The following is a 138,377-nucleotide window of genomic DNA, read 5'->3' on the forward strand; positions in this document are numbered from 1 at the left end:
ATAGGAATAACTGTGGCAGAAAAAATTCTTAGAGACGAAGAAAGGTATGTTATGTGCATTGTCATGGTTTGGTATTTTGAAAGTCCTTCACACTTGTCATACTTTGTGTGAGGAGGCTCTGGGTGTCTGGAGGTTAATAAGATAACATGGAGACCTTGTAGATGTTCCCGACTCCCAGGGTTATAGTCTGGACCAAAATGTGACGTGGGACATAGCGTACAAAGCTGAGCTACTGCAATGTTAGTTTAAGTTTTGTCTGTGTAACCAAGATCTTCTCTGACGTCAGATAATGTGTTTTAAAAAATGTACATATTCAAGTAAGGAGTTCTTCCTTTTATTTGTCTCAGTGAAGACTGGCCTGAAGTAGAAGTTTCTACATCACTAATAACGATTTATAATTCCCTAAAAATAAAAAAGAACAAAATTAACTTTGAATTGTATGCTGTGGGGAAAAAGTGTCCAAAAAAGGGCTGTGAAAAGGGAAACACTCACATAAAGTTCATTAACCTCAGCAGCGCAGTGAAGCAGGCCTACAGCGTTTGATTAAACGTAGGATAAAGAGAAGCTCCTCTGTGAAAAAGAAGCTGCAAGCAGCTGTTCAGCCTTTAAACTCAGTCGGTCTCTGGTCGGCTGCCAGTGGATCAGCTCCAGGTTTCATCCCTTGAGGATGTTACAGAGCATCCTCTTCGTCTGCCTCGTTTCCAGCTTCAGGAGCGAGTGATCCTTGTTCACAAATATTGATTAAACCAAGCATTTTCGGTCCGACCTGCTGAATATCCGCCGTGGACACAAATCTGAAGCTAACCACTCAGTCACATTTAGGAAATGGAGAATAGAAAAGTCCTTGATTCCTTTATGTGCTCGGTTCAAAGAAAATATTTCAGGTATGCAAAAATGATGGTGCATGTGGCAATCACAGTTTGACTTCGATATCTCAGGGAGAAATAAAAATAATTTGTACTGGCTGCCTGTTTTATCTGAAATCTGAACTCATTGCACAAATAGCAACATTTTGCCAGAAACATGTTGATGCTGGATTGGGTGGGTGGGTGGAGGGGGTGGAGCCTATCCCAGCTGACATTTGACGAGAGGCGGGGTACACCCTGGACAGGTAGCCAGACTATTGCAGGGCTGACACACCAGAGTCAGCTCATGTCACCAGTTAACCTGCATGTCTTTGGGTTTTCTCCGGGTACTCCGGCTTCCTCCCACAATCCAAAGATTTCATTTGATTTCATTCAATTTTTTTTTTTTTAATATATGGCACAATATCATAAATCACAGTTTCCCTCAGGAGGGTTTACAACATATGGCACGCTCTGTCCTTGGATAACAAACATGTCAAACTGCCACCGTCTGCTGCGTATCGTACCGCCGCAAATGGTGTCTCATGTGTGTCAGTGTCTAATGCCGAGGTCCACTGACAAATCAGCGGTATTTGACGAGTTGTGAGTGAGCGAGAACAGGCTGGACTAGCGGCCTAACTAGGGGCTGGTCTAAGACAATCCTGAGCCAGCCCTAACTAGCCAAGACCATCCTGATGACGTGAGCTCAACATTCTGTTTCAGTCTCTCTATCAGTCTGGACAAAACACCAGGGAACATCTTCCTCATCACCAACGGAGCCAGGAGCGATGGCAAAAATGTCTTTAACCCTCAAAAGAACTCTGCAAGTGCATACTTTAATTCTTGTTTAATTGTTGTTACGACTCTAATTATTCACCCTCCACTAACGTTACAACACATTCTCACTCCGACCTCGTCACATATTGACGTTTGGTCATGGACTTTCCACGTCCACATACGACGTGCAAGGTACCCAGGTTGTGCTGGTTGTTGATGTTCTGGGACACCATGTCAAGTTCTGCCTGTTACATGCATTGTCTTCTTTCAAGATACACTTCTGTTTTCATAGGAAACTTACCGTTTACATACAGTGTCTTTCAAAATATATGCACTACGTCAGTACAACACTGCGAAATGACATTTTTTTCCTTCAACAACAAACAGACATGGCTAGGGTTTGGCTTTATAATCTTTCAGGACATGAACAAAGTCGGTGTTTGTTGGACTCATCCACCACCCCTCCCAACAGCCCCAGTCAGACTCCCGCCACCTTAAATTTCGTCGTTGTGCCGCCACATTTCCCCTGACGCTCCCAGGCGCCGTTAAACTATAACGGTTGGTTTCTGACTCCACAAGTCACTGCCCAAGCACCAGATTTTGACGCCATCGAACTGACACTGGGCAACATTAGAGTTGACACTTGTTGCTTCAGGAGCTGCCATTACTGTTCTGCAAGCTGCGGCCTGCATTTTACATCACCTACGATGTAGTCCTTAATTGGCTGCTTATGTTGTCAACTACAGCGCAGATCCCTGATTGGATTTTTGTTTCTGGATACAAGGCGGGGCGGAACCGAGTCCAGACTGATAGAGAGAGTGAAACAGAATGTTGAGCTGATGATCATCATCTTCAGGATGGTCTTACCAGGCTAAACCCGCTTTATCAAAGAGGAAAGTTGTAAGACTTCTATTAAAGGTGGCGACAGAGACTGCCTGACACAACAATCTGTATGAATGTAGTGCCAAACTAAAAACTGACATGATGTTCTCAACTGAAACCTGCTGCACAAACACAAATCTATCTTGATGTCCTGAATCTTCCCATGCAGACGGAGCAGATTCTTTTCAAATCTCAGAAAAAAAAAGTGTGGGTTCAAACACGTGTTCACCATAAACCAAGCGAGTATATTTTCCCTGTGATGGACCATGTTTTCAATCAATCTCCTGACACATATATGAACCACTTTGCTACAAATCTCTTTCCGTGGTTCCTTTTTTATCGCCACCCAGATGTTGCCGCTTCCTGTTTTTCAGTGTGTTTGTAATTTCTATCATTTTAAACAGATTATAAGATTAAATTCATCTTTTAAAAGATCTAAAAAGGGCAAATGGGACCACATCTGACCTTTACCATGAAATCTGCTGTGACTTTTATGCGCTGTATGTTTATGATGCCTTCAAGGATGTTGGGGTTAGTCTTTGAGGACTGGTGTTTGTAATTTTGGGGTCCAGTGAGATTGTGCTGTGGGAGGCTCCCTCCTCATCTTAACCTATGAAACATTGCTCTGCTTTGATATGGCTTCAACACAGGATGGTCTAATTTAGGATCTAAAGCTAAAGGGTGTCCTTCAGTATCGATTGTTCATTTGACGCTTGTGATTTAGAGCAATGTGGACAGTGTCATAAGTTTCAAAGCTGAAGAGGCAAAACTCAACTTTCATAAAACGTGTTTTTGTGATTTGGAGACGTTTGTGCACCTACCAAGCCATGCACATTGTCTTTTAGATTGTATATAATATTTACGACCAGTCACTGCTGTGGAAAAAGCCTGTGTGCTGAGGTAGACTTTGAAATCCATATCTTTAATGTTTTCATTCACTCCATAGCTTCCTCTTATTGGAACTCACACAGCATTTGTTTAGACGTGCCAAAAACATCAAAGTTGGGCAATACTGAAAATGCAGGTCATCAAATCAATGTTCCTCTTCTGTGGTGTCAGTAAACCAGAGGGTTGCAAAAATTGAGGAAACCGGCACATGACTGACATCTCATGCACAAACTCACAAAGCAGAATTAAGCAAAGAAACAAGGCGATATACATATAAGTTTCTAATAAAATGTTGCACAAGTTTCAGCAAAGTTTTGAAATCTTGCCCATGAAAATGCAAAAATCAGCAAGTTTCCATCATCTGAAGGTGAAAATAAGTTATATCAGTGTTCCGCATGTGTCCCAGAGGTCAAACAAATGTCTTGAATGCATTTTCTTTCTCAAAACAGTTGCAAAGCCAACTTTTTAAATATCTGAAGAATGCATTGTTACTTGTTACCATGTTTATTTGCTAACAGTGTCCTTCCTTTTCTGCCTTTTGTTGGTACATTGCTGCATTTCCCACATTACAGCTACTTATTTATTAGATTAAAGGGGAACTAATGTTTTTTTCAACCTGGGCCCTATTTTCCGATCTACTTTTGTCTAAATGAGTGATAGGATGGTCAATATTTGACATTTCTCCAGTACGAAGCTAGGGCTAACCTGCCTGCAGCCCGTGAGCATGCGCTATATTAAATAATAGGGCACTCAGACAGCATCAAACAACGTCAAAATACGTCCACTAAAGTGCATTTTTTTTCACACAGATAGGCTAGGATTGTTAGTATAATTATCCGACAACATAACGGAAAGGAGGAATGAACGTCTGTGTTTACCTTTAGCTGGATTCAGATACACCGCAGGATGGTGTCAAGTTGAAACACTGTCCGCAACAATGTCATATAAGGAGCTGGGAAGTCCCCATAATATAATATCAATATAAGGCGGATGGAAGGGTTTGGGTATGAGTCCAACAAACCCTGGACTTTCACCCATGAGCCTGCTGTTAGCTTCCCATATGACTGTCGAGCCAAACCATGGTGTTTATTTCTAAATCTAACCATGTGCTTTTGTTGACGTCCTGACGTTGGTTGCGGCATCCTGGAACATCAACAGCAGATGCAGACTGATACCTAGTGCTGAAATATAGACGTGAAAGGCCACTGACAAAGCGGCAGTATGCGATGACTTGGGATGTAAACGTGTTGCCAATCCAGTTATCTGGACTTTCTTTCTCGACTGTCTTTGTATTCCTTTAATAACTGTAGTGGTTTAAAATACATATCATACTGTATAATGACAAAAACTCTGTCTGTGTGTGTGTTCCACGTTTTTCTCCTCACTGACTTGGTCAATCCATGTGAAATTTGGCACAGTGGTAGAGGGTCATGGGAGGATGCCAATGAAGCAACATTACATCACTTGGCCAAAGGGGGGCGCTATAGCAACCGATTGAAATTGCAAACTTTGAATGGGCATATCTCATGCCCCGTATGTCGTAGAGACATGAAACTTTGCACAGAGATGCCTCTCCTCATGAGGAACACATTTGCCTCAAGAACCCATAACTTCAGGTTATATAGATTTTCCACCATTTTGAATTTTTTGAAAAACACTTCAAATAGATCTTTTCCGAGGAAGTTTGACCGATCTGCATGAAACTTGGTGAACATAATCTAGGGACCAATATCTGAAGTTCCCTCTTGGCAAAAGTTGGAAAACTTACTAAAACTGAGCTTCTATAAGGCAATGAATATTGCAGAGGGCGTGGCTCATCACATAAAGGTGTATAACATCTCAAGGGTTTCACCCATCACCACGCAACTCTGTAGGCATATGACCACACATAATCTGAGGGGACCCCTCCATTATTGACCCCATCAAACAAAATGGGGGCGCTAGAGAGCTAATTTCTTATCTAGGCCTAACCGCCATATGGATTTTTACTAAACTTGGTAGATATGTAGAACAGGATGCCTCAAGGTGACTGGAGAAATTTAACTCTAATTGGCAACTGGGTGGCGCTATAACAACAGAAAAATGCTTAAAAATGGCTAAAATGCGACCGATCGCCGTGGCTCCCCCTGTGGACCAATGTTGTTGTTTTCTAATTTTTGGTATGACTAAGTCATGGTATGGTATGCTGTACTCAATGGGTATGGACTAGTCATACATATATTCAAACTTATTTATACTCATATTATAGTAAATATATATATATATATATATATATATATATATATATATATATACAGTACAGGCCAAAAGTTTGGACACACCTTCTCATTCAATGCGTTTTCTTTATTTTCATGACTATTTACATTGTAGATTCTCACTGAAGGCATCAAAACTATGAATGAACACATGTGGAGTTATGTACTTAACAAAAAAAGGTGAAATAACTGAAAACATGTTTTATATTCTAGTTTCTTCAAAATAGCCACCCTTTGCTCTGATTACTGCTTTGCACACTCTTGGCATTCTCTCCATGAGCTTCAAGAGGTAGTCACCTGAAATGGTTTTCCAACAGTCTTGAAGGAGTTCCCAGAGGTGTTTAGCACTTGTTGGCCCCTTTGCCTTCACTCTGCGGTCCAGCTCACCCCAAACCATCTCGATTGGGTTCAGGTCCGGTGACTGTGGAGGCCAGGTCATCTGCCACAGCACTCCATCACTCTCCTTCTTGGTCAAATAGCCCTTACACAGCCTGGAGGTGTGTTTGGGGTCATTGTCCTGTTGAAAAATAAATGATCGCCCAACTAAACGCAAACCGGATGGGATGGCATGTCGCTGCAGGATGCTGTGGTAGCCATGCTGGTTCAGTGTGCCTTCAATTTTGAATAAATCCCCAACAGTGTCACCAGCAAAACACCCCCACACCATCACACCTCCTCCTCCATGCTTCACAGTGGGAACCAGGCATGTGGAATCCATCCGTTCACCTTTTCTGCGTCTCACAAAGACACGGCGGTTGGAACCAAAGATCTCAAATTTGGACCCATCAGACCAAAGCACAGATTTCCACTGGTCTAATGTCCATTCCTTGTGTTTCTTGGCCCAAACAAATCTCTTCTGCTTGTTGCCTCTCCTTAGCAGTGGTTTCCTAGCAGCTATTTGACCATGAAGGCCTGATTTGCGCAGTCTCCTCTTGACAGTTGTTCTAGAGATGGGTCTGCTGCTAGAACTCTGTGTGGCATTCATCTGGTCTCTGATCTGAGCTGCTGTTAACTTGCGATTTCTGAGGCTGGTGACTCGGATGAACTTATCCTCAGAAGCAGAGGTGACTCTTGGTCTTCCTTTCCTGGTCGGTCCTCATGTGTGCCAGTTTCGTTGTAGCGCTTGATGGTTTTTGCGACTCCACTTGGGGACACATTTAAAGTTTTTGCAATTTTCCGGACTGACTGACCTTCATTTCTTAAAGTAATGATGGCCACTGGTTTTTCTTTAGTTAGCTGATTGGTTCTTGCCATAATATGAATTTTAACAGTTGTCCAATAGGGCTGTCGGCTGTGTATTAACCTGACTTCTGCACAACACAACTGATGGTCCCAACCCCATTGATAAAGCAAGAAATTCCACTAATTAACCCTGATAAGGCACACCTGTGAAGTGGAAACCATTTCAGGTGACTACCTCTTGAAGCTCATGGAGAGAATGCCAAGAGTGTGCAAAGCAGTAATCAGAGCAAAGGGTGGCTATTTTGAAGAAACTAGAATATAAAACATGTTTTCAGTTATTTCACCTTTTTTTGTTAAGTACATAACTCCACATGTGTTCATTCATAGTTTTGATGCCTTCAGTGAGAATCTACAATGTAAATAGTCATGAAAATAAAGAAAACGCATTGAATGAGAAGGTGTGTCCAAACTTTTGGCCTGTACTGTACATATATATATATAGTAATATAGTAACTATTAACATTATTATATACTCTTATTCACTCAGTCCTTATTGGCCTAATATTGTCTAAGAGCAGCTCTTAGGGCCTCTGTGTGTGTGTGTGTGTGTGTGTGTGTGTGTGTCTGTTCCTCATCATTCTTCATGTCACTCTGACCTGAGGGTTGTTTAGGCAGAGAGAGCTGTAATGTGTGTAATGTGATACTTGTCTATTGGGTGCTTGATTCGACCACCAAATATGGCCTTATTAGGATATGATGTTATGAGATCGGGGGACAAATAAGGGTTATAAGAAACAAGGACAGAGACTCCTCCCTGCGCTTCTGCTCTGGTCCTCTCTTCTCTGCTCGTCGTCTCCTCTCGCTGGAGGCCACTTATTTTTGTTGCTCTATTCTTCAGACCTGCAGGTGTATGTCCTTTGTTCCAACTATAGTTCCAACTATTGTAACATCATTGAATACATAAGAAATGGACTATTGAACTGTATTGATTGGTTTGTCATTATTATTTGCCACCACATAATAAACTAACATAAATGTGGCCAAGGTTGGGGATTAAGAGAACAGAAGTAACATCCATCCATCCTTCCTTCCTTCCTTCCTTCCTTCCTTCCTTCCTTCCTTCCTCTTGAGGGTTGTGCGGGGGCTGGAGCCTATCCCAGCTGACATTGGGCGAGAGGCGGGGTAAGAGGCGGGGTACACCCTAGACAGGTCGCCAGACTATCACAGGGCTGACATATAGAGACAGACAACCATTCACACCTACGGACAATTCAGAGTCACCAATCAGCCTATCTCCAGTCTGCATGTCTTTGGACTGTGGGAGGAAACCGGAGTACCTCGAGAAAACCCACGCTGACATGGGAAGAACATGCAAACGCCGCACAAAAGGGCTCCCCCACCTGGGATTGAACCAGGAACCCTCTTGCTGTGAGGCAACAGTGCTAACCACCACACCACCGTGCCACCAGAAGTAACACCATTGTGTAATTAAAATATAAATATAAATTAAAATATTGCTACGTGTACAGTTCGGGCAGTCACAAATTTTTGGCTGTATGTGGAACTGCACATGTGGGTCTGCACTGACCCTCTTGGAGTTGGACGGATGGCCATATTTATGTCATGCGGACCAAAGCGGATCCTCGTGGACACGTGGATGCAGAAAGTATGAAGCTAGATTTAGTGTGAAAGCAACTGGCAGGAATGTGTACCGCATCATGCAAGTGCATCCTTGTGCATTTTCATAAGGATAAAGAAAACGGAGGCCCACTCATAAAACAATGCACTCGTGGTCAAACACTCTGCAGCGTACCTTTAACACACCTGCTTGTTAAATTGATCAGTAACACTTCTTTCATTCAAACCGGTAACTCTGACACATAATGGCATCTTATTGCTGTATTCCACTTGAGATGTGTGATTTTTTTCCAAGATAATTTATCAGCAGTGATCCACCTGCACCTATTTTATTTTTATCAGCAGGTTAAGAGGGAGGTGACAGGCAACCAAAGCTCTTGTCTTGGGCTTTTTCGGTAGAGTGGCAGCATGCATGAATGCTTTCACTACAGCAGCAGAAGCAGCGACACAGAAACAACCAGGTGTATTTGAGAAATCCAATTTTTATCACATCTCTTTTTCTGTATCTCAACTTCTGCAACCTCAGCCAAGTGCAAAAAAACATATTTGTCTCTGAAGTTCTGGTGTTCCCACTCAAGTTTTTCACACACAAGCTGAATATCCTCCCAAAGACACTTAGGCAAAGGGCTTGAGACTGCCTGAGGAGCATTTATATACTGGAGCTGATGACTGATGAGACGCAGGTGAGGAAGGACAGGTGAGCTTAGTTTAAGATGAAACGAGCAGCAGAAATGGAGTCAGAGTTTAATTAGATGACATCATGAAAAAGATGGACTTAAAAGAGCAGGAGAGATTTCTCCTTGCTGTGAAGTTTTACTGACTAAGATGTGGAGTGTGCGGTGGCACTCCTTTTATCTCTTACCTCTCACTCCTCCTTCTACACTTGTGCCTTTTCTTATTTAGGTCTCACTAACTTGCACTCACCGACAGGCCACCAAAACTTAGCTTGTGATGTGTGTGTCTGTTTATTTATGTGTGTGTATCCGGGCGTCTGAGCAGCTGCAGTCCCTCTGCAGGCCTTTGTGAATCTGATTTTTATTTGGATGACAGTTCATATCTATTCTAGGATGTAGCACATATCTCCTATCAACATGCACTGACAGTGATGTTAAGAAGACACGTGTGTGTGTGTGTATGTGTGTGCGTGGAGATGGTGTAACAAAAGGCGTCACGACTGATTTTGTACCTACACCTCTTCTGCTTGTTTTCATATATATTTTTAGATAAGGAACAAAACATACCTCCCAGTTTTGACTGAGCTGAAGTGTCAAACACAAACATATACATGCAGATTTGTTTTAATTGTCACAAAAAACCCTGATTTTTTTCACACACAAAGGAGACAATAAAAAGTGAAGCTGCAGTGAGTTATAAAGGCCTTCAATATTTAATAATTTTGCCTGGCTCTGCTGACTGATGGTGGGAGTTGTAGGTTTGTAAAGTGTCGACTGCTCTGACGTCCCAGACCACTTCAACACACGGAAATGTATTTTCAGCCAAAGATGTCTATTTGACTCTCCGGAGAAGCTGGTTACATCCTGCTCACATGGCAGGTAATTAATGTGAGACTCTGAGACTTCAGTTCATGTGCAAAGACACACTTCAACACATTAACCCTGCCACTGAGGTTTTATTTAAAACATTTCAAGTCAGCAGTTGGTTATTAAAGCCACAGGGGACAAGAATTTTCCTAGTCGACCAACAGTCGTCATTTAGGGCCATTAGTTGATGAGTCACCGCCATGTTTACGATATTAATTTAATTATTAAATGATATATTTTGGTGGTTTGAGTTGAAGGTGTGAGAAAGAATAGTATCAGTAACATTGTTAACACTGTGCTACATTACAGAGAAATCCAAAACCGTACTAATGAACCTTCATTAATATAGGCCTATATTTTATCTCCAAGTGCACGTCACACACTGAGCGAGCCGCCTGTTAATGACGCTGTGGGCTAATGGGCATGTAGCTACTTCCATGTTTCAGATGATACGTCATGTTTGTAGTCGACCAATGAAGATGAGTTTACATATCACCTTGGGTTCGTCCTTCACCTTCTCAAAATGATCCCACACTTTGGATTTCCTGCCCGACATGTTATTAACTAGCCTGTGGAATAACCGCAGGTACCAGCCCTTGAGAATAAGGGTTGTACACATGCTGCGTCTTTAACTGCCTGGAAAACACGAGGCATTCTTGCACCTTTTTTGTGCCAGCTTTCAAGAGTGTGGCGGGAGGTTGCGGCTGAGGTTGCTAAGCAAACTTAAGAAGCATCGTATAGCCTGTTTACCTGAAATCCTGAGTGCAGAGCTGATCTTCTTCCAGGAGCTGTTTATAAGTGTGTAGGCCTATCGTCTGTGGGACAGATGTAAAGCTCTGGGTAGCCCTGCACTAACATGATCAACTTTTCTGTATTTATCAGACTGAATATTTACAGAAGAAGGGAAAGATATCTGTCAGCTGTGATTGGTTTGTAACCTGACTCCTGTCTGACTCCTGCTGAGCGAGGCCACTTCCTGTGTCTGACCTTTCAAATTAAATTTTAAAGTTTCACATGTTTTTCTTTTCTGTGACTAAGCAACCAACTAACGTTTGGCTGACTATTAGGGGGCAGCCTAACTTCTGACAACGGTCAGCAAAGCCCCGATTTTTCTTGGTTCTAAAGATTATCTTGCTAAATTTACCTCTGGTAAGGTTTGTTAAGAGTGTTTTTTTTGCATCCCCTGATCTATTCAAAAGTCTACCCTGGCCTCACCGATTTTGTGAAATATAAAACAGGTTCAATATTTAGGATTCGATATTTTGTTGTGAGGGGGAAGCCCGAGGATCGCTGGTGGTCCTGTGGGTGTAAGGTTCCTGACACTCCGAGATGAGGGTCGGCTGTCGGTGAACATCTGTCGCTCTAGTTTTTGTGGTATGTCCCGCAATGTTTGCACTGTAGTTGACCCTTGTCATCTTTTTTTAGGCCGATTAAGCATGCTGAATTGGTGTCGGAAAAGGCAGAGCCCGTCGGGAACAAAACTCTCTGACTGGCAGTTCAACTCAGTGCATAAGAAGAGAAATGTAGGTAAGAAAAGGAAACAAAAAAAGTCAAGGGGGTATGAGACTGAAACAAACTTGTTGTATTAGGTAACATAATTTTTTAGCCATCGAGCTCTTAATTGTTTGTGTCATTGTTTGCTAGAGCACAGTACATGTTGGTATTGACATTACTGTTCACTTGTTCCCGCCTGCATGCTGGCTCACTGGCAAGACTTACTAGGACTCATCTGTGAACAAGTCAAAATGTCTGACTATAAACCCAAAAGTCACTAAGATCTGTATCATGTTTTCTTTTGTGCCATGTGCATGTGATAAGAGTCAAAAATGCAAAAGCGCACACACTCAAAGAGCAACTTTGATTGGAAAGACTGGGGAGCCATCCCTAAACTACTTGAATCTACTTTTCCTAATACATCCTTTTTGCATCCATGGCTGTGAGGCTTCCCACTTTTCATGTGGAGTGACACTGCAGTGAAATGCAGAGAGACCAGTTTCTAAAGGAGACAGATAAGCACTTGGCACCATATCTAAACTGTGTAAGGAAGCACTCTTAACCATCTTCAATAATCAGAAATCACATAAAACCACATAGACACGACCTCCTTTAACAATGTCTCTTTCACACACCGGTCGGTTTTCATTCTGTGCACAATACTGGAGTTTTCAGACCTAAACGAGTGAGAGTCAAGGCCTGAATAAGATCACAGCCTCTCCTGGGAGCTCTTCTCTACAGTCACTGCTCTCTTACTTTCTCAGCCCAGAAACAAAGACTGCACACATCAAGAGCACAAAGGTTTGACGTCCCAGCTGGCAACTGTTGGCTAATTAGCCTCTGTTCTAGTTTGGCCTGTTGCAGCTACACGACTCATCGGTGGCTAATGAACACCATTTGTCCTTATGCAAGCTTCTGAAGAGAGCCGAGAGTCATGGTGGAAGACACATGGAGAGTGTAGCGGCTCCAGCAGAGACCAAATGTTCACAGAGCGGGCTTTCTGTGCAGAGAGTGAACAGCTGTTTATTTCAGTTCTACAAAAAGATGAGCATCAGTTAAATTTGCACAAACTCTGAAATGCAGATTACAGGAATCCAGTGCTCAGGAAAAGTATTAAAAATCTTTACTGTAATCACATTCCTCTTCTTGTAATAAACTCTAAAACTCTAATTGTAATAAACTGTTTGCAGTGAAACAGTGCATCTTATTGTTTAACTTGTTCAGCTTCACAATTTATTAGTAACACTAACGTTTCAGTCCTCCTGGACCTTCGTCAAGTATTCAACACCATTATTTCCAACACTGAGCTTAAATAGAAACTGCCCCACCTATTTCACAGGTGTGCACAGGTGTGAGGGAATTAATCAGCTGTGTATGTGTTTCTCAATCACTGACTCCAAGCTCCATGGCGTGTCATGCTGTAATGGATTCTGGGAATCTCAAAAGACAAATTAATGATACATGACATAAGAGAATACCATGTTGAACATTTTGAATATTTCATGTCGATGCTCAACATTTTTTGAAAATAACTTTGTAAGTACCCTTTATTGTGTAAGGAGCTTGAATTTTCTTGGTTGTGAAATTGTGAAGCTGAGCGAGCGAAGCATGAAGGATTTCCTTTTAAAAGATTTGTGTGATATTTCTCAGCGCACCTGCATCTGAGACAGCTGGATGTGCTTTCTTCGAACTAATTATTTAACTTATTGCCATAGTGTACTGAAAATTAATATAGCGTGTCTGCACTTAAAGGGATACTTTGCCTTTCTTCAACCAGCTTTGTATCATAAAAATGTCCTTTTTAGCTGCAATACAAGTTTGTGGACAGGAAGTGGGCATCATACTGTTTCCTGAATTGTGAAAACTGGCCAAAAACACTGACTGTGCATTCCAATACCCATACTATCATACTATATATAGTGTGCCAGAATGTCCAAATACATAGTATGTCAAATGCAGTATGCCAAAAATACCAGGATGTTCTACGACATCCGGTCTGATTTTGCAGTATGCAAGCCAGCATGCTTTTCTGGCTATTGCGACCCACAATCCTCTGCAGTGAAAGATACGTCACATTGACTGAGTCGCAAACAGATGACAGGATGACAGCTGACTGACAGCTGTCAGAAGTTACAATGATGGATGACAGCGCATTCAAGTATGTTATGACCAGTTGAATCATAATAATAATAACTAGTCCATACCCATTGGTAGCTTTGTCACCTTCTACCTATGCCAGTCCTCAATGCCTATGTGCAGTTTCACATAGATTGACGACATCAGTGAGTAGAAAAACATGGGACAGACAGAATGACACACTGACAGTTTCTGTGATTATGTACAGCATACCATACCATGACTTAGTCATACCAAAAATTAGAAAAAAACCCAACATTGGTCCACAGGGGGAGCCACAGCGATCGGTCGCATGTTAGCCATTTTTGAGCATTTTTCTGTTGTTATCGTGCCTTGTTATAGGCCTAGATAAGACATTAGCTCTCTAGCGGCCCCATTTTGTTTGATGGGGTCAATAATGGAGGGGTCCCCTCAGATTATGTGTGGTCATATGCCTACAAAGTTGCGTGGTGATGGGTGAAACCCTTGAGATGTTATATACCTTTATGTGATGAGCCACGCCCTCCGCAATATTCATTGCCTTATAGAAGCTCAGTTTTAGTAAGTTTTCCAACTTTTGCCAAGAGGGAACTTTAGATATTGGTCCCTAGATTATGTTCACCCAGTTTCATGCAGATCGCTCAAACTTCCTCGGAAGAGATCGATTTGAAGTGTTTTTCAAAAAATTCAAAATGGCAGAAAATCTTTATAACCGGAAGTTATGGGTTCTTGAGGCAAATGTGTCCCTCATGAGGAGAGGCATCTCTGTGCAAAGTTTCATGTCTCTACGACATACAGGGCATGAGATATGCCCATTCAAAGTTTACAATTTCAATCGGTTGCTATAGCGCCCCCCTTTGGCCAATTGATGTAATATTGCTTCATTGGCATCCTCCCATGACCCTCTACCACTGTGCCAAATTTCACATGGATTGACCAAGTCAGTGAGGAGAAAAACATGGAACACACACACAGACAGAGTTTTCGTCATTATATAGTAAGATAATAATGATACAGGAAGTTTTAAATTGAGTTGAAGAGGTTACGAAAATTTCCATCTGTGATAAACAATTTGCAATCAATGGTTGCTCGACCGGTAACCTCGTGATCGATAAAGTCATGCGATGCAGAAGAGGACACATTGCGTGGATTTACTTTCATGTGAACAGTCTGCTGGTAATGGAATATGTAATGTTAATTTAGTATGCAGTATGCAGCACATACTGATTGAGTATGTAGTACGCACTACCTTAGTATGCACTTTAAAACGGAACCAAAGTCTCCAGGCAAGTACATCAACAATGGTGCTCCCATGGCAGCCAGTTTGCTGGAAAAGCAAACACTATACATTAAATGTTTAAGTGTTGTTTTCTCCATCAACAGAGACCTGTGGTCAGTTTGTCTTCAGTTGGTTACACCTAATTCCAGTAATGATCATTTGTTTATGCTGTTACTATTGAAAAGTACACAGTATTTCTGAAAACACCCCTGCAGCATAATTATTGCTACTGAAGAGCTTCACAAGTTTGAGGAGGCGAATAGCATGACACAGAAGCAGAGGCACTTATCAGAATATGTGAAAGCATAAAGTTCTTATGGTGTGTTCACACCTAACGTGAAGCGAATTTTTGTGTTGCGGTATTTGCGGCCACAGTGTTTTTTGGGGTATTCTGCAACTGGCGAATATCCACCCTTAACAACTGTGCAAATGGTTGTGCTAACTAACTGGGGAAGACAGCTAACGGCTAACTTGGTTTGCAGTGAAGTTCACTGAAAACTGTAATTAAGTGATGTGAACATGGTAAACACGGAGGTGTTCTGAGCCAGCGCGATACAAGACAACAACACGCTTCACTCCCACTGTTGTTTACTTTCCACAATAAAAGACCGACTTTCACGACGCAGAGCATCTTGTTAAGAAGCAACACAAGAAATCAGGTTCAAGATTCAGTTTACTGTCGTTCAAACAAGGGAACGAAATCTGTTACCCAGGTCCAGCAGCATACAGAGTAAATAGCATTTAAAATAGACCTTTGATAAATAATTAAAACGCACCGCCATCTTGTCATCCAAATAACACTAGTCACGGAAACACATTTTCAGAACCACGTAGTCCCACAGCTTCGCTAATTAATCTCCGATCCCTCTCTTTTTTGTTCTGTCTCTGCACAGTACTGACGTTGAGTTGTTGAGCTCCGGCTGGCCACAGATTGCAGCATCATTTGTTCCTATTCTTGGAGAATCTAACTTAGATCTGAACACTGATAGACTTTTGCAACACAGCAATTTCTCGCTCAAGTTGAAAGAACTCTTGCGAATACTGTGAATTTTGGGTCTTCACGTCACACATGTCGCGTCATCAGTTGCATCACCCAGCGCAAAATTGTATCTATTTGCACCTTTGCATTGACTTCATAATCTCACCAGGTGAAATGCTCGCATTGCATTCGGTGTTAAGACACCATTAGAAGGTGCAATGTAGAAAGAGGGATCGCAGAAACTTAACAGTTGTTGTTTACAGTCATTTCTGTTGTGCTTGCATGAGTCAACCTTCATTAAAAAAAAAAAACAGTTTCAGCTCCTTTTGTAAATCAATTTACTCACAGGAGCAAAACAGTGAAGCAATAACTATAGTGATGATAATTAAATTGTAGTTTTCTTATCTAAGGCACAAAATGCTGTGAAGTAAAAAGAGCAAAACAATCATATTAACAAACACAATGAAGGGAACACAAAGGGACACTCAGCAGAAGGGAGACATCTGAATGAACATAAATTTACATACAAATGATATTACTACAAAAGTCCACTCTGCAGTCTCAAGTACACAATTAAACCACGAGGGCAGCTGATGAAGATGTGAAGCCTCTTTTGAAGGTGACGCTTTTTACTTAAAGCGGTTAAAATGGTGGAAATATTATTTAGTTATTTCAGCAAGAGGGTGCAAACTGCTCACTAAGTTATATAACTATGTTCATAGCTCAGAAATGTATCAATGCATTTGCTGTGTGCATGGCCAGTTTTAAATAGCCAGGGAAAAACCTTAACAAGTCCCCTCATTTTTTTCTTCTTGAAATTGTTGCCTAAGGTTTAACAAACCAATTCTTCCACAAAAAATGGTCAAACGGAAAGAGTGCATGCATATTTTATCAAAGCCAGAGCCATGTTTTTGAGCCAAAATAAAAAATCAAGCCTCAGTCGACCCAGCTACATTGGAAAGACTTTGTTTTCCCAGTGCAAAACTTGTCTGCCCTCAGGCTATGTATTGTGCCAACTGAGCTTCTCCAAGTTTCCAAAATTCAACCGTTTCTAATCCAGTAACCCAAAACTGTCCATTTGGTTTATGGAGCGTTACCAAGTTACCTTACAGACTTTATTTATACCTGTGTTAACAGATTTTTTTGCCACTTAAAGGTCCAGTGTTGGATTTAGGGGTATATTTTGACAGAAAAGGAATGTAGTGTAAGTTTATCTTCTTTAGTGTAAAATCACCTGAAAATAAGAATTGTGTTTAATTACCTTAGAGCGAGCATTCATAACTACACAGGGAGCAGGTCCTAGTTTATGGAGGTCGCTATATTCAGCACAGTGTGTCTACAGTAGCCCAGAACAGACAAACCAAACACTGGCTCTAGATAGGGCCAATCGCTTTTTTGCGTCAGCCTCCATAGTTAGTACCCCCTCTGCAACAAGCAGCGTCGGAAACAGGGCTGTTTCAAGACACTCTGGGGGCCCCAGGCAAGAGGCACCTTGGAGGCCCCCCCCATTCATACTTCATACATACTATTCATACTTCAAAAACAGCATCAATAAGTGATTAACATAGTGGGGATCAAAATAAAATAAATAAATTAAATAATAATCAACCAGCCACCCTCCTCCCCTGACAAGTAAAGAACAGTCCCCTCATAAGTAAAGAACAGTCCCTTCACAAGTAAAGAACAGTCCCCTCATAAGTAAAGAACAGTCCCTTCACAAGTAAAGAACAGTCCCTTCACAAGTAAAGAACAGTCCCCTCATAAGTAAAGAACAGTCCCCTCATAAGTAAAGAACAGTCCCTTCACAAGTAAAGAACAGTCCCTTCACAAGTAAAGAACAGTCCCCTCATAAGTAAAGAACAGTCCCCTCATAAGTAAAGAACAGTCCCTTCACAAGTAAAGAATAGTCCCCTCACAAGTAAAGAACAGTCCCCTCATAAGTAAAGAACAGTCCCCTCATAAGTAAAGAACAGTCCCTTCACAAGTAAAGAACAGTCCCCTCATAAGTAAAGAACAGTCCCCTCATAAGTAAAGAACAGTCCCTTCACAAGTAAAGAATAGTCCCCTCACAAGTAAAGAACAGTCCCTTCACAAGTAAAGAACAGTCCCTTCACAAGTAAAGAATAGTCCCCTCACAAGTAAAGAACAGTCCCTTCACAAGTAAAGAACAGTCCCCTCATAAGTAAAGAACAGTCCCTTCACAAGTAAAGAACAGTCCCCTCATAAGTAAAGAACAGTCCCTTCACAAGTAAAGAACAGTCCCCTCATAAATAAAGAACAGTCCCTTCACAAGTAAAGAACAGTCCCTAAAGTGCCACAAAGAGAGAAATGTGAAGGGCTCGTTTCTCCTCTGACACATCACATACCTGTGTGCTGCCACGGCTCGGCTGTTCAGGTATTTCTGGGCAGTCATGACATCAAGAAAGAGGAAATTATTGGACCTGGAGCCGGACTTCTCCATCGCCGGTAAGCCGTTATCTTGCGCCGTATTTGACAGGAATTCAGCGTCTATGACCCCTGTGCAACCCACAACTGGCAGGATTTGCCTTTCGTTTCTGCTGCTGGTTGAAATCTGTACTCGCACAGCGTGCTCCTGAATGATTTCTTTTGCTTGCGCAAAACTATTTTTAGTCGCAAATGCGAGTAAAATGCTCGCACCATAGAGCTCTGTGGAAAACAAATCACTGTAGCATATATAAACAAATCTAGCCTACAAGTAAAAAGAAATAAATAGTAACTTTCACCGCTTAAAGATACTCAATAGCTCAGCTAATACCTGACATGTCACTGGAAAACAAACCATTGCAGCAGCATATTGAGTGCCAGGTGGCCAGCGCGCGGCATTATTGGACAGTGCATGGACACTCACCCTCTTGCAATTGGACTTTTAACTTATCCCACAGTAGTGGTACCGTGAGGTACCGTAGTACTATGGTACTCTAACAATGCTAGCGCAGGTGGCAACCAATCATGCGGGACATGGTCTCAATTTGCATGACCTGTGAAAAGAGACAGAAATGCTGTGCAGTCCCACACAATGCGGGACGTCTGGTCACCCTACTTAGCCACTCGCAAGCAGCAGCTAGTAGGGGGCCCATTAGGGGGGATTCCAACATGTTGTCGTTGTTGCAGTGTCTATAGGGGTTCCATCATATTGTCATTGATATGGACCAATGTCAGCCGTCTCTGGGGGCCCCCTTCCAGCTTGGGGCCCTAGGCAATTGCCTAGTTTGCCTGTCTGGTTGCGACGGCCCTGGTCGGAAAAACACTGTTTTTGTTTTGTTTTATAGTGAAACTGCTTGATTCAGTGTTTTACTGGTTTAAATCACTGGGTCTATTTGTTTTGGGCAGACAGAGACCTCTACTGATAATTCAGCTCCTGCTAAAAGCCTCCTGAACAATTAACACTGAAGGAATTCGAGCTGGGAGAAGTTTCAGCTGGTTGCAATCTGCAATCCTCACCACTAGATGCCGCTAAATCCCTCTAAATCCTACACACTTTACCTTTAAGTGCAGTGGAAATAAGCTGTACACATCAAATAAAATTTCTCCAAACACATTTCTTGTTATTTTAGGTAGTTATTATCACGCTAATGTATGTTCAAGTGTCTTTTTCCCCCCGATAAGTTTTAATTCGTTATTTGATTCTATAAACACAGTCTGACCATCTCGAGCTTTTATTTTGGTACTTCCGGTGACCGGCAGTGTGAATTTGCATATTTGCTAAATATTTAGTTTCACCCAGAACATTTAGATTTAACATTTAACATTTATATTTATATTTATATTTAGCATTTAGATTTAACATTTAGATTTAGATTTAGATTTAGATTTAATATTTAGATTTAACATTTATATTTATATTTAGCATTTAGATTTAACATTTAGATTTAGATTTAATATTTAGATTTAACATTTAGATGTAGATTTAATATTTAGATTTAGATTTAGCATTAGATTTAACATTTAGATTTAGATTTAGCATTTAGATTTAACATTTAGATTTAGATTTAACATTTAGATTTAGATTTATATTTAGATTTAATACTTAGATTTAGATTTAGATTTAGCATTTAGATTTAACATTTAGATTTAGATTTAATATTTAGATTTAACATTTAACATTTAGGTGCCACATTTAATATTTAGATTTAACTATTTAATATATTTCTAAGTTAACAAATATTGCTGTAAATGTGGTAAAAGGTGACGTTAAAAGATTCACAACACTTTTTTAAACATTGTTTGAAGCTAAATGTGGCAAAATGTTGATGTTATTTTCAGCGTGAGCCACTTTACAAACGACACCCCATAAGCTATGAGTGACCCATTTTTAAAATGTTGATTATAGCCTTTTTAAAGAAGTATTTCACTGCTCGAAAGTTATTTATTTATTTATTTATTTATTTAATCAAACTGGGCTATACTCCAGTGGTTTTCAAACTTTTTGTGCCCAAGACACACCAAAGGGCGAGCCAAAATCTCAAGGCACACCTGTATTTATATCTGCGCACAATAGCTTCTATAATATGTGTTATCACTCTGATCACGACATGAGACAATAAAAAATAAGGTAGCTTTTGTGTTACTGTCTACTTAATTTTTTTGTTTTCCTCTTTTCTTCAGCTGGTAGGTCGTCTTCGCTGGTGCTTTGTTGTAATTTTCTCTGTACAATAAAGCGATCCACTGTCCCATTTTTCCTAGTTTTACCATTTGATGGGAGTTTGGTCTGAGACACTCTTTGTGTCATTGGACTGGCAAACAAGAATGTGCAAGTAGGAGGTACAATCTGCCCAAGAGCCAGCAAAAATCTGGGGTATTTGAGCTGAGGAGGCGGCAGATCTGGACGCTGGTAAGATGGAGGGAAGTTTACCACAGTTTATTTACACATACTACGCTCACTGTTGTGATACAAAGCTGTTGGGAAGAGGCGTGTTCACAAGCTGGCTGCAATAGAAATGCCCACAACAGCATTTTCCTGAGAATTTGGTTAGATTTTTACTTAACTGGAACTTATCACATCTTTTGATTATTCTGAGTTCAAAATACGACAAAAATGGTCACAAATTTCTTGGAAAATCTGCAGCGTATTAGATGATGTTGGGACAATGATGACTCGATAATATGACAGATTTTACATCATTTTACATTTTAAATTTTGAGCCATCTTCACCAGTTTTGGAAGCTTTATCGGCAGGTTTCCTCCCCTGCACACACCTCTCACGGTCTCCTCCCAGTCTGAGTCGGGTTATGTATCTCACAGCAGTGGGATGGAGAGCAGAGACGTGGAGTCAGAGTGCACAGCTTTGTAGTTGGAGGGGCTGCTTCCTGCCCTGCATTATTAATACCTGATGTTCACAGTTGACCTGGCGCTCACATACTTCCTTTACCGGGCCATGAATGGAGGAGTGTGTGTAGCAGAGAGATGGAGAATTAAAATGGTGTTACAACATCCAGGATGGATACACCACATCCAGTTTATTGCATGAAATGTCTCCTCTTTGGAAACAAATTGCTCAGAAATTGCTTAATCCTTATCAGAGTCTCATTGGCTGGGTGTGTGAGGTGCTACGCCGCTAATAGCTGTTAGTTCTGTACGACAAGCTTTGCAATTTGTTCTCGATAATCTGCCTTAGTTCAGCTAGAATTGACGGTTCATTACTTCCTTAAATGAGACTGGTTTTATCCAAATACTCAGCCTTTGGAAAAACAGGAATGTAATATAGATAATTTGCCCTGAAAAGAAATAGACGAAGCGGAGTGGGGCTGAGCGATCCGTCACAAAGCCCTGTGAGAAAACTTCACTGACAACCATATAATGAGCCTCTGTGAGGATCTCCCACCATTTTATTGTGTCTTTATCTCCTCTCTCTAAACTGAGAGGGTGAAAAGAAGAAGAAAAAAAAGGGGGCTGCAGGTTCGGAGCAAATTACCCATGCTTATTTATTCAGAGATGTCGCCTCATAGAGCAACCAACCCCCTGGGTCTTCTCACAGGCCCGAGCGAGCGCCAAATCGCTTTGCTGCTTGGAAGGAGAGAAAAATGACAGAGAATAAAAAGGGGAGAAGGGACAGAAAAGGTAGTGTTTTCCCAGAAGTTGTAAAAAGACAGATAAGAGGAGGGAGATTACAGGTTGGGGTCAGAGGGAAGGTCGAGAGACAGCAAGAGAGGAGAGGGGATAGAGACAGACAGGAGGGAGATGAAGACCGGAACACAAAGGGAAGATGACAGAGAGCAGAGGAAAGTAGTTTTTTGGGGGGGGAAAGCGATCAGAGCGAGTTAACTCGAGCCTCGGAGGGAGGGAAATGAGAAGAGAGAGACTGCTGGGGGAGGGTGGGGGTGGTGGAAACTAACAAGGGAGGAGGCGAGGAGGTGTGGAGGGGTGTGGGGGGGAGGCTGGTTGAGAGTCTCCCAGGGGTCTCAGAGGGAGAGGAAGATGGCTCGGCGAGTGTGCCCCCCGCAGAGAAACTCAACAGGGGGTCAGCTTTTTGTTTTGCAGAGAGAAAAAAAGAAAACCTCCTCACCACCCTCGACAGTAACACAGTGATACCAGAGGCTTGTACACTCCATATTTCAGCTGCCGGAGCAGCTTTGTTCAGAGAGATGGGGGGGCTTCTTCTAATGCAGTCACTCATCTACCACCCCCACATTCACACACACACACACACACACACCCTGCCCACCTTCCTACGTAAGATTAACACACTTTCACTCACACAAACAAATAAATATGATGTCTGTAGGTTTAAGGACAGTGAAATGTTCCCCTCCTCCAACACATCGGATTTTAAATGAACAGTAAGCACGTATCCACCTGCTGTGATGCACATTTTTAAAGCAGTCTGCACATGACATAAAAAAAAAGCTGAATAGAAATGCCAGAAATTCTTACACAGATTTTAGAAAAGCTGGTGTATCCATAAATATAAATGTACTAATTAAAAATTTGTGATACATTTGTAAAGAAATGTGACGGAAGGATATCTGCTATAATTTGCTTTGCTAAATACATTTTATATTTCTTTTCAATATTTGATGTCTGACCTTTAACGGCACCAAAAGTCATAAAGAGGAGATCACAGTTGACTCATAGCTGACTGGGACTTAAGGCCCAGACAATCCAAACTGACATCAAAGAAGTAGTGGCAACAAAGACCGACTGCTTTGTCACCTCACATCGCCTGCTCGGCCAAAAAGTTGCACCTGAACACACTGTGAAGACTACAGCCAACGGCCAACCAGCATGTGCCTACGTGAAGGGAAATAAGTCTCCATACCAGCAGCGGCAGTAGTTGACTGCATTTGTCATTCAAATGGAGAAACTGGAAGTCTGAGAGGACGGATTCAAGGTGCTAGCAAGCCAGTTAGCACATTAACAACACAACCTGATGTTGAAACAACAAAGGACATTTACCATGCACTATAAAAATACCACAAACAAATGTTGAACAGTTTCTGTGGAAAAACCCGCAAACTTACAGAACAAGTTTTTTTTTTTTTTTTCAATTTCACGCCCTCTTGACTTCAGCAGTTTGTTTGCTTTCCTCACTTCTGTTCTCGTGCACTGACCTGAACGGCTCATCAGAGTGATTTCATTTAGTGATGAGCTTTGCTGAGTCTGATGTCGATTCAACATGATGAATCTGCCGGAAAAAAAAAGGCTGACAAGGGCCGACTTGAACCACTGATATGGGACACACTGCAAAAGCTAGGGTGACAGACATTCACCAACAGCCTCACTAATGGCCAACCGTCGGCTTGGTGTGTCAGGGTCTTTCAACACTAGAGACTAGAAATCATGTCATGTGTCCCACATGTTATCTTACTATATAATGGCGAAAACTCTGTCTGTGTGTGTGTTCCATGTTTTTCTCCTCACTGACTTGGTCAATCCATGTGAAATTTGGCACAGTGGTAGAGGGTCATGGGAGGATGCCAATGAAGCAATATTGCATCAATTGGCCAAAGGGGGGCGCTATAGCAACACACTGAAATTGCAAACTTTGAATGAGCATATCTCATGCCCCGTATGTCACAGAGACATGAAACTTTGCACAGAGATGCCTCTCCTCATGAGGAACACATTTGCCTCAAGAACCCATAACTTCCGCTTATATAGATTTTCCGCCATTTTGAATTTTTTGAAAAACACTTCAAATGGATCTCTTCCGAGGAAGTTTGAGCGATCTGCATGAAACTGGGTGAACATAATCTAGGGACCAATATCTAAAGTTCCCTCTTGGCAAAAGTTGGAAAACTTACTAAAACTGAGCTTCTATAAGGCAATGAATATTGCAGAGGGCGTGGCTCATCACATAAAGGTGTATAACATCTCAAGGGTTTCACCCATCACCACGCAACTTTGTAGGCATATGACCACACATAATCTGAGGGGACCCCTCCATTATTGACCCCATCAAACAAAATGGGGGCGCTAGAGAGCTAATTTCTTATCTAGGCCTAACCGCCATATGGATTTTTACTAAACTTGGTAGATATGTAGAACAGAACACCTCAAGGTGACTGGAGAAATTTAACTCTAATTGGCAACTGGGTGGCGCTATAACAACAGAAAAATGCTTAAAAATGGCTAAAATGCGACCGATCGCTGTGGCTCCCCCTGTGGACCAATGTTGGTGTTGTTTTCTAATTTTTGGTATGACTAAGTCATGGTATGGTATGCTGCTGCAACAAGGGCTAGCCGCACCTTTCCCATGTGAATTACCAGTGCGCCTCACTTTTAAGTCAATACAACATATAAACACTTTCAACGTGCTACCTCAACTACTAATGTACAGTTTTAGTCCACTAACTATCCCACTATTGGCAATGGTGCTACTGTACTTTCATTAAAGCAATGGTACTATCAAATTCACAAACACTCTGTCTGAATACATTGTTCTTCTTCATGGGTTCAGTTGACTATTTAATCTGCAATTTCCTATGACCTGGATCCCAAACACACACCATGTGAAACTGTACGTGGGCAGCTGTGCACTCAATGGGTATGGACTACTTAGTTGTAATTTAAACAACCAAAAGTCTTACTCCACCTCTTGCCCAATGTCAGCTGGGATGGGCTCAGTGACCCAAAGTCTTGGCTTAGCTTAGGGAAACATCAATAGGCCTCTCCAAGATGAACCAGGCCTCCGCAGAATCATCACATTCTCACTCAAGTCTGTGTTTGTTGGACCCATCCACCACCCCTCCTGCCAGCTCTAATGGGACTTTCGCTGCCTTAACTTTTGTCCTTGTCCTGACGTGTTTCACCTTGATGCCGCTGGGTGCCGTTAAACTATGACGGCAACCGGCTGCGTATCATGCCGACGTTAAAAGATGCCTTTTGTCGTTGGTTTCTGACGCTGCAAGTCACTGTCCAAGCGCCGGATACCGACGACTGCAGAATGAGAGTGGGCTTGCAGAATCAATCTCTGGCCATTGCTACACATTGCATGCTTGTTACATTTGTGTCAGACTTCATCCTGACTCACTCTGACATCATGCATGAATGCTGTTGTGTTCATGTCCATGTAACTGTGTATGCTAACTTTGTTTGTCAAATGGACCACAAAAGACCGACATATGTTCTCAACTTCCTGCACTGTGTTTTTGAGTATGCTTGTTTTTATTACCTTGTTGGCTAAAAAAAATAGTCTTCCACAACTTTTCTGTGCATTTCTCCATTCAGTTTCATCGTGCTGAGCACAGCATGTGCTCCCAGTTTAGAAGGTGAACATGCTAAATCACGTGTCTTTGCAGCCAGTCTACTGCAGAATTTGCACGCCTTATTTTTAAAATCATGGCTTGGTGACAGTCATTATGTATTTGAACATATTTGGCTGATATTTAGAGTACAAAAACAATACTGATATGATTAGAAAGCTAAGAATCTCTTCTTTCCAACAGTGTCTGGGTCCAGACTGGATGGAGAAGGCTGGCAGGTTAACAAGGGGGACACATTTGGGTCATTTTGCTATTAAGGGGGGGGGGGGGGGGGTTCCAACTCAAATCGCCCACTGCCTCACAAGATTGAAGCAGCTGCTGTTTTTAGAGCCAGTTGCTCTCCACTGCCAGAGCCAGGGCAAACACCTGGCTGATGCTTGATCAAAGAGTTGATGGGCTCTTAGTTTTGACCACAAACACAACAAGTTGTAAAAAAAATTCACATGTTTGGTGTCATCTGAATATTTAACGCTAGATAGTAGGCTAGTAGTCTTAGAGTGGGATGTCAATGTTTTTGTGACTTCCTGTATATTCTTCGAAGGCTGATGGAACTAGAGCATCTTTGCTGGAAGCTGTGCGACCTGACTGCAGCTTTTTGTCACCGCCCCCTACTGCTGCCACCTGATCTCATCCACTTTTCAGATGATGTGCTGTGCACCTTCAACATGTTTTCCCTAAAGATTTAAAATTTTCCATAACATGCTCCAACCATTTCTCTCAACTTAAACAGTAAGTGATAATACTCCAAAAAATTTTTAAAAAAAGAGGTATTTTCTGTGCATCCAAAGCCTGATATATCCCATTCCTCTGTGCACAGAGCTCCATTATGATCTAAATACTATTAAAACATCAAACTCATTTCTTAACAAAGTGCAGTGTTGCTTAAACAACCATAAAAATGTTAATCATGCTTTAGTTGCAAGCAGAAGATACATGTGTAAAACAAATAATGCACAACAATGAACATTTTGCAGATACATTAATTATAAATGTTTTCATGTTATGTTGTTAAAAAACAAGTGAGGTGATATTTGCCAATGCTGTACAAGTTGTATATGAAATTAATTGTTAGGAAACAGGGTTGAATATGAGGTTAAAGTGCTAATTTTCAGCTTTCAGGGTGTTTGAGGTTGTTTACATCCACATTTGGTGAACAGTAGGACTCACAGCCCTTCCTACCCTTAGGGGTGTTATGAATAAAAAGGGTTACAATCCCCAGATGTTGAAGTAAACAACCTCGAATTAAAGCTGAAAGTCAGTATTTTCAACTCATAGTCACTGATTCAATTTCATACCCAATGTGCTGCAAGTACAGAGATCGAAACAAAAGAGTCCAAATACTTCAGGAGATCGCACTGTAAATTATTGCACACCCACAAAACCCCCCCACCCCCCTCTGCTCAGCCTCCTGAGGAGCAGTTTAATGTGGATCTAGAGCAGATTAGCAGGCTAAAGCTAAATTCTGTAATCGCTGTGATGGGCTTAAACAAAACTGAGTAGGGGTCTCCTCAAGGTTAAACTGATTGCTGTCTTTTTCAATCATCTGTCAGTGTCCATTCAGGCGAGCAGCTTTTTTCACTGCAAGATATTGATTTGGATGGCAAATTTGTAAAACTGTATGTGAAAATATCCATTTTATTTAATGTGCTTGACTGTAGTGAGGTCCTTAAGTCCCTTAAGTTAAAAGAGAAAAAATAAGAATATTTCACCCCTTTTCCAAAAACTTGAGTATTCATTTCGTTTTTGTTTTTTTTTTAAATTCATGTGCAGCAAGCTGACTCGTCTTGTTTCAAGATGCTTATTTCTTATTCAGCTGAAAACATATTTTATTCAGAGTGTGAATTATACACCAGGACAATTGGCAGGGTCATCTTTTTCTCCAGAGTGCAAAGGGAACCCAGTACAGTGAAGACAGGTGTCTCAGTAAACTGGAGTTTTACAATCCTCACAGTAAAATGTCCACAGTCTGTAGATAATGATAAATCAAATCCATCATACCAGCTCGAAGGGCTTGTACCAGTAACAACTTTTGTAGTGAGCAGTCACCAACAAAGTATTCTAGAGCCGTGGTTCCCAAGTGGTCCAGTCATTAATTCAAGGTCCACACAGTTAAATACATTCGGCGTCATACTTGCATTTGGCCATGTCTTCGAGCTAGTTTGCTGTCTCTGTCAAGTACAAGTAGTTGTCCATTAGTCACTCACTCTCCATCAGGAAACGGCACTTCAAAATAAAAGCTCTGTGCCCGAAATTCAATGTACTTGTAAGAGCCATATTGATATTGGTAAGAATCGTATGGTAGTTTTACTTTAAAGATGTAGAAATGCTCCTTTAAGGCATGCCTTTGATGATGTCACAGCCAAACAGCCCTCAGAGATGGTTAAGCAGCCAAAGGAGCAAGAAAGTTTTTTGACGGTGTGCCTAGTTGAGCCAATTAAGACTGAATCTTGTAACTTTGTTTTTTGATTTTTTAATTAAAGTTTTCAAACGGAGTTACAGCCTTGGAAGACTGATTTTGTGTCAAGCTTATTGCCAACAGACTGCTCAATAGTGGTGGTAATGTGGAGTAGGCCTACTGGATGGATGAAAGATTGCCGCTACAGTACTTAAAACTAAAGTGTGTTTTTTACAAACATTTGTAAGTTACTTGCGGTCCATTCAGATTGGATCCGCGACACAACTTTTAGACCATGACTCACCAGTTGGGAACCACTGTTCTGGAGCAAAATTGCCAGCAAGTCACACACACAAACACACACACACACACACACACAGCAGACCACTTCAGCTCAGACACAGACCCACACAATGCTGCGCCGGATCCAAAGACACAATAAACATGCCAAGCAGGTAGGCAGACGTGTCTCTACCATACAGCATCTAGGCCTGTGCCTGACTAACTTTAAAGACATACACCACCCAACACTTGAAATTTGTCAGCTGTTTTCTGACTTTGAAAAGAGTCTAAGAGAAAAAAACATAAATCATCATTCCACATCGTAGATCCTGTACTGGTCCCAGTACCAAAGATTGGATTCAATTGGCCCAAAAGCCTACGCTAGAGTGACGCCTATCTTCTCCATTACTAGTGCGATGTGAAAATTTGATGCAGGAACAGGGAAATTCTGCATGGACATTCTTTACATGACAACTTTGCACACCAGGTCTGATGCATATTATCTGAGTTGCCGCGTTCCATTTTCCCCAGAAATACATGAATGGGGCCCATGAGTTTCTTCATAAATGGTGCACCGTTTGCTCCACACAACAAAAGACCCCAAATGTGATGCTAACGCTAGCTGTCGTGGCTAGCCGTCTTCTGTGACCAACATATAATGTCAGTAAGTGCTCAGCTACATTTCTGTTTGTAGTAAAATTCAGAAGTGATATGGCTCTGATGGAAAAGAATATGAATATGGATTTATTTTTTCTGTTTAACTATTATTGCTCTTTTCTGAGTGAAAGAATATGCTGGCAAAGTTTGATTTTTAGATAGTCAATGTCTTTAAGTTGTGCCGAGGCTAATGTTTCAGTCTTTAAATTCAGAGGGTAAGAAAACACAATGTATTACACGAGCGAGATAGCTAGCTACAGCGTGTTCATTAGTTTGTGCAACTTACGTGAGCATGGACTTTAACAGAGTACTGTAGGGATGGTGGGGTTTTTTTGTTTTTTTTTGTAGGCCAGTGCGGAAGTTAGCACCACCCTGGTTCTCTCGTCAAAAAGTCTGTGGGATTTTTCCATTGGATCTGAAGCGTAAATGCAATCGCCAGAAGTAAAAAGCTAACATTAGTTCAATCAGGAGAGACAGAAGAATGAAGTAAAGATAATATTTGATACAGAATATGAGTGTACAGATTTACAGATGATTTGTGCTGATTAAACAGGAACAGAGGTCTTTGGTACTTGGACACCAGAGGGAGATATTTTGTGATCGAGGGACATCTGAGCGGCAGCAGGATAAATCCCCACATGGAGTCCAGACACTGGTGGTGGTGGTGGCTGCTGACTGCTGAAGCGCATGAGGCTGATGAATCTGTAAAGACTAGGTGGTGATGGGGAGGTAGAGGGCATGCACGATGGCAGCAAGAAAGAAAATGAAATCATTTTACAAGATTCCATCCATTTTTGTCCATTTTCATCTGCTTATCCGAGGCCGGGTCACGGGGGCAGCAGGTCAAGCAAAGCACTCAAAACGTCCCTCTCCCCAGCAACACTTTCCAGCTCCTCCTGGGGGACCCCAAGGTGTTCCCAGGCCAGATGAGATATGTAATCCCTCCAGCATTTTCTAGGTCTGCCCCAGGGCCTCCTACCAGTGGGACATACCCAGAACCCCTCCAGTGGGAGGCGCCCAGGAGGATCCTGATCAGATGCCTAAACCACCTCAACTGACCCTTTTCCAAGCAAAGAAGCAGCAGCTCTACTCTGAGCTCCCTCCGGATGGCTGAGCTCCTCACCCTATCTCTAGGGCTGTGGGCCCACCACCTGCAGGGACTGGCATCGGGGGCAGGGCCCCGGGCATGTTGATCCCCGGCGTGGCGGATTGGCTCTTCCTAGCATGAATATGGGAATAAATCTATTGTAATATTTAAAATTACAGAAGGATTAAGGCTTTTACCCTCCAATCTGTTGTTTTTACCTCTTTTGGGGAGTCTAAGCCACCATGAGTTGAAGATTTTACTGCACTCACAAATTGTTCTCACTTACTTTAGGAAAATTAGGTGAAGGACTCAGCTCTGGACAAAGATGACCTGAGGATATGGAGATTTTTTGCAGTATTAATTGAAGTGGTTGCAAATTATTTGTTGATAGAAAGAATCTTGAAGGGCTTGACTGTGATCAGACAATAATAGTCATAAAAGTTACTTGTTTCGTTCATCAAGCTATTCATGCCACGATTCTCTAACACTCAACATCATGACATTTACCAAAAAACTTCATCCAGGTGCTGTCAAGTCACACTCAACAGCCATTAATAAGCGGTTCGTCCCTGAGATGATTTGAAAAGTGAAAAGATTCCTTTCTCTCTGCACCAACAGCCTCGCTATTCAATTTAATGTCTTTGTAGAGTCAAAGGCAGGAAAAACATGGAAAGTGCAAAAAGATGACATATTTTCCACTGATACAGAGTCAAACAAAAAGCAACAGCTCACAGAGAGAGAGGCAGAGCAACCCATCAGAGATATTTGTGCTGTTTTGTGCCAGCTCTCTTTAACTTATTTATGATTCTGGGGACTCACAACAGCAAAACTGAATGAATATGAGGAGGAAAGACAACAAAAGAGGAGGTTAAAAACCAAGAATCAGGCAGGAGGATCGGCTGGTGTCAAATGGGAGCAGAGAACAAGGGGGACTGGAAATGTTTTCACTCCATGAGTCCTTCAAGGTGATCAGATGAAAGAAAAGAAAAGACCTGATGTAGGAGAGAAATAAAAAAAAAAAGACAAGAAGAAAAAAAAGGGGGAGGTAGGAGGAGGAGGAGGAGAGGGAGTGGGGTGTTTCCCTGAGGCGGAGATGTGTTTGTGTGTGAACTAATCTCTCTCTCCCTCACACACACACACACACACTCTCATACACTCCCTCCCTCTCTCCCAGTCACTCAGTCAGTTGCAACAACACGCTCACCGAGGTCGGCAGCACAAAGCAGAGCCGCTGTCTAACCAGCCTGCACACACTCTCACACATCACACACACACACTCCTGACACACACGCCCAGACGCTCGACACACACCTCCTCAGCGATGCCCGGGGAGCTGAAGCAAAACTGACGAGAGGAAGGAAGGACAGAAGCAAAGAGAAGAGAAGAAGTAAAAACAATCAATCAGGTAAGAGCTCTTTTTTTTTTTTATCTCATTCATTCACTTACTGCGTATCTTCTTAGTGATAGCAGCCTGAATGTGAACAACCGCCATACTCTGCATCATAGCCAATATTTACACAAAGTGCAACATTTGCTACGAGTAAATAAAACTGCGCAAAGGTGTAAAGTCCCACTTCATGCTGTGCAGGGTGACTGTATGTGGACAGTATCAGTGGACAGAGTTAACCTCATCTACCCTCACTCTCTGGAAGTTTTCGCCCTCTCTTCTCTCAAGTCCATAAAATCCCATGCTTTTGGAGGCTTGTTTGTTCATGTATTACCTGCCAGAGAGTAAACTTTGAGCCGCTTGTGGTGCTTTTAAGTCACAAATGCTGACATGTGGGCAAAGTGGGGACATGTGAGGTTCATTCATCTGTGTGGACGAAGTTGAGGAGGTCTTTTTTGTGTGTGTGCATCCAAGCATGCGCTGGGTGTGTTTTAAAATCAAAGTGGAATATGAGTGAAAGCAGAATGAAAATGCTTCAGGAGGAATTTTTTAATAAGCTAACAAAAGAGTATCTCAAACATCACTTTTATGGAGTTGTGGGGACTCGTTCTAATCACACAAGAGCTCATGTTGATGACTTGTGTTTGCCGAGGTTTAACACGAACACCCGTACTTGTTTCTTCACTTTTGGTGGTGCCGAAATAAATTACTATTAATTATTAGAATAAATTACTTTGGCATCATAAAACCACTGTTTTAAAAATAAGGTAAACATTTGGCTTATTATTTGCTGCTGGACTTGAAGTGCCTTTATTGCTGATGATTTAGGTATCAGCTTGTGGATTCTTGCATCTTTACTCTTAATTTAAACATCTGTTTAATTTATTTAAATTTCAATGACACATTTGGGCGATGTCAGTGACAAAGCTCTGTAACGGCTGAAGTGATTGTGACTTTTGTCTGTAGGTGGCAAAGTGAAGTTGGATGACGTTATTGTAGAGCCACAAAGTCCACAGAGAGCAGCAAGGTCGAGCTGGCTGGACGGTCAACAGAACGCCAGACTCAAACACAAGTGACCGCGGTTTGTTTCCTGTTTCCTGCTAAAAGTCAACATTGGTTTCTTTTAATCCTGACCGCGATTGTTCCCTAACCATGTGGTTATTGTTGTAACCTTGACGCCCAATGCCTCCTGACCTTAACATAAACCGAAACAAGGATGGTTTTTATATCTTACAGGTCCAGTGTGTAAGATTAAGGGAAGTTTAGTTAATTCTAGCAGTGAAGACTGCAGATTGCAACCAGCTGAAACTTGTCCCGGGTAGAATTCGAAGGAGGATTTTACCAGGAGCCAAATTACCCACAGAAGTCTCCTCCTCTCCAAAACAAATGCACCCTGGATTAAAACCAGTAAAAACAAATCAGTTTCATGTTAAAAAAATCTGTTTTTGTGATGCTCTTATCACTATGGGGCTACAGTGGTCGATGTGAAAACATGAAAAGCCCTATCTAGAGCCAGGGTTTGGTTTGCCCATTCTGGGCTACTGTAGAAACATGGGAGTGCAACATGGCAGTCTCCATAGACGAGGACCTGCTCCCTGTGTAGGTATCAATGTCTTTTTCTAAGGTGACAAAAACGCAATAGTTCTTATTTTCAGATGATGACGTACTTTAAAATGACTCAAAGTTCTCTTGGTTTCACTGGTCACAAACACCATTCTCCTGGGAGAAAGTTGTTTGACTCATCCACTACCCCAACCTGCATCTTTACACGGACTTTCAGTCTTTATAGTACTTCCTTCTTTACTCTTGTCAGCGTATTGGTCATGGGATCACAGCCTTCCCGATTATGCGGGATATATATGAATTGAAGGTAGCCTCTTTATCAGCCTGATCTGCAGAGATCCTCCCCTCTGCACGTATGTCTGATTTTCCTTTTATTTTACTATTTTATGGGCATGCCAAAAACAGCGTGCAGGTGAGAGTCCGGACTTCATAAAAAGGTAGTGACCAGTTGCCAGATCGTAAGCGGCAGGCATCCAAGAGGAAGCTACAAAAATTGCAAGCACAGCACCGAAAGCAATGGAAAAAAAGCAAGGCGAAACACAAAGTGGTAAAGCAGCAATTGGCTTTGTTACCATGCTAAAGTATCTGCTTTTCCATTACAGCAAGCGTAACGTTCTTACAAAGTTTGCGATGCAGGTACAAGCTGAAGTCTGAATGTCAGGTTTACAAACAGTAACCGACACTTTCTGCATATTATGCCTTTAACCAAGTTATATTCAAGCCCAAATCTAGCCATTGGTTAGGCGTGATTGGAAACGGCTTTGGAAGGCACAGATAAATGATGTCGTCCTGATGATGTGGAGTCAGATCAGGAAATGTTTCGTTTAGAGGTCATGGACGAACAACGTATTTTGTCGTTTCATTTGAAGGACTTGCTGCAAAGACCAAAATATCTTGGTCTATCTTCCTTCTAATAATGTAAGACAAAGTACTGCATATTCTCATGTTGTCTTATTGTATCTACATGTCTGAGCTGAGCACCACCAGCTCCACTTATCATGACACTCCCACATGACTAATTGGTTAAGTGAGTCTGCACCACCAAGAAGACAATACCGACTCTGAAACATCTGAAGAATTCAAACAGACCATTCAAAAGACGAAGCACCCGGAGCAGATCCAGGTCAGAGAGGCTGCGAAGGGACAAACCTGGTGTGTTTTGTGTTTTTGACCTTCACTGTGTTTACAAAGAGCTGATGTGAGCAGAGGAGGAGGAGAGATAGAGTGAGACAGGGAGACGGAGAGAGTAAAAGGATGAATGGAGTCATTGTCTGGTCTGTGTGTGTGTGCTGAATGAGGGGGGCGTGTTTTGTGTGTCTCAAAAACAAACTGTGAGCCATCGGTGTCATGTGAGAGGTTAATGTTACACCATGATGTGGCGCATCTTGTAAACAAAGGGTTCACGTTAAATAACTGTTACTCACTTATCACCCGATTAGATCAGCCTGTGATACTGTAACACAGAAACACACGGCTCCCTCTAAAAAAACATCTCCACAGGCAGTCACATGTTTTACATTACCTTTTTTAATGAGTAGAAGAAGAATCGGATTAGATAGTAAGCATGAGCAGCGACCGGCCAACTTTAGGTGACTTTAAAGGTCAGACTCAGAAACCCAACACTAATACAAAATCCAAACAAAACCTCACAAAACGAAGAATCAAATAAATCGAGCACTTAGCACCAAATACGTTTGTTGTTTATTATATAGCGATGATGTTAAGGTGATGAAGAAGTCTCCGATGACACCATCTTGCTTGCATAAGAAAAGGTTTATTACAAGAAGTACAGCATCTATCAAGCATCTAGAATGCTTGGAGAGGTTCTTCAGCCAATATGAAACACTCTGAAACCAGTCCCAAACTCCCTGTTTATATAGACCTGGTGATGTTTGTGAAATGTGAGACAAAGTTAAACAGACCACAGAGGGTCATCCTAGTTGGACATCACCCATCTTTAAACCTGGGCCATAAATATCTTCTCTGACCCTAACCATATATGTTTTTTGACCCTAGGCCCCTTACTGGTCATCTATTCCAAACCTTCAGAGCGAATGATAATACACTACACGTTTAAAAAGTAAATAGATAAATACAGAGAAAAACGATCTGCAGTATGGATCATTTAAAGTTTTTTAGATGTAGCTGAACAACAGACCTATGGCTAAGCCACGCCCCCCTCCACTAACTTGGACAAACTACATTCAGTGACCGGCGCTATGGCAGGTGTCACAGTACACGGCATTTCACAGGAGGCAACTTTTGATTTTTGGGGACAAAACGATCAGATGTCATTGAGAAGAAACCAAAAGGGCCTAAACTCTGCATTGGAGGGATATATTCATCATTTTATTGTTGAGAAGGTCGATGAAAAGCTTAAATTACAAGCCAAAATTTACAGGTCACAGCGTACGCTTGTGAACCGCATCTCGTTGCCGTCACCATCAAAGATAACAAGTTAAAGTGCCACTGAAGTTAAGGTTTTTGGCTCAGAATATGAGAAAAGGATAACGGCCTTTTTACCATCTTTACCAAGAGTGTCTCTCCGTTAGTTTGGTGCTACAGTATTTACACTGAATCATTCAGCATAACGTTTGCCAACCTTTGTTATCTCTGCCATTACAGATAAGTTAATGAAGCTAAGCTCCAGAAGTTAACGTTAGCTTAACTAGAGCCCTTTGGACAACAGCTAATAATGATGTACGATCACCAAAGTACAAAACTAGAACAAAATAGGCTAATGAACTCCCAGCAAACAAGGTGACATGATGAACAACGCAGCTAGGAGCTAACGTTAGGCTAACTTTAGCTAACGTTAGCTAGAGATGTTCAAGATAACTTTATATTTCTTTCCAGCAAAGTGACAATATGTTGCCTCAAACACGATGTTGACTTACATTAGAACAGATGTAGACATCATTGTTAATCTTATTCACGTTGAGTTGATGTTGTGGTCTAACGTTACCACACAACTTTATCCAAAGGAGACACTTTTCTCGGTTGAGATGTGGTTTAAAGTGTAAAAAATACACCTCGTTGCCCAGCCTCTCAGGATACCTTGTGTCAGAGTTGCATGTACCCCATGCACACCGTTTGACCATTTTTAAAGTTCAAATCTCCGAAAAAGTTCATAAAACCGAACAAAACTGACTTTCTGTAATGCATTTCAATGGACGTCCAGGTAGAGAATGTCCGAGTGTGTGGGAATGGCTATACGCACTGTGATTGGCTTGTCGCGTTTGAGGGCGGGACTCAGCCATAGGTCAATTGCATTTCTATTCTTGAGGAACTGCTTCATAATGAATGCATAAGTCTCCTAGAAATCATGGTAATATACAATTAATTTACAACGGCAAGTACGTTTTGAGGAAAAGGTAATGCACGCCAATTTTCTATTGACATAATAATCAATGTACCTGGCAAGCAAGGGCGTAGCTTTGGTTTCAACACTGGGTGGGTTAAGGGTCCTCCGCCAGAAAGTTTTGAGCATCTAACACTTGAATTTCTTCATTCTAAAAGAAGAGGATATACATTATCCATCTGTGAGGGGAAATTCAATTTGTTGTCATGTACACACAGACCCAAAATACACACACATGGATGTCAGAGTGCCCAGGAGGCGAACTAGCACCTCTCCAGCTACCAGCTTATGCTCTTTACTTGGTCTGGACGGGGACTTGAGCCGGTGCCACTGCCGCCCCCTGGTACATTTTTATGCACAAATCTGTGTCTTTTTCTGCATCAATTTATGATGCAAATGGCTTTAATTTTGTCAAAATGAAAGTCCTTTTCATGTTTTTATTTGGGGGGGGGGGGGCAAAGGCACATGTTCTAAATATTGAGCACCAATGTTAGCATGTCACCAAAATGTTAATATTGAATGTATCAGCAAAATGTTCACTTATAACATCATTTTTTAGCCAAGATAATCAATCTTGCAATACGCTATCCACCCGTAGTGACTACAGCATTATTTTCTTATTCGCCTTCTTATTTACATTTAACTGAAAACACAGTCTTTCCCTAACCTTAACCAAAGTGCCCTTGTTGCTCAAACATAACCACAGAAAGGAATCTGGATGTGAACCCAGAACTCTGGTGCCACAGTCCTGCATCCAACACGACCACCTCCCTGTGAATCCAGCGTGGTACATAAATGTAGTGTTTCACTAACCCAAAGAAACATCTCTGAACATAGTCCAGGCAGAGATTATGTTGTCACCACAATGTAATTATGGATGCAATTTAGTCATATTCATTCATTTTCTGCAGCTGTTATCCTGTTGGGGGTCGTGGGGGGACGTCGGAGCCTAGGGTACACCCTGGACTATCACAGGGCTGACACACAGAGACAGACAACCATTCACACTCACATTCACACCTACGGACACTTTAGAGTCACCAATTAACCTGCACGTCTTTGGACTGTGGGAGGAAGCCGGAGTACCCGGAGGAAACCCACGCTGACACAGGGAGAACATGCAAACTCTGCACATAGGGGAACCCTCTTGCTGTGAGGCAACAGTGCTAACCACTGCACCACCGTGCCGCTGTCAATTTAGTAATATGCAATCGCAATTTCTAGGAGACAGGAATGACAGAAGTTAGATTAAGTATTTTGCAAAATCATTCAAACAGTCTCTGTGGTGTTGTTTGACCAATACCCTTCTCAAAAACGATCCCAAAAAGAGGTAGAATCCTTAAAGGTCCAGTGTGTGAAATTTAGGGAGATATATTGGCATAAATTGAATATAATATTCACAACTATGTTTTCATTAGTTAATAACCTGAAAATAAGAATTGTTGCCTCTTTGTTACCTTAGAATGAGCTGTTTATTTCTCCATAGGGAGCAGGTCCTCTTTCACTGAGTCTGCCATGTTTCTACAGTAGCCAGAATGGACAAACAAAACACTGGCTCTAGATCAGGCCATTTGTATTTTTAGTGTCGACCCCAGCAGCTCTCCGACATGCTTGGCAGACGGGACAAGTTTGAGTTGGCTGCAATCTGCAACCTCACTGCTATGTACCACTAAAATCTACACATTAGATCTTTAAACCTGCAATAACTGATTTCTTTGGTCACTTGGAGGCAGCTGAGAGAAGCTGCACTGATATGAGGAACATGTTGGAAAGCAGTTGTTTACACATCCAGCAGTTACGGAGCAACTTCAGTATTCATTTGGAGTCGTGTTTCTCTCCACTTTAAGAAATGTAAGTCCTATATTCACTCTTCTTCAAGCTCCGTTTTTGGTCTCTACCAACACCTGAACTCCTGAACCGCTGCCTGTTGCGGCTGCTAACAACGCTTTGGAAGCAGTGAGAGTGAACCAAACAGTAAAGTCATGGGATGGACTACAAAACCAATGAGCTAAATTTGCTATAAAGCTCTGGAGAGCTGCGGGGAACTGCAGAGTCTATAATTCTCCATGTGTTCATCACTACAAGCAACTCCTTTGTACAAGTAGTTATCTGATTTGTTTTCAGCATAAAAACACTGATTAACTTGGTTGTGCTGCAGACATTAAGGCAGCACAAACATGGGGGAGTAACTTTTTGAGGTGGAAATATACAGCAATTTCTTTTCCAGACGAAAAATGAAAATGCACAATAGTACAATTTGACATCACTGTTGGGTGCGGCAACACAAGCAGTAACTCAAAATTCAAAACCAGTAGGGGTCAGTAAGTAGCTTTGAATGTGTCAAAAGAAATCCAAGAGAGCTGCGCTTTAAGTGTCTCCAGACAGAAAATTAAACAGTGCAGTATTTCTTATAACAAATATAAATTGTGAACTTGAGTTATGTTACACTTTGGGAGAGTTAAAGTGCTCCACAAAGCCCAAAACAAAAGAGGATCACAAACTGCCAAAGCAATTAAAACCGCAGACAGTAAACAAGTGAATCAATTACAAAGTGATTAGAACATAAAACACTGTCGATAAAATGCAGACAAGCAAAGCAGCAGCGATAAACATTTCACCTTAAAGTGATTTTATGGTTTTTCGTGGCTTTTTTTTTTGGGCTCCAAACTGTTTCCTGTTTACTTCCGAATTTAATCAGTTTAATTTCCTCCAAAACTGATTAAGATTACGCACTTAGGATGCTCCGCTGTCGGAGCTTCACAGCCACAAATCCGTGTTTAGACACAAGTCTAAATCTGCAGAAAGCTGCCGCCCTGGGGCCATGCAGGAGGGAAGAATGGTAGGTTTCACAGAACAGTACTCGGATACATTTTTGGTAATAATAAAAATAAAAAATAAAAAAAAGGGAGAAAGAGACAGTGAGGAAAAGTGTAGGGATGGAGAGGGAGAGGGAGACAGTGGCGGTGGAGAATTAGGGACAAATCGAGCAAAGTTCGATGGAAATCTGGCGAGACAGCGTGAGCGAGAGCAATTTGGATCAAAAGCAAAATGGATTTTTGGGTGAAAATTAGGAACATGGGACGATTTGAGAGGGAGATAAGAGCCTGAGAGCGACACTGACAAAGACATTGTGTCAAATCTAGGGGTGGAGGTCTGACATCTGTGTGTGTGTGCGTGCGTGTGTGTGTGTGTGTGTGTGTATGAGGGGGTCTCTGCCACCTTGGTAGCAAAGTACATTATGGCTGTTTGGGCACATTAAGGGGCATTAGCTGGAGGAGCAGCCCTGAATAATGCATGGCCTTTATTTATGAGCAGAGTGCATACGTCCTCTGAAGCGCACTGAACCAGGACACACACACACACACACACACACACACACACACACGCACACACACACCCACGCACAGATAGTCCTCCCCTTTTCACTGACTGTCTAACACGCCCTCAAAATCACCAAATCTGGCAAACTGTGTATGTGTGTGTGTGTTTTTGTGTTTGTTTGGAGCTGAGTGTGTGACTAACAGTATCTTTAAGACACCTCCAAATTCTGCCAACATTAAAAGGAGGCAGCAGACAGTCAGTGTGATCCTTTGAACAGTCCTGGGGTCTAACAGGGCAGCCAGTGAGCCCATTAACATCTCACACACACACGCACATACACACACTCAACTCATGCAATACTACGCATACAAGAGAGTCATATTCAGACGACTTCCGACAATCAAAACTTTTAAGTGTCATTTTTACGATTGGCTCCTCTCAGTGTTTTATTACTGCGAGCTAAATTTTCCATCCTCATCCGTTACTGAACAGTTTAGCTCCAGCGTGAGATATCGTTTGACGTCTTCTCTGACGGATATTAGTGCAGGCACGGAAGGGAAAGTCACATCATCAGCAGGGTTTTTTTCTTTAACAGTGTAAAGGTGATTTAAAGGTTGATCGGAGGAGGCTCTACATTTATATTTCGAACAGATTAGTATGAGGTAACTTTAAATCTACTTTTTATTAATCAAAATGCACAAATATGAACTTTATCTGAAACATTTTACTACATTTTGTTGGCAGCTGTAGAGGTTCTATAGGTTTAATGTCCAAATCAGTTGTTTTGTATGTTTTAGTTAATTAACTGCAAATAATTTACTGCTGACTGATAGCAGGTGACAGAGCTTCTGCTTCCTGCGGGAGCTCGTTCTCATTCTGAACTCATCAAATACTGTCGCTTTGTCAATGATTTCGGACAGCAACACTGAAAGCCACCTTTGGTATGATGGTATGACGGTATGATACACTGCTGGGTGGCGTCAGTTTGAAATGCTGCAGGTAACGATGTAATTTAAGGACCTGGAAAGTCCCTATAGGGCAGGTGGGAGGGGTGGATGGGTCTTACAAACCCCAGACTTTCACCGATGTAGAGACAAACCATGACACTTTTTTCTAAACCTAACCACATGGTTTTGTTGTACAAGGAAATAAACGTAAAATATGGGGTGTTTTACTAACATTGTAGGTTTATTTTGACTGTATGCATCTAATGAACAGAAACTGTACATTTCCTGTGAAAACAGAAGGTTATTTAGAGGAGACACAATGCATTTAACAGGCTTAAACTGACATGCCGTCCCTGAACGTTATTGACCGAGACAGGAGTATACCTAGCACGTAATATGTCGGCGTGAGCAGCCCTGAAAAAGTGCAGACATTTGACGAGATGGGATGAGAAGGTGCTGTCTGCAGCCCATGATTTTAACTCACAACAGTGCAGTGTGACAGTAAAATCAACTTGCAGATACTTTAAATGTGCTTGTAAACTGTAATCTACCACTGTGGGCAATTTTCTCATGTTTCTCAAGACAAGGACTGTTCCAAAAAATGTGTATTTGTTGGTTCGTTCAGGTGTTTGTGAGAGACGTCAACACCTGAGATTTGTAAATAGGATGCTGAAAATGATCACATATACGAGCACTGTCGTTGAAATATAAAATCTGTAAGACAGATAAGTAAGGAACATGAACTTTTTAGAGAGCATAATTTGAAATTGGTCATCACTTGTGTTTATAGGTTGTAGCTCGGCCAGCATTAAAAAAATGCAATGAGATTTCCAAGTAGTCCTCTCTCAAAGTTGCATTATTGCAACTGAATGTTATTTGAAAGGTCCAGTGTGTAGGATTTAAGGCCCTGACACACCAAGCCCATGGTCGGCCGTCGACCAAAGTTGGGCCATCAGTGAGTGTCTGTCGGCCTAGTTTTTGCGGTGTGTCCCGCACCGTTGGCACTTGGGTGTCGGCGTCAGCGGCTTTTCAGCCGATTGAGCACGTTGAGTCGGCGGCAGTGAGAGAGTACACTCTGATTGACAGACCTGCTGCTTCTTCCCACTTTAACCTGAATAACAAACCGGACAGGGGCAGCTGGCCAATAGAGGGCGATAGGGCACCGCCCCTCCTTGAGCCACAAAAGAAAAGAAAGATGATGATAATAAATGTATGATTATCATCATCATTATTGTCATATATACACAATATATTAATTATTCTGATCATTTTCACTTGAAACAGCTCGTCCTGCCTCTGAATATCCAATCAGATGCAGTGTGAAGTCACGTTCCGGCCCTTTGGGGCGATATCAGCCTGGCTGGAAATCGCCCTGACTCACTCTCATAGACTTCCATGTAAAATGCTTTTTTTTTTCTAAATGCAGGCACTCCAATGCAATCTCTATGTGTTCAGGGAGGGCTTGCTCCAACGTGCTTTCGTCATACGTAAACCACCAAGTATAATTCATGTGCTCCTTGGATGGTCCGATTTCCCATGTCGGGAAGTCGTTCTTACTTCATTGTGTGTTCATGAGCGTTTAAGTCGTAATGTGGAGACAACATGGACATTACAAAGAAGATGTGTTGTATTTTATCACTCAAAATGTTTAAAAAACACGTCGTCAACCATTTCCACTGAAATATTGCTTTATGGTCGGAAATTTTTCCAATTATTCCGACATCACATGAGGCAGCGCCACTGCGCAGCGGTCACATCCAAGATCAACATGGCTAATGTTTCCAGCTGATCCAAGAGGCTTTTTAACCATAGAGGTTATAAAGTATGACGCATAGTGCATCGAAATTCACACCCGTTCTTCTCTATGGATATTCTCCGCGACCATTAGCGAGAAGCCACACATCACGTGAAACAGCGGAACCGGAGCGCAGGACCGGAGCTTTCCAGTGATCACACATATCATTGTGCTGTCATCCCATCACACTATAAATCCAGATCAAGTGTCTACAAGATAAAAACCTGACAAATTTCTTTACAATCCATTATACAGATCTTGTTATCAGTCACTTCATATAGTGAGGAATATCGTATCTTACCACGTCTTAGACTTGCGTGTGTGTTTGTGTTTGTAGTCCGGCTTTCAAGATGCAAATATCTCCATATTGTCCAGTTGACACTCCATCAAACTTTGTATGACAAGACCAGCCACTTCACCTTTGCGCACCCAGACAACAGTAGCCTAATTAGCCTTAGTAGCATAGTCACCATATACACTGAGGGGGACACGTTCCCCAATGCCCAAAATGCCTCCCAATATATAACTGAAACTGAAAAACAAAACAAAAAAAAAAACCTGTTCAGGTCAGGTCAAAGAGCAGTGATACTATGTCATGTACATTGTATTAAGTTGTAGGGTATGCCTGCATTTAATCAGAACACAAAATGAATTTCCACTTAGCTATAATAAAATGTTTTCTGATTAAGACTGACAGTGACTCAGTGAATACCTTACTCAGTTTTATTTGATTAATGGTAAAACGGGTCTCTGTTTACATTCAAAGGTATTTGTGTGGGCAAACTGATGAAAAGTAGTCTGTTGATGACCACAGTGTATTGTTCAGTCATTGTAGAGCCAAATTAATTTAAATTTACCCATTGAACGGGTCACCTCAGTCATCATCACAACAATTGCTCCCCCTGAGAAATTTGGCAGGAGCTGCCACTGAAACCGGAGCTAGCTGGGAGCGGCTACCGGAGCATTAGCTGCAGCATGACCGGAGGGAAGCACAGCCAGTTAGCCTCCGCTAGCCTCTGAGCTAGCCCCAGCTCTCCGTTTGGATCCAACCGGAGCACCGAGCCCTGGTTTGTTATTCAGGTTAAAGTGGGAAGAAGCAGCGGGTTTATCGGGCAGCTGAGTGAAGTGGAGTCTGCGGAGGAAACACCGGGACCGTCTGGAAGTAATAGCCCATGGAGGTGCTGCCGTGCTCGGCTGCACAGATAGGTAACCCCTCGGCTGACAGGATGTACCACTCTGTCACTCCGCTCTCTCTCACACAGGTGCAGAACGTACGTGCCACTTGGCCGTCGGATGTAGTCCGTGCAGTGTGTTCAAATGCAACTGACACAGGGCGACGTAGACGACGCAACAGTTGGCTTTCATCGCCGCTAGTTCTTTGATGTCGGTTTGGTGTGTCCGAACCTTCAGATCCATAAATAAAGTTTATTTTCTGTAGTGTGTAATCACCTGAAAATAAGAATTGCTGTCTTTGTGTTACCTTATACTGAGACGTTTATATCTACATGGGGAGCAGAGATCGCCTCGTCTACAGAGATCGCCATGTTGCACCGCCATGTTTCTACAGTAGCTCAGAACAGACAAACCAAACACTGGCCACTGTGGTTAGTGGCCCCTCCGTGACAAGCAGTGTTGGAAAACACTAATTATTTTAACATGAAGCTGCTTTATTCAGTGTTTTTACCAGTTTAAATCACAGAGTCTGTTTTGGAGAGGAAGAGACCTCTGTGGATAATCCGAGTCCCGCTCAAAACCCGCTGAGCATCTGGATCTTAAGTTATCATTGAAAAAAGGTGAGCAAACATTAGCGGGTACTGGGCTAGCAGCGCACATGCAACAAGCTGAACAGCGTCGACAAAAGAAAACAAAACTGATTTTTAACGTGAAGCTGCTTCACTCAGTGTTTTTACCGGTTTAAATCACCAGATCTGGTTGTTTTGGAGATGAAGAGACCTCAGCGGATAATTCAGCTCCCAGTTAAAACCTCCTGAACGATGAACACTATGAATCCTAACCAGGAGTTCACGCGTGGCACATGGAAGTATCAGCTCGTTGCAGTCTGCAATTCTCACTGCTAGATGGCACTAAATCCTGTACACTGTTCCTTTATTAGTTAAAATAAAAGTAGACCGAATGTTGAGCTTTACTTCCTTCAAACCAAACACCCTAAAAAGATGATTTCTAAGTAATTTTCTATCTAAAGTGAGTTTCAGTCTTCTTCAGGCTGATTCTCATAGTGCACTTCCAGCTGAACTGGAACAAAGGCTGCCTGAAAGTCTGGTTCCTTTAAGTCTTATTTAAGGATCTAGTGGTGCTTAAAGAGCTGGAGGGAGGCCGTGCACTCAGGAGGTCAGTGTTAACTGTGTTTGTAAAACCTTGGGGTAGGAGTTCATCAGCCTGGCAGCCGCCCGCTCTGTCAGGGTGAAGGTTCACAGTGACTCCGGCTTAGCAGGGAAACACACACACACATGTACAACGTCGAGGCCGTCACACCTCAGCAGCTCTGAGGTGACAAGAACTCCTGGTGGATGGCAGATGGAGAGAGACAGCACGACGACACAATTGTAATTTGTGTGATTATGGCTCCACCCTGTTTTCTGGCTGAGACCTGCAGGCATGGACCTGACAGCCAAACCCCGGTGAGAATGAGAAAATCTTATATTATGTCTTAAACCCAAGTCTTAGAGGAGTACTCCGCTGAAAATCAAACGTCACCTCCTATATCAGCATGGGGGGGATGGAAGTTGTAGTTGAGTTGGATTCACAGCAAATACAACAGATTAAAAAACGCTGATCCAGAGGGGATGGGTTCTGACAGCTTAGTTACGAGTCTGATACTCAAAAGCAGTGCTGGAAGAAGTGTTAATATCCTTTACTGAAGTAAAAACACTAAAACCACACTGGAGAAATAATCCACCATGAGTTTTTTCTTCAACAACTAATGCACGTGGTTAAGTTTAGGCAACAAAAGTACGTGGTTAGGTTTAGAAAGATTTAACAGGGTTTGGCTTTATATTCACGCAGGAGGTGAACACCGGCCTCCTGGGTGAAAGTCAGTGATTGTTTGACCCATCCACCATTACTCTGACTTTTCACCCTCTTAACTTATGCTGTTGTCTGGCCACGTTTCCCCCTGACACCGCCTAACTGGTCACGTATAATGCAGACGTGCCTTCATGGAAAAATGTTAGTTATCAAAATAACTGCACAACACTACTAAACAGTTTAATGTTTGACATTATAGTAGTTTATTGGTGTGTCCACATATTACAAAAAGTATTTCTCTAACTTCCATCTTTGTCCACCACCACCACCACCGTTTTTATCGACTAGTAATCAATCATTGTAGGTGACGTAGTGACATGTAGTGTTCATATTAAGAGGTGTAGTGGCAGGACTTGCTTGTAGTTGTTCAAGATTAAAGTGACAAAGTGTTTTGATGAGGCAGTGCGATGTACATACAGCACAGTCTAATAGAAATATGCTCAAGCCATGTTCTAGTTTACTTTTAAAAAGTGGACACAGGCCATTTCAAAACAGTTCGCAGTTTCGCCACCCCTGATCTACAGCAATGCATCATATTCCGTGAGATCATCATATGTTTATAGTCCCTGTCCTGTGCGGGGCACGTATCAGAAAAGCAGCCCTGTTTTCAGCTTTGTGACGATGCATTTTCCAGCTGATCCAAGAGGGTTTTTGAAGAGTTTATTTAGCGTTATTAGTCGGAAAAAATTCCCTCAGCTCATAAAGGAACACTTCCTCCTTCACTTTATCACAAACATTCAAATTTACCAAATGTGGAGATACATGGTTTTCACTGGACAGGAAGGGTATGAAAAATTGCGAAGTGAAAAGTAAGAAAGCAGTACAATATTTACCTCTGAGAGGTAGTGGAGTAGAAGTATAAAGTTACATAAAAGGAAAATCCTCAGGTACAAGTACCTAAAACTTGTACTTGGCACATGTACTTGGTTACATTCCACCATCAATCCCTTTGAACTAGGACCTTGAGAGAGTGGTTACAAGTCAAAACAACCATGATGCAGGCCCAAAACTCAAAAGCACTGCAACCACTATGACACCTCTTGTCAGAGGTTTATCACAGATTATAGTGTTCAATGGCTTGTTTGCCTACACTATGTATTAATAACGTGATACTGCATTAATCCCCATTGGGAATTTTCCTTTCGCTTGCCCTCCTCTGCACAGAGCTGAGAGGTCAGTGACAGAGAGTGGTTCAGTGTCTAGCTCAAGGGCACAACAGCAGGATTAGATTTTCTGTCAGCACACTGGGCTCGAGCCAACGTTTTCAGGCTGAGGGATGATCTTCCCCCTCACTATGGACGGGAACACCACCACCTGAGTAGAATACTGATATAGAGGAAATGAGTGTAAGTCGTGTACTACATAATGTCATAACATTGTAAAATGTGTACGTTTTAAGGGAGTGGAAAGGTTTGCAGATTTTATGAGGTGATGCTTGATTCACTATTTCCCTGTACAAGTATATGTCCACTAAAATGTCCAACCTTGAATATACTGACTTGTATCTGTGCAAAGTTTGTTAATTCCACTACTAACGGGAGCTATGTCTGTGCACTTCCCTGAAATCTGAGATTCAACGTACGCTGGACAAGCTAGATTAGGTACGTCACTAACTCAGAAGCCAGTCACTGTCTTATACGGGAACACATATGGACAGAGGAACAGACTGCGACACAACACCGGCAAAAAACCTGAAACCTCCCGTGCAGAGCAGGCTTATCAGTACAGAGAGCAGAGTTAGCATTAGCATCGTGAATAGTGTGCAGTTTTTGGATGCAAACCAGACCCTAAAGCTTCCATTTACTATCTACCGAAAGACCCCATTAAAGCAGGTGTTATTGTGTGTTTCACAACCATTAACGTTGTATGAACCACTGCCAGCTAGCCTACAAGCTAACTAACAACGTGAACAAATAAAAGCAGCACTCTCTCAGACCTGCACGACAGAATAGGTCATGAACAGCCACAAACCGACATATATTACCGTCCTAAATACAGCAGTTTTAAACACATCCTTCGTGTCATGAAACTGTCGTAGTTACGCTCATAAACTATGTGGTTACGTATTGGAAAGATATCATGGTTTGACACACAACACGTCACATTTGAAGTCAGAAGTCAACCTTGACTTAAGGACATGAACACCGCTGGGTCAAAGTCCTGTGTTTGTTTGACCCATCCACCACAAATCCCACCCACATTATAGGGGCTTCTTTGAAATTTGTACAACATAGCACGGTCGTTTTTATGCTTCATCATGTCTCATCTGCTCCTGTTATAATTACTATGGCTGCTGGCTTGCAATAAACATACGTATGGGTCGTTATAAGCGGCTTTCACAGTCGACCTATGTGGTTGTGTCTTTGGTGAGGGCGGGCTAAAGTGAAGATCTTACACTTGCTATTCTACGTCTGCTAGTTGCCAGTTTTGGTGCACGACAGGCCTCTCATATAAGTCTGGGTTTGACTGAGGCTCAAACATGTGTGGCTGAATCTGTGTTCCCTCCGATGCTAATGCCGAAACACACCAAGCAGCAGCGAAGTGCAGCTCGCCACAATACTACATAATTCTGCAGCTGGGAGGTGTGTTAATGTGATTCAGGCGTAAAGAATTTCTTCCTGATTGGCTGCGGGTATTCTCTGTAAACTATCCCCAGCTTTTAGTTTGGCCCCACTTCACTGCAGAATCAAACGACCACAACTCAGAGCGCCCACCGCAGCTTAGCTGTTGCTTGCCAGCTTGCCGCAGGCTGTACTTTGCCGCTGCTTGGTTTGTTTTTGGCGTAAAGCTAGCCACCTTGATGTGTACTGCTCTGTCACCGTTCAACTCAGCGCAAGCAGTGCTGAAGAAGGTGGAAAGCAAAACCTACTGCAAGCAGCGGTTGTGGGCTGTGCATTTTAATCAGATTTAATCAGATTCCTTGATGTTTTTGGGTGGTTTGCAGATGCTTTTCTACACTCTGAAATAAAAATGAAACACAAAATCTCTCTCTTTGTCATTTTGGCGACAACAGAGGTCAAATTCGAACAAATTTATGGGGAAGCCTTCATATTCTCATGTCAGTCAAACCCTTGTCCCATCCTACTGGCAGTCTGCACCTCCAACACCCTGGTGTCCTGTCAATTAAAATCAATCAACCCAATCTTTCATATCGACCCGCTCTGTACAGTAACAAAGTCATTAGACACGAATCCTGGCCTGCTCCCAAAATTTAAGAAGAAAAAAAAATCAAAGCGAGGTCATGGAGGGCAAACAGAAAGACCCCAGAGGGAGGAGCAGAGCTTTAGATTTGCGGGGTGACCTTGATGGATTCCAGACAGTAGGAGGGAGCTCAAATCGCAAGCTGGGTGGCAGTATGTATGTGTGTGTGAATCTGTGTGTGTGTATGAGGTTAGTGATGGCTCTCATTAATTCCCCATCGCAGAGACGGCCTGAGGACTGTGTGTGTGTGTGTTGTGGTGTGACAGGGAGGAAGGAGGTGGTGTGTGGGGGTTAAGTACGAAGGCAATAAAGCCATTTAAGAGTCATAAAGTGCTTGGTCAATCAAAACCGCCCCCTGCTAGGCACCTCATGTTCTCCGCTGTGTGCATGTGTGTGTGTGTGTGTGTGTGTATGCAAGAAAAAGAGCGACAGAGTACATGGACATGTTTCTGTGTATGTGGGGGAATGAGTTTGTGCATCCATGTGTGTGTCGGTGTGTCATTTGTGTGTGCGCTGAGGGGCTGAGCGAGCCGGTCTGGAAAGTCAGTGGGATACTGAGCTCAAAGAGGGAAAGGAAGGCAGAAAGAAAGAAAGGATGCACCACCAGTGGAGCTCTGTGAAAGTAGCCACGGAGCGGATGCAGTTATTAGAGTGTAATTTGTCCGTCTACATTGCAATGCGTTTGTGCGTGTAAATACATGTGCATGCATTTGCACCTACGTCTCTGCCTGTGACTAATTTGGAGCTACTGCAGGGCTCAGCCTATTATGTGCATCTTGTTCAGCAGAAACATTTTCTGCAAGAGTTTAAACTGTCAGTTTAAAGAATCTATAGTGGCGTGCGAGTTACACTTTGCAAACAGCACTTAATCACACTGTGTTGTCCGCTCGCCAACGTCCTAATGATCCACAGAAACAAAGGGGAACTTTCTTCCCACATCAGTTTATTTTCTTCCTTTTAACACACTTTAATGGCCTCATTTGAAAAATACATGACTGTTTGTCAAACTATTAGATGTGGGTGTAATGGCTGATTTATGCCCAATGTCAGAAACAAATACAGACGGAGCTTTCTGTCTGTACCTTGTGTTCTTTTTCTCCCTCTTTGAGTTTTCTGTGAGCTTATACCGTACATATACGGAGTAGTACCACACAGATCATGGGGCAGTGTAGTGTAACTGACCTTTTGCTAAGCCCCGCCCCTTTATGATGGTCCGACAAGTTGTCAGAGTAAGCATGGTGCCCACACTTTAACTAACTGCACTCCCTGATAAAATATTATCATATGTTTGGAGAAATGAAAGAGTGATTCCAGAGAGAAGCAGACAGAGGGGTCTACAGTCTGTGTGTGTTTGGCTTCGTTCTCGTGCTGCTGCCAGCACCCGGACTTCCACCGCCAGACGGGCAGGGAAGCAAAACATTGTTCATCTGCACACACTGCGATGACACACAGCTGGTTCAATATCAGCAAAGTTTCCCTGCTTCCCTTCACTGGTTCCTGAACAGCAGGGTCGACCTTTGTTTCACTGTTATAATCATTAAAAAGCAAAAGCAGCATGTGTATACATTCAGTAGGCTATATCTTCAGTAGCTAGCTAGCTAACCCTACACTTTTCAGGGTTTAAACAGGGAAGAAACCAGGCACGGTGCCAGGATTTTTTCTCTCCCGGAGCTAAGGAGGAGCTTGACCAATGCATGGGGGTGCTAAGAAAATAACTGATTTTCATGACTTCAGTTACTTGTTTTTTCAATAAAAGCAGCTATGATACACAACACAAACATGTTCGATATAAAAGTGGTTTTAACTGAATTTGGCCAAAGAATATCCAACAAAATAGTTAAGCCTAATACAAGTGACCACAAGGCAATGGCAAAAATGTTTCACGTGCAGAGGTGACAGATACAGCACCGGACAGCGCCCATGCGCCTGCCAATAACCAGACAATACATCCAAAATGCAACAGCAAGTGTATTTATTCCATATGCATAATTAATATGCATATTCCAGCCATTTGTAATCCTCATACCATCTATGATTGAAGTAGCGATCCTGCTGTCCAAGTTTCATGGCTGGATAACGCCGAAGAAGAGGCCGCCTTGGTTCATCAACAGGTGACTGGCTTAAATCAGAGGGAGCGGTGTCTGTGTCAGCATTGCAGCTAACGGGGGCTGTAGAGCAGCTGGCAGCGATGGACTGCTCTGGAGCTCCTTCACGTCCTGGCTCATGAGTTCCTCTCTCAGATTCATTTTTCGAAACTCCCTCTTCTTCTTTGTCCCACTGGGAGACTGGGTCTTGGTCTTCATTTTCTACCTGCACTCTTTTTTCTTTATCACAAAACGATCCATTGCAACGGACTGTAGGCTAGCTAGCCTTAGCCTAATGCGCGAGTATAAACAAAAGACTCCCCCCGCCCCTCCGCTACACAGATTTTTGACGGGGCTATAGCGCCGTCCCTGGAAGAAACGTATATCTTTTTCCAAGCTCTCCAAGTAACGAGTATCATTAATACACGACGTGCCCCAGGCACAACATTTAGCTCCAAATCCACAAAACCAGCCTGAAAGTGAAGGAAATCTGAAACGACCAGGGGCGGCGAAGGGTCACTTCACAAGAGATATGATCGTAGGACACGGCAGACATTTTAAAAATGGATGGAGCAGAGCTAGGAAATCCAAAAAAGATAACAAGTCTAAAGTTACTGTGGTGAGAAGCAAGCAAGTCAAGTCGAGTCCCTACTATAAGTAAGGTAAGACGAGTCAAGTCATATGAAATTTTTATGATCTGGTCTGATGATCTGGAGCTTTCTAGCTAATGCTTGACCAGCAAAAATGCTAATTATGACATTGCATTAAATGGAAATACTGTACCTTGAATTTGCACTTAAATACAGCACCTGAATAAAAACATACAACATAACATAACTTTGTATTTGAGCTCCTAAACGAAAGCAAAAGTTCAAATTCCAGCCTTCTCTGATGATTCAGGACTCACTCATTGCTGTTTTTCTATTTTAATCTTAAAGCTCAAGAGGAGAAGTTTGACATGAGCACACTGACATGCAGCTGGCTGACAGCTGCTGCAGAGTTTACCTCACCTGCTTGAGCATCAGCATTTTAACATGGGAGGCAAAAGGCTGAGCAATGACACCATCAGTACTCTGACATGTTATTTAACTCGTTTTCACTGCCTCACATGGAAGTTACTTCTGCCGCAGTCAAGAAAATGTGAATCCAGCCTTGTTATATTTCAGTTCATCAACTCTTGTGGATAAATACATAGTATTACTCATCAGAACTACAGATACTCTGACTCAAGTCAGACCTGAGTCACAAATTTTAAAACTTTAGACCTGACAAAAATCAGAGACTTGACTCAACTTAAACTTTGACGCCAATGATTCGTGACTTCACTTGGACTTACTCGGATACTTTCCACCAGGCCCGACGATTAATTTTTTTTTTTTTTTTTTTTTTAAATAAGATGAGTGAAATATAAAACAGAAACTAATTCAACTAACTAGATGTAAACTGTGGCTATAAACCTGCCATTGGGACGCAGGAATCGGCTGGCATTCTCCCCTTCGCTGTGATAAAACAGCAAGGCATCACACGTGATGAAGAGCACATTATGACTTGTTAAGGACTTGAAACTCAACATTTAGTACTTGGGACTTGAGTGCAACGACTTTAGAGTTGTGACTTATTAAACAAGACAAGACTGCCGGCAACTTTTAAGGTGGAACGTTAACTTGTAAAGTTACTCAGTGCATGAGCTGACGACGTGAACTCATCATCACACCTTAAATATTTCATATACTACATTTTGTTCTGAAACTGTCACGTGCAGCCTCGTTCTGTGGACGATAAACCAGGTGCAGACTTCCATCTGTGTCACCGATACTGAGGAAAAACAGTGAGTGCTGGACGGAGCAGTGAGTGACAACAACCCCGCCCACATTTAAGAGTACTGATTGCGGTGGAAACGCTAGGGTCTAGGTACCATGTCTCAAGGGTTACTGTTGGTTCCAAAGGTGCCGTGCCAAAAGTGTTTGGTGAAAACCGGGTTTTAGACTAACATGTTTTTTATTAAAAAAGATCTCAAGTTACTGCAGCTTTAAAAAAGCCCAAACATGCCTGCTAGCCAGGGTATCTTTCTCTCTGTGTGTCTGTGTTTACTTTAGGGCTGAGCAGTCAAGGCACCAATCAGACTAATCGCCCATTTTGGCCAACAAAGCCACCAGCAGCCGCTTTGGTTTATTACTGTCGCCGTAGGGCACCGTTTGGCCGTTAACACCACACCAACTGTGGCATCATCTGCAACCACGACCGCCAACACCCTCCCTCATCCCCTGATTCTCTCACTCTCTTCCTTTCTTTTTCCACCCCTCCACTCATCCTCCTCGCTTTAATAATCCTCAGTCCCTGGAGTCGACTGCCCAGGTGAGAGCAACAATCGTTGCCATGGTAAGGATAGCAGCAGGAGCCCAAACACACCTGATGGTGCTGGTACATCATTTCTTTCTCTTCATCTGTCACTCACTTTCCACTCGTCTTCCTCCAACACTCAAATCCTCTTCTTTTTACATAAACACCATCTGCTTTTTTTCTCTCCTTCACTCCCCGTTTTGTTTTCTGTCCAGCATGTAACCCAGAAAAGCCACAGTTCAGGACCCAGATAATATTTGGGCTCGCTGGCCCGTGATGATATTGACCAGACACAACTTGCCCACCCCCATCTGTCAGCTCGCCCTCGTTCCAGACGCCCATATGTACACAAATATGACACTCAAAACGTACAACAAACAACACTGAATTCACCCCACACAACAAGTCCATGGTGTCTGCTGCCCCGGAGCCACTGACCCCTCCGATGTGCCAAGAGGGATGCACCCAAATCCTCCCATCCCTCACCCCCCAAAATATCACACACACACACACACACACAACGGTCCTGCACCCCTCGAGTGCCCCGTCACTCAGTGACAGTCGGGTTAAATCCACTCTGACGGGTCAGTCTCCTCTCACTGTCAGGCCAAGCTGTCGGGGCCACTGTCACTGTGAGAGAGACCACATATGTTAAGTCTGTAAGTCTGCACGTGTGTGTATGTGCATGTGCGTGTGTGTGTGTGAGCATATAAACAAGGATGCTGGCAGCAGGGAGGGGACAGGGGTGTGAATTAAGCACAGTGTGTGTGGTCTGTGAAGCTGCAGTAATTAAAATGATGTGTTTCCCCTCAAAAGGAGAAACCATCGAAAATTCATCCCCACAGTTTTAAATATATAATACACATTCTTGTTTTATATTTTTTGTCAAAACTTGACAACTTCAGTGAACTTTGCTGCAGGGTTAGATTATGGAACACATTTTTAGCTTTTAGCTTTTTTTGATAACTCCATGTATAAATTAATTTGTCTGGACTCTTCGCTTCAAGAAAAACTTGTTAAGCCACAAAAATTACAACCATTTACAAAACATCACTTTTTCACCACTCCTCCTACACATTTTATCCAGTTCTCACAAAATCAGCAGCGTCACATTCATGACCTTGCAAAAAATGTTTTATAGATATTGTCTTACTTTAATTGTTTGCCAAATTCTGGTATGTGTGGCCTATTTCGACCATCACAACAACAATGGCGGACTCCCGAGCTCTGTTTGTGCTGCTCACCCTGTTGAATTTATCAACACTTCTCCAGCAAAGTGTAGATTTACTGTAGCAACTTTACCTCGTCGTCCGTCCAGACAAACATTCATGTGGTTGCCATTTTGTTTGTTTATACATCACCACTCTGTAGAAGGAGGCGCATGTGCACAGGCACGTGTTGTTTCATTACAGAGTCACACTGCCAACTACTGGCCTGGCATGTACAGTACAGGCCAAAAGTTTGGACACACCTTCTCATTCAATGCGTTTTCTTTATTTTCATGACTATTTACATTGTAGATTCTCACTGAAGGCATCAAAACTATGAATGAACACATGTGGAGTTATGTACTTAACAAAAAAAGGTGAAATAACTGAAAACATGTTTTATATTCTAGTTTCTTCAAAATAGCCACCCTTTGCTCTGATTACTGCTTTGCACACTCTTGGCATTCTCTCCTTGAGCTTCAAGAGGTAGTCACCTGAAATGGTTTCCACTTCACAGGTGTGCCTTATCAGGGTTAATTAGTGGAATTTCTTGCTTTATCAATGGGGTTGGGACCATCAGTTGTGTTGTGCAGAAGTCAGGTTAACACACAGCCGACAGCCCTATTGGACAACTGTTAAAATTCATATTATGGCAAGAACCAATCAGCTAACTAAAGAAAAACGAGTGGCCATCATTACTTTAAGAAATGAAGGTCAGTCAGTCCGGAAAATTGCAAAAACTTTAAATGTGTCCCCAAGTGGAGTCGCAAAAACCATCAAGCGCTACAACGAAACTGGCACACATGAGGACCGACCCAGGAAAGGAAGACCAAGAGTCACCTCTGCTTCTGAGGATCAGAGTCAGAGTTCATCCGAGTCACCAGCCTCAGAAATCGCAGGTTAACAGCAGCTCAGATCAGAGACCAGATGAATGCCACACAGAGTTCTAGCAGCAGACCCATCTCTAGAACAACTGTTAAGAGGAGACTGTGCGAATCAGGCCTTCATGGTCAAATAGCTGCTAGGAAACCACTGCTAAGGAGAGGCAACAAGCAGAAGAGATTTGTTTGGGCCAAGAAACACAAGGAATGGACATTAGACCAGTGGAAATCTGTGCTTTGATTTGAGATCTTTGGTTCCAACCGCCGTGTCTTTGTGAGACGCAGAAAAGGTGAACGGATGGATTCCACATGCCTGGTTCCCACTGTGAAGCATGGAGGAGGAGGTGTGATGGTGTGGGGGTGTTTTGCTGGTGACACTGTTGGGGATTTATTCAAAATTGAAGGCACACTGAACCAGCATGGCTACCACAGCATCCTGCAGCGACATGCCATCCCGTTTAGTTGGACGATCATTTATTTTTCAACAGGACAATGACCCCAAACACACCTCCAGGCTGTGTAAGGGCTATTTGACCAAGAAGGAGAGTGATGGAGTGCTGCGGCAGATGACCTGGCCTCCACAGTCACTGGACCTGAACCCAGTCGAGATGGTTTGGGGTGAGCTGGACCGCAGAGTGAAGGCAAAGGGGCCAACAAGTGCTAAACACCTCTGGGAACTCCTTCAAGACTGTTGGAAAACCATTTCAGGTGACTACCTCTTGAAGCTCATGGAGAGAATACCAAGAGTGTGCAAAGCAGTAATCAGAGCAAAGGGTGGCTATTTTGAAGAAACTAGAATATAAAACATGTTTTCAGTTATTTCACCTTTTTTTGTTAAGTACATAACTCCACATGTGTTCATTCATAGTTTTGATGCCTTCAGTGAGAATCTACAATGTAAATAGTCATGAAAATAAAGAAAACGCATTGAATGAGAAGGTGTGTCCAAACTTTTGGCCTGTACTGTACATGCCAGGCCAGTAGTTGGCAGTGTGACTCTGTAATGAAACAACACGTGCCTGTGCACATGCGCCTCCTTCTACAGAGTGGTGATGTATAAACAAACAAAATGGCAACCACATGAATGTTTGTCTGGACGGACGACGAGGTAAAGTTGCTACAGTAAATCTACACTTTGCTGGAGAAGTGTTGATAAATTCAACAGGGTGAGCAGCACAAACAGAGCTCGGGAGTCCGCCATTGTTGTTGTGATGGTCGAAATAGGCCACACATACCAGAATTTGGCAAACAATTAAAGTAAGACAATATCTATAAAACATTTTTTGCAAGGTCATGAATGTGACGCTGCTGATTTTGTGAGAACTGGATAAAATGTGTAGGAGGAGTGGTGAAAAAGTGATGTTTTGTAAATGGTTGTAATTTTTGTGGCTTAACAAGTTTTTCTTGAAGCGAAGAGTCCAGACAAATTAATTTATACATGGAGTTATCAAAAAAAGCTAAAAGCTAAAAATGTGTTCCATAATCTAACCCTGCAGCAAAGTTCACTGAAGTTGTCAAGTTTTGACAAAAAATATAAAACAAGAATGTGTATTATATATTTAAAACATTTCAGGTGACTACCTCTTGAAGCTCATGGAGAGAATGCCAAGAGTGTGCAAAGCAGTAATCAGAGCAAAGGGTGGCTATTTTGAAGAAACTAGAATATAAAACATGTTTTCAGTTATTTCACCTTTTTTTGTTAAGTACATAACTCCACATGTGTTCATTCATAGTTTTGATGCCTTCAGTGAGAATCTACAATGTAAATAGTCATGAAAATAAAGAAAACGCATTGAATGAGAAGGTGTGTCCAAACTTTTGGCCTGTACTGTATACTACAGGGTTTTTGGTCATTTTTGCAGATCCATGTGCACTGCGATTGCGACTTTTTTCAAAACTAAAATAAGAAACAACTCCGTTTGCAGCGGATTATTTTTGCTTAAACATGGCCTATGATATGCAGTATCTAATATGTGCAAACAACTTGCAGCTGCACTGAAAAGGATATCACACTCTGTTAGTATTTGTATCACTTTTAGGGAAATCGTATTGGCACTGGTACCCAGCCCTACTTTGAGTCAGTCTTACTGCTGTGTTCACACCACATGTGACACAGCAACAGACTACAATTCATTTTCAACGGAAGCCGGTGACACAAGGATACAAATGGACGCCCAACACTTGTTGCTGCTGATGGTTGTGACTCGCTTCAAAGCGAGCTGACCTCGACTTTTTTCAGTGCTGCAGTGAGGCATCAGCCACTCATATGGTTTGTGTTTAGCTGTGGTATTGTGTTATTTAGCTTAGTTAGCTGACGCTATGCTAGCTTTCTGTGTGCCGCGGTGCATACAGGGATGCAATGGGGCAGCATAATGTGATGTTAAAATGGGGCTCAGACTCTGATCACAGGCATTTATTTTATGTCCAAATACAAACTTTAGATGACGTTCAGTGGAGGTGGCAGGCAGCAGACACACAAGCCTGTGGCGACGTTAACAAATGCTTGAACAACACTTCAACAGCAACTTGACAGTAATGAAGCTGGTCACGTTGTTGCTGTGTCACTCATAGTCTGAACACCGCATTTAATGTTCTCTAATAAACACTAAAAAAATGCTAAACATCAAAAGTATGCAAAGACCCAAAAACTACACCCATGTGGCCTTAAATGTCAAAAATGACAAGACTTACTGACCTTGGTGGAGAAATTTGCTCTCTCAATTCTTCCTAGTTTCATCTAGTCTAGTCTTTAGACTGAAGCCACGGTCTGAACTGAGATTTTTTGCCTTTACAAAGACTGGATTTCAACCTTGAACGATGGATAAACTATGTCTGCATGAGGAAGAGAGGAAGGCAAAGAGAAGATCAAGGTAGACATGAATGACAAAAAGTGAAATAGAGGAAGAAAGATGGCCCCATCGTGCACCTGACTCAGGGGAGGTATCGCCAGGCAGGCTACCTCTCCCTCTCTCACCTCGCTAAATCCAAATGGCAACGGCCCCGTGCCAGTTGGGCCATGTAAACACACACACAAATAGAGACACACACACCCCTGACATGCAGACATAAGAGTGGATTGTGTGCCCAGACACTCAGGCCAGACCCCCTTTAATTAGAGCAACATTTACACACACATCCCCCGCACGCTTTGTTTTTCTGTTTGGCTCTCTCTCACACACACAAACACATATACATATGCATTATTACAGAAACAGCTTGCTTTTTTATGCATGCACACGCACACACACACACACACACACACACACACACACACACACACAGACAAAGATTCCTTTGATAAAACTGGATTTCTTCATCAGACGCCCCCTGAGCAATTTCTGATAAAACAACAGTACTGTAGAACCCCCACTTTTTCCTCCTGCACACACACACACTATCTGTGCTCCACACACACACACTAAACACACACCAGAGAGGAGAAGGAGCAGGCGCATTTTGGTGTTTGATACGGTTGACCCAGATCTTGGAGCGTGCACGGCTGAAGATGCAGGAGGGCGGAGGGGAAGGGAGGGGTTGAAGCGGGGCTGGGTGGGGGTGTATCTGGGTGTTATGCATGTGTGAATGAATAAGATGATGAGTGGGTGAAAGGGTAGTGGGTGTGGGCTGCTGGGCTGCTCAGAGAGTTGTTGTTTTTTTTTCCAAATAGTCTAATTTGAAAACCAGCAGGGGGCTGATGGGTAAAAGACGGACAGACCTCAGCAAAGGTCAGAACGAGCGAGATAAACACAGAGACAGAAGCCAACAAATAAAGAAATGATGAAATAACATGAGGTGACGAGCGGCTGTCAGCGGGCGCTGGGCGCCCCGTTCTGTCCGCCAGCTATGTTGGAGGTCCTCGGTGTGAAGCTTCAGTGGATGTAAACTCACTACACTGATCTGTGCTGCTTTTAGCTAAGCACTAATCCAATCACTGATACTTTGCTCATAAACTTGGCAGCTAGAGAAGAATCTGTGTTTTAATTCCTTACTGGATAAACAAATTGTTTATTACCATGTTCTAGTGCCCTACTTTTGGCAGCTTGTAGATTAATGAATGCAGAATACTGTTTTGTACTGACAAGAGACAACGTCTGTCGTTCACCTGAACTATGATGTGAGAAGAAAACTATCAAAGATTTAAATTTACATTTTTTAATGTTTGTTGGTTATCTAAGCTGTCATTGGCACTATTGAGCATTTCCAATACTCTGTGGGACATTAGCCTCCATTTCCACCATGGGAAGCATCCTGACATGTGCACTTACAACCCAATCACCAGAAAATAGGTGGCATTGTACATTATTATGTAGTGGATACGTTGAAACAACGCTGTGGTTAACGCAACCTGGTCTCACTCTGAAGTTGTCGAAATCCAGCGCTTTGGCAGTGACTTGCAGTGTCAGACACCGTTGAAAAAAGCCGTCCTTTACCATCAGCCTGATATGTGTTCATCGCCGTTATCGTTTAACAGTGCTCAGCGGCGTCAGGGCGCGACATGGTGGGACAAGAATGAAAGTTAAGGCAGCAAAAGTCAGAGTACGGTGGGCAGCAGGGGCGGTGGATGGGTCTAACAAACACTGACTTTCACCAGCGAGAGCAGTGAGAGCAGCGAGAGCAGTGAGAGCAGTGTTCGCGTCCCGAAAGACCTACTTTGTTTTCAACAGTGGTCTGCAGCTTGACAGGCGCCATCCCTCAAGTCAGCTCGTCAAATACAGATGTTTGGTCAGTGACCCTTGGCATCAGATTCTGATGCACAGAGGCACCTTTAGCATTGGTATGAGACACATCAAGTAGTGTCCGACCAATTGGGGTAATAAAAAGAGCAAGAAAAGGTCGACCAAACTTTCACCCAAGAAGCCACTGTGTCCTGTGTGAAACCAAAAGTCATCCGAGTTAGTTTATAACAGTTACATCAGTAACAAACATACTTACTTCAGTGCATTTTTGTAGGATATCATACGCACTGTTGTATGACGATACATTTTTATTTTAAGTCAAACCGTGTTGTTTTTTTTTTCTGAGCCAAACCACGTACTTTTGTCGCCTTAACCCAATAAAGTAATACATCGGAGGTTTTCTTTAAAAAAGTGTACTGAGCGTAACTTGACATGCAGTCCCTGTACATCCAAAACTGACAGTGGACGGGTGCCTAGAGTGTAGTAGTTTGACATGTAGGGCCACTGCCCAAGCGACAGTATTCAGTTAGGAGTGAGAATGTGTTGGACTTTACGCAAAGGACCACTGTTTGTTCAACACATTCTCACTCCGACCTCGTCACATATTGACGTTTGGTCACTTACTTTCCATGTGGTCATACAACATGCAAGGTACCCTGGATGCATTGGTTGTTGATGTTCTTGGACACCGTGTCAATTTCTGCAAGTTTTGTTACCTGCATTGTCTGTTTTCAAAATATACTTTAGTTTTCACAGGAAATGTACCATCTGCTTACAGTCTCTTTCAAAATAAACCTACTATGTTGGAACAGCACCGCAAATTAATGTTTTATTTCCTTCAACAACATATGCACGTGGTTGGGTTTAGGAAAAAAGAACAGGGTTTGGCTTTGCAATCCTACGGTAAGTGAACACTGGCTTCCCAGGTGAAAAGCGGTGGCTGTTGGACCCATCCACAGCCACCCCCACCAACCTGACTTGGACTACCGCTGCCTTCATTTTCGTTATTTCCCCCTGACACCTTCAGAAGTCACAGACCAAGCGGCAGATTTAAGCAACCTCGGATGAGACTAGGATTTGTTTCCTATAAACAGCCATTGCTGGTTTAATTTGATTACAGCCTACGATTGTCTTTATCACTTGGTCACTAAGCACCTATTCTAACTCAAACTTTGACTATGGCATTGTCACATCATAAAACTGATTTATGTGGGTGTGAGATTTGAAATGGTTTTTGGGAGGTGTAAGGAAATTATGCCGTCCTGCCAAAAGGGGCATTGCATTAGAAAGAAAATGCGACGTATTGAACACGTACTTCATATTTGGAGGACTCGTGGGTTCAAGAATATCTCTGTATGCATGTATTTCACTTGAGCACATGATATTGTTATTAATGCCCATACATGCTTTGGCAGCACAGATAAACTTCTGAGAGAGAGATAACTCTTGTCAGGTCCTACTTCTGTTTTTCGCCTGTTTTCTGTATCCGTCTTTACTCTGAATCTCTCAGGAAAAGATCAAATCTTCCACTCATGCAGATAACGGAGCATATCTCTCCCCAGGCCCCGTACCTGGAGCAGGGTGCCTCAAACTCCTCACACAAACAGACAGAGTGCCTGGAAGAGGCAAAACTCCTTGACTTCAATAGAGACGGGAGAGTTGTTTTCACTCTCTTATCCACATCTCATGTTTCTTTCATCTTATCTATGAACTTTGAAAGACCTGCCAGCAGATAGGAAGCTTCATTGGGCTTGAAAAGGACATCTGAAACACATTGTAGTGGGAATAGGAGAAAACTGGACCTATGAAATCTCTCGTTTTTGTTATCAAACATCATTAAACATTATAAACCACCATCCAAATCCTCTCTGTTCATTGTTCTCCATCTCTTCTGTACTGGGGAACACAGGAAGAACGCCTGCGGTCGGCCCGATCTGGAAGCATGACTGATTCCCGTCTTTCTCAGATGGCTTCATCTATTTTGATTACAGACCCCCCTCTGAGTGCTGGCCATCTTCTCTCCAGGCGGGTAATGGGAACGGAATGGGAAATGGGACCGGCCTTGTTAGATTTCGGTTTTTATTCTGAAAGGCAATCACGTCTGTGGATGTGATGTATGTGTGCTGTAATCAGCAAGCGTGATTGGTCGAGCGGGACACAAAAAGATAGACGGACACAAACAGAAAACTGAGAAAGTGTGGCCGGCGTTAAAGTTTAGACGTGAAGAAAGACAAATGGGTGAGGAAATGAAGGTGAGACCTAGCAAATAAAAGGAAATGAAAGGAGTCCAGAGTGTGAACGAGAGATGGATGAGAGGGGGGAATGAATGGAAGAAGAAAGAAAAGGAAGGAGGACAGAGAGAGTTTTATCTGACTCTCACAGCCTTGGTGATATGACAGGCTTGGCAATCCAAAGCGTTTCACCATGCCACCCCCTACCAGGGACAATCTTCCTTGCTGCCTTACACACACACCCTCCTGCAGAGCACACACACACACACACACACCAACTGCACCTCAGCCCCATCCTGCCTTCCTACCACCCGTCTCCTCCCTCCCTGCCACCCTCCGTCTCTCTGTACAGGATAATCCTTCCCCCACCCCCCACCCCCACCCCCCAAATACCATCGCTCAGTAAAAAGATATTTCCAAGGGCCTGGATCGCAGGCAGCCGCATGCTGCGTGCTCGCACAAAAGGCAAAAGCGCTGCACACATGCAGATGAGACGAGATGCACATGCACACACACACACAGCCCAAAACTTATGAGATACGGGGACTCTCCCAATACGCAGATGACAGCATCTGCCTTTCACAGATAATTACACTCCACCCCCCTCTTTTCCCTTTTTCTCTCCATCTCCATCTTTTCCACTCCGGAAAGATAGTCGTGTTTGTCAATATGGTGAATTTGCGCATCATTGACAATCCTGGCCTTGTTGTTGTTGTTGTTGTTTGTTCTCCCTATCCATGCTGGCTAATGTGAATCACAAGGAGCGATGAGTGGAGAAGACAAGGACTTGCAATGAGTCATGTGAGCCTCATTGAGCAGGGCTAAGAGGCTAACTCAGACCTCATATGGTGATGATGAAAAGAGCTGTCCAGCCATTAAGTGGTGCTAATGAATTCAGCCATCTTGTTTTGATTTTGTGTCGTTCACACCAAGTAAAGCAAAAAAGATTATCTCATAAAAAAGCAACTGAAAGTGTTAACACGGTAGAAATTAAAATCAAACAGATATGGAAAAAAGTCTCAAGTTCATGCTTTAGAAAACATATTTTTCCTTAATTTAGTTGTGTTTTTCTGGAGGTAAGAAATATAAATACATATGTATATTGCAAAGAACATTCAGTGAAAGGGAATAAATATGCTGTTTTGTTTCTGGACGTGCATATTAAAGGAGCTGTATGTAAGATTTCAGGAGATTTAGTGGAATGTAGCAGTGAGGATTGCAGATTGCAACCAGCTGCAACTTCTCCAGGTTAGAATTCCTTTGGTGTTCATTGTGCAGGAGATTTTTACTGGGAGCCGAATTATCTGCAGAGGTGTCTTCCTCTCCAACATAAAACAGACCGGGTGACTTAAACCATTAAAAACAGAATAAAGCAGTTTAATGTTACAAATCAATGTTTCGTCAATGCTGTTTGGCAGGCCGTTAGCTTAGCACCTGCTGATGTGTGCTTGCCGTTTTTCTCCGATAACTTAAGATCCAGATGTTTAGGAGGTTTTTTACCCGGAGCTGAATTATCCACAGAGGGCTCCTCCTCTCCGCAACAAATGGACTAGTTGATTTAAAGCAGTAAAAACACTGGACAAAGCAGTTTCATGTAAAAAAAAAAAAAAAAAAAAATCTGTTTTTTCCCAGTTCTCTCGTCAAAGAGGGACTTCTAACTTTGTTGGCTGATGCGGAAACATGAATGGCCCTATCGAGAGCGAGTGTTAGGTTTGTCCGTTATGAGCTACTGTAGAAACATGGTGGTGCAATCTCCATAAATGAGGACCAGCTCCCTATGTAGATATAAATGACTTCTACAGCAACAAAACACTACAATTGTTATTTTCAGGTGATTATACACTAAAAAACATACTTATTATGTTATATCCGATTTCTGCAAATATATTCCCCTACACAATGGACCTTTAAAGTACAAAACAGTTGATCTAACTTCATGTTTTGAATCCAAATATTTTAGAAAACAGTGAAAATAAATTATAAAAATGCACATTTGCATATGTATACCCCAGAAAAAGTTCAAATTGCAGCAAAACTGTGAAAGTGAACACAGGGCTGTTTCTCATTTCTAAACCCAATCCTGTCTCATTTCTGATTCATCAAGATTAAAAGTTCATTCACTCAAAAATATTTCAGGGCAGAAAGGTGCGCTTCTGTTTTATTTATGAGCAGCTGAGAGGCTGCTGCAGGGCATCCCCATTAGCATGGTGCCAGGATTTGTTAGCGGAGCCACATAAACAGGGATTCAAACGAGTAACGAAGACATAGTCAGGAGCAGGCTGAGGAAACGGTGAACAAAGGTGAGGGTTGAAGAGGACGAGGAAAGGTGAGGAGGAGGGTGGGAGGTGGTGGGGGCAGAGAGAGGGAGGTCATGAGGTGAGGCGGGAGCGAAGCGACTTGACAGCAGGGGAGTATTCCAGTTTGCAGAGGAGTCACAAGGGACTCACGCAGCCACTTAACACAAGGCATGTGTCTCGCTGTGCAACATACACACACACACACACACACACACACACACAAACCTGCCGAAACATCTCTTTTTTTCCAGTCGCTCTCATGCAAACACACATTAACTGTACACACACTCCACACTGTGATTGGCATCAGCCCGCAGTTTGCCACTTTACATCAAAATGATGACTGTAGGTGCTCTGAGTCTGGCATCCTCTCAGCTCGCTGCCAGCTGCTAATGTACACGAGTTCATTTAAAGGACGTTTGATGTCGGTCGAATTCACAGAGAAGTATTTAAATGACATAAGTGACATATAGCTATATCAGATACATCAGTATGTGTCGGCCAAGATGTAATTACAGGAGAGAAATGCCAAACTGGGAGTGAGGTTATTAACAAACAGTGTTCCACCAGAGAGTACTGAAAGGTTGATTTTTCATCTGTTAAATGTCTCTCTCATTACGTACTGTGGTTACAAAAAAAAGAAAAAAAAATCTAAGACATCTGAATCAAGATTGCTGTTTTAACCATTTGAAACCAGGAGTGACGTTGCTTTTCTTGTGCTGCTTTCAGAACTGGTGCAATTTCTTTCAAAAATAAGGGGGAAGAGGCAAAAAGCAACTTAAAAATGATCACACAAATTGCAAAAAAAATAAATAAATTAATAAATAAAATAGATTTAGACACTTATTTTAAAAAATAGGGAAAAAAGAAAAAAGATGAAAAAAGATGGGGGAAAATTATGTCTAAAACAATATTGCTTTTTAAAATTATGTTACAGAATTATTATAATTTTTAAGCACTCTTTGCAAGGAATTTCCTTGTTTGTTCGTTTCTAACTTACTTTCTTTTTTTTTTTTTTTTACCAATTCCTTGATATTTTCTGGGGTAATCTGTTCTTGTTTTTAAAAGAAATCAAGCCAATTTGCTTAGCATTACATCATACATACATTACATAGCATTACCAGATTTTCTTAAACTCCCAAATATTTGCAACAGTAAATACATTCTGCCCTGAATACATTTTATCAACATAAAAGAGGAAATGGTTTTAACACACGTATCAGTAAAATGTACAGCATTAATTCCTGTGGTGTACCCCAAGGTTCCATACTTGGCCCAGTCCTCTTCTCCACTGATTTACTTCCGTTAGGGCACATTATTCAAAACATATCTTTTCGCTGTTATGCGTATGACGCACAGATCTACCTCTCCTTAGAGCGAAACAACATCAACAAACTAAATGAACTCAATAAATGTCCTCACAATATCAAATCATGGATGGCTGCAAATTTTCTCCAACTCAATTTTATTTGGACCCCAGCACTTAACCAGCATTATTTCCCCTTATCTAGGCAAACTGCCCCCTCTGTTACATCACATACCTTGAAATCTATAAAATCTTGGAGTCATATTTGATTCTGAATTGAAGTTTGTCCAAAGTCGTCCATGCCTTCATTTTAACAAGGTCTAAAAAAAGAGGGAGCACATTACCCCCATTCTTGCCTCCCTACACCAGCTGCCCGTTAGCCACCTAATAGCTACTTTAAAGATTCTGATGTTTGTCTACAAAGTGTTAAATGGCCTCGTCCCCTCTGACATCATAGAGCTCCTCTCCTGTATCACACTGTGAGAGAGCTGAGATCGTCTGAGCAAAGACTTATGTCTGTCCCGAGATCCAGGACTTAGTGTTATGGGGACAGGGCTTTCTCTATCGCTGCCCCAAAACTCTGGAATTCTCTTCCTCCCACTGTCCGATTCTCTCTGGAACCCGTTTTCAAACAGTTTTCAACAGTCATCTGAAAACACACGTTATTATTATTTTATTGCTATTATCATGTGTCTCACTTCCTTCTTTTGATTTTGCTTTTCTCTGTGTGTGCTGTAAGAGCACTTTGAATCAACTCTCTTTGTGTTTAAAGTGCTGTACAAATAAAGTTGACTTGACTTTGGTCTGATAAAACCATGCACTGAGAATCTGTTGAGCTCTGCAGCTGCAGGCCAGACCAATCAGTGAACTATGAAGAGCAGTTTAGATGATGACAACAAGCCTCCGAGCCGCATGTGGAATTTTAATTGAGCACTGTGCTTGGTTTGCCGCACTCGTTGATTAAAGGGTATTCCTGTAATTTTGGTCTTCACTCAGAGCCTCACCAGACCACAGTGAGCGAGCATCATAATGGTGATGTCTTGAAATATTTAGGAAGCAATTTATTGGCTGTTCTTTGTCCAAAACAACTTTATGGTTTCAATTCTATTTTGGCAGACTTTGGAGACAATACTTTTAAGCATTTCAAGGAATTATGAAGGATCAAAACACAAACGTCACTGACAGGATTTCGTTTGGTTTTCATGTTTTATCTACTTTTTTATATTAGGAGAAACAAACTTTTCGGCTCATCTAGTGCAGCCTCTCAATTCTCCACCTTGCAAGAAGAAGTCAAAGGTGATAAAACAACCTTGGACTCTTTTCATGGCCTTTATTTTTTTTTAAATGTTAAATCGAAAATCTTACTTCACAACAGACAAAAAGAATAAACTGTTTAATCTTCCTCTGTAAAAAAAAAAGGTACTTTAACTGACTATAATTTCACACATGCATTTTTATCATCACCTAATCTGAAGTTGTTACGTCATGAATATTCTTTGATTAAACACAAAAACATTTAGATCCCCAAAGAAGGCCAAAAATATATTTCTATGTCTTGCAACCGATCTATTTGAGCACATTTTCTCTGCTGCTACCTGCCACATCCATAACACCGACATCAACAAACACAACCCACACCCTGATTCGCACCCAAACTCCCATCCACAGTCAACAAGGGATGGCAAAGGTTGCAACACAGATGACGACAATGTCGCCAAGCCAGGGGATCGCACAGAAGGTCTGAGGTGCAGGGATCCTCCCTGAAGGTGCAATTAGTGCTCTGTTACAGGAACAACGCTAGACAGGGTTCCTCCTCTGAACCAGAACATTGTTACACTAATTAATAACTCAGTCGCATCAGGGCGGCTCTGACATAATAACAACAGCAACAACAGAAAAGGCAGAAGAACAAGAGGAAGGGTTTAGCATTGTTTTGCAAACAACTGTGTACTCAAAGACTAAAAGTGTTTTTTAACACTGCTTAAAGTTGTTGTTGGCAGGTTGCAGCTGCGAGCGATTTAAGGACCATGTTTTATGTATTTTCTTATTTACCTGCCTCAACGCTGACACAATATAAATATTTCCAGTGCAGCTACAGTAACAGAAAATATTCAAACTCACACAGATATCACAGGAAAATGACTTAAGAATCAAAAAGCTAAAGCCTCTTTGTGTCGTGCAGACAGAAATTGTTCATACATGAAACCAACAATCTCTCAAGCAGCTTTAACAGACCAGAATGCAATGGTATAAACAAAGTCTGCACAGCTTTAGATGTATGGTAACTAACAGAGGTGGTGGTTTCTGCAGATCTTTTTGGCCACTGAGGGATTTTGTGGCTGTCAGGATTAGGGTCACTTTTTCCCCACTTAGCTCTTGTAGGCCTAATTGCAATCTGGATGACACATGCGTTTTGAATAAATTGAAACTCTACCTCTTGACTCACTCTCAAGCTTTTAATATTCAGCACCTAGAGACTTCTCTGACAGGCTGCATCATGACAGAGAAGGAGCACAGGTGTGAATAATGGCATTAACGATGGTCCTGCTTCACAGTCGTTAGTGTGATCCTTCACACCTGTAATCCCAGTTAGAACCTGAGTTAGTTAGTATTTTGACTTTAGTTTTGTTTCAGTTAGAGTGGTTTTACTTGTTTCAGTTTAATTTTTTTTTATAGAGCTCAGTATCCGTTTGAGTATTTTCTTTAATTATTATAGAGGGGCAAGATTAAAGAAGTACAGAATAGGCATTACAAAATTTTGTGAAGGCAGCTGACTCACAGTCATGTAGAAATCCCAGTGTCAGTAAACAAGCACTTATGCCTCCTCATGTTTGTTTTGTTCACAAAAACAACAAAATTGACAACAACTAAAAGACATTTTCTGTATATTTATCTTGTTTTAGTTCGTTTAGTAAGTACACAATATTCTGTCAGTTAGTCAAGTCTAGTTTTTATTTTATTTCAGGTACTAAAATGTCTTTTTACACCTGGTTTTAGTTTAGTTTTATTCATTCATTCATTTGTTTTCCGTAACCGCTTATCCTGTCAGGTGTCGCGGGGGGCCGGAGCCTATCCTGGGTGAGAGGCAGGGTTCACCCTGGACAGGTCCCCAGACTATCACAGGGCTGACACATAGAGACAGACAACCATTCACACTCACATTCACACCTACGGACAATATAGAGTCACCAGTTAACCTGCATGTCTTTGGACTGTGGGAGGAAGCCGGAGTACCCAGAGAAAACCCACGCTGACACAGGGAAGGGCCCTCTTGCTGTGAGGCGACAGTGCTAACCACTACACCACTGTGCCACCCTAGATTTGTTACCAGTTAATTAAATAAAAGCTAGGTTTCAAGATTTCGTTTGAAGCGGTCTACTGAATCATAGAGTCTGACGTCCTCTGCAAGGCTGTTCCAGAGACGAGGGCCAATAACACAGAACGCAGCATCAGCATACTTTTTAGTTCCACTCTGGGAGACATTTAGCAGACCAGAGGTGGGGGATCTTACGAATCTGGAGGGAATGTATTTCACCAACATATCACCTTTATTTGGGTCAACCACGGGCCCCAAACCTGATGCAGGACTCTGTCCTGGCCCTAGATATTTTTCTTCGGGTGCATTCACACCGTGATACCATGAAAAATTTCACACTTTCATTTGGTTCCGTTCACTTTCACACTGCAGTGGACCAAACCTCCTGGACAAGTTCACGCAGTTACAACAGCTGCTCGTTTGGGGGCGGTATTGCCCGAAACGACCACTGAGCAGCAAGAAGAAAAGCTTGAGGAAGAAGAAAACCCGGCTTATCGATTGGCCAGGACCGAAAACGGAAATCCATCCCCTTCAGCCGGCTTGGTCACCACAAAAACACCCAACACCAAAATGTATTGCACTCTACGTCACTTCCTCTCTTTGGTTCTCTGGATAGTCCGTTTTCATTTCCCACTGTAAACGAACCGCACCAGGGTTCACTTGCAAGTGAACCAAGACCCCCAGTTTTCAAGCGGGTCAGGGTTCACTCGTTTGGTCCGGACCAGAGTAAATGAGCGTTCACACAAACGAACCGAAATATCCAGGGATCATTTAAAGCGGACCAAATAGCACCAGGGTGAATGGGTCCTTAGAAACATGAGAGTGGTATCAATCCCCCCATCCAACTCTTTAGACTCTTGAGTCACTCTTATCTTGTCACTCATTTTTGGTCTGGACATGCAAGAGATTTAAGCTCATGCAACTAAGTCCTGTCATCACCCAGAAACAACAACTCCTGTCTTATCAAACTTCTGTTTCACGCTCATTTTCTCTAAAAAACACATTCACCCCAGGGAGCTGTGACATCCTCCCCCTCTGCTCTGTGGTTAAGCAGCTGATCAGTTGTGTTCAAACACATGAGGGCCGACAAGCCTTGCTCAGAGGCAAAGTGTTGAAGAAGTCTCTGAATGAATATATCTGTATTTTCTGTGGCCTAAGGTTTGTTTTACTGTATCTGACGCTCAGCTGAAAAAAAAAACAGTCGGTTAATTCTTTCAATACCTCTGTGAAAACATGTGTTTTCTTACACCTGAACATTTTGAAACCTCCCCAAATACAGAACAAACTCCATGAGACATATTTCAGCATGCAGCCAATCATTGAAACATGTCCTCTATGCTGAAAAAATGGTTCAGCTGAGCTCCGAGGGTGTTAGTGCTCCTCAGGGAGGCCCGAAACCTCATAACAGCATTAATTTTCAATGCATCTCTTCTCTGTGTGCTTTAGATGTATATTAATATTTCAATATCTTCTGGCCATAATCACATCACAGCCCTATATTCTGGGCTGAAACCATCACTGCTTGGACTGGGACTTTGTAAAATGGCACATTAGAGTGTAGAGCAGTCTCAGACATATGGGATCATGAAAGCAGGCGTGCGTGTATAGGGCAACTGCTGCAGCTATGTGAGAGGGATAGAAACGTTCCGTGACTCCACCCTTAAAATCTGTGAGTGATGCCGACACTGCACCTCCCCCGACTCAAAGGAAACATTTCACATTTTTATTCTCTTTGCAGAACGTTTGGGGACGCACCTGTTTTTTAAACTTGTGCATCTTTAGGAGACCTGTTAGTGTTTTTGTAGCTTTCACTTACAGAAATGTTGAAATATGTATTGAGAATTTCTAACACAAGCATATTATTATTCTAGTCGGCTTCTTTTCAGAAGGCTGGTTTTAGATTTAGATGAAATGTGTCAATATTGGTGAAGGGTTTCAGAGATGTGGAAAAAATATTGCTGATAGTTTAGCCTTCTGCTAACTGGAGCCAAAGCTCATAGCTGCAGCTTCATGTTCACGTTTATGTAGCTAATGTTACTACTACTACTACTAATAATAATAATGATGATAATAAACTTTATTTATATTGCACCTTTCATGCCAGACATGCAGCACAAAGTGCTTTACATGAAAACAGAATAAAGATAAAACAGGACTGATCAGACCTGTATCAGGAAGTCAGAGCTAGTTAAAGGCTAAAGTGAACAGACACGTTTTTAGCTTTCTTTTAAAAATAGTTAGCGAGCTAGCTTCCCTGATATCTATAGGTAGTGTGTTCCACAGCTTTGGGGCGTAGTTGACAAAGGCTGCATCCCTGATCTTCTACCTGCTGTTGCTGTGAACCTCCAATAAACCAGCAGATGATCAAAGTGTTCTTGGAGGCAGATAGTTAACATGGGAGTTAGCAATGTAGCTTCGTCTGAGCCCAACTAGGGCTTTGTATACGAGGAGGAGCTTAAAATCAATTCTTGTCTTGGATCACACTTAGATCACTTCCTGCCATGACAAACCGTCTTGCTGGGAGGAAAGTGGGCAGCAGCTCCAGAGTCAGACCACCAGTCAAGAGCCACAGCAACCCACATCCAGCTAGTACAGACCCTAGCTCCAGGGGATTGGACACCTATGACTCCTTCCCGGATCAGCAAACTTTCTGTTACTGCCGTTACACAGGTTAGACCCAGCACTGCTGCCGGCCACCAGCCAGCTGTGATACCCAGTGCTGGGGGTTTGCGCTGACTGCGTATGTGCCCAGCGAAGTAGTTCACAGCGGCAGGGAGTGAGGTGGAGGGATTGTGGGGTGGCTAGCAGCTAATTCTTGTTTCATTTGTGGTCTGATAAACAGAGAGGGAGAGTGTGCGGAGCAAGAAGGGGCTGAGTGATTGCACTGTGTGCAGCTTATGAAATAAGATCAAGTAAATTACTGGACAAGAAACACTAGGTTACTGTTTGAAGCCGTGCAAATGCTCATGGTTGTCTAGTGGGAGAGGCTGAGGACAGAGAGGAGCGCTGCAGGAGGAGGGTGTGTTTTCAAACGCTACCTCAGCTTTAAAACACACAGTTATATGTATGTACAGTGTTTCTGTTGAATGGAACAAGTTACCAAACAGTATTAGGGGATCAAATGAGTGCTTAAACTTTAGGAAACAAAACTATATTTAGGGATATATCTTTGACTATATAATGACGAAAACTCTGTCTGTGTGTCTGTTCCACGTTTTTCTCCTCACTGACTTGGTCAATCCATGTGAAATTTGGCACAGTGGTAGAGGGTCATGGGAGGATGCCAATGAAGCAATATTACATCAATTGGCCAAAGGGGGGCGCTGTAGCAACCCATTGAAATTCCAAACTTTGAATGGGCATATCTCATGCCCCGTATGTCGTAGAGACATGAAACTTTGCACAGAGATGCCTCTCCTCATGAGGAACAAATTTGCCTCAAGAACCCATAACTTCCGGTTATATAGATTTTCCGCCATTTTGAATTTTTTGAAAAACACTTCAAATGGATCTCTTCCTAGGAAGTTTGAGCTATCTGCATGAAACTGGGTGAACATAATCTAGGGAGCAATATCTGAAGTTCCCTCTTGGCAAAAGTTGGAAAACTTACTAAAACTGAGCTTCTATAAGGCAATGAATATTGCGGAGGGCGTGGCTCATCACATAAAGGTGTAGAACATCTCAAGGGTTTCACCCATCACCACGCAACTTTGTAGGCATATGACCACACATAATCTGAGGGGACCCCTCCATTATTGACCCCATCAAACAAAATGGGGGCGCTAGAGAGCTAATTTCTTATCTAGGCCTAACCGCCATATGGATTTTTACTAAACTTGGTAGATATGTAGAACAGGACGCCTCAAGGTGACTGGAGAAATTTAACTCTAATTGGCAACTGGGTGGCGCTATAACAACAGAAAAATGCTTAAAAATGGCTAAAATGCGACCGATCGCTGTGGCTCCCCCTGTGGACCAATGTTTGTTTTTTTTCCTAATTTTTGTTATGACTAAGTCATGGTATGGTATGCTGTACATAATCACAGAAACTGTCAGTGTGTCATTCTGTCAGTCAGTCATTCTGTCTGTCCCACGTTTTTCTACTCACTGACGTGGTCAATCTATGTGAAACTGCACATAGGTATTGAGGATTGGCATAGGTAGAAGGTGACAAAGCTACCAATGGGTATGGACTAGTACAGTAATTTTTTTAATCTGATGTCATCTTAGATTTCATACATTTTATGGTGAGCTTTGTGCTTAAACGCAGCTGTGTTGTTGAAATTATTAGTTATCATTTATGCATTTTGGCTCACTCTACTTTTTTTTATTGTTTATACTATATGTGGTCATTTGAACTATTTATTGATAGTTTCGTGTCCTTACTGATTTGCTGTAATTGTTTTCTGCTCTTTTACATTTATTTATTTATTGTCAGAAATCTACATTTCATGTCTGTATCAGTGTTTTAATTGGAGATTTTATAATGTGTGCACCAAAGGAAGATTAGTAACTCCTGTAGCAGAAGCTAGCGAGGATCCACAAATACACAAATAACTGACTGTGAAAGCTGCAGACAGAAGAGTTGTTGTTGATTTTTAGGATCAGACACTGAGCTTTTTTTGTTTTGTTTTTAGAGCTACAGGCTTTATCTGTCATAAGTTGTGCTAATACGTGGCAGTAAACTTGATAAAGCCTGCTCAGCCTGCAGCTTGATCTTCTTCCTTCTGAATTTTTGTTCTAAGTTTACATTAAAGAGGACCTCATGTTGTGTGTTTATCAGCAGTGTTTCCACCTTGTGCTTCTACCACAGGGCCTGTGTTAAAGAATAAAGTTGTGTAGTGAGACAAAGTGGACACTAACCTTTATTTACTTTCTTTTTCTTGGTTCATAGGTTGTCCAATTGAAGAGCTTCCCCCTGAGGCCCCCTGCTGACTGTTAACAAGCACAACTCTGTACAAGTCCGGGAGCTTCATGAGTGTGTGCACATAACCTCCACTCCACCTCTGTGTGTGTGTGTGTGTGTGTGTGTGTGTGTCAGGCACCATGCTGTGGACAGTGATACTAGCACTGCTGGTGCTTCTGCTGCTGCAGACTCAGCTGTCTGTGTGCTTAAGGGAATTACGCAGCGGGGGTTCCAGCCCCCCTGCCTACTCCTCTTCATCCTCCTCTTCCTCCTCCTCTCACAATGCCACCCAGCAGCGGTTGCCTGGGGCGATTATTATTGGTGTGCGGAAAGGCGGCACAAGAGCCCTGCTGGAGATGCTCAATCTGCACCCAGACGTGGAAGTGGCAAAGGCCGAGGTAAAGACCATCACTGTCACCTCATAACTGTACGACTGTACGATCACCAGTGTTGGAAAGTAGATTTAGTCCAGTACTTATTAAGTACAATTTTTAGGTTCTTAACTGGAGTATGTCAATCTTCATATTTCTACTGCATCACATTTCAAAGTGAAATATTGTGCTCCACTACATTTATTTGACAGCTGCAGTCAGGGTCGGCCTTAGACTGGTAGTTCGGTCCCACTATCAACACAAGGTTGTCGGTATCAACTCCACAGAGACTCAGCAATCAGTTATTTTCCTGCAGACTTGCTTCCTGAACTTTCACAATAGCTGAATTAAATTTTTGTTATGCAAAATGGCTCTTTTAAGAGTCTTTAGCCTTCAAAGTCTCAAAAGATATTTTTTCATTTATGCACACAAGCTAAGTTAATATCGTGCGCTACAAGATTTAAAATATATATGTATTTCAGGGACGGGGATGTGGGCCTTTAAAATACTACAGGGCATTATATTTAATAAACTGATCAGGTGGTTTGTTCGCAAATTCAAAGTAACTAGTAACTGGGGGCAGCAGTGGCTCAGTCCATAGGGACCTGGCTTGGAAATCAAATGGTCGCTGGCTCAAGTCCCCATCCAGACTAAATATGGAGGGTGGACTGGCAGCTGGAGAGGTGTCACAAGCAAATCTTGCCTGTGACAGAGTACCAGGTCGCCCCCCTGTCATTTTCTAATTCTCACTGAAAATAAGTTGATTCATAATGGGAATCTTTTTTCACTTCTAATGTAAATAAGGTGTCAGGGTGCATGAAAAGCATCAAAATAGAGCTTGTTTATCGAAAAAGTGCCTGGGAAGGATCCCCTGGACTTCAACAGAGGTACAGACGAAGCCCTGAATGTCCTCAAACCCAAGAAATGCCGCTGCGTACTCCTGATCTGTTCTAGGCTTTTGAGTCTGACCCCTGGCCACATGTCATTTTGCAAAAGTGGCACCCGGGCAAAACAAGTTGAGTACTGCAAGCATGGAAGGAACACTGATTGGTAAAGTGAGACTGCTTTATTCAGTGTTTTTACTGGTTTAAATTTACTGGGTCCATTTGTTTGGGACCTGCCCATTGGTCTGACATCCCATTGTTCTGACTATATTAAACTCATTGTTCTGAAGTCCCGTTGTTCCGAAATCATCATGATGCCCTGTGGTTAAGGTCTGGTTAGGTTTAGGCACAAAAACCACTTGGTTAGGGTCAGAAAAAGATCATGGTGTGGGTTAAAATGAAAAAGAAAGTGGCAAACACATAAGCCGTGAGCCTGCTCCGCCTCAAGCCTTTCCCAGCTGACCCAGAGCCGGTCACGGCGCACCATCAAGGCAGAAATACGCCCGCCGGGAGCCGTTCAGCACCGCAGAGAGCTCCCCACACAACCCCGACCCCAGAGTTAATAACAGGAGGTTATGGTGTTTCATTCTTTCCTCTCTATGACACTTGTATCCCGACCAGTAGCCTACTTTTGTTGCGTTGCTGATCCTCTGTGGTACACAAATACAGTATAGCCTAGTATAATCACATATCGGAACAACGGGACGTCGGACTAATGGGATGTCGGTCCAGTGACGTGGACCCCATTTGTTTTGAGGAGGAGACCTCTGCCGGTAACTTGGCTCCCAGTAAAAAACCTCTTAAAGAATAAACACTGAAGACCGATGGATGTCACTAGGGGTGTTTTCAAACTTGGTCCTTTTCAGCCCTCGAAACGGACTCATAGCGGTGACTCAGCATTTTTTGTGCATATGAGAACACTCCAAGAGAACTCAGACCCCTCTGAGGTGAGGTGGTCTGAGTTCGGTCTGCTTCCAGTCTGCAGTGCGGTTCACTTTGCTCTTTGCCATTGTATTCAGCCCTCTAGATCACATGCTGTTGACCTGGGACGCCTGAAAAAACAGACGAAACCTCGTCTGCTTGTAACGCTTGCAAGAACACAGGGCGAGCAGTAGTTTGGTTCATGGAAGACACTGCTCGTCTCCAGATGTGGAATGTAGAATACATCAAACAGCAACAGTCTACAGCACAGAAATGCTAATGTTTTCCTCCAATATTAAGTTCATCTGAAAGTGAGGGGCTTCATAACCGCACTGCAGCACCATGTCAAAGTAAAAACAAAACTATGTCAATATATATTATATATAGAGTGAACAGAAAGAGAACTGAGACCCAATCAGAGTTCCTTTCCCGTTGGTCTACTTTTTGGTGCAGTTTAAGAGGACTGAGGTCAGTTTGTTCAAAAAGAACTATGTGTGAAAACACCCTTGCAGACTGCTCCATTAAGTAAATGCACTTACTTTCTACCACTGCTCATAATAGTATACATCAGGTGAATTTGTGTCTCACTCTGGGTGAACTTTTCCCCTCAGTGAAGAGACGCATACAAAGTCAGCTCAGCCTACTGTCTGTAGGTTTGCAGTGTACCTACATGATTATGAATGAAGACAGGCCTGTCCCAAAGAGGCAGCACTGAGAGAAATCCTGATCAGGGTAGTTCAAGGTGAGGACTGCAAAGTTGGAGAGCTGGCGCAAAAGAATAGATTGGTTCAGACAAGCTGGGGACAAAATGAAAAGAGCTCAGTGTCTCATAGATACAGTACATTTCAGATCTGGCTCCCCTCACATTTCTCATCCCTTCACATTCTTTCAGTTCCATTAACGAAAGAAGTGAAATTTAGTGGACATGTGCTGCTTTCCTTGTCGTCATTAAAGTCACCTTCTCTTTCCTCTGTCAGGTTCACTACTTCAACGTGGAGGAGCACTACCGCCGAGGCCTGGCCTGGTACCGAGCCCAGATGCCCTTCACCCTCCCCAATCAGCTGACAGTGGAGAAGACCCCTGGCTACTTCGCGGCCCCTCAGGTTCCTACACGTGTCTGGGACATGAACCCCGCCGTCCGCTTGTTGCTCATCGTCCGGGACCCCGCTGAGAGGCTGGTCTCTGACTACACCCAGGTCCTCCACAACCGACTGACCCGCCACAAGCCCTACCAGCCGCTAGAGGATCTCCTGATCCACAAGGGCCACATTGATCCCGGGTACAAGGCGCTGCAGAGGAGCCTGTACTACCAGCATCTTGCACGCTGGCTGGAGGTCTTCCCCAGGGAGCAGATCCACGTAGTGGATGGCGACGCGCTCATTCGGGATCCCTTCCCCGAGCTGAGAAAGGCTGAGAGGTTTCTGGACCTGCCGCCCAGGATAAGCCCCAACAACTTCTACTACAACACCACCAAGGGCTTCTACTGCCTCCTGTCTGCCGGACACGACAAGTGCCTGGACGAGTCTAAAGGCAGGCCGCATGCGCCGCTGAGCACCCAGGCCTTTAAGAAGCTCTGTCACTACTTCAGGAAGCCCAACAAGCTGTTCTTTGAAATGGTGGGGAGGTCGTTTTCCTGGTGCTGATCCAGTGATGAAACGCACCGCCTGCTCAACGCAGACACATTCAGGGACACAGAGAGGGACAGAAGACTGTGGTTTGTGTGTTTTTGTAGGTAGATGAGTGAAAAGATTTTAGTTCGATTTAAGTCATAAACATCTCTTGTTGTTTATACCTACTCAGGTATAAATGTGGCCAACGAAAGCAGCACATATGTGTGTTTGAGTGAAGATATGTGAAGAGTTAGAGTGGTCAACACAAACCTTTACCATGACCATACTGGTGCCTCCTGGGACAAACTCACTTGACGAAGCTTACGACAACTGTGCCATACGCAAGTTTGAAACCGGACACGCGACTAACTCCTTGTTAGTGTTCATCTGTGGGGTGAAAAGAAGATGTGCAGACTTTGAAGTGATGTAGAAATAGGCAAGTGATGAAAAGATGGTCGAATCTATTAATTGTTGCACTATGAACTCTAATTGCATAAAAAAAAAAAAAAGTCAATCGAGGTTCAGTGTGGACAATTTCAAACAAAAACCAACTCCTTGCTTTTATTTTTCTCAACAGTTGTAACATGTTTATATGATAGTCGAAATGTTTTAGTTGAATCATCCTCTTTACTTGTTTCTTTTGTTATTTTTCAAGGCCGACTTTCAGATGTTCAATGAAATCTTTTCTTGTTTTTAGCTCTTTAGAAACTAGCCACCTTGAAAACTTCTTTTGGTTTCTTTTTTACTTTCAAGGCCAATGTAGTACTATCGCTAGTTTGTGTTTTTTAAGACGTCCTTCTAATAAATGTGTTCAGTCCTACACTCTCCTTCCTTTTTACCAGTGTGTTGAACCCAGCTACGAGGTGTATTGGTTTAAGAACATCAAACATAAAGACACACAGCAGCTGACAGGTCTCTGTGAAAGCTCCTCTCTCTCAAAGTGTGTGAAGATGTTCTCTGTCAGTGTCTATCTAACATGTTCCTTACATCGAGGATCAAAGGACGCCTGCGTTTCTTTTCATCGTGAAGTTATTCCTGTGAAGGAATTACCTCCAGTTTCACCACCACACTGTAACAAATCTCACCTGCAGGTCACCTGAAGGGCTGTTTGAATCTTGTCTATATTCAAAGTCAGAATGGATTTCTTGAATTAATTCAACCCAAGTGCTAGAAAAAAATTATGCAAACCAGGGATACTTAATATTTGCACGTTACATGTAGCAGATATACTGAAACTTTACATTTCAGCAACGCTGGGAATAATGTGTCAAGATTAGGCACAAAAAACACTTGGTTATGTTCAGGAATTCATCATGTTTTGGCTTAAAAAATCCAGTTTTAGGAACAATCCCTGCAGGAAACACAGCAATGTCTCTATATATCCCTGCTGCAAAAACACTGGCGGGTCGCAACAAAACACTCACATTTGAAACCTAAAAAGCTGCTGGAAACAGCCATAACTCACTACAACACAATCAGTTTTGTTGTTTGTTGGTCTCAAAGTGTGGTCAGCAGCTTGGCAGGCTCATCTTGAAAAAGTCAGCTCATACACTGCGTCACGTTGCAAATGTAACATCATGGTTTGCAGAAACATACACTGCCAACATTTTCTGGCAACTGGCTGGTTGATTCGGTTTATCTGGAAGGACTAGATTGGACTGACATGTCGGAACATGAGAGAAGAAAGTTTAAATTATCAGATTAAAGGATAGATGAGCTGTTTTTAACCCGAACATTGCTTTGGTTTATGTTAGACTCACTGTCCCACAATTCACTGGACAGCGCAACCTGGTCTCAATTTGAAGTCTTCAAAAACCGGCGTTTGGTCAGTAAAACTTCCAGCTGATACGCAGCCGGTCGCCGTGTTGCCAGGGGGAAACGCAGCAGGACAACAATGAAAGTTAAGGTAGCGGAGGTCCGAGCAGGGCGAGTGGGAGGGTCAATGGAGTCAGCCCGATGTTATGTTATGATTGGCCAGTCTGCGTCTGAGAGCGGGAAATACTGAAGGGTCAATTCCAATGGGTGCAGCACGAGTTTGTTCTGTCCACCACACTGTGTCACACCACACCAAGACTGTTTCAGAAGCGGAACGCTTTGCCTGCCTGATCTTGAAAGACATGCAGATTGGGTCATGTCTCCTCAATATTTGTGCTTCTACCTTAAAGCTACTCTTACCTTTCTTGCATTTCACACAGCACTTAGAAAAAATTTGAACATCCACAACCCAACCTCCCTCCAAAGGGCTACTCCCTCCTCCTCCATTACTTCCTCATTACGTCTATGATAGATGTAGGCGTTGGCAAGGTAACGTTAGATACACCAAAGAGGAGAGCGAGTGTAATGTTACAACCAAGACAGTCAAACGCAACCCTGGAGTTTTAAAACTCAACTGGAGTCAGTGATGACTGATGAGTTTTAGAATAAGGTTACAGTGCTGACGTTAGATAGTAGCGTTAATGTTACTAGTAAGCGGAAACGCACAAGGAAGATAACGTTAATGTTTCAGAGGCTACGCTACAGTAGGCTAACGTTAGCCATTAGCAACCTGGTGCTGTGTTGTCATATATGACGTTATAGCCTATGTTACATCAGAGGCAAACTAAAAATACCTGTCCAGCAGAAACTCTGCGACCATCTCGTCCCTTTTAGCTCAGGATGAAGCTGCATCAGTCTTCGCCATCACTCGAAAGCAGAGCCGACCCGAGTTTTGGCTCTTGCAGCATTGAATTCTCTCTTAGTGTTAGCTTTTTCTGCTATATTCTTTCTTTTGCCAACTGATTTCCCTGGTGGAGCGGCTGGAGGTGGAAGTGGTGGTCTGCATTTGTCTGCCATTGTTACGGAGAAAAGTTTATATCCACAAGCGTCCCTGTATATGTGGGGGGGGGGGGTTACATTGTTACGTTGCGAGCAGTTACGTCAGTCAGAGGCCTCCACGTGGGGAAGACAGACAGGATGCTCGGCCAATCATTGCATTCAGTCCAAATGCAGTGATTGGTTGGAGTTTTCTTAGAACCATATGAGAATGGTATAATTATGAGTTCTTATCTCTGGTGGAATTCACTTACATTTTAGTGTGCCATCAGCTTATTAACAGCATTTTAACCGAAACAAAGAAAAGTGTAAAATTTCCAGAAAGGTAAGTGTCGCTTTAAGTAATTAAGCAGGCAGTTAAATGGTTTCTTTTCTTTGTCTGATGTGGGAAAGCACGGCAGTAATGCTGCCCCGCAGAGATCTGCGCTCAACTGAGTACGCATTTCTAGTTTTCATTTAAAAGGACTAGCTGCTGATGCTAAATACCTGAGTCGATTTGTTTCAAGAAAATCAGTTTTGTAAAATGAATCACTATTTGTGCCAGACAAGATTTTTTTTTATGTCTCGAACGAAAGATCTACAGTAGAAAACACAAGGTTTCAAAACTCTTGTTACAACATCCAACAATAGAAACTACTTAAACAAACACCTCTGGATTATTACCTTTAACGCTGTCACTGTTTCGTGTGGTGCATTTCAGGCGTCTCCTGGCGCTGCAGAAGAGAATGGGAGCTGAAGGCTGACCTCTGGCTGTCACCCTCCCACCGTCCTCAAGAGAAAACTGTGAAGACAGAAGCAGAGAGAGATGTAAGAATAAACAAATGACTCTGGCTCTTTGAAGATTTGAGGCAGCGCCGTCTTTCATGTGTTCCCTGCTGAGGCTCGCACTCATGTGGACAATACATCTCATGTCACATTTCATCAGAGAAATCTTTACGTCGCGTGTCGGGGTTCCTGAGTTTGCACCAGTTTCATAGCCAACTTCGTCTCGGAGTGATTCACAGCATCAGCTTTATCTGCAGGATTAGATGTTCTATTTTGGTGTCATATTTTATGCATCCTGGTGTTTCTGCTGCGCTTCCCAGAAATCGCATGTCAGTCAGAGTTTTCGGTGTGTTCTTTCTCTGATAAGCCAAGATGGCTATCACTGCTCATACTGTGGCAGCTCATGATTCTAGCCACATGAGCAGCTCTGGGGATGGCAACGTTGGTCAGTTGGTCCAGCGCTAAAATATCTCGACAATTATTGGATGGATCAGAAATTTTTGTACAAGCATTCATAATTCCCAGAAGGTGAGACCTAGTTACTGTGGTGATCCCCTGATGTTTCCTCGAACATTTATGGTTTTGAGCTAAATGTAATATCTACTGGGTGGATCGTCAGTATATCTGGGACAGACCAAGGCTGTATGCGTGTCCACCTCAGTACGAATTGATCCGTCCAACTTTGATTGATGACCAAATCCCTGCAAAACTAATGACACTCAGTCCCATCAGCCTCACCTGTACTTTGTGTTAAGTGCTGATTAGCAAAAGTTACTGTAGCATGTCCACAGGCACACTTACATCACACACTTCCTAATGTCTTCGTGTATCAGTGAGGACGTAATGGAGGAGGAGGAAGTAGGTTCAAATTTTTTCTAAGTGCTGTGTGAAATGCAAGAAAGGTAAGAGTAGTATAATACTTTGCCACAGTACTCCCTGATGGCAGTGCCCCCCCCAGCAGGACAATGAGCCATGCCACACAGCAGAAGCTGCTCAGGAATGGCCTGAGGAACGTGACAGAAAGCTCAAGGTGTCGACCTGGCCTCCAAATTCCCCAGATCCAAATCTGATCAAGCATCCATGGGACATGCTGGTACCTCAGAGGTACACCCAATCCACGGTGGGGGCTCCCTGCAATGGACATGTCTCTGATATGCCAAGGCACGAACACATGACCTCTGGAAGGTGTCCTGTGTTTGGCACCAAGGTGCTGGCTTTGGATCATTTGCGAACTGTCAGCTGCTCAGGAATGGCCTGAGGAACATGACAAAAAAATCAAGGTGTCGACCTGGCCTCCAAATCTCCCAATCTGACTGAGCATCTTGGGAAGTGCTGGTACCCCACCTCACAACTGACAGGTCTCAAATGATCCGAGGCCACCGAGTGCCAGACACCACAGGACACCTTCCAGAGGTCATGTGTCCATGCCTTGACATGTCAGAGACAAGTCCGATCCGGGGAGGCCCCACCGTGGACTGGGGGTACCTCTGAGGTACCAGCACTTCCCAAGATGCTCAGTCAGATTGGTGTGTGGGAGATTTGGAGGGCAGGTCGACACCTTGAGCTTTCTGTCATGTTACTCCATTCTTGAGCAGTTTGTGTGGTGTGGCATGCCATCAGGGGGTACAGTTGCCGTGAGGGGAGGTTACTTAGCCCACAGCGGTGTTTGGTGGGTGGAGAGCGTCAAGAGGCGTCAGTGTACATGATGTGTCAGATACTTTGAAACCTTACATTACAACAAAACTGGGGTTGATGTGTTTTTAGGTTCAGGCACAAAAACCACTTAGTCATGGTTTAAAAAGATCATGTTTTAGCTTATAATACAGAGTCTGGTGGCCACAATCCCGGCAGGAAAAGCAGCAATATGTCAATAAAGAACAACCACTTTTCGTGCCACGACCTTGGAGCCATATTTGGTGCAATGATAGTCACTTATAAACCAGTAACGGATCACTTAAAGACAACACTTGTTGGTCTCAAAAAGTGCACTGCAGCTTGGCAGGCATCTCGCCAAGGTGACACAACATTCACCGTCCCCTCCACCTCCAGATGACACTCAGCTTATACACTACATCACTTTAGAAATGTTGATGTGATACTTATGAAACGTGCAAATGCAACGCACAAAGCCGACATTTTCTTCAGGCGGCTGGGCTGGTCCATGTGTGGCTGATAAAAATGTTAATATTAAATCAGTGTGACTCAGATCAGAGGTTCTCTCATGTGAAGAGAAGTCAGACTGCGGGCCTCAGGACGACAGTGGAGTTAACGCTGCTCTTTAAAAGGTCAGTCCTGTTAGTATCGTAATAAGATCTTTGCTGTCAGCGCTGGCCTGTGCGGCCTATGTTATATCATTTCAGAGTCATTTCACTACTGAGTCAGTCATGAGTAAACAAAACTTCAGAAGTAGTCGTGATTTTTTTTATAGATTTTTTTTTTTAAATAAACCACAGTTTTTTGTTCCTGTCGCCGTCGGAGCTGCTTGTTCTTCTGCAGTATCATCACTCATCTCTTCCACATCATTTGCAGCTCATATAATAAATAGTTTTTGTGACACTTCAGCCAGTGGGAACTGAAAAGGAAATAATGAGATGAGCATGACGCTGAGGTGTTGCTGGGGTACAAAGGAGAGACCCATAATTAGGCTCCTCTAAGTTTCTGCCAGGGAACAAAAGTTAATTAGGCTTCTCATGAGTGATTATGAAAATGAATAATTGTTAGGTTGAGGTTTTTAAAGTTACTTTTTTTTAAAAAAAAAAAAAAAAAAAGAGAAGCTTGAGTACGCTTGCTAATTGTTTTAGCCTTTAAGAAGTAGTTTGACATTTTGGGAGATATTTTTGCGTTCTCGCTGATCGGTGTTGTCGTCACCTAAACCAAGACCAGATCAGCGCAAGTCCCACACTGCATGACACTTATGATATGAAGTGTGAAGCACGGTAACCAAAGGCACTCCTTAAATCAGGGCTGGCCCTATACCTTTGGGGGCCCTAAGTGGATTGGTTTGGGGGGGCCCTCTCTTTAGCCCTTTTTAGATAGGAATTGTGCAAATTTGCAGGAAAGCCCAATCAGTCTTTTTCAGCATTGGCAATATAAAAACAAAATCGGGGAGTGCAGCAAAATGCCGCCTGCCTACTTTTGTTTATACAGAATGCGCCTTTTTCGGGGCAATGGGGGGCGTGAGCAAGTAACAAAACCAAAACTTGGCCCGTCCTTCCGAGGGATCCAATTTTCCGCCTCGTAGGGTAGACATATTGGCGGAACCTTTTTGGTTTAAAAAGAACGAGGCGCCCTTCCGTCACGGGAGGGGCTGTTGAAGACTTGTGGGAGGAGCTGGTGATGACGCCGCACGTGCGACCTACTGGTGGTGGACTAACAGGAAACAGCTGATAGCAGGAATGAGCAGCTAGTAGCAAGAGGGAAACACAAACCTGACAGACACTGTAAAGATGAGCAACTGGGGAGACAAGGAATTGTGCGCCCTCCTTGTCCTCACAAACAAAGAGGCCATTAACCGTCAGATGACGGGAACAGTGAAGGACGGGACGACTTAAGAAAGAATCGCTGAAGGACTGACCAGCTGTGGCTTCCCTTGTGTGATGGTTTTGGGTCCATGTAGCTCTTTGGAGTGAGACAACAGGCAGAAACTCACATCCACACGAGTGTGGGATTTCACAAACGCTTGTCGTTTATTTTTACATCAACTTAAAAACACTCCAACCTTACTAAGCCCGGTTGTACGGCTACTATATTTTCATACATGAACAGAATAGTCGCCACATGTACTTATTACCATCACAGTTGTGTTGAGAGATAAAAGAAAACGCAGGAGCACATAAGTATACATCCGACCAGCGTTGGATGCGCGCTCAACAGACTCAAATCATAACAAGTGCTGCTTGATGACGTTGCTGCTAGGCGACACAGTATACACCATGTTAAAGGCACATTTCATATATTCGACTGTTACACTTGGAGTACGTCACTGTTTACATCACACGCTGAGCTACACGTTTTGTTGCTTGCTCACGCCCCACATTGCCCCGAAAAAGGCACATTCTGTATAAACAAAAGTAGGCAGGCGGCATTTTGCTGCACTCCCCGATTTTGTTTTTATACTGCCAATGCTGAAAAAGACTGACTGGGCTTTCCTGCAAATTTGCACAATTCCTATTTAAAAAGGGCTATACAAAGACAAATAAATTGTGATTGTCTGAATTTGATGCAGGCTGTTACAAACTGTGCTGTGGAGACTCGGGTGCTGTTGCTCCATAGTTTTCATGAAGTGATCTACAGCTTTGATACTAAACTCTACAGAAAAGGCCCCACCTAACAGAGACTGCAGTCACCTGAAAAACTTCCTCTGGCATCTGATTGCAGTTTTACCTAAATGACCAAGGACAATTCAGCTTGTTGAGAGAATCATGTGATGCACATTATGTTTATTCCCCATGTCTGCTGTCCAAGGCTGAAATATGTCTGCTGTGTTGTTGCTCTTTGCTCTTTATCATTCCTTTTGCTGCATTTGTGTCAGTAATAAGGATTTTTCTGAAAAGTGCTTTCAAGTGTTTGTGGAAACCTGAGCTCTAACCTTGACAGACAACACAGCTCAACAAAAGGACAAAACATTCATACAATATAACATTTAGTCGGTATGTGTGGAGTAAAAATTGAAATCCTTTCCTTTGCACTTCTTCACAGATACAAGCTCTGTGACAGCTGCAAACAGTGAAGAGCGAAGAGTTGGCAAAATAAACATCTATTCAAGTATAAACAGTATTATTGTGACATGAGGTAAACCAGGGCTGTTTGTTTTTCAAGGTTTCTTCAAAGTTGGCTTTTTTTAAAGGAATTGCTCAACATTTTTGAGAAACATTCGTATTCACTTTCCTACTAAAAGTTAGACGAGAGGATCGATACCATGACTGGTTGAAGCTGCTTATCTTAGCTTAGCTTATGAACTAGAAACAGGAAGAAAGAACTAGCCTGGCTAAAAAAAAAAAAAAAAAAAAAGTAAGCCCACCAACATCTCCAAAGCTCAATCAAATGTCATATGTTGTTTGTTTAATCGAAACAAGGTGTACAAATGGCAACATGTGCTTTTATGCTGGTTATGTGCTGAACTGTTTCTTGATTGGGTAATAATCATGGTGGCCACAGTCCTCATGAATAGCCCACTGCAGAGGAGCCATCTTGTGGTAACATACATGTATTTGAATGCTCATATAGACCTATTAAGCCCTGATTTAGGGGAAATATTGGCAGAAATGGAATACAGTGTAACAGTTTTCTTTAGTGTATAATCAGCTAAAAATAAGAAATGTTGTGTTTCTTACCGCAGAATGAGATGTTTATACTGGCATAGGGAGCTGGTCCTCCTTGTTAAAAAACAACCATAAAATTATTAAATATTAATATTTTTTTCTACTTTTTTTGGCTTAAATCTTTTAACCAACTCCTACTCAGATTATACATATCAAATATTCATTCATTTTGAGGATTTTTAACCCTTTATATGCCATTTTCTTTACATGAAGTCACTGTTACTTTTATGAAAAAAACATGAATTATGAATTACTTTCTATATAATAAATGTTGGATGGGATTTTTTTTTCTAATTATCACAGCCTGTGATATATGAATGATTAATAACAGCACCAATTTTGATGCATTATTATTTTTTTGTGCAGTTTCAGTTTTTCAATAAACACCGACACCTTTCCCCTTCGGGACGTTTTTCGTCCTTGTTGAAAAACAGCCATAAAAATATTAAATATTAATATTTTTTCTACTTTTTTTTGCTTAAATCTTTTAACCAACTCCTATTCGGATTATACAAGTATTCATTGTGTGTGTGTGTGTTTGTGTGTGTGTGTGTTTGTATGAGAGAGAGAGAGATGGAGAAACAGTAATGTAACCTTGCAGCAACCTGCAGCTCATAATTTGCAATTCTTAGCCACACAATTACACACATGCAAATGAACACCTACACACAAACACACAATATTTTTTAATATCTATAAAGCCACAGTCCCCAGACATCCATATCAACACTAACCTAGCATTTATTTTAATTTTTTTTTTTTTCTCTGCAGCAATGGCTCCCAAACCTCAATAATGAAAAAATAGGAGAAAATTTCAGGCAATTTTACTGCTTATTATTTAGTGTGTGTTTGCTCTGTTGGGGAAGCAGGAGAAAATGTATGATTCAGCTGGATTTTAGTAAAAACTTCCATTTTGATCCCCTAACTCTGGGATGCATGACTAATATCATCAAATTCATGTTTCTAAGTTGCCATGAGGATGTGATGAAGAAATATGGTATTTATGGTTTTACATTTAGCTATATTTTCACATAGGGATTTGACATTGTGTATTTTGAGTCCATGTACACATACACACAAACTAATATTGTAATATTTTGATACAGACCACACTGTCACATCCTTATGAGCACATCAAGACCATTTTTTGATCTACTCTGCATTTGCCCTCCCTGTTAGGGGCTTATAGTGCTTCAAGTGCCAAACCAGGAATTGTATTGAAAAGACAGCAGGGCCCCAAAATGGAAATTGGCCCCATCTGTTTGGTTTTTTTTTTTTTTTTTTACCATTCTTGGGTCTCTTTAATCAACCTGACTTCCAGAGATAGAAAAAAAACATGTTTTTTATGTAAATTGAAGGGGAATCAAAAAATGTCTTTTTAATGGGTTTCAATGGGGACGGTTTTCGTCTGAGGGGGCGAGGTGTCGTAAAAGGTTGCCATTTGTGTATTTTAGGCCTGATTTAGGAGCAGCTTTAAAATTTCAAAATATCACCAAAAATAAAGTTTCTGACCAAATGTCATGCTATATGCACGAACACAGCCAAAATGTTTTTACTGGTTTAAATCACTTGGTCTGTTTGTCTCAGAGAGGAAGAGACCCCTGCAGATAATTCGGGATTTGGATAACTTTCAGCTGGTTGCAATCTGCACTCCTCACCATGAGATGCCCTTAAAATACCTCCTAAATCTTACACACTGCTCCTTTAAAGCCCAGTCATTTTCGCTATGTTCTTAAATCATGCAGTCATCCTTATTAGCAGAAAAACACACAGAAATATGTTTTAAAAACACCTTATTTGTATGAAATAGGGTATTAAATTTGGCATCATGGACTGTAACTTAGAGTTGATTTAAGTCAAAACTTATTGTGTGTAAGTGTTCTCTATCTTCACCAAAGTGTTAAAGAGGCAGATACAGGTATTGGAATATTGTTAACACCAAGATGTGGTTAAGTAACATCCTAACCCTGACCTCATTCTGTGTTACATTTAAATTCCACAAGTACAAAATATCTTATATCCATCTTTTTTTGTATTTTTTATTTTATTTTTATTTATTTTTTGCAGCGTCAAAAAAAAAACCTAATGCCACAGGGAATTCGAACATGCTCACAAGGATTTTTCTCCCCCAAAAATTTCCATTACCATAATACTGGTGATACAGCCTCCATTAAGTTTTACACTTTGTTGTAGATTTACTGTATTACAGTTGACTTTAAACCTCCTCTATTCCCTCAATACTTCCATTAAGATATATATATATATATATATATATATATATATATATATATATATATATATATATACTTACTTTGAGTCAATGCTCAAAGTACCTATTGGTCAATCATGGAAAAACAGATGTTATTGTGAATGCCAGTGGCTCCCCCTGCTGGCAGGATGTAAACTTGCACGACATATGCTGTGGAGGCACAGCTGAAAATACTCTATCTAAATTATGATTTGCTTAGTCGACTATGTATAAGCTGCTATCAAAATTAAACTCGACAAAAGAAATGTAGATATACACACGTTTACTCTTCAACACTGCAAATGCAGCAACTCACTGCAGTTGTTCTAAATTAAATAACTTCTCCTACTGAATTATTTCCTGTAATATCTAAACTGTAAATATTTCCTTAAAAACCAAACACAAATCCAGATGGAAGTTTTGTTCATGTATTTTTGGACAGTCGTAGCACTTTACATATAAGACTTATGATACTCCAAACTGCAAAAATAATTTCAAGTAGTTGTTTCAAACCAAGCCAAGGACAACATGCAACGAGTATTTATTCAAAGATAAAATACGTCATTTCCCTGAACACACAGCTTTTAAAAACTCTTTGTATTTTACTTGAAAAAAATTAATGGACTTCAGGTCGGCACATTTCAGTTTGTTCATACATGTAGGTACATTTCTTAAGCACTGATACGGTTCAGATCTGCCAGATTTTCATACTTAAAAACCACCTTCTCCATATATCCGTGTAACAGCTATGTAGTAGTGATATGAGCTTGACAGGCGGCTCCACAGTGAGGCAGAAACTGCAGGATCAGTGTCATCCGATCACCACATTTAAAGTTTAACACATTTGTTGGCGTGCAATAACTTGTTTTCAATGACTTTTCATTTTGATGTAAAAAAATTCAACTTTTAATACATTACCATCTGTGTGCAGTTCAAAATGTTACAACAAGTCAAAATGGAAAAAAGCACCGTCTCACATTTAGCTCTCGTTACCTAATTTGCTGTCCAAAAAGAAACGTCTCCTTAAAAACTTGTATTATAGTAAACATCATAACTTCAAGAAAATAACCACAAAACAAGTTTCTTTTATATAAAAAACGGTTTTAACAATTTCTTTCAGTATAAAACATTACAGAGTCCCAGGCCAATCAAACAAATCCACTGTCACCATTTGAAAGAATAATGAACTCCCCAGTCAAACCTTCTACAATAACATACAAAGTTTTTTTTTGTCGTTAAGGGGTTTTCTGTACTTTTTTTTCTAGTTATGGGAAAATATTACAACACAAATCCTAACAATCACTCTTCGTTTGCTATAATATTAATAATAAAAAAGAACAAATGTGAACTCCTGGTCCGATCAAAGCCCAAGCCCCGAAATTTCTGGTCGACATGGCGTCTATGCAGTCTTCTGCTGGCCCTTCTTCCCAATGAGGGATTTGTGGATGTGGGGAATGACACCTGACAACAGCAACAGAAACATTGGTGAGGTCAAATGACTAATGCACAGATAGTCGTAACTATTTCTACAGAGTGAGTGGGATAGAATACACAGCCATGCAAGTGTGATGTCAATTCAATCAAGACACAACATCTTGATACAACATGGGACAAAAATAAACACAATATATGTCTTTCTGAGGCTGTCAGCGCACCTCCTCCAGCAATTGTTGCCTTGATAAGGGAGTCCAACTCCTCGTCACCACGGATGGCCAGCTGCAAGTGACGGGGAGTGATACGCTTCACCTTCAAGTCTTTGGAGGCATTACCCGCCAACTCTAGTACCTGAAAACAGAACAGGAACAGACATGAATGCAAACAGCACCATCTCACACAGAAACACTGCATGACGTGATATCCAATGCCACTGTTAATCACAAACATGCACAAAATGGGGAAGGCTTACTTCAGCGGTGAGGTACTCAAGGATAGCTGCACTGTACACAGCTGCTGTGGCTCCTACGCGCCCGTGGCTGGTTGTGCGAGTCTTCAAGTGCCTGTGGATACGACCCACTGGGAACTGGCAGGAAACAGACACAAAACAGTGGTTTGGGTTTAAAAAAAAAAAAAGGGAGGGGGGCAATCTCTCAGCAGCCAGGATGGGTGGCACAAAACACATGAAATAAAGCCACAAACTGCCACACGAGAAAGTCCCTGGAGGCAAATTTCTGATTTGTGATGTTGAGCTGTGCACATAAAACTGACATGACAATGACTGAAAGACATTTACCTGCAGCCCAGCTCTCTGGGAGCGAGACACTGCTTTTGCCTTGGCTTTGCCACTGTCTTTTCCTGCCTTGCCACCAGCCTGCAGGAAAGTTTCAACAGGAAATTGAAATCCGACACGAGAGGCAAAACTGGTATGACAGATGATTAAAATATGTGGGAGGCTGTAATGTTTAAATTTTGTGCAATTAGTGTTACAAAAACACTCCAACAGCACTTCATCTATTCAAGTTAGCAGACAATGACGTTTATAAAACCAAGTACAAGCGCATGAGGTGGTTAGATAATAAGAAGAAAAGTAAACAGTCATTAAACGCACCTTAAAGACACCCGGTTAAACTGATAATGCTTTCCCGCCAATCACAACTGAAATATAACGTTTGCAAATCAAAGGCGATACCGATAATGGTGTCTGACTATTACACACATAACAAAGATAAAGATTGGCTGCATAAAGTGAGAAAACTAATCCAAAACCATTGAGACAAAACCACAAGAAGCTCTCGGCGGGGTGCTGCCATTGAACCCGCGACAAACACAAAACAGACGCGCCGCTTTAAGACGGTCAGCGTTTAAGTTTTCATTCACAAAATCAACAGGGATAAAAAGTTTGCCTCACGAAGTCACCCAGCGCAGAGAAACCACACAGTTGATTTTACATCAATCTTATTATTTCTAAATTTACTTTGAAAGTCTTGTGGTCAACTACTAACAGCTAACCAACCGTTGAGCTAATGAAATAGCTAAACTTGGCATGCTAATGGTTGCTAATCCACCGTTCAGAGAAGCTAACGTTACACCGAGGGAAAAATCACTCTGCTGTGAACCCCAGCTCAAACTTTCAATTAACCACTCCACTTCTCCATCAGAAGAACTATCCGACACGCAGCAAATGTAATGTCACATTAACCAGAAACGCAACAAAACTCGGACTTCTCAAGCTAGCATTAATGCTAACGCGTTAGCTGACAGTTAGCTCTTTATCAAGCTTTTTTAACCACACACCTTCTGGTCGAATTTCCTCAGTTCAAATTCAAAACGGCACTTTCTACAGTTGCTCATTAATTACGGTACAAATGCACCGACATCCCGGCTAACGCATTCAGCACTAACCGAGGCGCACATACCATTTTTCCGTGTCGTTATTTGATTGTAGAACTGAGCAGATAGCAAACAATTTCGGCTCCCGAAAGCAAAGAAACAATAAACCCTTTCGCAAATCTTTTGCATGCGACCCCTCGTGGGAGTCTGGACAGCCAATCAGGGTGTGTGTTGTTACTTCGAATCTCTGTTTCGACCAATCGCCGAGCAGCTTGCAGAGCAATCACCCATCCCCCACCCTAAGATCATCGTGCCTGCCTTTGCGCACGGAACCAACAAGTAGGCGGGACAGTATGTGTGTGTGGAGTGTCCTTCCAGGGGCATCCATCCCAAAAATGTACAAAATACACAATCAGGAGACTCTAATTGGATTTAACTAATTAGTTTCAGCACAAGGACACTTACAACCTATTAAAATCACAGTTATGCACGTTACAAAAGTGGTTATGCCAACATTAAATCCACTATCAGATAAATTATCCGATGTAAATACACATAACTTAAATATTGGCATGGAGAGCTGCCTTTTTTATTCCAAAACACTTTACTAATAACTAAAGGCATACAACAGTAATCATACAAGAAAAAAATCAAGCCTGTAATAATAAAAGTCCATCATATTAAGTTCTTTTAGTGGTCAAATAAAATACACATCCTTTAAAATACTGAAAGCCTTTGTAGCTTATTTGTCCCTCACATCCTCTAACAAGGTGCAATAGTGCTCGAGCTCAACAATAAACCGATTAAAGCAGGGTTTTGGTGTCAGATCATTTCTATTTGTGGATACTGAATTTGCCAAGAATGATCAGAAGCTGAATAGAGGTAATATTGCTATCCACCCCATGGAACATAAAATATAACATCACATAACACATTTAATACTTTAATATGTATATTAGTGTCCATTTTCCTGTCTATAAATTGTTGCATATCTGTCCAAAATGAACTTGAATGACTGCAGTGAAAGAATAAATGAATTATTGTTTCTGTATCTGAATTACAAAAAGCACATATATATTCTATATTTATCTTGAATCTTTCCAATACATCTTTAGCTGGGAAAATTAAATGTTAGAATTCTAAAGGACACTTATTTTACTTTATAACATGGAGAGCTGTAATGAACTGTAATATATGTACTTGAATGTCATCCAGGAGGCGGGACGTTTAAATGACAGGCAGATTTGTTAGCCAATAGAAACACAAGCTTTCTGTCAGATGTTGTGATTGGCAGCAGAAGTGGTCAATCAGAGCCCAGCAAGCAGCGTCCGGTTTCCTCGGCGAGCTCGGCAAGCAAGGGGGGGTGGGGGTCAAAGATACGCAGAGAAACGGGCTGCTGGTGGCGAAGATGGCGGATGGGGACAGTGGCAGTGAGCGCGGTGGCAGCAGCGGTGGCGGAGGGGGAGGAGGCGGCGGATTTCAGCATTACCAGCGGGAACCGGAGACCCAGGAGCTGGCGTCGAAGCGACTGGACATTCAGAACAAACGCTTCTACCTGGATGTAAAGCAGAACGCCAAAGGCCGGTTCATCAAAATCGCCGAGGTCGGCGCCGGGGGCTCGAAAAGTCGGCTGACCCTCTCGATGTCAGTTGCGGCAGAGTTCCGCGACTACCTGGGGGATTTCATAGAGCACTACGCCCAGCTTGGGCCTAGCACCCCGGAGCAGATCGCTCAATCATCCGGTGGGGATGACACCGGGCCTAGACGGGCCTTGAAGAGCGAGTTCCTGGTGCGTGAGAACCGAAAATACTACCTCGACCTAAAGGAGAACCAGCGGGGTCGGTTTCTCCGGATCCGGCAGACCGTCAACCGAGGCCCCGGTTTCGGAGTCGGAGTGGGTGGCATCCCCGGGGCTGGCCTACAGGCCGGACAAACCATCGCACTCCCGGCCCAAGGCTTAATAGAGTTCCGCGACGCCTTGGCCAAGTTGATAGACGACTACGGGGGAGACGAGGAGGAGCTGGCCGGCGGCGGAGGGGCCGGGGGCTACAGCGAGCTTCCGGAGGGCACCTCGATTATGGTGGACTCCAAGCGGTTCTTCTTTGACGTGGGGTCCAACAAGTACGGAGTTTTCTTACGGGTGAGCGAAGTGAAGCCCAGTTACAGAAACTCTATAACAATCCCCTTCAAGGCGTGGAGCAAGTTCGGGGGAGCGTTCAGCCGCTACGCCGAGGAAATGAAAGAGATCCAGGAGCGGCACCGGGATAAGATGTACGAGAGGAGAGCCGGAGAGGAGTCGGAGGGCGACGACGTGGACGACGATTGATGGAGAGGTGGCTAACGTTACTTGTGATAAAGCTGACAACATGATGCAAAGCCTGGCGATAAACAGAGAGAGAGGAGCGACTATTCTGTGCATGACGAATCGAACTTTTAAAAAGCTAAAACAACGGAGTTAAAAAAAAAAAAAAGTATATTTGACTGAGAAATTATCTGTCTATATAAGAGAATCATGTCCTAAAGTTTAGGTGGATGTTATAGCTAAATGAGTGCGGACTGCAGTAGCCAGCTCCTGTATGAGATTCCCCATTGATATAAATTTTTAAATATATATCTATATACATCTATATATATATATAAATATATATTGATTTTCTATTTGATAACCTCACATGTAGCCCAGCAAATTAAGTTTGACAAAACTCAAGATACACCAATAGGTTACCAGACTCACTTCCTGCTTGATATCCAATGGTAAGAGCTCACCTGGCGCTGACCTGTAGTCTGTGTGATGATAATAAGGAAGTGTGAAACGTGTGACATACTCATACCAGCAGGTGCAGAGTGGGAGTGAGACGGAGCACCTGCATTACTCACCATGGCTGTGTGTGTTTTTGTCTAAAATGATCTGTATTGAGCGGCTCGCCCAGACAGACCCACAACACCAAGAGCCACGGTCTCAGCTATAGGGGGCGTCCCTGGCACCGCAGGACATCCACTAAGCCCAGCGAGGTCCCATAAGGTGATCTGTTACAAGCACACGACTCATTTGGATTCTCTGGACGATCCAAATGAGTCCAAATGACCCTCCTCGCCCTCTTCCTCCCCTCCCTCCCTCTCCCTCCTGGGTGTCGCTCAGGTGCTGACCCCCCCTGCTCCGATAGCTGAAACGTGGTCACACGTGGCTTGTTTTGTCTCAGGGCCGGCAAGTCCCATCTGTATTTTGGGGTATATCAGCATTACCTGTGCCTGTGCATCATCCTCAAGAGGTTCTGGGTGCAGTCCTGGTCAGACAGTTGCTGCAGTAGAGACGTCTGTGGCAACTGATGTCGTCTCATATGATGCAGGCCCACGTTTGACCCCTGTGACCTTTTTGTCAACGGGGACACAGTGAGCTCAGGCCTCCAGCACTGGTCACAATTTTTTCGAGTTAAAGCTTAATATTGCCGGGCTTGAGCTACCGTCTCAAGGGAATCGACCTTGTTGACTTATTTGGGGTGCGCCATTTGGATCCTTTAATCTTGAACTCAGACCATTAACGACTGAAGCAACATTCAGTCTGATTGTAAGAAAAAAAATTAGGTGCTTTTGGAAAACAAAACCCACAGTGGGGGTGCTGTACCTTGCGGGGAAAAAAATAAAAAATAAAAAAATATATATACTGGAAGAGATTTACTTACTAAAAAGATCAACTATAGATAGAAATATTTTTCAAAAAAGAGATATATTGAAATATGTCTTAGAAATATGAGACATTTATTAGATAATGCTGCCTAAAGTGGCTTATTTAAAACACTAAACTTGGATGCAACTGTCCAGGGTGATATTTCATACCTGCTTTTTTCCTAACATTTCTTTTATTCCTTAGAGGAAATTAAGAAGAGTACAACAAAATGATAACAAAGTATGTTATAGCAATTTCTAGAAACAACTTCATTGAAGTAGTTTGTCAGCAAACACTCAGCACTCCAGTTCACTTTACATAGCATCGAGTTGTCCCCTCGTTTCAGTCCACCCGTTTTACCATGTTTTGTCTCAATTTGGCTTTCCATCAGTTGCCATACGACGCAAACATAAACACCTGCAATCATCGACATTTTGTCTTTAGTGCTCCTTTTAAAAAATATGATAATTTTTGCATGCGTGCTCTTACGTGGAGCTGCCTTGTGTTCTTTTCTTTTGCATATTCTGATTGCTGTACGATGGTATTTATCCATTTTTTTTGAGAGCGGTTTCAAGTTTTATTTCTTGCAATGGAAAAAAAAAGTTTACTTCTTAGCCTAATAAAAAAAAGCCACAAAGTTCCCGTGCTTTGGGGAATGTCACTTTCATTGTCCCACTTCCTTTGGTGTGTAAACCTCTCGTTGAATTTTACTTTACCCACTTCAACACAGCAGAGAAATGCCATATGAAAAAATAAATAAAACACATGGGAGCAATAGTTTTTTTCTTTTCTATTGATATAAATATACTATATATAATATTACACATGAGATTGAACTACATCCTTCTTCCTGTACTGTGTTACGTGAAATGGCAGCTGTTTCAGTCATGTGTGTTCTGCTGTAATAATCTACCAAGTTCCTTTCAACGAGAAATAAAAAAGGTTTTTGCTCAGGAGAGGTGTGGTCTTTTTATCCTCCCTCTTCAGGGACAAGGTCACTCTGTCAACAAAAGGTGTTGTGATTTTTCTTGTTAGTGTTTCAGTAATAGTTTATTCTAATCAACGATTAACCGGCAGGTCATTTTTGCAAGTAACTGAAAAAAATATGTTGTCCTTCAAATGGACAGGTGTGAAAAATGTTCATCACAGAGTTCAAGGAGACATCTTTATATTGCTTGATTCGTCTGACCAGTAGTCCCAAACACAAATACAGTCAGTTTATGATCATAGAACGGTGAGAAAACCTGGCAAATATTTACATTTTGAGAAGCTGGAGCGAGTAACCATTTGGCATTTTAGCTTTACAATGATAAACCAATAATCAAATTTGTTGCAGATTCCAGTGATTGACGGTGATGTTAATCGACTGAGGTTATCAGCTCTACTCATCGGTATCTGTCAGATGCAAAATAACAGTGTTTTAGTGGCTTTATTTTGCAACAAGGGCCTCAGAGAAGACTGGTATTACTGACCACTTGTATTACTGCATGTACCAGGTCCTTCCCTGAAGGTAGCAGCAGCAGAGGAAGTAAAAGTACCAGTACAACAATGTAAAAATACTCCATCACAAGTTAAAGTCCTGCATTCACAATCATAAAAGCACAGAGGTGTTGTCAGAAAAAAGTGCGTAAGGTGTAAAAAGTAAGAATGCTTTCCCTGCCTGACGTTGCCTCCTGTGAGTCATGATTAAATACATATTTTTACACTGTTAATACTGTTGCAGCTTACATGCACAAATATAATTCTGCTGTTGTAGCTGCCTGAGGTGGAGCAACTTCTAACTACTATATATACAGTTAGGTAGCCTGTTTTAGTTTAGTGGTTCTTAACTAAAGGTCAGATTCACAAATTTGTTCTCATGCTTTGGACTTCTGTGTCACACTCCTGTGTGAAATATTGGACACTTTAAAGGTGTACTGTGAAAGTAAAAACCAGCCCCAGATTGCTGCTTACGGTCTGGTCTCTACCTTTTTATGAAGCCCCGACTTCACCTGACACTGTGGGGATACACACCTGTAAACCTACAGAGCACAGAAAGCAAGTACATACAAACCGAGGGCAGAGTCTCTTCAGATAAATACACCGCCACACACTTTGAGTGGGTTGTAAGTGATGACTGAGAGGGATAACATCTGTATGAGTCTATACATTATTTTTTTATTTACCTTTCAGCTCCTTTGGTCTTAAACAGTTATATGAATGAAAACATCTGAGAAGTGTACAGGAGGAATCTGTCTTTAGTGTAACTTCAACAGCTCCGACATCCGAAACATAACAAGGAGCCGCAGCTGGACACAAGACGGCTGTGAGTCCCTGGTTTAATCATCATCAATCATTGTCTTTGATAAGCTTTTTAAAAATGTAAAGTCTCAATATGAAAAGTAGGAACTATAAACGGTTTCATTGCTATTGTCTTGCTACGTTAACAGCTTCGGTCCCAGTTTAAGTCCTGTAATCTACCAAGGAAACTAAATAAGATATAAACTTTTATAGTTTCCTTGGTAGCTTTTATTATTATTTTATTATTTGATATTTATTTCAAATGTGTAAAAAAAGACATGAACATACAAACAAGCAGACAGACAGAGAGTAGTGTGTGTGTGTGTGTATATATATATATATATATATATATATATATATATATATATATATATATTACCAACTGTCTTTACCTTACCTGCTATCTTTACTTGTTACTGCATTAACACACATTTGGACTATTCACAATGTCTATGTTGTTTGATTTTAAATGGTCTACAGCTGTTAATTACGGAAGCGTATTGCATTCACTTGACAAATAAAAAAAGCCCTGTTTTTCTGAGTATTTTTTTCTGTTTTCGTGGTAGTTTTTTTTTCCTGAACGAGGAGACGAGATACTTCAAAATCTTGCGAGAAGCTCCCACCTGGCACCTGCAAGTGACCCCTGCATCCATGGTGACTCCTGCTCATGGATGTATTTTGCATCCGTGCTCCTGCTCCACAGTTTCAACTACGGGATCAATAAGGGTAAGGCACGTAATTAGTTACACACAGGGTATGATAATCTAGCTATGTTTTCCACTGCATCCTTCTAGTGTAGGCCTATCGCTCAATGTAACAGGTTAGGTTAGTAACAGGTTGTAACAACGTTAGCTGACAAATTTGTGATGAGTAACAATGTCCAGCGTGATGGAAAAAAACTGTTACCTTAACGTTACCTGACAGCTGAAATCATGCCCATACACGTTTGTCAGCTAAAGTTGTTACAACCTGTTACTAACCTAACCTATTACATTGAGCGATACCACAAAAAACAGAAGAAAAAAAATACCCTGAAAAACAGAAAAATAAATAAATTACTCCGAAAAACAGAAAAAATTGCTCAGAAAAACAGGGCTTTTTTTATTTGTCAAGTGAATGCAACACGCTTCCATAGTTAATAAAGGCAGCAGAGTAAAACCTAAAACATTTTATCTGAAATGTCTTGGGCTAAAATGGAAATACTCACATGAAGTACCAGCACTTCCTGCTAAAGTAAAACACTTGAGTAAATGTACTTAGTTACTTTCTGTCAAAGTAGTTTGATAAAATGAAAAGACAACTTCACATACCGGCTTTTTCCGGAGCTTTCAACCACATGAGTAAATATATTTGTCAAACTACTGTTAGACTGTGAGAGTAGATCGTATTTCTTTTACGACTTGGACATCTTTTTTTATTGCAAAGACAGTTTACACAGGCGTGATGTGTTTAGTGCTTTACACAAGGTTGACTTTGAAAGCGGCAGGTGTATAAACCTAACAGTCTCCTGCAAGTGAAAGATAGGAGTTGGCTACCATTTGTAACCAGTAACGCCACTAAAAGTGAAAGCTGACTACAGATTTTCTATATTTTGTAGAACGTCAAAAACATTAGAGTCGTACCGATACCGGTACCAGTATCGGAAATGACTCCGATACTGCCTAAAATGCGGTATCAGCGAACAGCCTATGACCGATCCGATACCACGTAATGCCTCACGTCATTACGCATACGCACGCTACAGGCAAACAAAATGGTTTTAGGAGTTGAGACATACAACAACAACAATTCATATCCCATCCATTTTTATTTTACGTGCTGGTATCGGATCGGTACTCGGTATCAGCAGATACCTAAGGTTCAGGGATCGGAATCGGAATCTAGAAAACGTCTGCATACTCTTGTTCTTTTCTAACTGTTGTTATTAACTCTATGTCTGCAATGACTTCATTTACTGTACTAACATTAAGAGTTAACGCTTGTGGCTTTGGGAACCGTCATCACTGTTCTGCACAACACATTCTCAATCCAACCTCGTCACATATCGACGTTTGGGTCATGGACTTTCCACGTCCACGTATGATGTGAAAGGTACCCTGGCTGTGTTGGTTGGTGACGTCCTGGAACGCTGTGTCAAGTTCTGCTTGTTACATGCATTGTCTTCTTTCAAAATACACTTCTGTTTTCACAGGAAATCTAACGTTTACATACAGTCTCTTTCAAAATATACGCACAAACACACGTGGGTAGTTTGGGAAAAAGGTGAAAGTTTGTTGGACCCATCCACCAGCCCTCCCACTAGCCCCACCCAGACTTTCGCCACCTTAAGTTTCGTCCTTGTCCCATTGCATTTCCCCCTGACACCGCCAGGCTCCGTTAAACAATAACGGCAACCAGCTGCATATTGTGCCGACGTTAAAGAACGCCTTTTTCGTTGGTTCCTGATGCCGCAAGTCACTGCCCAAGCGTACGATTTTGAGACAGTTATAATGAAATGGGCCACTCTGCATTATAAGTACTTTTACTTTCAGTAGTTTAAGTATATTTTTATGGTAATACATTTACTAAAATAAGATTTTGAATGCAGGTCATTTACTTTATTTACTCTGTAGTAGTGCTACAGCCAGCTGGCAATCTTACACTTGTCTTAAACTGAAGATGAGGAGTCACACTTATGTAACACCTGCTGCTACATCCCGACGTTAAACGAAATAACCAGGAAGCAGGGTCTAAAAATACCCCGCGGTGAACAGGCCTACGTGGTGCAGGTCAGCAGGGCACCATGTGAAAGGCCCGACGAGGCGGGTTCCACTGTGCAGTTTTATTTTAGAGATACTGGAAGTTACCCAGCTGTCTGCAGTCTGTCAACCCCCACCCACCCACCCACCAGACGGAGGAAGAATGATTCACAGGAAAATTGGCTCAGTTCAGACAACAATTTCAGGTGATGACATTGGCACATTATTTCATAGTGCACTCCAGATGACCCTGCAGCATTACAGAAACATGTGAGATTATTATTTGAGCTGCTATTTTATGCTCTCATATGTAGTTATACTGTCTACACTGCATCTCTACGACTGTCCATACTGTTTAGGCTATATGTGATCTATACTTTATACATGTTCATAGACTTCCAGCTATTTATTCCGTATGTCATGTCTTACTATTGCCATGACTTACACCTGCACTATGTGTAACTGCTGCACATGTTCATACACTATCAATACTGTTCATACTGTATACATCTGTATTAACTGTTTATTCTGTGAATGTATTCTCTTTATTGTATATGTCACACACACATACACACATTACTCTGCACTCTACTGCTTTCTACACTTCTGGTTAGAGGCTGAACTGCACTTTGTTGTCTCAGTACTTGTACTCTGTGCAAAGAGTTGAATCCAATCCAAATTTCACCTTTTAAATTCTGCTCAACATAAAGGTTACTCTCTACAAACTGTGTCCCTGTGAGCTGAAAATCAGAACACTCAGTCAAACAATGCCATCAGGTGACACTTTGTGGAGTTGCAACACAGACACTCTGACGTCAGTGGCCTGAACTGAAAGTTTTTCTTGGAGATGTTTCATTAATGTCAGCTGTGAATGCAGATGGACGATCACATAAGATACCAGCAAAAGCCTTCACGGCTGCTGGACCAGTGTCCTGGTGTTAAATGGGAACTGTAGTGGAGAATAAAGATGATAAAAAATGAATTAAACATTTGTTAAAAGCAAAGGAAACCTCAAAATCATTTAGATATATGTATATTTTTATATGCAAATATAATATATATGAAATAATTTGATAGTTAGTTCCTATTTTGTTCAGTATCTGGAGCAGCTCATGGATTTTTGTCTGGATTATATCATCTGTACCAGGCTGGATAAAACCACCTGATAGCACCAGGGCAAAAAAAACAGTTGACCCCCGACAGGTCTCACTGGTGCACATAACAAAAAAAAGTATGTATTTATACTAAATATGTATTTCAACTATAATTAAAAAAAAACATATCTGCAATCAAATCACCTTAAACTGATTGTCACACTGGGTCTGGCTCAGCTTTGGATCAAATTCCCAAATAAGAAGTGAGCTTCTCCAACATCACAGAAGTAATGTGATTACAATTTTAGATTCTTTATAAATGCCCCACCAGGGGGCAGAACAAACTCACAGCAGCAAAGTCTTCAAAAACTTTTGTTATTTCAAGTTGTGCTAATTTTCAAGCTATAGCTAACTTACTAGCAACATTAGGAGGAGCCTACATCTGCCTGATGGATACAAATCTTAACTTTTACCTCTGATTTGGAATCACGTTCATGTTCAATGATTCTGCACAGATTTGGATGGGGTGCCGTGTTTTCTTACTTTCTTCAACACTTGTGCATTGCACCTACATTTTGGTTAAGGGTAGGGAGTGACTGTGGTTATGGTTAACAAAAAGGTGAGCTTTAATTGGTATGTCTGTAACAGAACACAAATCCCAGGCTGCGTTCAGGCCCGATGAAACGTAGCAAAATGTCTATTGTGGTGTTACGCAAGCGCACTGTCTTTTAGTAAGGTCCTCACTGGCCTCCCCACCAAACTCATCATTCAGAACTCGGCCGCCCGGATCACCACCTGCACCAAATCATCTGACCACATCACCCCTGCTCTCATCCAACTTCACTGGCTCCCTGTACAATACCGCATCCACTACAAAAACCTTCTCCTCACCTACAAAGCTCTCCACAACCTAGCCCCCACTCACCTCTGTGACCTCCTTCAGGAATACACCCCCTCTCGCACCCTCCGCTCAACCTCTGCTGGACTCCTCACCATCCCCACCTCACGCCTCAGTACCATGGGTGCCCGAGCCTTCAGCTGCTCGGCACCCAGACTCTGGAACTCCCTCCCCCCACACATAAGACAGTCACATCATTCAAATCCCAACTCAAAACCCACCTGTTCAAACTGGCATACTCACTCTAACTGGACACTGTGCACTACATTTGTTTTCATGTTGATGTTTTGTTTTAATGATGTCTTTTATCCTCTATGCTCTGTAAGGTGACATTGGGTGACGTGAAAGACGCCTCCAAATGAAATGTGTTATTATTAAGGTGGGGTTTAATTCAATTCGACTCAAAGGGCTTTATTAATCTTATTAATTAAGATATTTGTTGGGGCATTTTGCCTTTAATGGACAGGACAGCCAAGTGGGGGAGAGAGAGGGGGGATGACATGCGGCAAAGGGACACAGGTTGGACTCGAGTCTGGGCCGCTGCGGCAACAGCCTTGTACATGGGGCACCTGCTCTACCCACTAAGCCACCAACGCCCCTCAAAGAACTTTATTTGCATGTGAACATGTTTACACTGCCAAAATTAGTTTGAAATATATAAAAAAGTGCTTACAACAGCTAGATTTACAAGACATTTGCGTACTTACATACATGCTGATTGGGTGACACCTCTGACACACCCACCAAATTAGAGAAAACGTACCTCAGAGCCAGCTACACACCGTTTTAAAGACACATCGTTCAACCCAGAAGCTGCAGCAAAATGGCGCACACCGTTTTCAGATTGAACGTGCCCGAGTCTCCTTATCCACCACGCGACCATCACACACTTAAAGAGGGAACAAAACCTTGAGTCAGAATTCAAATGTTTTTCCCATGGCCTAGAAAAGTTCAGTCAGTACAGACAGATAGAAAGATAAGGGGATGTTTTGGTCCTCTTTTCCGCAGCAGGTGCATACAAACAAGTAAGACATACAGAATGCATATCACAGTCACATAAGACATACAGAATCAATACTTAAGAGACAAAAACACTGATTGGCATTCAACACACCACAGACTGAATTTCAAAACAAAAGGAGGTTCACTTATTTAGAGCTCGTACGGGCCCTTTTGCACACGGGTGGTCAATACGTGTGTCAGGGATGAGGCGACACAAGGTGAGGGGTATGAGTTTGCTGGATAAATGACTTATCTTCGAACATATTAAGCTACCATGATACTGGTAGGAGGCCCCGGGGCAGATCCAGAACACACTGGAGGGATTACATATCTCATGTGGCCTGGGGGCACCTTGGGGTCCCCCAGGAGGAGCTGGAAAGTGTTGCTGGAGAGAGGGACGTCTGGGGTGCTTTGCTTGTCCTGCTGCCCCTGATAAGTGGATGATAATGGATGGATAGATGGATGGATGGACATGAGCTGCTTTAGCACAACCACGACGGTACTTTGCAATGGCCAAAGGTTTTCGTCATATAAAAATGTGAAAATCAAAGGAGACAGGACAGAAAATCATCTGGGCTTCTGAGATCCTCTAATCTTTCCACTATAAAAAGTCAGTGTCAGTGTTCTACTGGCAGGGGAAGGAGGGAGGACAGTCCAGGGCCATAGGCCAGCAGCGCTTTCACCAAAACAACTTCTCTTACCACTAATAATTCCACTCTGCATTCCTCCACACACATCTGCAATTTTGGAGTTATTTTCCTCTCCTTCGAAAAACATATCAATCAAATCACCAGTACTGGCTTCTTCCACCTAAAAACATAGCATGCCTCCACCCATCACTCTCCCCTGTGCTGCCAAGACTCTCATCCATGCCTCCATCACATCCAGAATTGACTACTTCAACAGCATTCTTCATGGTACACCATCCAAAGTCCTAAATAAACTCCAATACATCCAGAACTCTGCTCACCCCTTCACGACCTCCAGAATCTCCACTGGCTTCCTGTCACACAACACATTCAATTCAAAGTCCTTCTCCTCACTCATAAAGCCCTCCATAACCAGGCCCCCTTCTCCCTCACTGACCTGCTCCACCGCCACTCTTCCGCGAACCTGCACTCAGGACCAAGCTGGACCTGGGGTGACAGAGCCTTCCCCATAGCTGCCCCTCCCTCTGGAACACTCTCCCCAAACACATTCGAGACTGCACCGACCTCTCCCGGTTCAAACCACTCATCAAAACTCGTCTTTTGTGTCTTTAAGCCCCATGAAAAGCGAAAATAAAATGTATAACCAATATTAGTTAACTTTACATACTTGTTGGCAGCCCTCTGTGAGCGAACACCATGGACAAGACTGGCAACACTTCAACCTTCAGGAAGCCCAAACTGTGCCTTCTGACGGCACCACTTTGAGCTGACCCAGGCCTGCTCGGAGAGGAATTCAAGAGGGATGAGAGACAGCAGTGTTGCTGCACATGTTTAAATAAACTACACAGTGCAGGAGACACACTCAGACACACCTGCCTTCAATCAGATTCTGACTCACAGCCAGTGGCTCACATCAAATGACAAGTTCCTCCACCCACACACGCACACGCACACACACACACACACGCACTGTATGTAAAGATAATTGATAGAGGTCTACCCCGTTACGCTACTCTCTCTTAAATACAAGAACAACAGAAGTTAGTCTCAAACTTGTGATGTTATGGGGTAATGAAGTCTTCAGTTTTGAAACATATGCTCAGAACAGCCCCCTGGCTGCTGTCAGTCACCACATTTACATTAATTCATTCACTCCTTTCTTATCCTAGTAGGGGTCACAGGGGTGCTGGAGCCTATCCCAGCTGACACTGGGCAAGAGGCAGGGTTCACCCTGGACAGGTCGCCAGACTATCACAGGGCTGACACATAGAGACAGACAACCATTCACACTCACATTCACACCTACGGACAATTAAAGCCTAGTTCACTTTACATGATTTGCACCGCGATTTTGACGTCACAGAGGATCTTGAGAGCCACCTTGGGTCGGAGGTGAGTCGGCAGATAGTCTGCCACAACGAGTCCTCATGTGTGAACAAGCCTACGAGCAAGTCGCCCCCTCGTCTGCGACTGGGACTGGATATCTGGCATGCTAGAAAACTGGAGAAGTCTGACATAGAGCATCAGCCAATGAGAGGCGGGATACGTCCCACGTCAGCACACAGGAGGACGGAAGAAATGTGAGGACGAGCCGCAGGGTTGCCAGGTCCGCTTATTAGCCGTGACTTTGGGCTTGTTTTTTTTGAGTCACTTAAAAATATTGGTAGTCAGGGGTTGCGTTTTTGTTTTTTTTTTGGGGGGGGCTTGTTTCTAAAGTGGAGTTGCTTATTTGGGCTTGCTCTACTAAACGTCACCTTTCTCTATATATATCCATCGCTTCTTTTGGGCTTGTTTCCATAGCCCTGGTTGCTTGTTTCTCTCCCAAGATCTGGCAACACTGACAAGCTGGCACGCAACAACAACAATGGCGGGGTCCACGGGATCACGGGGAGCGCGTTGTGTTTGGACCCAGGCCCTGGAGACAGATCTGATTCAACACTGGGAAGAATATTCATGCCTTTACGATGTGTCGTCTCCAAGTTGAAAAACATAGTTTGGTGGCGTCACCGTGTTATCTGGGGCTCTGTCGGTGAGGGCTCGGTGGAGACATCTTGTGGTGTGCACACACAAGTCATAACACAGTTGGCGAGACTCCCGATGACAGAAACACACGTCGCCAGGTATGAACACTCAAAAGATCATGATTGTCTCCATGACGCAAAATCGGGGTGACAATCATGTAATGTGAACTAGGCTTTAGAGTCACCAATTAACCTGCATGTCTTTGGACTGTGGGAGGAAGCTGGAGTACCTGGAGGAAACCCACGCTGACACAGGGAGAACATGCAAACTCCACACAGAAGGGCTCCCCCATCCTGGATACAATGCTAACCACCGTGCCACCAGATGAGTGTCCTTCATGTATTCATCATTTTAATGTTGCAGCTGGCAAAGGTGGAGCTAATTTAAACTACTCTATATACTGCTGAGTAGTTGATTAAAATGCATCATAATTTATTAGTTGAGTATGTTTTGTTCTGATAATCTGAATCTACAAAACCGCTAACTCAGGCTTTAATAGAATAAAAAGTTCATATTCAGATAAATCCTGATCTTTTGTAACATGCAAACAATGAAACACCATCGTACACTTTCACACAGTTTCACAATACAGTTTCGGGCAGAGAAGACGTCTGCTGAGGCCTCGGAGGAGTACATTTGAACTGGTTTCAAAACATCTCTATTTGTCATGAGCTGTGTGTAGTGACCCAGACAGGAAAGATTATGGCCAACATGACGGCAGAGCAATCTGGAAAGTGAACGGTGAGTCTCCCCACAATTTCACAATCCCATGTAGAATGATGAGAAACACACTTTTTGCAATGCACACAAGTGAGGATGTGCTTTCACTGAGGTTTTTGGGAAATCTCTTAAAGGGACAGTTCACCCCAAAATCCAAAATATGCACTTTTTCTCTTACCTGTAGTGCTGCTTGTCACTCTAGATTATTTTGGTGAGTCTTGAAGATGGCGGCCATAGAGCTGTCTATCCTCTATGAAATATAATGGTACTAGACGGCACTCAGTTTTAAATATGGGCTGGTGTGAACATTTTAAAACTAGTGCTGTGTTGAAGTCTGGTTCCCCGTCAACCCCCCAACCTAAGCCTTACCCAAACCCTTTGGCCTAACTCTAACCACCAGATGGGGCACTAGGCATTAATGGGAGTATAATATTAAGCCAAACACAAGCCTGGACCAAAATTTTAGCATAGTGCTTGACTTAGCAGCTGCTCCTGTGTGAAACGTAATGAAACTGTGTCCCAGCAGCGTCTGACTGTCGCATAGCAAAGGGCCCAGAGTGCCTTAATAAACTGGCTTTTGTGTCTAAACTTAGCCTCAAGCTAACCACAGCGTTAACACAACGTTTCAATGTATCCGCAACATAATAACGTACAAATGTAATGTATCTTGAGTTTGCTAATACTCAGCTTGTGGTCCTCAAAGTGCCAAAACAATACATTTGAAAAACTCAACAGTAATATCTCTTTGCAGAAATCATGACCAGATTACTCAAGATAACTCACAGACCTTGTTGTGACCTCCTCCTTGTATACAAAGCCCTACATGGGCTCGGACGAAGCTACATCTCTAACTCCCTTGTTAACTATTTTCCTCCAAGAACACTGCAGTCACCTGCTGCTGGTTTATTGGAGGTTCACAGCAACAGCTGGAAGAAGATCGGGGATGCAGCCTTTGTCAACTACGCCCCAAAGCTGTGGAACATTGGGTCTCATTCATGAAAAGTGAGTAAATCTGTGTGTAGATTTGCACATAAAAGCCTACTCTACTAAAAACCTACTCCGGATTCAGGAACACTGCGGGAAGCTCAGGTTTGATCGTAAACACGTGTGTATGATCATGAATGCCAATCCATCATAAAGTGACAGCGCGCTCCCGGTAATCAGCAATTAGCATAAATCCCCGCCCATGAATAGCCAATGACCACCATATAAGGAGGTGTAGGTGCATCCAGTTGACCTGTCAGTCATGGCGCAAACAAAGAAAGAGAGAAAGAAAGAAAAAAGAATTTTTCCGAAGCGGAGATCGAAATAATTTTGGGTGAAGTGGACTTAAGAAAAAACATTTTATTTTCTTCAGTTAGTAGTGGTGTGACAGGGACAGGCAAAGCGAAGACCTGGAGGGAGGTAACAGATGCTGTTAATGTTGTCTCCATGGTACAAAGAACCATGTCAGAGGTGAAGCGAAAATGGTTTGATATGAAACTGGAGGCAAAGAAACGCATAAGCACACACACAAAAAAATACATCAGCCACAGGAGGAGGAGGCTCACAGTCCCCACTATCTGCTGCAGACGAGCGCATCGCTGGCATAACTGGGGAGAGACAGCGACATGCCTCCACTGGAGTCAACATCAAACCCAGACTGTAATGTGGTATAGCCTAATACATTCTGAAAATCATCATTGATAACGTCACCAGACAAACAGAAGACTCATTTGTGGGGTTTTGAATGAAGTGGGAACGGGAAACCAGAGATGTTTTGTGTGTAATGGATAAACTCTAAATCAGTGATGGCTGTCGGAATGTAGAGCTATTTAACATTTATTTTAACAAATGATATGATAACATATAGCCTACAGCAGTTTGTATGCATCGTCTTCAAAGTATTTGAATCTTAATAGCCTAAAGCTCTGTTTTATACAACGTAAATTAAACATTTTCAAATCAGATTTATTCATTCAAATGATCAAAAAGCCACAAAAAAACAAACAAAACAAAAAAACACATGTTGTCTCAAATATTTCTTTCAGCTGCCCCTGCTGAACCCAGGCACCGAGGCCGAAGAGGCTGTGATCCGGCTGTCCTTATGGATATTTTTATTATCATCATTCAACATGTAGAAAGAACGTGTAATCTACTGAGTCGATTTACATAGATAATTCACAATCATGAACCTAATCTGGATCTTACACCTGCTAATTGCCAACTAATGTAACTAAATGTGTTATATTTTTAATATTTTGTCATGTTTAGATTACGTGTTTCAAAGGCATCTGTGTATTGTGTACATAACAGAGCGCAATATGAATAAAAATTGTAATTTCCAATAGTGACAATCAATATTTATGTGCTTTACTACATTTACACAAGCACTACAAGTGGTCAGGAGCAGGAGTAGATTTTGTTAGTAGCTACGAAAAGATCAGAGCTACTAAAATATTGATGAATGCGGACATGCAGGTAAATTTCCGTCTGCGAACAGTTTACACACAAATTCCTTCTGCTCACGTTTCATGAACGAGACCCACTACCTTTAGATATCAGGGAAGCTAGCTCACTAAATATTTTAAAAAGAAAGCTAAAAACGTATCTGTTCACTTTAGCCTGTCACTGGCTCTGACTTCCTGATTGAATTGCCCTGTCCGTTATATCTCCATTATGTTTATTTTCATGTGAAGCACTCAGTGCTTACACTGCCCTTATTGTAAAGCACATTGTGCTGCATTTCGTGTATGAAATGTTGTATATAAATAATGTTTATTATCATTATTATTCTTATTATCATTACTAAACTATACCTGCTATCCCTATCACCATGCAGAGGGAAGCATGCATCTACTGCTGGCTCACAAAGCATCACTGAGCTAGCTAATGTTACAGCTCAGCCGAGGAGGGCGCCATAAATGTTTTCATCTTGCGTTGTCACGAGCACAGGCCTCTTATCTCCAACACTCGGTGACTCACACCAAAACAATCTACCTGATAAACAACACTACAGGTAAGAGGAAAAATATGAATTTTTGACTTTGGGGTGAGCTGTCCCTTTAACACAGCATCGACAGAAAACACAGAGCAGCAGAATGACCTTCAAGACTCATCTGCAAGTGTCATCCTTGCAATAAAGCTACAATATGAATCTTTGAGCCCGTAGCTCCCGGCGAGCTGATAACATGACTGTTTCTCTGAGGAATTCCTGGCACCATTTCAAAAGTCCAAAGGCTTATTGTCCGTGTGACGCTTCATCAGTGCTTTCTGTGGTCGATGGTGCCCTGTAAGCATGAAGCTAAATCCTCTGCTGCACTCCTCTTTCCACTTCCTCTATTTAGCCTCGTGATTCACCCGTACAAATGCTGCTCATTCCTCCCTAATGTGCACATGCACGCACACACATTTTCATTCACATAAACACCCCCCCCCCCCCACTCCCTCCGTTACACAGAGCCTCTGTGACCTGTTTCAGAGTGTGTGGAGAGAGGACAGCTCAAGGGCACATAATACCACGCTGAGCCGGGTGCCAGTGAAAGAAGGGATTATTTCACATGGCCCTGGTGTCCTGATGGCCACGCTAAGCTGCCCATCCATCACTCTGAGCAGGTGAGGAGTGAGAGGTAGTGAAGGCTGAGGATTGGATCTTTGTGAGGCGGTGGGGTGTTGAATGGTGCTCAATGCCACACACTCAGCTAAATGCATCCATGCTGCCCATCAGTAATGCATGAAGACACGAGATGTTAGGGGGTAAGGTAAATGAACAAGTGAATAGAACCAACCATCCAGTCTCTTTGTTTTAAACTGCAACAACACATTGATCATCACACTACAGTAAAGCAGAAAGAGTCCCATCATTCAGTTAGAGTACTGCAAGACATGCATGTTACATGACTAAGATTCTCTTATTAGTGCCCACGAAGAGTGAGCTCAATCCAGTGGAGTCATGTTCATATTTCTCACAGATATCCTGTGTAAGAGAGCACACAGTCATACTTCTTTTTGTCATGGCAAACTCTCTAAAGTGATGTGGTATATGAGATGACTTTATCATCAACAGGTGGAAGGGATGGTGGATCATATATGCAAGATGATTGCCAAGCTGAGGACCATTGTTCGAAGCCAACAAAACAAGTTGTCTTGTAGCTACCAATCATTGCATTTCTAGCTGGGAAAGTGCCAAAAATTCCAGTTATTTTTTCATGAGACAAGGAAATTGCAATAAAAAAGTGTTTTTTAACCATGCCATCACTACATACCTGAACAATAGTGCAACAATACGCAGCTGTTTTTTACTGGGACATTGTTCTCTTCTGGACTGGAACAGTGCCTGCGCATCGCTGCATTTCCAGCCAGAACAGTGCCAAAAAAAGCGGTGGTTTTGTAAGGAGACACTGCTGCGTCTCCAACCAGGATAGTGCCACAAAAAGCAGCTGTACCGGGACATTGCTCTCTTTTAGGCCATGACAGTGCCACAGAAAGTGGTTGTTTTTCACCATGCCATCGCTGTATATCCGGCCGCAATAGTGCAAGGAAAAGCGGTGATTTTTTTGACCAGGATATTTCTCTCTATCTTGCTGGGATAGTGCCACAAAGAGTGGCTGTTTTTCACCAGGCCATCACTGCATATTCAGCTGTGATAGAGCAACAAAAAATGGTTCTTTTTTACCAGGACATTGCTTTCTTTCTGGCCGGGATAGTACCACAGAAAGTGTTTGTATTTCACCATGCCTTCGCTGCATATCTGGCCGTGATAGTGCAACAAAAAGCAGCTGTTTTTTTTCCAGGACATTGTTCTCTTTCCAGCCAGGATAGTACCACAGAAAGTGGTTGATTGTTACCCACACATTGCTGACATTTCCAGCCTGGATAGCGCCACAAAAAGCAGCTGTTTTTAACCAGGACATTGTTCTCTTTCCGGCCAGGATAGTGCCAAAAAAAGGGTTCCTTTTTTACCAGGACATCTCTCCATTTCCAGACGGGATAATACCACAGAAAGTGGTTGCTTTTCCACCATGCCATCGCTGCATATCCAGCTGCGATAGTGCAACAAAATGCAGCTCTTTCAAACGGGGACGTTGCTCTCTTCTTGGTCAGGATAGAGTCACAGAAAATGGTTGTTTTTACCCACACATTGCTGCATTTCCAGTCAGAATAGTGCCACAAAAAGCAGACTGTTTTTTACTGGGACATTGCTCTCTTTCCGGCCAGGATAGTGCCACCGAAAGTGGTTGTTTTTCACCAGGCCATCGTTGCATATCCGGCCATGATAGTGCAACCAAAAGCGGTTGCTTTTTAACAGGATATTGCTCTTTTTCTAGCTGGAATAGTGCTACAAAGAGTAGCTGTTTTTTACCCGCACATTGCTGCAATTCCAGCCAGGATTGTGCCCCCAAAACCGGGTACTTTAAGCCAAAACATGATGTTTCCTAACCATGACCAAGTGGTTTTTGTAGCTAAATCTAATCTCATGTTAACCACAGTGTTGTTAAAATGTGGAGAAATGTAAACGTACAAAGAAGAAACGTGCAATGCCAATATTTATTCTGCCAATGGCGCTGGACAAAAGGAAAGTGGAAACAGGTGAGCAGGTAGATGAGGGAGTCAGGTGACAAGAGCAAAAGCCTGAGGGCATCGGGAGGTGAGGCAGAGAATGGAAATGAACAGATTACGGGAAGTGGGTACGTGGCTGGAAGGAGAGACAGAGAGGCAGAGTGCGACAGTAAGACAGACTTGAAGTGATTCACTGCTTACAAAGCAAGGGAGTGACATGAAACACAACCAGCACCAGATGTTCATTTTCTTATGAACTTTGATGAAAGTTTCATGACCCACCATGCAGTGAACTGTTTAAGAGGAAAAGTTCATTCAACCTTAACATGTGATGTCCTCCCGTGTAGCACATTTCAAACTGTTGTGACAGGATGTTGCTACTTGTTCCCAACAGATTAAAATTTAGTCACAGCACCCAAGTGCTAAATTGTGTCTTTAACAGTGTCTTTAACCCTCATGGACCAACTGAGCACTCATATAACCGTCCTGAACCTCTCACAAGTCATAAGCATGAAAATCTTCCACATCTCATCCATCCCATATAATCACAGGATCATGAGCATCAGAGGTTGCTGTCACAAGGTTTAGTCGAACATACCCAAGAAGAATCTGTGATCAGTTGTTTGACAAATACGTAATCATAAGCAGGATCAATTTTCACCAGAATGTCAAATGATGCAAAAAGAGATTTAGGAAAAATCAGCACAAACTGATGACATGCGTGGGTAATTTTTATACACAGGAAAGTGAATCATCAGCAAAGTGGTTTCCAAAGGAGTAATTCAATAAAAGAGAAAGACTCCCACGTTTGTGCAGAGTGTGTGAGCGTAAGTTGGAGTGAGAGTTGTGACTCTGTGAGCTGGTGGAAGGGTTTCTCTCCTGCTGTGTTTCCTGCTTCATCTGCCTGAAAGAATCCATCGGCAGCTGGTTTGCAAAAGTGTAAAAGGGAGGCAGAAAACAGTAGAGAGGTGACGAGAACAAGAAATAGGTCAGAGAGAACAGAGCTGATGATGAGAGGAGGGGTGAGGAAGACGATGGAGAAAAACGTGAGGTAACGGAGAAGATCGCAAACATTGAATCTGGACCGGAGCAGCCGGCGATCCCACGCCTGCCCAGCAAATATCCTATAGTGGTGAATAAGGGGCTTCTGGGCTATTTTTAGCCCGTGTTGCCATGTGTGAGCGACGCTCTCTGCTGCACGCTCAGGCAAACAACATTTTCTACGCACATCAGCGTCATCCCAATCCCATGCATGAATGAAGGAAATGATCACCACAATGTGATGCACACACACAGTGCTCTTCAGTGTCTTTCTGTCTTTTCTCTTTTGCTCCCTGTATCTCGACATTTCGTCCTCCGTCTCTTTCTTACTCAGTATCAATTCATTCCTCTGTGCATTTCTGGCATGACAGCTGAAGACAAGTCATTTCGCCAAACCAAAGTCATCCATCTTTATATTTTCCTTTTTTCTCATTGCGTTCTTTCTTTCTGTGCTTAACTGGCAGGTCAAAATTGAAAGCTGCAAAGACGACCACGGGCAGACTTTACCCTTTAGGTCCTCTGATAGTGACTGTGTCTTTGGATAGGTCATATTTCATCCTCCACATGTCACGAGATGCAAAATGACAAATAGATAAACTGCAGAACTTACAAACAAATCAAAACATCCACTCCAAAACAAAGAAAGTTATAAAAACAACATATTAATTTTATGAAATGATCCTGTTATATAAAGGAGAAAATTGTCTCGTTATTCCGAAATTACACAAAAATTACGTTGTGATTTCAAGAAAAACAGGCTGAAATAAAGATAATAAAACCACGACTGTCTCTGGCTTCCATAAAATAAGGACATACACCCGAAAGAACAAACTGCAATTTCAATCTGGACCCGTGACTCTTCCCCTTTCACCTGGTCCTCTTGTTCTGACTCAGTCCCTGGTTTTACGTCATTAACTTCATCAACACGGGTCAGATATAACTAAACTTGAGATCTGTGTGGCTGCAGGTAGGAGATGGTTATCTAGAAAGTCCCTGTTACTTAACTCGACAAAGACAGAACTGATGATTATCGGTCCTGTAAAACTAAAGAACATTTTAAGAATCTTGGTGTGCTCTTTGATCCGACCCTCTCGTTTGATTTTCATATGAAGCAGATGACCAGAGTGGCCTTTTTTCACCAAAGAAACATTACTAAGATTTGACTTATCCTTTATTTCAAGGATGCTGAGATCCTTATTCATACTTTTGTTACATCACGGCTAGATTATTGTTATGCCCTTCTGTCAGGTTTGCCAAAGAAGAGTTTTCAGGGTCTTCAGATGGTACAGAACGCAGCAGCTCGTGCTCTGACCGGAGCAGGTAAATGTGAGTGTATTACTCCAGTGTTGGCCTCGCTCCACTGGCTTCCGACAGAGGTCAAAGCAGACTTTAAAGTGCTGTTGCTTACATATAAAATTGTGAATGGCATTGCACCACAGTACTTGTCAAGACTCATCTTCTGAGTGTCCCTAACGTCTGCAGAAAGACGGTTGCGTGCTTTTTCAACCTTGTGGAACAATCTACCTATTGGTATTAGGCTCAGGTCAGTTGATGTATTTAAAGCAAAGCTAAAGACCCATTTGTTCACTGTTGTGTCTTGATTTGTCTGTTTGTTGTTGTCTGTCATTGTTTTACTGTGTTTTATTTACTGTTCACTGTTTTAACCCTTTTAAACCTGGTGCCTTTCACAAGCATTTAAACCATCAAAACCTGAAAAAATGGTTTGATTTCTACAGAAAACAAGTGTCAGTGTCAAGTTTTAAATATGTATTTAAACTTATGTTACAGAAATAGATTAAGATATTATTTAATTAAATTTTTAGCTATCTTTTCAGGTAATTTTCTTTTTTACTTTTCTTTTTTGCTATTTTCAGGTAAATTCTTGTCATTTTCTTTTTTTTTTTACTTTTCCTTTTTCTTATTTTCAGAAATTTTCGTGTTTTTTTAATTACTTTTCCTTTTTGCTTAGTTTTAGGGGATTTTCTTGTTTTTTATTACTTTGCCTTTTTTGCTTAGTTTTAGGTGATTTTCTTGTTTTTTTATTACTTTGCCTTTTTTGCTTAGTTTTAGGGGATTTTCTTGTTTTTTAATTACTTTTCCTTTTTGCTTAGTTTTAGGGGATTTTCTTGTTTTTTATTACTTTGCCTTTTTTGCTTAGTTTTAGGGGATTTTCTTGTTTTTTAATTACTTTTCCTTTTTGCTTAGTTTTAGGGGATTTTCTTGTTTTTTATTACTTTGCCTTTTTTGCTTAGTTTTAGGTGATTTTCTTGTTTTTTTATTACTTTTCCTTTTTTGCTTAGTTTTAGGGGATTTTCTTGTTTTTTATTACTTTTCCTTTTTGCTTAGTTTTAGGGGATGTTCTTGTTTTTTTATTACTTTTCCTTTTTTGCTTAGTTTTAGGGGATTTTCTTGTTTTTTATTACTTTTCCTTTTTTGCTTAGTTTTAGGGGATTTTCTTGTTTTTTATTACTTTTCCTTTTTGCTTAGTTTTAGGGGATGTTCTTGTTTTTTATTACTTTTCCTTTTTTGCTTAGTTTTAGGGGATTTTCTTGTTTTTTATTACTTTTCCTTTTTGCTTATTTCTAGGTGATTTTCTTGTTTGTTTTTTATCTTTCTTCTTTGCTTATACTCGGGTGTTTTTTTAATTTTTCTTTTTTTTTTGCTTATTTTTGGGGTAATATCTCAGTTACTAAACTTAATTAAAACTTCATTAATATCTTGCCAATGTTTGGGCCATTTCATGAATTTCTAATTGCCTTCTTTCCGTGTTATGAAAGAAAATCATGTGGGCAGGTTTCAAAGGGTTAAGGACCCTTTCGGTTTTTAATGATGTACAGCACTTTGATTGAAAGCACTTTACGAATTAATGTATTATTATGATTATTATTATTATTATTATTAACACACACCAACAAAAACACAAATACCAATATGACTGTTTGTCTTTTGTGTTGTTACTTCACACCCGTCTTGTCTCCCACAGTGTTGTCCATCATGTCTTTCATCATCTAAATATCCATGTCAGTCCAGACTCATACGTAGCCATGACAGCAGACGATGCCTCAAATATGGATGTTGCTGCAAAGAAGCGACACATTCTAAAATGTGAAAGCTTCACATGTGATTTATCTTTTTTTTTCTTCCATTGCTGCTCTGCATGGCTAAGTGTAATGCTAAGCTGTGTGTTGGTGCTTCATGCAACAGTCTGTGCTAACGGGCTTTTTTATGTGTTGTTGTGTTATTGTGTTGTACTGGCGCTCTGCTGTTGCTTGTTGCTTTGCATGGCTCCTGTTCTATCTTGACAGTTTCTAATTGCTGTAGTTAATGTCGTCTTTATGTCTTTATGCTGTCTTTGTCCTGTGAAATGTCCTGTGATTTTGTTTTAGCCTTTTATTTGGTTTCAAAACATCTTGCCAAAGGACTGCAGTTGAAAATAAGCCAGCTTGCTAACACTGGCACATTTACAGAAATGTTGATTGTGCGTTGTCCTTATGAATAAATCTAAATCTAACAAATACACTCAACACAGTTTCAAGTTTAGTGTCATTAATTCTGTATCTGACCAAGTGTCTCACCTTCTGTTCCTGAGTTATGGCGTTGAATAATGACCAGAAAAGTGTTTTTGCAGAACACTGTGATGTCACAGGGGAGTTAACCTTTGACCTTTTGGATATAAAATGTCATCACCTTATCGTCAGACGTTTGTGTGGAAATTAGCATATGAATTCTTGAGTTATGGCCAAAGACATGTTTTGTGAGGTCACAGTGACCTTTGACCACCAAAATCTAATCAGTTCATTGTCAAGTCCAAGTGGACGTTTGCTCCCAATTTGAAAAAATCCCGCAAGGTGTTCTTGAGATGCACATATGGATGGATAATCCACAAACATGATGCTTCTGCCAACGGCTATGGCCAGCGTGGAGGCATGAAAAAACAGGGCAACATTATCCCTCAGATTTTAGAAACAAATGTGCCCACATACATTTAGCCAGAATTGCTATACAGTTCCTAAAAAGGCAGTACCACATGAATGCCACATGTCAGCAGCAGAGATCAAGTGACTGCGGAGAGAAGCGGCGGCTTGCATCTAACAACCCGTTAATCTCACCTGCAGCGATGGAAGCAGCTGAGTGTGAGGGCTCTGAATGATTTAGGGACCTCAGAGCCTCAGGTGTTTCTGCTGAAGAGACCTCCCATGGCAACTTAATGTCTCGCATGTAGGAACACGCAGAAGCCAACTCATTTTCATGTGAGGAAGCCTGTATCACATTTTGTCCACTGAAAGGTACTCCAGAGGGATTTATTATAATTGTCCATTACACAAGATTTACTGTAGCTTTTTCTGCTTTCAGGGCAAAAGAGCTTCCCTTCCACAGAAGTGCTTTGAGGGAAAGTCCTGCTTATTATTCTGCTTTCATTATGTGTTTCAGGGTAAGAACAGTGCTCCGGACAAAATGTACAGTATGACAGTCACACAGTGTTTTTTAAGAATTATGTTGCACCCATATCCGTAGAAATGCATCTTTCTCTCCTCCCCTACTCCCTCCCTTCCTGCTATGACTCCATTTACACTTTGTGATCAACAAACTAAGGTTTGCGTAACCTTCTCCCACTCTGCCATCTATCAGCATCACTTTTTGCAGAAGTTTTGTCACAAGACACAGGGATTTTTCCCATGAAGATATCACACAGCTGTAGAGCAACGTGACTCCCTGGGTTTGTAGCATTGAGTAAGTGCCATTTTTAAATCAAAATCGACTCGTCAGTTGAAAGACTCAGTGATGAGTAACCAGTAGTACCTTTATGGAGCAAATACTTGGACCAGCATCACAGAACCACAGAACCTAGACTTCAAAGAGAAATTTACTGGCAGCTAAAAACAGTTTTGTTTTGTTTTTTTTGCCATCCAGCATCCATGTCAAGTTTTCATCTTGCGTCAGTGATGCAGAATGAAATGTAGTAACAGTGTGGTTGACTTTACAGAGTGTGGTTGGCACGCACTGTCAAATTTGAGACTGATTTGTAGAGTTAAGGCCCAGACGAACCAAACCATCATCAAAGAGCTAGTGTCAGCAACGGCTGACTGTTGTAACACCTCATGTCACCTGTATCTCGGCCCAAAAAGTCGCCTGTGAACACATCACAAAGACCAAGGCCAACATCCAGCATCTACTGTGTGTTCTGCACCTGCATACACACAACTCTGAGTTGAAACAACAAATGATTTTCACTTTGTACAAGCAAGCAATAACACAAACCATTTCCACTAAAGAGCTCAATGACTAAAAAATAATAATCTGACCTCAGATGAAAAGTTTACTTAGATCTCATGCCCTCCTGTGTCTTTTATCCCTCACTTCCTCAGTTTCTCTTATGCACTGAGCTGAACTGCCAAAAACACCGATGGGCTCTTCCAGCTCTGACATGCTGCCAAAAAACAGGAGATAAGTGCTGACGAGTGCCTTTGGTGTGGGAGACACCACAAAAACTGGGGCGATAGACACTCACTGACAGCCTGACATTTACCAACTGTCGGCCTGGTGTAACAGATCCCTTCATTTTGCTGTTGGATTGGTCTCATGCAAGTTAGACAGTTTCTCAAAAATAAGAAATACAACAGATATTTCAAGCCTAACATGTTAGCCACCGTGCCCCCTGCCGAGCTCAGACCTATGTTTCCTTGGTAACGATTAGTGACACCTGCTGACTAGCTGCTCCAAATGACAAAAAAAGAGGAAAACTATTTAAACCAGTGGTTCCCAACTGGTGGGCTGTGGTCCAAAAGTGGGTCACATGACAGTGACTTGCAAACGTGCCAAGTTTGTAGAAAACTGTGTTTTGAAATACAGTGAATTTCCGGCACAGAGCTTTTAGTTTGAAGTGCCGTTTTCTGCTGTAGAGTGAGAGACTAACGGACAGCTGCTTAACAAAGACAGCAAACGAGTCCAACTTCATATGATCCTGAATGTATTAAACAGTGTGGACCTTGAACTAATGACTAAGGAGAAATTTCAGTCACTTCAGCAGAAATTCAGTCACTCAGTTCACCCTCTCATTTCATTCCTCTCTGCCGCACTCCAGCTTCTTCTCCATCAGCTGACTATGGGGGTCAATCTGACTTAATCCAACCAGTTTACCACAGTCTCCCTATGCTAATCACATCATTGCTGTCAAATTTAAAACCGTTCTCCTCTCTGCCACTGTCAGTTGTCACTTCAGGACAAACACACAACAAACTGACAGACTAAGAATTACAGAACAGGAATTACAGGTTGTAAACTACAGTAACTTCAGTATTCATTAATTATATTAAATTAATATATTAAAAACACAGTTTAAATTTAAAAAAAAAACATGTAGTGAAAGACATAAAACAAATTGATTTAAAAAGTAATACTGCAAGGTATTTACAATATTTAGTGCAAATGTAAATCAACATGCCATGAATCAGTCAAAACCGTCATGATAAGAGGAGTTATTGCAGAGCTGTTTTGTTACCCTGTTTTATTTTAGCTAGGTGGACGTGTCATATGCTAGACTGATCAACTGCCTGATGAGGCTGACCGAAACATCCTCCAAGACAGTGGGAGGGGCGACACAGACCCAATAAACTGGTAAATGTATCCAAATATTCAATTTGTGAGTTTTCTGGTTCATCAAGGTTAAGTTAATTAAGCTTTCTAATATTAAAGGGTAAGTTCATATTTTTTGAACACAGACCCCATTTTCTCATATTATTGTCTATCGGTGAATAAAGGAAACAGAAGTTTTTGAAACGGTAACGTTATCGAGCAAGACCGCTGCAGCCAGCAGCCACGAAACAGGCTGCAATGTAATGTTAAGGGGCAGTTGTGCACTTTCAATTAATGTCCATTAAAGTGCTTATTTTTGCCAATGACAGGCTCAGATTGTTGTTATAAGCGTCTGACAACATAAGGGAAAGGATCCCTACAGAGACAGACCTTTTTGTTGCAGAGTAAAATCAGTTTTATTTGACCAGAAACAGCTCTAAAGTCTCTATTTAAATACCAGTAATTTTATCGTCATAAAACACAGTACACCCTCCTGAGACCTGAACTTTTGTTTGGTATGCATTTTCAATTTCTCCTAGCTATTTGGGATCAGTAGGACCTGATAAGTATAAAAAACGAAATATTGTCTACGATAATAAAATCCCAATGTCCTCAAAAGAGTGTTTACTAATTAACGGTATCTCAGCTTGTTACTGCTGTTAAAATTGGTCAAATTTGTTGCCACAGCAAACTCCAAACATTATTAATCAGAAATGAACAAGTTTTATCCATACATTGTGATCAGGTTTTGGACCTTGTCCACTTTTGTGTCTGGATCAGCTGCAGACTGATTTGGCAGAGATGGCTGCCATCTAGTTTTTACATGGATTAGTGTATTGTGCTCTTACTGCCACTAGATGGCACAAAAAAAGTGTCCACGAACGAGGACAACAGGTCTGAGTTAAGTAGAATGAAATGTAAGGTCAAGTAAACCCAAAATGTGACGTCCTCATATGACGTCACAGGGTCTCAGGAGGATATTCAAAGTTGACAGAAACAAAATAAAATCTCAAAAATCATCTTCGTTTGTCTCTCCATTGTTCAGACAATCACCAGCTCTGGTTTGAAAACTTTATTCACCCAGTTAGATGTGAAAATATGCTGGCTCTATCCACACTAAAATTGCGGTTTAATTAAATGGAGTCTGGACAGTTTACCAATAGTGATTTTGGGCCCATTTCTGGTTGAAGCAAAACAATCTTATTCCTAAACAAATGGATCTATCCCTGAAGGGATCCTTTACATAATGTTGACAGACATTTAGATTAATAAGTTGAGCCTGACAGTGGCAAAAACTTTAGTGGACATAAATGATGGTGCAGAAATGCCTCGGAGTAGTTACATTGCAGCCTGTTTCCCAGCTGCCGGCTACAGCCTCCTTAATACTGGACCAATTTTAAAAACTGTTGTCTCCAATAGGCACAGAGCCACAAAATAGAAGCCAGATTGAAGAATACCAAAGTTACATTTTAAGGCCCTGATCACACAGAAAGCATTTTAGCAGCTGGAGGAAGCTTTTTGCTTGCTGTTTTTGTGTAACATTGCTGTTTCTGCACTCTAGGCGCCGGGCGTTATTGCCGGAGCACTGTGAACTCCTCGAGTTAAAAAACTTTACTTCAGAGCAGAAAAGCGCCCCACGTCAGCTGTTTTATCATTATCTTTTTTCCCCATAGTCTACTGGGATGATTTAAGAGGCGGGCCTTCTGTGGTGGATACGACAACAAGTTTACAGTTGGTAAACAATGGAGGAGAATCTGGTGGTAGCAGCTGCTTGATACCCAGAGCTATACAGCCCGACGATGGACAGCAGGTTGTCAAACTGCCCCAGAGTCATCCTAAAATATGCCTGGAAATGGACATCATCAAGGCAAAGCTCCTGGACCAACTGGTGGTGATTACACAGGAAGATTAGTGTAAGGACACGACGAGGTGATGACACAAGCGGGTTTGTTTTTACTAGTGGCATTCATTTTTTTAAAAAAGGAACTGCAGTGCGCCTCTGTGTGATCGGGGCCTTAACACATTAGGGAGTTTTTCTGAACAGCTCACCAGCCTAAATGTTTGAAAGAATTGCAAAATCATCGCAGTATCATCCCAACACCTGAACATTATCATAATTTATTTTTACACTGGTGCCGACAAAAACAGCCATTATTAATTAGGGTCCGGGCAGCTCAGATTTTTGATTTATCAAAAATTGAGCCAACAGTGCATAAAAATGTTTGACTGTAAACGGTACTGTAAACATATACATGCAAATTCTTGCTAAATAAATCTTCAGTGTTCATGAAAAAAGACAAAATTCTAGAGTCATGGAAGATGATGTGTGGCAAATTTCAGCATTTTATCTCAAAAACTGAATTTCTGACAGCATTTTGAATTTTGCTCTAATGTGAACAATTGGAGTCAATGTAAAAATGGCAATTTTAAACATCAGTTTTTCACTTATCGAGCAAATCAATCATTGTTAAAATAAATTACCGACATCTCCACGCTGTCTAGATGGAATATGTGTATTTTCAGATTTTTGTTTCAATAACTGAATTTTTTACAGTGGTTTACGGCTGCTAAACCTGCACGTCTGGCTTAGTCAGTTTGTGAAGCTACACATGAATCATCACTGATTAATTAGCTCAGTGAGATAGAAAATGATTCTTAGTCTCAGAGGTTGTGAGTTCAAGCCTCAGCTGATGCAAAAGGCAGATTGTGTTGCTAAATGTCTTCCAATTCTTCTGCTTGTTGCTCAGAATTGCCTAAAAATGCCCAGACCCGACCCATCGCTGCGCAGCAGCTATAATTTGACATTATTTCCTCCATTTTGCAGGTGGTTACGATATGTGCTGTCCAGGCAGAACTAGTGTGTAATTTAACCGGGATGAAGACCCTGTTTGTTGTTTTATCTTGTGGAAACCTTCTCCACAGTAAAATACTTTATAGAGGAAATTCACTTGTCTATGTCTTTCCACCACTTCACTTGCCACTAAGCCACAGAGGGCTTTGTCACTTCAACTTGTTGTTTGGGGGCGCGACTGATGCTGTTTAGTATTTTTGGACACACTAATGGCGTGGTCCAAACTGAAATATCTCAGGTGTGACTTCAGTGACCCCCTGACTTCTCTTCTAGTGTCACCAGCAGGTCAAAATTGCTATTTGCACAACACTTTGGTTTGTGGCCAAATACCTGTCAAAACAAAATGTTATTATTTTATCATTATTACAGCCTTAAAATAGTATTTCATCACCCTCAGCTTGTCACAACATCTGCTAACATCAGTATTGCATCATGCCTTTGCTTTCCAGCCTCTGACTGAGTCTCATTGAGATCTGTCTCTGCCTGTCCGATTCATTCCAGTTACATCTATGGATTCCCATTTCCTTCTTTCTGGACTTGCTACCTAGACCAGTAAGCTTAAGTATGTTCACTTTTCCCATAAATCGTGAAAGTGTGCCTTTCTGCCTGGTAGTCTGCATTTAGGCCCTTTCCCTGCTCACCCACTGGACACAGCTGCACTGTGTTTAGTGCTGATTAGCAAATTATAGCATGTTCTTTAATTTATAGAGAGGGGAGAAAGAGGCACACAAACAATATACATATATATATATATATATATATATATATTTAACACTCTGCTGTTTCCCTCAGCTCTACAAAGGTTTATGGAGTCTTTAGCTTCATGGTTTTGAATTTTGCAGCCCACAACTACAAACAACTAGACAAAAAAGCTCAGATAAAGCAACTGTAACACCAGAAAGACTAAATTAACCACTAGCTGGTGAGCATGGTGGAGCATTTAGCAGCTAAAGAGACAGACATTTCCCTCAGGAGTTGGCAAAGACCAAAGGAGCTACGAGGGGACTGAGTATTAGACTTGTCATTTTACCAAAAACCTGTTTTCCCCACTTCCCCCTCCTGGTCTTCAGTCACACAGATAGTTTTTATTGTGTTTTTATTTGCTGAGGTCTTGAGGTATTTTAGATTTCTGTCACCACAGTAACACATTGTTACTCAGTTCCAATTAAGCTCCACCTCTGTTGGAGAGCTGAGCTTCAGTAAATTAAACCAACAGGATCTGCAGATAACCCCAGAGCTAAGGGGTAAATATGATGTCATATTGCCAGTTGGGTCAAGCTGATTCATTGGAAAAGAAGTAGTTGTGGTAACTTATGCAAGAGTTGGATTAGATCCCTGGAGTTTATCCAGAGTAAACATGCTGTCTTGTTTCAAAGAGTAATCAAACATTCCTGGCATAATTAATCAAACTTTTAGTTGGCCAACGAACTTAAAGCTGAAGTCCTTGAACTTTTCAGACATTCAAACTACAGCAAAGATGACAGAGCTACTAAAACTGCATTCTGCAGGGTGGTTTAACAAGACGGATTGGGCAGATACAGCCTCGCAAACTCGACTGACACTGGACAGTATGCATTTTAGTTTTTAGGTTACCACCGTGTTTTATGAAAATGCTGGATATATGTATTATTTTCTATTTTAGACACCATGTTGCGACCATGCATCCCGTGTAGTCTGTTGACATTAGTCCAACAAAATGGCAATCTGTATTGCAAACCAGGGATACGTTATAGTTGTACGTTTCATGCGTATCATATCAATGTTTCAAAAGTGATGTAGTTTTGATTACATGTTTATGAGTTGAGTTTCTTGTTAGGGGTTGGAGAGGATGGTGGATGGTGTGACAGCTGCCAAGCTGCAGACCACAATGCAAGACCTTCAAATAACAAAAATGGTTTTTGCGAGAAATAGGTGCAATTTCCAGCCTTTATTGTGCCACCAAAAACCAGGTGGTTTTTAGCAAGACATCAGCAGCATTTACAGCCGCAAGAGGGTGTTTTTAAACGAGACATTGGTGGCATTTTCAGCTGTGAGTGTGCCACTAAAGCCGGATACTTTATTGTGCCACTAAAACCAGTTGAATTTCAGCAAGATATCGTCAGCATTCTCAGCCACGATTTTGCCACCAAAACCGGCCATTTTAACAAGTATCTGCGATATTTACAGCCACAATTGTGCCACCAAAAGTGGGTGTTTTTAAGCGAGACAATGGCGGCATTTTCAGCTGTGAGTGTGCCACTAAAGCCGGATACTTTAAGCTCAAACATAATCTCTTCCTAACCATAACCAACTTCTGTTTGTTCCTAAACATACCACACCTTAAGCATCGCGTTGCTGAAATGCAAAGAAATATAAAGTTTCAACATATTTGCCACATAACATATAGACGTTACACATCAGTGCTTTGCAGAATCGTATAACACCAACAATTCTGGCGACTGGGTTGTTACTGCATTATTGTTTTTACTGTTACGCTGACGATAGAGATTTATTTGTCCAAAACCATCAGGTGTCTCATCCATTATATCACTCTTACAAACGCTTCATGCAAGTTTTTGATGTTAAATGCTGATAAACTGATGACGATGATGATGTCTGTGGCTGCAAAGCACATAGGGAATATATAAGGCAGACGTCAGCAGTCTAGGAGCACTGCCAAGGTTAGATAGTTTTTCAATTTTCTAGATGCTCACCCCTTATTGATCAGTCCAGTTTACAAAAGATGGCCAAGTTACTCAAAAGTACTGCAAGGTACAAGCACATTTGCCCCATTTTTACCTACCAGCACTGGTTAACTGTTGCCCTCAGAGCTGACTTCCAGGTTGCTGCTCGTTTATAAGGCCTTTACAGGCTCTCTATTCATTCATATTCTGCTCCCAGGTGTCCAAAGCTCTGGATTAGCCATCCTGGGTAAATAACAGGAGCAAAAACACAACATTGATTCAGAATGTTCTTAACTAATTATCTTGTCAAATAATCTTGGAACAATATTGAACTGTGATGATTGCTCCTACTGAAATGTACTAAGACATCAACTTATAGAAGATTCTACATAATGACTTGGTTATCCACCTGAAGACATAAATACTAAATAAAGCAGCTTGTGTTAATACAACGCTGAGGAAAGACATGGAAACAGACTGAGACATCTGGGCTTCTTCTGTTCCAGTGCGGAAATCAGAGCTTAGTAAACTATTAGAGGATAATAGTGCTCAGCACAACTGGGACACACCAGTGACATGATGTAAGACTTACAGGAATGTTTACTCTGCAGTAAACGAACGGTGGCACTGAAACAGCATGTAGCTCTTTAGACCCTCCCCATTGGCTGGCTACCTGTGCCTTGGACATAAAATTATATGGAAATTAATATGTTTTTTGTTTTTTTTTACATTCAGATTTTCATTTGTGACTGTTTTCAGCCTAGAGTGATTATTGCATTCTACAACTGTAAAAATGTGTAGCCTATACATCGTATTAAAAAATGTTTTAACGTCATCAACATTAACGTCTACAGCCTAGTGCCTTTTCCTCGGGATTTTGCTGAATTTAAGTAGCATTGGCCTGAAGTCTCTCCAGCAAGACTAGCTACAGATTCCAAATAGGAAAAAGGAAAAGTCTTAGAGGAAGTGGAGGATTTAATGTGTGGATTGCTTTCACCACCAACGCTGTAAAATTAAAGTATTAAATAATTATAAACTAGTCCATACCCATTGGTAGCTTTGTCACCTTCTACCTATGCCAATCCTCAATGCCTATGTGCAGTTTCACATAGACTGACCACATCAGTGAGTAGAAAAACGTGGGACAGACAGAATGACTGACTGACAGTTTCTGTGATTATGTACTGCATACCATACCATGACTTAAGGTTCTCACAGACTCGGGTGTACTATAAGCGGAGCGGACTCCGCAAGGAATGTCCGCAGTCATTTGGGCTTCCATAGTCGAGCGCACTTCCGCATTGTAGTTTCCTGTAAAAATGTCCGTGAAAAATCCCCTCGATGTGAAAAATACACGCCGTGCAGTCTTTTGTGTAACACTGGTGCGCGGAGTGGAGTCCACGCGGTCGTAAAATCTGAGCTTTGCGTGCACAGGGCTTGCGGATGTCCGCTTTTAGTCCAGGCGGACCTCCGCGTACGTTCTGCCCGAGTATGTTTGGGCCTTAAGTCATACCAAGGTCCAAACCAAAAGACCAAAGGCCAAATTAGAAGAAAACCAACAACACTGGTCCACAGGGGGAGCCACAGCGATCGGTCGCATTTTAGCCATTTTTAAGCATTTTTCTGTTGTTATAGCGCCACCCAGTTGCCAATTAGAGTTAAATTTCTCCAGTCACCTTGAGGCGTCCTGTTCTACATATCTACCAAGTTTAGTAAAAATCCATATGGCGGTTAGGCCTAGATAAGAAATGAGCTCTCTAGCGCCCCCATTTTGTTTGATGGGGTCAATAATGGAGGGGTCCCCTCAGATTATGTGTGGTCATATGCCTACAAAGTTGCGTGGTGATGGGTGAAACCCTTGAGATGTTATACACCTTTATGTGATGAGCCACGCCCTCTGCAATATTCATTGCCTTATAGAAGCTCAGTTTTAGTAAGTTTTCAACTTTTGCCAAGAGGGAACTTTAGATATTGGTCCCTAGATTATGTTCACCCAGTTTCATGCAGATCGCTCAAACTTCCTCGGAAGAGATCCATTTGAAGTGTTTTTCAAAAAATTCAAAATGGTGGAAAATCTATATAACTGGAAGTTATGGGTTCTTGAGGCAAATGTGTTCCTCATGAGGAGAGGCATCTCTGTGCAAAGTTTCATGTCTCTACGACATACGGGGCATGAGATATGCCCATTCAAAGTTTGCAATTTCAGTCGGTTGCTATAGCGCCCCCCTTTGGCCAATTGATGTAATATTGCTTCATTCACATCCTCCCATGACCCTCTACCACTGTGCCAAATTTCACATGGATTGACCAAGTCAGTGAGGAGAAAAACGTGGAACAGACACACAGACGGAGTTTTCATCATTATATAGTAAGATAGCCAACTGCAGAGAAGCCACCTTGTAGTAAATCACATTAATGAACGCTCATTGAGACCTATTCGTAATGTTGATGTTGACAGTAAACACTGCCGACCACGCAGTTAAATGGAGTACCAAGCCCACCAGCCGGACCACCTTTCTCATGTTACAGCTAAACAATACACTAATATACTGTATGTTTCTGAAAACATTTGAGGTGAGAAACATTGACGCAGTCTTGATCTTGATGATACTTGATCAGAGCTGCATAGATTCACAGTCTGACTGCAGTTAACAGAGAGACTGACATGATGAACAGTTGCGTCAGAGACTCCTTGGCTCTTGTTGCTTGCTGCTGCCGCATGAGGTCTGATTCTAGAGAATGCTGAAGGCAGTAGGAGGGGAGGAGGGACATGATTTTTTCCACATCTGTTTTTTTTTTTTTTTTCATCTATGATTTTTTCCATCTGTCTCATGTTCAGAATAAAGTTTCAGATAATATGACACAAAGTTATTTTAATAAAAGTAACCAACTTTAACTTTAACTGTGTCTGTTTCGGTGTTCACTGCTACTGATTACCAGCACTTCTGATTTTAGTCCATGTGAGTACCCTAACTTCTTACGGTGTACTGTCGCATCCCAAGTTTGCGAGTCTCGGTACATACACACCCCTAAACACCTGCACAAGTCTGTGTAAACACATAGCTGGGTTAACACAGTATTCTGTGTTTAATGTTTAAAAGGATAAAAACAAGATAACCAGTAAACACTTCAGCAAATGAAAAGGGTTCCTTCCTGAATGCTGCTGTGACTGTGCCAGTACTAGCTAGCTGCAGTGCCAATGACTCAGAGACTGTTATTTTTTTGGCGCCAACATTAAGCCTCCCCTGTTGTTGCCAACTGCCGTGAAACTTTGGAGACTTGGTGACAGTCCACAATGAGGGGTCAAGGTGACTGTTTCTGTGAGGCAAGTAAATGGCTCACTGTGAAAGCTAGGAAGCTTTGATGCCAGACTTGCAGAGAAGTTGAATCTTTGGGAGGACATAATTTGTTTTATTGTAGTGTAAATGCAATATTATATTCATGTACAGTTTTGCATCAACATAAGATTTTTATTAACCAAACTGTGGATGTGTATGCTGTAGATTATGTAGTCATATATAATGAAATGCTCATAAAATACATTTGAAGTGGGATATACTACCAAGATATGCTGTAAATATCAGCATATCCAAAACACATGCAATTATCATGTCATGCAACTGCTGAATTTGAGTACTGTCATGCTTTTGGTCCAATGGAGGCACATCCTTCAGTTGCATTATAATCTAATACATCGCTATAATAAAACATAGATTATAGCCACTTAAAATATTCTAATTCTTCCTCTAGCAGTAAAACTCTCCTTAAAAGGGGCAGATGGTATTAACAGTGTTTTTTTTTTTATTTACAGCAGTATCTGTCCCAGCCTTTACACTGTGTGACGAGCAGACATACAAGAAATGATATGCAACATGCACAAAAAAGATAACCAGAAAAAAAAAAACATGCTGTGCATGTTCTTACAGCAGCTTTGGAAGACTTCCAGCGCTTCTACATCCCTGCTGGATTCGTGTGTCTGTTCTAATGTGTTGCTTATGTTGCCTTGGGTGAGATGTCCATGTAAGGAAGTGTTATCCGTCTTGATATTGATAGAATGAAGGTGAGGCAATAGGTGCAGGTGGTGTTCAGGCGTGGAGCTCTGGCATGTCCGACAGCTGTCAACTCGGGCCAATATTTAAGTACTGTGATCTGTTGAGTCAAAGTAAAAACAAAGGCAGCTAAACTAGTGATTCATTGGGCTATAAGCAGGAGGGGTCTAAAGAATTTATTGTATCCTTTGTATTTTTATTGTTAAGTGGAAATGGGACACTAAAACTAAGCAGATACATCCACCACACCTCTTCAGTGATGGAGGGGGCATCATTTCACAATACAACCTCTTACACGCTTCTCTGAGCTTCTAGTGCAGTTACCCAACCATAGTTTTATACAAACAGTGTCTGTCCCCTGACCGCCTAAATGATCTAAATCTAAAATTAAACGAAGAAGAGTTGTGCATAACAACCTCATAAAAATGAAATCCTCTTCTGTGACAGAAAGACAAAACAGGAGAATTAAATGCGGACTGTTAAATATCAGGTCTCTATCATCTAAAGCAGTGTTAGTAAATGAGTTAATATCAGATAATCATATTGATTTACTCAGCTGCACTGAAACCTGGCTGTGTCAAGATGAACATGTCATTCTAAATGAATCCACTCCTCCCAGTCATAATAATACCCACATTCCTCGAGGCAGCGGCTGAGGAGGGGGAGTTGCAGCCATTTTTAACTCTTAATCAGCCCTAAACCTAAACTAGATTATAATTCATTTGAAAGCCGTGTTCTTAGGCCCTGTTCAGACGACAACGCTTTCTTTAAAAACGGAAAAGTCTGTCCTTTGCGTTTTAAAAAACTTCTGCGTTTATATGACGACGTTATTGAAACGATCCCCGTTCACACAGAGCCGCAAAATCTACTGGAAACGCTGTAGTATGCACGCCAGGCCAATGGGTGGCAGTGTAAATTTGCAAAGCAACACCTCAGCATGACGCCATGCGCCTGCGCTGAAGCGCCTTCCTCTACAACACGGTGATTACAAACCAAAACAAAGAAGACACACTGGTGAAAGCATGCACAGATAACTTTGTCTGGATGGACGACGAGGTGGAGTTGCTACAGTAACAGATCTACACTTGACTTCAAATCAACAGGGTGAGCAGCACAAACAGAGTTCGGCATTGTTGTTTTGACGGTCGGCATGCCTAGTGACTGTAACCGTAATGCACATGTGCAAAAAGTCTCTGTTTTCAGAGGAACTGCATATTGCAAGTTTACATGACAACGGAGATGCTGCCGTTTCCAGAAAGTTGCACTCTGGAACCCGTTTTCAAAACGCTGTGTTTTCAGGCATCAAAAACGCCGCTGTCGTGTAAACGACCGGCCAAAAAGCAACTTAAGTTCACCGTTTTCAGTCGAAATTGTTGTCATATAAACGGGGCCTTGGTCTTTTACATCCGACCTGGAAAACCTCGCAGCCACTTTTATTTGTTATAGTGTACCGTGCTCCTGGCCCGTATTCTGAATTTGTATCTGAATTCTCAGAATTTTTATCCAGTTTAGTTCTTAAATCAGATAAAGTTATTATTGTAGGCGATTTTAACATTCATGTTGACGTTGATAATGACTCCCTGGCTACCGCGTTTATCTCATTATTAGACTCCACTGGCTTCAGTCAGGGTGTACATGAACCTACTCATTGTTTTAACCATACCCTCGATCTAGTTCTGACGTATGGAATTGAAATTGATAATCTAAAAGTCTTTCCACAGAATCCCTCGCTATCGGATCATTATCTGATTACTTTTGATTTCTTTTTACTCGATTACACGCCACTCAGCAACAGTTACTATACTAGATGTTTATCAGATAGCGCTGTTGCAAAATTTAAGGAAATGATTCCTCCGTCATTAAATTTAATACCAAGTCCTTCAGTAACAGAGGTTTCCCGTGCCGACTTTAACCTCTCCTGAATTGATCATCTTGTCAATAGTGCCGTAGGCTCGCTGCGAACAACACTCGACTCTGTAGCTCCTCTTAAAAAGAAGTTAACAAAGCAAAGAAAGTTCGCTCCTTGGTATAACTGTCAAACCTGTAAGTTAAAACAAATATCGGCGGCGACTGGCGATTAACCAAACTGGAAGAATCTCGTTTAGTCTGGGCAGACAGTCTCAAAACGTGTAAGACGGGCCTCCACAATGCCAGAGCAAACTATTACTCAGCTTTAGTAGAAGAAAACAAGAATAACCCCAGGTTTCTTTTCAGCACTGCAGCCAGGCTGACTGAGAGTCACAGCTCTGTTGAGCCTTGTATTCCTTCAGCCCTTAGCAGTAATGATTTTATGAGCTTTTTTAATGACAAAATTCTAACTGCTAGAGGCAAAATTCATGACCTCCTGCCCTCAGATAGTACCTATCTAACCTCAAACACAGCTGTAAGACCTAATATATATTTAGATTGCTTCTCCATGATTTCTCTAAGTCATCAACGTGTCTCTTACTAGCCATAATTAGAATTATAATTTTATTACTTTCATTAAGGTTGTTGTAAGCTACTGTCATTACCGTCTGTCCTGCATCTCTCTCTCTCTCTGTCTCTCTCTCTGTCTCATTGTGTCATACAGATTACTGTTAATTTATCATGTTGATCTGTTCTGTACGACATCTATTGCACGTCTGTCGTCCTGGAAGAGGGATCCCTCCTCGTGCTCTTCCTGAGGTTTCTACCATTTTTTCCCCCATTAAAGGGTTTTTTTTGGGGAGTTTTTCCTTATCCGCTGTGAGGGTCCTAAGGACAGAGGGATGTCGTATCCTGTAAAGCCCTGTGAGGCAAATTGTGATTCATGATATTGGGCTTTATAAATAATAAAATTGAATTGAATTGAACCTTTGAATTTAAAAAACGGGCCTGGTGAATATGTTTAGTTTGACTCAATAAAGAAATAATGTCTTTGTCTTTGTCACTGCTAAACAAGTGAAATGATTAGTTGCTCACAAAGGATTTTCATGCAGCTGCTATCAGGGAGAAATGAGCCCTGATAAGAGCTGGACAACGCCCCCAGCTTAAATTTAATCGCTTAATACACTTAGTCAGAATCAAAGAGGCCTGGGTTGTAAAAGTATTAGAATAAAAAAACTCATGTGCATTAGTCTTTCCTTGCAGCATGTTTATGAAAGCACTCCCTTTTTCTGTTGCTGACAGTACAGTAAGGGTTTAATCTTTACTGTACAATAGGTTACCATACAACCCTGCAGCCTTTAGTGTGAAGTGGTGTTGAGGCATGTGATTGTGCAGTAAAATTGTAGTTGAGATAAGATTACACCTTTCTCTCATGTAGGTCATTTGTAGCATGCCAGAAAAAAAAGAACAAACCCACAAAGAAAAATCAGTCACTTGAGCCTGTCACTAAGTCCCACTCCCGGACGATCATAACATAGCACTGGGCCAACTCAGACAAGAGTCCGACAACAACACAGCTGTGCGCCATTGACCCTGCTGTACAGGAATCAGTGAAGGGAAGCAGGGAAACTTTGCTGATATTCAACCAGCTGTGTGTCATCACAGTGCGTGCAGATGAACGTTGTTTGTCTTCCTGCCTGTCTGGCAGCAGCACAGAGGCAAAACCCGGTTCATCTGCACACACTGCGATGCCACACAGCTGGTTCAATATCAGCAAAGTTTCCCTTTATATTCATTGTCTTGTGTGGCGATCAGCAGTGATGTGGTGGTTCACTTTTACACTGTGATCTGTAGCCTATAGTTCAGCTTTAGCTTCTGACTATCTTTGTCTTTTTAACCTGTTGTTGCTGCTGAGTCAGTTTGACATCCTGGATATATCCTTCAAACACACACTGTAGACCCCTCTGTCTGCTTCTCTCTGGAATCACTCTTTCATTTCTCCAAAAATATGATAATATTTCTTCAGGGAGTGCAGTTAGTTACAGTGTGGGCTCCATGCTTAATCCGACAGCATCACAAAGGGGCGGGGCTTAGCAAAAGGTCAATTGTTGCTTTAATAATCACACAGCTATCAGGGTATAATAAAATGTTATATGATACTGATAAGTTTGTTTAAAACAGTGGCTGAAGAAGTTAATGATAATGCTAAGTGCAGCAGTGCCAAACAGTTATTGTGTTGATGCAGCACAACATTTAGCAGAATTACATGACAAGGGGAAGTAATGGTACCTGACAATACACAGTCCTGCTTTGAAGCCTTGAGTTTGGCTTTTCTGCTGTCGCCATCTTGGTTTCTGGAGCCAGAAGTGACCATATTTGGCCAAGAAGGTGGAGCTGCAAAGGAGCAAGGAGTGGATCTGACTCACAGAGTGTAGGGTCGCCTTGTAGATTGTCTGTCATTTACCAGCCCTCCCTTTAATAAATACACATAAGTTTAAGCCTTAATAAAATGTAAACTTTTGAGTTAAATTAAAAAAAAACATCCCCTTCCAGTTGTCATGAAGTGAGAAATTAGCTGTTAAGACCAAATGTGTTTTTGTACCAGGCTGTAAACATGTTTATTTCTGCTGTAAAGCTGGGCATTTTAACATGGAGGTCTACAGGGATTTACTTGCCTCTGGAACCAGCTTCAAGTGGACATTTGAGGAACTGCAGTTTTTGGCACTTCTGCGTTGGCTTCAGTTTTCAGCCCTGGAGGTTGCCACTTGGTTTGGCGACAATCTTGAAGCTGCAGCTTTTCCTATTGACCAGTCAGATGAATTTAGAAGCAGGCCTTCTGTGGTGGTGTTGACAAAAGGGAGTAGTAGACACGGTATGAGTGAAGCTAAAGTTAATTTTCTTTTATTGTCAGACTCAGCAAGCTGCAAGACATATCTAAACAAATTGTCACCTCAACTACGTTCTAATGTTCTGCCAACTGTAATTAGGCCCGACAATTGACAGCAGATTGTCAAACTGTCCCCTAATTATTGTAAAAGCCTTGAACGACCATCTTCAAGGTGAAGTCCCTGGACCAGCTGGTGGTACTCCCTGTGATTTCTCCTTTTTCTGAGGGTCTCATGTACCTAAACAGATCTCTGTTGCCCTGTGATAAACATACTATTTAGTAACAGCCTCTCACCCTCATTAAGAGCCAGAGCAAGTGCCCTCCGCCTGCCCATTTTTCATGCAGATTTTAAAGCCGCTACAAGGAACTTTTAACTGGATATGCAAAAGTCTCTCATTTCTGCTGATGTCTGTGCGTGACCTACAACAGCAAATGAGACCATCGGTGTGAAGATAAGCTATTTCTATATAGTGTATATCCATACCTTTAGGAAACTGTGTCCGGGTCCGCCGCAGCTCGCTTCCAGGACGAAGCGATTTACGGCACTCAGATGGCACACGTCATCTTACCTAGCTGCTTACATTTATAGTGACGCTTATAAATAGTCGCTATTCCTCCTCCTCGTCCCGACGTCCGCGGGGAGTTAAAATAGCATCAATCATCGGATAAAAGTTCTGTGAAAGCACTGGACTCACCAACAGTCAGCCACGTCCCAGTCACACAGAGAAAATCCAATCCTCGGGAAGTCAGGAAATCCTTCAGGATAAACGTTTTGTTCGCTAGTGATCTAGCATTTACCAGCCCAATCCTGGCAGCAGCCAGCAAGTCCACGACGTTAGCTGTCCGGGGAGCCACACCCAGACGCCGCAGGTTGCGCAGATTCACCCCGCGCCAGTGGGGACGAGGAGAGCAGGGGCCGCGGGGCTGGAACACCTCATCCGGGCCTACAACAGGTACCAGCCAGGCGTCGACAGGTCCAGCGAGTGCCGAGAAATAAAGAGGTGAGGCACCGCTTCATAGTCCAAGAAGCCATGGAAGTGCTCGCCAAACAGGCCTTCAGCCTTACCAGCCGACCGCTGCATTTACCCCGGCGGCAGTGGCGCTTACGCTGGAGAGGTGGAGCTGGGGCACGGCAGAGGTGAGCTGGGATCCCCGATAGGAGCGGGGGCAAAGTTTTCCCGTCTTGTAGTTTCATTCATCCCCAAAACAAACACGTGCGCAAGCCAGGTAAGCGTCTTTACGACAATACGCGCTAGAGCTCATGGGAAATGTAGGCTTCATTCCGGCAAAACACTACCGCTTTTGTCCACAGGGTCGCCAAAATCAACTCAAAATGAAAGTTCCTTGTAGGGCCTTTAAGATACAGATCTGTGAGCGTGCCTCACAGCAAAATAGCAGTGAAGCTAAGGACAGGTGATTCAGTGGTGGTTTAGTAACAACAACAAAAAAAATGCAGCAAGCTGCAAGAAGTGCTTTCACTTGTCAGGGCAAACTTCAAAAACAAAGGCAGAACAGTGTGCTTCACCTACAAATCATGCTCTGCCTGAAAGCATCTAATCCTTTCTTTATCTGGGGGATCCACTCCAAAAACTTTTCTGCCATTTCTTCTGCCAAACTCTGGCACTCTCAGTCGCTGTGATCTTTTTTCTTTTAATTTTCATTTCAAACTCTTACCTTACACAGTATCCAAAGAAAACATTTAAAACACCACATGCATAAAAAACAGTGCCAAACTGAAAGAGGCAACGAAAACAAAGCAAATGTAACATTAAATCACTAAAGACACCTGACACTCCTACTCTGGTATACTGAGAAATACAGGGAGCTTTCCCCGGTGGCAATAGGCTTAATCAGCATTATGTGAATTCACTTGATAGGGGCTCAAATGTAACATGCAATCATTAATGTGTAAAAGTCCTGGACTCTAGCTTTAAGGTCTCAGCATACTTCAAATGAAGTGTGTCAGTATCCCAAACACCCTTTTCTGAAGGTGGAATTGGTGGAGGCTGCATTTGACAATGTTTGGGGAGTGGTCAGGTGGTCCTAAAAAACAGGAATTTCCTCAGGAAACCAGTGTTTGAAACCGTGTGAACTTTGAGTGAACTCTGAGTCATTTTATGGGACGTCCTCAACATGTTTCTTTTCCTTCACCTACAAAATCTTAAGGCTGCTCTGAAACGGCGCCCACTTAAGGCAACAAAAAAGTTTATCATGGGTGCGTGGGTACAATGGACAGCCAAGACAGGACGGCAGAGGAGATACCCGCACACCAATGCAACTCGGCTGGACAGCTACAGAAATGGTTCACAGGCTGAGATCAATGCAAAAAAATGGACATTCATGCACAAGAAGGTGCTCAAAGAAAAAATAGCAAGAAGTGAATAAAAACAGCAGCAAACATTTCAGTCCTGGAATATCATTGGTGCTACTGATGATGCACAGCTTGTGAACCCTTTTTGTGGCTGTCCAGCCCAGTTGCACTGGTGTGCGGGTATCTCCTCTGCCGTCCTTTTCCTAAACCTAATCTCCATAACTTTACATTAACCACGTAACTTTATGTGAAGTGCTTATTGTCGTTTGTGGGGCACTAATAAAAAAAAAAACGAATACCAATCCCAATGACATTGGTAATCCTCTGACATTTCTTCTGATGATTACTGGATGTACTGCGGTAAAGTTTACAAGATACTCAATGTACCTAGAGAGATTCATGGTTCTAAAACAATGTTTTGTAATGACTTGCTGAGCCATTTAGCTCAAAACACCTCTGACCCCAAGTACAGTTTTACAATGCCGCTAGCTTGGCTGCAGATTCAGTATGCTCCTCACAGCCACACACACAAAAAGATGAGGGTGAAAAGCAGTGGAATGTGTTTGCTTTGCTTTGGCTTGCCACATGGAGACATTGTGAGCAGCACAGGCAAGAAAGAGCTCACATTTGGTTTGGGCATCTGATCAGGATCCCTCTTGGACCACCTCTCTTTGCAGTTTTTCTGGGTACATCCAACTGGGAGAAGAGGCAGAGGCAACAGAATATGCTGGAGAAAGTGCATATTCTGTCTTTCCTGGTATTGCCTCAGGATTCACATGGTATATAAAGAGTCAGGTTCTGTGAAACGACATTGACATGAATCAGCAAATAGCCTGACTTTTATAGTTAATTTATCTGTGCTGTGGAATCCAAAGTGCCATAACTCATTACTTCTCAGGTGGTTTGCGATTATACCATTCATCACGGCCCACTCACTCTCTGTTTTGTATTACCAATAAGATTTCTCAACTGTCTCATTTAGTGATAGTAGGTTTCCTGGATTAGACAGAGTGCTAGTCACAGCCTGTTTTGTGGTATTGCAGATCAGATATTGCATTTCACAATATTTTTAGGCTGAACCAGTCCAGTGTCTTTCATAGCCATTGTCCCTTCTTTGTCCAATACACACTGCACTTTGTACTTTACTTTGTTTGTGGTTGCAGATTCTGGTAAATGCAGCAAGTTTTATTTGTATTTATTTGTAGAACTAGTATGAATTTAGCACACAGCTGTTCACGAACTTAGGATGATAATAATTTGCTAATAAGCTCTAAACACAATGTACAGCTAAGGCTTATGGAAATGTCATTAGTTTTGCAGGAAGTGTTGACCTGAAAGTTGGACCTGATGATTTCTTCTTTTCTCTCTCTCTCTCTCTCTCTCTAATATGTGATTTGAATGTGACTCACTGTCTTAGCTCACTAAATGTTTAACAGCAGGATGACAACAAAAACATACCTAACCCA

At 42.1% G+C, this 138,377-nt stretch overlaps 3 protein-coding genes across 3 annotated transcripts; 2 read left to right on the plus strand and 1 right to left on the minus strand.

Moving 5' to 3' along the window:
- Positions 1 to 31,156: 31,156 nt before the first annotated feature.
- On the plus strand, positions 31,157 to 78,462 carry hs3st1l2 (heparan sulfate (glucosamine) 3-O-sulfotransferase 1-like 2). The gene is made up of 3 exons (XM_049578634.1): positions 31,157 to 31,424; positions 73,873 to 74,282; positions 77,038 to 78,462. Exons 2-3 carry the CDS (start codon positions 74,025 to 74,027, stop codon positions 77,701 to 77,703), a joined length of 924 nt encoding a protein of 307 aa, XP_049434591.1. The 5' UTR covers positions 31,157 to 31,424; positions 73,873 to 74,024; the 3' UTR covers positions 77,704 to 78,462.
- Positions 78,463 to 89,338: 10,876 nt separating this feature from the next.
- LOC125890155 (histone H2A.V) lies at positions 89,339 to 92,320 on the minus strand. Its single transcript, XM_049578651.1, has 5 exons — positions 92,169 to 92,320; positions 91,046 to 91,123; positions 90,722 to 90,835; positions 90,471 to 90,600; positions 89,339 to 90,276 (listed from the first exon to the last, which is right to left on the minus strand). Exons 1-5 carry the CDS (start codon positions 92,169 to 92,171, stop codon positions 90,215 to 90,217), a joined length of 387 nt encoding a protein of 128 aa, XP_049434608.1. The 5' UTR covers positions 92,172 to 92,320; the 3' UTR covers positions 89,339 to 90,214.
- Positions 92,321 to 93,446: 1,126 nt separating this feature from the next.
- Positions 93,447 to 96,702, plus strand: LOC125890140 (transcriptional activator protein Pur-beta). Its single transcript, XM_049578635.1, has one exon. The coding sequence runs from the start codon at positions 93,491 to 93,493 to the stop codon at positions 94,406 to 94,408; it is 918 nt and encodes a 305-aa protein (XP_049434592.1). The 5' UTR covers positions 93,447 to 93,490; the 3' UTR covers positions 94,409 to 96,702.
- Positions 96,703 to 138,377: the final 41,675 nt, after the last annotated feature.

The sequence above is a fragment of the Epinephelus fuscoguttatus genome, linkage group LG6 (assembly GCF_011397635.1).
Source record: "Epinephelus fuscoguttatus linkage group LG6, E.fuscoguttatus.final_Chr_v1".
Taxonomy (NCBI): domain Eukaryota; kingdom Metazoa; phylum Chordata; class Actinopteri; order Perciformes; family Serranidae; genus Epinephelus; species Epinephelus fuscoguttatus.

Bases quoted from the DNA above. Each gene is read 5' to 3' on its own strand.
- hs3st1l2 (XM_049578634.1), top strand. From the start codon at position 74,025: ATGCTGTGGACAGTGATACTAGCACTGCTGGTGCTTCTGCTGCTGCAG. The intron at 74,283-77,037 runs GTAAAGACCATC...TTCCTCTGTCAG, and splicing joins TGGAAGTGGCAAAGGCCGAG to GTTCACTACTTCAACGTGGA.
- LOC125890155 (XM_049578651.1), bottom strand. The intron at 90,836-91,045 runs GTAAATGTCTTT...GTTTCCTGCCAG, and splicing joins CCCAGAGAGCTGGGCTGCAG to TTCCCAGTGGGTCGTATCCA. The intron at 90,277-90,470 runs GTGCGCTGACAG...TGCTGTTGTCAG, and splicing joins GGCAACAATTGCTGGAGGAG to GTGTCATTCCCCACATCCAC.
- LOC125890140 (XM_049578635.1), top strand. From the start codon at position 93,491: ATGGCGGATGGGGACAGTGGCAGTGAGCGCGGTGGCAGCAGCGGTGGC.